We start from the raw sequence: 113840 nt of genomic DNA on the forward strand, positions 1-113840 counted from the left end.
TGATAATGAAGAATAAAAACGAAGTATAATGTAGATGATGAAGTGTGAAAATTATAAAAAGTGAATAAGTTAAAGAGGAGGGAAGAGGATGAATAGTAAAGATAACAAATTATATGAAGAAGCCGAAGAGTTAGATTGAAGAAGACTGAAGAGAATGAAGAATAGCAAAGATCATGAAGAGCATTGAAGATGATTATGATGAATGTAGATGAGGAATAATGCAGATGGTGTAAAGTGAAAATGAAGAAGAGTAGTGAAGATGATGAAAACTGAAGAGGAGGAAGTGTGAAGATTATGAAAAGTAAAGATGATAAAGAATCAAAACGAAGAAGTGGGAAGACGATGAAGAATATTGAGGACAGTGAAGATAGAAGGTCATGAAGATTATGTAAGATGATTATGAAGAATGAAAATGAAGTGTAAATGTAGATAACGAAGTGTGAAAATTATGAAAAGTGAAGATGTTAAAGAGTACTGAAGATGAAGAATAGTAAAGATACCGAATGTGAAAAGGCTGAAGAGTGAAGATGAAGAAGACTGAAGAAGGTGGAAGGGATTGAAGATGATGAAGAGTGAAAATGAAGATGTTTGCAGATAAAGAAATGTGAAGATGGAAAAGGTCGAGATGATGAAAATTAAAATTAAAGAAGAGTGAAGAGAATGAAGAGTAGCGAGGATCATGAAGAGTAACGCAGATGATGAAAAGTGAAGATGAAGAAGAGTAGTGAAGATGATGAAGAATGAAGACGAAGAAGTGTGAACGTTTTGAAAAGTGAAGATGTTAAAATATGAAAATTACAGAATCGAAACAAAGAAGTGGGAAGACGATGAAGAGTATTGAAAGTAGCGAGGAGTGAAGGCCACGACGGATATTTAAGATAATTATGTAGAATGAAGATGAAGGGTAATATAGATGACGAAGTGTGAAAATTTTGAAAAGTGAAGATGTTAAAGAGTAGTGAAGATGATACATAGTAAAGATAACGAATGTGATAAGGCTGAAGAGTGAAGATAAAGAAGACTGAAGATGGTGGAGAGAAATGGAGATGATGAATAGTGAAAACGAGGAAAAATGCAGATAAAGAAGAGTGAAATTGAACAAAAGTGAAGAAAATGAAGAATGTAGATGAAGAATAATGCAGATGATGAAAAAGAGAAGATGAAGAAAAGTAGTGACTTGTGAAGATTATGAAAAATGAAGATGTTAAAGAGTGAAAAATAATAAGGAGTAACAACGAAGACGTGGGAAGACGATGAAGAATACTGTAAATAGTGAAGAGTGAAGATCATGAAGGGTATTTAAGATGATTAGGAAGTTTGAAGATGAAGTGTAATGTAGATGATGAAGTGCGAAAATTGTGAAAAGTGAAGATGTTATAGTATGGAAATGATAGACTCCAAACGAAGAAGTGGGAAGACGATAGAAAGTATTGAAAATAGTGAAGAGTGAGGGCCACGAAGGGTATTTAAGATAATTATGAAGAATGAAGATGAAATGTAGAGTAGATGATGAAGTGTGAAAATTTTGAAAAGTGAAGATGTTAGAATAGTGAAGATAACCAATGTAATAAGGCTGAAGCGTGAAGATGAAGAAGACTCAAGATGGTGGAGAGAAATGAAGATGATGAAGAGCGAAAATGAGAAAGTGTGCGGATAAAGAAGTGTGAAGATGAGATAGTGTGGAAATTATGAAAAATGAAGATTTTAAAGAGTGAAGATTATAAAGAGTCAAATCGAAGAAGTGGGAAGTGGACGAAGAGTATTTAAAATAGTGATGAGTGAAGGTCATGAAAGGTATTTAAGATAATTATGACGAATGAAGATGAAGTGTAGAGTAGATGATGAAGTGTGAAAATTACGAGAAGTAAAGACGTTAAAGAGTAGTAAAGATGATGAATAGTAAAGACAATGAAAGTGATAAGGCTGAAGGGTGAAGATGACGAATACTAAAGATGGTGGAGAGAAATGAAGACGATGAAAAGTGAAATTGAAGAAGGGTTAAAAGAATGAAGAGTAGCGAAGATAATGAAGAGTGTTAAAGATGATTATGAAGAATGTAGATGATCAAAAGTGAAGATGATGAAGAGTGAAGATGAGGAAATGTGAAGATTATGAAAATTGAATATGTTAAAGCGTGAAGATGATAAAGAGTCAACACGAAGAAGTGGGAAGACGAAGAGTATTGAAAATAGTAAAGGGCGTAGGTCATAAAGATTAGTTATTGTAATATAAGAAAACGAGTGTGATCATGCTGAAGAGTCAAGATGACGAATACTGAAGATGATAGAGAAAAATGAAGATCCTGAAGAGTAAGAATGAGGAAGTGTGCATATGAAGAAGAGTTAAGAGAATGAAGATTAGCGAAAATCATGAAGAGTATTGAAGATCATTATGAAGAATATGGATGAGGAATAATTCAGGTGATGAAGAGTGAAGATAAAGAAGTGTGAAGAATATGAAAAGTGAAGATGTTAAAGAGTTAAAGTAATAGAGAATGAAAACGAAGAAGTGCAAGACAATAAAGAGTATTGAAAATAGTGAAGATAACCAACGTGAGAAGGCTGAAGAGTGAAGTTGAAGAAGACCGAAGATGGTGGAGAGAAGTGAAGGTGATAAAGGGTGAAAACGAAGAAAACTACAAATAAAGAATAATGAAGATGGAAAAGGGTAAAATGATGAAGAGTGAAATTGAAGAGAAGTGAAGTGGATGAACAGTAGTCAAGATGGTTAAAAGTGGAGATGAAGCAGAGTGAAAATTATGGAGAGTATTGACGATTATTATGAAAAATGAAAATGAAGAGTAATATAGTATATGATGAAAAGTGAAAATCAAGAAGAGTGAAAAATGAGCGAGCAGTAAAGACGATGAAGAGTGAAGATGAAGAAGGGTGAAGGTTAGAGAGAATAACGACGAAAAGAAGCTGCAAAATCAAGCAAAAATAGAAAAATAAGAAGATAATGTAGGCATTGAGATGTAAAATTATCGAAACATGTTAGTCTTGAGAATGCGGACTGAAATTGTGTTTTTAAAATCGCTGCGACAACTGATCTAGGAAGAAAATCGTGATTCCGACAAGAATCAAAGCGAAGAAGTGTGAAGACGATGAAGAGTAATGAAAATACTGCAGAGTGATGATCATGAAGAGTAAAGATGAAGATGATGAAAAGTAAAAATAATGAAGAATGAAATGAAGAACTATCAGAAGATGAGGATAGAAGAAGTTGAAAAATGAAGCAGATGTGGATAAAGCCGAAGAGAATTATTCTCAAACCTTCACAAAAATACCAAAGGACGTAAGCGAAAGGACACATGAAAGGAAGAAAAAAAAAGGTCTGCGTCGACCCACGGATGGAGTTTTAACTCTGCGTTGTCAATTTATATACATTAAACACGTATACGAAGTCATTAATTTTCTCTTAATAAATAATAATAAAAACCAAAAATATGTTGCATTTGCACTTTTTGACAAAATGATGATTGGGTTAATTAAAGTAAATATACATGTGTTATAGAGCCTTGCCAGTTTCATCGGTTAATAATTAATTATAGGTGTAGAAAATCATTGGTTTACTTATCAGTGTTATTTTTATACAACTATTCCTGTACTTACCAACAATATATTGTTTGTTAAAATGTTCAGACTGGTCTCGGTGACCTTGACACCGACACCGACACTGACACCGACACCACGCTCGTAGCTGGAACTCCACATTCTTATTCCGGCGCTTATACGTGTACCGAAATTTTATTTTTAAAAACGTCCTGACAAAGATTTGGATTTATACGACTTAGTACTGGTTTAACAAAAATATAGTTTTACCAGACCAGAAAGTTCTGGTAATGGAAAACTTGTGAAAAGAAAACAACAGACTGTAAATAGTTTTTGGCCAAAAAGTGTTGGCCAGTTGAGTAGTGGCAGTATCGAAGAATTAGAACTCCAGTTGCGCTATAAATAAATTATAACTTTGCTTATCATTAAATCTTTAAAATAAAAAATGAGCACAGCCTAAAGAATGCACTAAATTTAAATTAATGGGATATTGTGAACCAAAACTGCAGAATTTATGAAGAGAACGACGGACAAAAGTAGCAGTACCTTTGTTTCTTCGAGAAGTTTGCCAACTTGAAAATTTTAAACATTCATTGTAATTTATAACATAAGCAATTTCAAACATTTTGCCATAAATATGAAAACCGGAAAACGATCCACCTGCATTAAATTTTAATATTTCAATATTCAATTCAACTTCCCACTTAAACTTCTGTAATTATAAATCTGACGTAACGAAACACTAACATTATTGAATCGAGAAAAATCTGGTGCAGATAAATCTGCGTATTTGCTGCAATATATTGGAAATAATCCAGATATTGCGTTGCAGAGATTTATGATCCCATTTATTGACGTCTTATCTAGTCTAGAAACTCGAATTTTCTCAAGTTTCGTGAATAATAATAATTTATGATCGTGAAATTGTTTACATATGTTTGAAAGACAATGTGCAATTTTACTGCACCATTCTGTGCAGACGATCCACTTATTCTAAAGAAATCCCAGCAATGTGTAAAACAGAAAGTAAAAATAAAACTCGACCGTCTGAAATCTCCCATTCAAAAACAGACAACCTCTTGAGGCTCACTTACCCGACCAGAACCGATTATTTACTAATTATCTGGCTATGATTCACCTTGTCAAAGCTGCAGGATTTATTGATCAAAAGCGACGTCTCCATTTAATTCCTTTATCTGAAAGTACCATAAATCTATTCCGAATAGTTTTTTTGACACGAGGATTGCTGTATATGTAGGAAGCTCTAGTGCAAACAAATACTGATGTAAATGTTTATAGTAGGATTATAAATACGCTCAAGAGCAATTTACATGGTAGTCTGTGTTTAGTGATGTGTGCATAAGGTGCAAAAATGTTGTTCTATATTTTGGGCGTTTTATTCAGCATTCTGATTTATCAGAAACTGATAAAGCCTTGTAGGTACTGGGCAGAGAGGGGAATTAAACACGCTAAGTGCTTTCCTGCGGTGGGGAGCTTCGGAAAAGTCCTTTTTAAGAAAGAAGCTTTCGTGGACGTTGCCCTGAATTTATACAACAAGTATCCAGAGGAAAGGTAGGTGGATAAGCGCCTAAATATAATCCTGGAATGTTTAAACAAACAACACAATCGAAATTTTAATGTGGAAATTTCCCTTTTTCTAGATACGTAGGATACATGCAATTCAGGCAACAATGCCTCTTGATCCGGGACGTCGACTTAATAAAACAGATCACCGTCAAAGATTTCCCTAACTTCACCGATCACGCGTTTCTCGGCCAAGGCATCGAAGGCGATCCCTTATTAAGCAAAAGTCTGATTAGTTTAAGTGGAGACAAATGGAAGAACATGAGGGCGACGCTCAGCCCCGCGTTCACCAGCAGCAAAATGCGCAACATGTACTTCCTGATGGAGGAGTGCGCGGAAAATTTCGTCAACAACTTCGACGGGGAAAGCGAGCAGGAAATGCGGGACGTTTTTTCACGATTTGCGTGCAATGTGATAGCTTCGACCGCGTTCGGGATCAAGATCGACTGCTTGAAGGAGCCGAAAAATGAGTTTTTTAAGATGGGAGTGTTGTTGTCGGATTTCACCTTTTGGCAGTCGATCAAGTCGATATTTTTCCAGACGTTTCCAAAACTGGCCGAAGTAAGTAATAACAAACACGCTTTATGGGTTTTTGGTGGCTTTGAAATATGTTTTCCGCGATATTTTACAATCGCGATAAGTAATTTAGTTCTCTCAACGGTTTTTTTTTTTAATTTAGCTTGCTTTCACAATTTACGTTGTTTTTTGAATTTTTCATGTTTCCTTGGCGTTTCCCAGTCAGGAGCATATGATAATGTACGATTATTAGTTTCGTTGGTCTGGCAGCGATTTTTTTAGAGACTGTATGTATAAGGATTAGAAACCTTAACTCAAACTTATTTGTTCACTTTCTTCAGGAAATTAATGACTTTATTTCGAAAAATAATAGAAATCTTAACTAGAAAATTCGATTTGAAGACGGGATTGGTTGTGGATCCATTTCAGTTTTTGTAATTGTTAATACATATGTTTTTAAACAAGTGAAATTTAAAACAACTTATTTTATCGTTAGAATCGGTTCATATAATGGAGATTTTCTCTGTTATTACTGTCTGCAAGTAAAAATAAGCATAGAGTCGTGTTTTTGAGAAAATTTTCAATAGGTAGACCTATATAGAAGAGTGTAGTATCATATAAAAGGAGATAGACAGATATAGAAGGATACAGATGGATATAGAAGGAGATAGAAGGATATAAGACATAGACGTATATGGGATATCTGGATGGATAAAGAAGGATATTGGAGAATTTAGGCCCAAATAGAAGGATATGGAAATGTATACACAGATATAGGCAGGTATAAATGGATATAGACGGACATGGGAAGATACACACCTAAATAGAAGGATATAGACAAATATAGACAGATATAGAAGCTAATAGAAGGATATAGACCCATATGGAAGGAAATAGACGGATATAGAAATAAATGAACGGATATGGAAGGCTACAGAAGGATGAGATGGATATAGACAAATTTAGAAGGATATAACACGATATAGACGGAAATGGAAGGAAATAGAAAAGATATGGAAAGATATAGACGATATGGAAGCATATAAAAAACTTATGGACAGATATACAAGGATATCGATGGATATAGCCGGATATGGAATGATGTTGACGTATACAGATATAGAAGGATATGAAATGATATACAAGATTATAAACAGATATAGAAGTATATCGAGGCTCACACGTAATATAAACATATATAGACAGACATATATAAAAGTATCTAGATGAATATGGAAGCATATACACAGATATAGAAAGTTGTACACGGATCTAGAAGAATATAGAATATAACCGTACGGATGAATATGGACGGATATAGAAGGATATAAACGGGTATAGAAAGATATAGACGAATATTTAAGAATGTAAATGGATAAAGACGGATGTGGACGGACATAAATGCATATATGTACAAGGATGAGAGGGATTTAGACAAATATAGATTGATAGAAAAGGTTATAGAATAATATAGTAGAAAATAGACGGATATGGAAACATAAAGAAGAAAAAGACGAATATAGAAGGATACAGAAGAATAGATGGATGAATGTGGACAGATATAGACGGACGTAAAGGGATACAGAAAGATATATGGAACGATATACATTGAAATAGAAGGATATAGACGGATATGGAGGGATACAGGGGGATCTAGATGGCTATAGACAGATATAGCGAGATGTAAATGAATATAAAAATATATGAACGGACGTGGAAGGATACAGAAGGATAATATGGAAACAGGAATATATAGACGAATTTAGAAGGACATAAAAAGGTGCAGACAGATATAGACGAATAGAGACGGAATGGAAGGAAATAGAAAGCTATGGGAGAATATAGTCCAGAATAGAAGGATATAGACGGATATAGTTAGATATAGATGGATATAACAGGATATAAAAGTGTATGTAAGAATATGAAAAGATATAGATGTATATGGAAGGAAATAGACGGATGCAGATGATACAGAAGGATATAGACAGATATAGACAGATATAGATGAATATAGACAGATTTGTCATGATGTAGAAAGTTATAAACAGATATAGAAGGATATAGAAGGTCACAGACAAAATAGATAAATATAGAAGGATATAGACGGATATAGAAGGATCTAGTTGGATATCCAAGGATCTAAAAGGAGATAGAAAGATATAAGACATAGAAACATCTAGAAAGATATAGACGGATATTGAAACATATAGGCAGATATAGGAGATCTGGGATATAGAAGGATATAGGAGGATTTAGGTCGAAATAGAAGGACATGGAAAGACAGATGTAGCCAGATATAAGTGGATATAGACGAATATGGAATAATATAGAAAGCATATGGAAAGATATACAAGGATATGGGCGGATATACACCCAAACAGATATAGACAAATATAGATGGATATCGAGGGATTTAGACGAAAAGAAAGATAAAAAGATATCGACGTATGATGCAAACAGATATAGAAGGTAATATAAGGATATAGAAGGAAATGGACGAATATAACAATATATGAACGGATATGGAAGAATATAGAAGGAGATGCGAGAATATAGCCCTAAATAGAAGGATATAAACAGATATAATTTATATAAAGGGATATAGCAGGATATATGTGAGTATGGAAGAATATAAAAAGATATAGACCCGGATATAAACGGATAAAAAAAGGATATAGAAAGGTTTAGACGAATATAGAAGGATATTGACGTATATAGAAGGAAATAGACGGACGATACAGAAAGGTATAGATGAATATGGAAGCGTATAGACGGATATAGAAAGATATACACGGATTTAGAAGAAAATACAACCGTACAGACAAATATGGACGAATACAAGAGGATAAGGGAGGATATAGACAGAAATAGAAGGATATAGATGGATATAGAATGATATAAAAGGATAGAAACAGATATAAAAAGATGTAGACAAATATAGCAAAATATAGACAAATATGGAAGAATATAAAAAGATATAGACAGATATGGAAGCACAGAAATGGATATAGAATGATGTAAAAGGACCTAGACGAATATAGGCTGATATAGATCGATATAAAAGGATATATGAAAAAATAGAAGCAAATAGACTGATATGGACGGATATAGAAGGATATGGGAGAATATAGATCTAAATAAAAAGAGCTAGGGGGATATATAAACATATAGAAAACAAAGACGGACATAGAAAGATACAGAAAGATATAGATGGATGGATGTTGACGAATATCAAAGGTTATGGGAGGACATAGACCGAAATAAAAGGATATAGGCAGATATGGAGAGATAGAGGAGGATGTAGAGGAATATAGTAGGATAAAAACGAATTTGGAGGTACATGAAAAGATATAGACGCATATAGAAGAATGTAAACGCATATCGAAAAATATACACGGATCTTAGAAGATATAGAAGAGTACAAACGAATATTGACGGATATAGACAGAAAGAGAAGTATATAGACTGATATAGAAGGATATAGAAGGAAATATACGGATACAGAAGGATAAGGAGGGATATAGAGATATGTTGATGGATATATAAGTATGTGAGAGAATATATACCGAAATAGAAAGATATAGGTGGATGTGGAATAATATAGAAGAATGTAAACGGATTTAGAAAGATATAGACAAACATGGAAGTATATAAGTACATATCTAGACTGATATAGATCGATATAAAAGAATATAGACGAATATAGATGGAAATAGACGAATATAGAAGAACATAGAATGGTAAAAAAGACAGAAAAAGGATACAAAAGGATACAGATGGATGAAAGTTGACGGATGTAGAAGGATATGGGAGGATATAGATCGAAATAGAAGGATATAGACAGATATCGAGAGATATAGGAAGATGTAGACGGATATAGAAAGATTGACACGGATCTAGAAAAACAAAATAGTACAGACGAACACTGACGGATATAGCCCGAAATAGAACAATATAGTAGAAAATAGACAGATATAGAAGAATACACAAGGATATAATCCTAGGGATGTTGACGGATATGGACGGATAGAAAGGGATATAGAAGGATATTGGACTAGATAGACCGAAATATAAGGATATAGAAGGATATGGAAGGATGTTAACGGATATAGAAAAATATAGACGAATCTAGTAGAATAGTACAGACACATATTGACGGATATATACCGAAATAGAATGATATAAAAGGGTCTAGACGACTATAGATGGATATAGCACAATATAGTAGGAGATACATAGAAACATACAGAAGGTAATAGACGAATATAGAAGAATAAGGAAAGATATAGATGGATATGGAGTGATATAGACCAAAATAGAAGGAAATAGACGGATATAGACAAGTATGGATAGATATAGACAGATATAGAAGGATGTAAAGAGATATAGAATGATTTGAAAGGGTACAAATGAATATAGATCAATATAGAAGGATATAGAAAAAAATGTGCACGAAGTATACCCATATGGTAAATTATAGACGCATATAAACGTATATGGAAGGATATAGACGAATATAGAAGGATATGGCAACGCAGATTCGTAATCCTGAGAAAATGTACGATAAGACGTCTTTCCGGACCGATCTGAGTAGCTAAAAATTTCATGAACCAGCGATTGTCTCCATTATTACTGAGAGTAATAGAGCAAATATAAGAACATATTTATGACTTGACCTGTCATAGTATCACTTGGTCTGATCTATCTTAACCTGACCCAATTTGGGTACTTATGAACCGATTTGACCTAGTTGATCTAATCTGACGTCGCTGATCTTGGACTTGACTTGACTTGACCGATCTGACCTGATCTAGCCTGACCTGACCTGACTCTAAACTGATTCGATGTGCTGATCAGATCAGACCAGATCTGACCTGACCTGAGGTACTTTTTTGACCATATCGAATTATCTTGACCTGACCTGATCGACCTGACTTGAGTTCCTTTCTTTCAATTTTATTTGCAATTCGCTTTTTCAAATTTCCAATGATTCAAATCCCTTAATAACTTACATTTACTTTGGTGTTAGAATTTTCGCACATTTTTTAAATTCTTTTTCAAATATCTTGTTACGTGTTCATATTCCTCATGAAAATATTTTCTCAGTGCTTTTTGTTGCGTTCCCTATTTTGGCTTCCTTCAGTGTTAATGTTAATTTATATTAAACTGTAATTGAAGCAACTATCAATACACACTGCCATTTCAGTGCATCAATCTCCAAATATTTTCCCCTTCTGTGACGAAATTCTTCCGCTCGATCATCAAAGACAACATCCAAAAACGAGAATCCGAAGGAATCGCGCGCCCCGACCTAATCCAGCTCCTGCTAGAAGCCCGCAAAGGCAAACTCAAGAGCGAAACCGCCAAAGAAGAAAAAAGGGAAGGTTTCGCCACCGCCGAAGAAGCCGAAGCCGACCCCAACGCCCAACACATCGAACTCTCCGACGAACACATAGTAGCCCAAGCAATGCTCTTCTTCTTCGCTGGCTTCGACACCGTCTCCACCACCTCCAGCTTCATGGCGCACGAACTAGCCGCCAATCCCGACGTCCAGAAGAAGCTCCAACACGAAATCGACAATGTCAGACAGAGATACGGAAGCAAAATCCCGTACGAAGGGGTCCTCGGCATGAAATACCTCGACCAAGTGGTGTCTGGTGAGCGGAAAAAACCGCTTTCACTCACTGACTAAAGTTCTATTTTTGTAGAAACATTGAGAAAGTGGCCGGCGGCTTTTGAAACGGATCGTCTGTGTACGAGGGACTACTTGATCCAGCCGAAGGGAGAGGAAGAAAAGGTGTTTTTGGTGAGGAAGGGGGTGGATATGGTGATTCCCGTTATGGCGGTACACAGAGACCCGCAGTTCTATCCCGAACCAGAGCGGTTTGATCCTGGAAGGTTCAGTGATGAAAACAAATCGAAGGTTATTCCCGGGACGTATCTGCCTTTTGGCTGGGGTCCAAGGAATTGTATTGGTAAGATTTATGCACTATTTATTGAAACTGCTAATAGGTGTGGTTGCAGGGTCGAGGTTTGCGCTTCTAGAAATCAAAACTCTGTTTTATCATTTGCTCTCTAAGTTTGAAATTGTGCCGGTTGCCAAGACCCAAATACCTGTCAGGCTGAATAAGAGCAGTTATAATCTTCAGCCGGAGGGAGGATTTTGGCTGGGGTTCAAGCCCAGGGAAGAAAAAGTGGAATGATTACGATTTTGAGCTTACCATTGACGTATTTTAAGTGCTAATAAATTTGGTGTTCTCTATTTGTGTAAATTTTCTTTATTACAGATTTAAAGAAGCTAAGAATGTATTTTTTCGAAACGTCGCTTCAGTCCTACCCAGACCCCTTTATCTGCAATCACAGGCATCTTGCCTTTGCGCATCTGGATCGGTATCTGCGTCTTCTCAACTGGAACGACTTCAAACTGACATAGTAGGTGATAAAACACAGCTTTCGTCTCCAAAATCGCCAGTCTTGACCCAATACAATTCCGAGGTCCAGATCCAAAAGGTATAAACGACCCCTGCACAATGTTTTTTCTATTTTCGAGACTGAACCTTTCGGGGTCAAACTTTTCCGGATCCGGGAAAAATTTCGGGTCTCTGAGTACAGCGAAAAGGGGTATCCACAACACAGTATCCTTTTCCAAAACCAAGGGCTTCTCGTCAGGATATTTGGGCTCGATGGTGAACGGCTTATTACAGATTCGGTTGATGACGACGTTCTGGGGCCACTTTCGCAGGGTTTCGGACACAACCATGTCCATATATTTCATGGAATTGAGGGCTTCGTAGGTGATTTGGTCGTCGCAGGAATTTCGCGTGGTGTCCACTTCTTCGATAAGTCTGGCTTGGATGTCAGAGTTAACGGCGAGTTCGTAGCTCATGAAAGCCATTGTGGAAGAAACGGCTTCGTAGCCAGCGAAGAAGAACCCGAACCCTTGTGAAGCAATTTCTTCATCTGTGATGTCAACCTTGTCGAGTTTTCTTTTGTGGATTTCTGATTCTTGAACCGTGGCGAAAGCTGTGTCTTCATTGTGCGAATCTTCGTATTTTAGGCCGTTTTTTCGTGCTTCTAGAAGAATGTTGAGCATGTCGGGTCGCACGATGTTGTGTTTTTCTCTTAGCTTGACCGTGTCTCTAACTAGATCATCAAAGTATTCTATCGCGTTTAGAGAAAAAGGTGATATCTTGAAGAACTAAGACACAATTGTGGTTATCTTCAAGTGTATACTTACATCGTACAGTTTTGGGGCTGCAAGGTACCCGAAAAATCTCACCGTTCTAAACATTCCCTCTTCCATGATGTTTTTGCTCATGATATAGAAGTCATTCCGCGGATCTTCCAGAGAATTACAATCACACCCAAACGTCACACTCGCGATGACGTCATTCGCGATTTTTGTGAACGCTTCTTTGATTTCTACAACAACCAAGTCTTCGTTTTTTTGGGAAAAATGCTCGACTAGTTGTTCGCCGGTTTTGGAAATTAGGGAAAACATGTATCGCATCTTGCTACTCGTGAACAAAGGGCTTAGGGTGGACCTCATTTTGCGCCACTTGGAACCTTTTTGGCCGAAGATGTTCTCCGTGAGGAAGGTGTTTTCAGGGAAGGTGTCTTTGTGGTCGAGGAAGTGGTCGAAGTGTTTCGTTGTGATTTGTTTGATTAGGTCGAGGTCTGTCACCAGAAGAATTGGGTCCAGGAAGAAAAACAAGCCGATGTATCTAGGTGAAAGTGAGGTGAGTTGGGGGTGGTGACGGAGAACTTACCTTAGTTTGGGGTGGTCTTGGTAGAGAGATTGAAGCATTTCACCGAAGCTACATTTTCGAAACATTAGTGGCCATATATCACCCCATATGAAACCATAGGGAGTTTGGGATATTCCTTTTTTTGACCAGTGGTTGTAGCGGGAAATTATTTTCCAATATAGAAATATAATGAGGAAGCACGCTGCTACTGTCCAAAACATGGTGGAATAACTGAAACTTTGTTGAAATTGATATCGTAATTGGAATGGTTATGGTGATTAAAACTGTAATTGCAACAACACGATAAGTACGTGTTGATTTTACTATTTCGTGCATGTGACCAATTGCTTACAATAATATTTTTTTTTATCTTGGACTTAAGCATTTATTAAAAAAAGTAAACAAAAGTTACAATGAATTTATGTCCTCGTACGACATTTAAACCTTCCTTCCGCATACATGGTCATCCTTTTCTTAGTAATCTTCAAAGGTATTGGACTTTTCTCAACTGCAGCTATTTTAAAACTAGACAAAATATGAAAAAATAACGTTTTGGCTTCTAATAGTCCGAGTCTTAAAGCCGTACATTCTCTGGGTCCCTTCCCAAGAGGTAGATACGTGTAGGGTTTAATTTTTCGTTTATTTTGATCATTGAAACGCCCTGGATCAAAGCGTTCTGGCTCTGGATAATAGTTAGGATCTCTATGGATAGCGAAAACGGGTCCGAATATTGGTGGCCCTACTTTGAAGTGTACAGGCTTTTCGTCTGGATACTTCACCTCTATGGTGTATGGTTTAGTACAAACTCGGTCGATTATGACAACTATAGGCCATTTTCGTAACGTTTCAGACACAACCATGTCCATATATTTCATTCCCAGGATAGCTTGGTCTCATCAATTTCCAGAATGAGTTTATGACCATTTTAGTCTTGGATGGTTTATTACTGTCAACATCTTCCAACCCACTTTTTCTGGTTTCTAGAAGAATATTGATCATGTCGGGTCTCATTATGTTGTGCTTTTGGCGACGTTTGATAAGGTCTTTGACTATTGCGAAAAAGAACTGAATGGTTTTTTGAGGAAGTGAAGATATTTTGAACACCTGATAAATACAAATTTCAAACAAGGAACGACATCTAAATACTTACTTTGTAAAGTTGAGGCACTATGAAGCTTCCAAGGATTTTCAAAACTCTACCTCTCCCAGAAAAATCTGTAAGGTGTCTTCCCGTTAGGTAGAATTCGTCTTTAAGGTCATTTAAGGCATCTACTTTTATACCAAAAGCAATATTCGCCATCAGATCGTTGTAAAAGTAAAAATATATTTTTGCAGAATATTGAGTCACTTTCTGGTGGAATGAGGTTTTTGTGGTTTACGAAATGATCGAAGTCTTTTACCAGAACTTGTTTGATGAGATCTGGGTCTTTTATTAAAAATGCTGGGTGAGGGAATAGGTAGAAAGCAGAATACCTGAAAGACAAAGTTTTGTAATTTATATATAGATTATAGGATAGAAATAGATTGATCTACCTGGTTTTGGGTTCCATATAGTAGGCGCTTTGAACCACTTCACAGAACGATTCTTTGCTCGTTATTGTTTTCCATGCAGCACCTGGCCAAGATCCATGAACAATTTGTTTCAACAATTTTTGGGTCCAGTGGGACGATTTATGTTTCCAGAAGGCAAAAGCAGTAAAAGTAAGTAGAATCAATGGCCACAACATGGCACGAAGCTGCAACAATAACACGTGTATGCGTGTGTCTCAAAACTCTTAAAATAGATAGGTAGATAAGACTAATTTCAGTAAATGGCATACTCTCTAAGAAAACAGAGGGTGGGTGGGCGGGGCTAGTTCCTGCTCAGATAACAGTGATTTTGGCAAATGAGTTATCCTCTAAAAAAAGAGACGGCGGGTGGGCGGGCCTAGGACCTACTAAGATAAAACTGATTTTGGCAGATGACATATTCTTTAAGAAAATAGAGGGTGGGCGGCTGGGGCTACTAACATAAGACTGATGCAAAGACTTTAGCAAATGACGTATCCTCTAAGAAATTTAATTCAATTATTATAAGAAAAGACAGTAGAGGCTCCAAAGCACTTTCAAATTCTTTCCAAACAGGAATACCTAGAACCTCAAGATTGTTTTAAAATTTTCCAAAAAAAAATCGGGATCTCAAAATTAACTCAAAAACAGGTCTGGTCAGAATTTTACAAAAATAGAACACCAAATCCCCGAAAATTGTTTGAAATAATTTACAAAAAAAATCTCCATGGGCTCCCAAAATAATACACCATGGGTAGTCAAGACTCTTCTGAATTAAAAAAAACACTACGGCTTTTTCAAATTCATAAAAAATAAAACACTAAAAGCTTAAAAGATTTTTTCAAGTTCTAGTTACTATTGTTTTAACAACACGATACTCAAAAACAGGTTTTTTATTTCTTGTTGAGAAATTGGCTCACAACGAATAAAAAATCATCACAATTGAGATAGGGTGGTGGGCGGGGCTTATACTTTGTCTTTTTTTTTCTTAATATACATAGCCATCTTTTCTCAACAAGAAACTTAAAACATGTTTTAAGCCCAAATGCAAAAGCGATATTTTCTGATACCAATTTTCCATTTTAAACATGTTTTAAGTTTTATGTTGTGAAAAGAAGTCTACAGGTATTGAAACACAAAGGCAAAAGGTAAGCCCGCCCACCCGCCCTATCTCCATTCTGATGATTTTTTTTATTCGCCGTGAACCAAGGAGGGGGAGCTTAAATGGAAAATACTTATTTCTTTACAAGAAATTAAAAACAAGTTTTTGAGTATCGTGTTGTTCAAAGAATATTATCTATATTAAGAAAAAAGGCAAAATATAAACCCCGCCCACCCACCCCATCTCAATTGTGATAATTTTTTTAATTTTTAGAAACTTAATGCACGTTTAAAATGGTAAATTTTTGTAGGGAAATATGGATTTTGCAATTACACTCCGCCCCTCAGTCTGAGAACGAATGAAAAATTCATCACGATTAAGATCGAAACGGACGGGTGGGGCTTCTCTTTTGGTTTTCTTTTTTAATTAATTCATATCGTTTACTTTGTATAACACAATTACTTTATGTAAGTACATATTTCACATGGTAATTTCTTGTAGAAAAATAAGGATTTTACAATTAAGTTCCACCTCTCGGGTTACGACACAAAAAAACCATCAGAATTGGAATTGGGTGGGTGGGTGGGGTTTATATTTTGCGTTTTTTTTCTTAATATACATACCCATCTCTTCACAACAAGAAACTTAAAACATGGCTAAAATGGTACATTTTTGCAATGAAATATGGATTTTGCAATTATGGGGCGGAACCTAATTGCAAAATCGATATTTCTTTATAGATATTTTCCATTTTGAACATGTTTTAAGTTTCTTGTTGGGAAAAGAAGTCTACACATATTAAAACAAAAAGGCAAAATGTAAGCCCGCCCTCCCGCCCTGTCTCAATTCCGATGATTTTTTTTATTCGTCGTGAAGCAAAGAGGCGGAGCTTAACTGAAAAATACTTATTTCTTTGCAAGAAATTAAACACATGTTCTTGAGTGTCGTGTTGTTCAAAGAATATTATGTATATTAAAAAAAAAAGGCAAAATATAAACCCCGCCCACCCACCCCATCTCAATTGTGATGATTTTTTTAATTCTTAGAAACTCAATATACGTTTAAGATGGAAATTTTTGTAGGGAAATATAGATTTTGGAAATACGCTCCGCCCCTCAGTCTGACAACGAATGAAAAATTCATCACGATTGAGATCGAGACGGATGGGTGTGAGTCTCTATTGGTTTTCTTTTTAATTAATTCATATAATTTATTTTATATAACACAATTACTTATGTAAGTACATATTTCACATGGTAATTTCTCGTAGAAAAATAGGGATTTTACAATTAAGCTCCGCCGCTCGGTTTACGACGAATAAAAAAATTCATCAGAATTGGAATAGGGTGGGTGGGCGGGGCTTATATTTTGCCTTTTTTTCTTAATATACATACCCATCTCTTCACAACAAGAAACTTAAAACATGGCTAAAATGGTAGACTTTTGCAAGGAAATATGGATTTTTCAATTATGGGGGGAACCTAATTGCAAAATCGATATTTCCTTATACAAATTTTTAATTTTGAACATGTTTTAAGTTTCATGTTGTGAAAAGAAGGCTACACATATTGAAACACAAAGGCAAAATGTAAGCCCGCCCACCCGCCCTATCTCCATTCTGATGATTTTTTTATTCGCCGTGAACCAAGGAGGCGGAGCTTAGTTGCAAAATACTTATTTCTTTACAAAAAATTAAAACATGCTTTTGAGTATCGTGTTGTTCAAAGAATATTATCTATATTAAGAAAAAAAGGCAAAATATAAAGCCCCCCCCCCATCTCAATTGTGATGATTTTTTTAGTTCTTAGAAACTCAATACGAGTTCAAAATGGTAAATTTTTGTAGGGAAATAAGGATTTTGCAATTACGCTCTGCCTCTCAGTCTGACAACGAATGAAAAATTCATCACGATTGAGATCGAAACGGATGGGTGGGGCCTCTCTTTCGGTTTCCTTTTTTAATTAATTCATATAGTTTACTTTGTATAACACAATTACTTATGTAAGTACATATTTCACATGGTAATTTCTCGTAGAAAAATAAGGATTTTCCAATAATTAAGCTCCACCTCTCGGCTTACGACGAATAAAAAAATCATCAGAATTGGAATAGGGTGGGTGGGCGGGGCTTATATTTTGCCGTTTTTTTTTCTTAATATAAATAGCCATCTTTTCAGAACATGAAACTTCGAATCCGGCAAAAATGGTAAATTTTTGCAAGGAAATATGGATTTTGCAATTATGGGCGGAACGTAATTGCAAAATGATATTTCCTTATACAAATTTTTAATTTTGAACATGTTTTAAGTTTCATGTTGTGAAAAGAAGTCTAGACATATTGAAACACAAAGGCAAAATTTTTTTATTCGCCGTGAATCAAGGAGGCGGAGCTTAGCTGCAAAATACTTAGAAATAGAAATTAAAAACATGTTTTTGAGTATCGTGTTGTTCAAAGAATATTATCTATACTAAGAAAAAAAAGCAAAATATAAACTCCGCCCACCCACCCCATGTCAACTGTGATGATTTTTTAATTCTTAGAAACTTAACACACGTTTAAAATGGTAAATTTTTGTAGGGAAGTATGGATTTTGCAATTTGGCTGCACCCCCACTACATTACTACATATTTAGATCAGGTCAGGTATGGATGAGGCTTAATTTTTGGCTTTAATTTTTTCTTAATATAGGTACATAGTATTCTTTGAACAACACGATATTCAAAATCATGTTTATAATTTCTCGTATGGAAATAAGGATTTTGCAGAGAAGCCCATTTGGCTAACGAGGAATAAAAAAAATCATCAATATTGAGATTGGGTGGGTGGGCGGTTCTATATTTTGCTTTTTTTTCTTAATATGTGTAGACTTATTTCGACAACAAGGAACGTAAAACATGTCTAAAATGGTTTTAGTTACTTTTCGTTGTAAAAATATGGCTTAAGAAATTTAGAAGAGTTACAACTTAAATTATTGAAGTAATCATTTATTATTGTCAGTTAAAAACAATAAAATAAAGCACCGAGTGTTTTTTGACCTTCGATTTTTTTTATGTGCGTCAATAAATTTGTATAAATATTTATACTTACTGACGTATGAGGAGTCAAAAATGCGTAGGGTCCACAGTCATGCTTTGAAATGCACTGTTTAGTCCAAAAACAACCCCTGAGACTTTTCAACTAAAAATTCGAATTTATGATGACGCTTGAAACAACGGGTTGTTCGTAAAAAACCTGTTTCTAATGCGTCAAGGAGTTTTATAGACGAAAGGTTAACCTGATTTTTTTTTTTCAATAATATAATATATTCGTTCTTCTTGAAAATTTTCATGAATAATAATACAAAAGTTGAGCAAAAATTACAATAAAATAATTATATAATTGTACGACGCCTAAGCCCAAACCAGAACCCTCCTTCTGCTTTCATAGCTATCCTCTTCTTAATAAGCCTCAACGGTATTTCAGTTTTGTCAACAGAAACTATTTCAAAATTGGCCAAAATATAAAAAAATAACGTCTTGGCTTCCAGGAGTCCTAGTCTTGAAGCAATACACCCTCTAGGTCCCACACCAAACGGCAAATACGTGTATGGTTTCAGCTTCCTTTTATTGTCATTATTGAAACGCTCCGGGTCAAAACGTTCCGGATTCGGATAATAATTAGGATCTCTATGGATAGCAAAAATGGGTAACCATACAGATGAACCTTCTGACAAATGAACACACTTTTCGCCTGGAAACTTTGGCGGGATTGTATATGGCTTACTGCAAACTCGATCAGTGACCATGATCCCAGGCCATTTCCTTAAAGCTTCAGACACAACCATGTCCATATATTTCATACCCGAAATAGCGTGGTACGTGATTTTGCCACCACAAGCGTCAAAAGTGTTATCTACTTCAAGAATGAGCTGTTTCTGGACTTCTGGATTGGCACCAAGTTCGTAAGCCATGAATGACAATAATCCAGACATGGTTTCAAAACCAGCAAAGTAAAAAGCTATCACTTGAGCTGCGATTTCTAAATCTGTTATTTTGATTTTATCATCTTTCGACGGGTTTTTTCTACCTTCTAGAAGAATATTGATCATGTCGGGCCTCACGTATTTTTTGTTTTTGGCGAATGTAAATATTGTTTGTGACTATCGCGGCAAAGAACTGGATTGTTTTTTGAGGAAAAGGCGATATTTTGAACACCTGAAGAAACGATTTACTTTCAAACTAAGTAGAAACATTTTGGTACATACTTACTTTGTAGATTTTGGGTGCTATAAAACTTCCAAGAAACTTCAAAACTCTGGATAGACCAGAAAGATCTGTCAAATCTTTTCCTTTTAAGTAAAATTCATCTTCAGGGTTATTCATCGCGTCTACTTCTATACCAAAAGTCATACTAGCAGTCACGTCATTCATGAACCTTGTCATTATCTCTTTCATTTCTACAGTCACCAGTGGTTCATTTTTTTGCAAAAAATGGCTAACAAAGTTGTCACAATTTTGGGTAATTAAGGAGAACATGTATTTCATTTTGCTGGTTGTAAAAACTGAGGCGAGAATTGATCTTACGTCGCGCCAGTTTTGGTTTTTCAGTAGTAGCAGGTTTTTGGAAAAGATTGGGTCACATTGTGGAAGAACCATGGAGTGGTGGTTCACGAAGTGGTCGAAGTCTTTCACTGTGATTAGTTTGATGAGGTCTGGATCTTTAATTAGGAGAACTGGATGTAATAGTTGGTGAAAGGTGGAATATCTAAAAGTTACCTTGACTTGAAATATGTTTGATAAGTAAATTAATGTACCTGCTATTGGGTTCCATGTTGTAAGCATTTAGTATCATTTCAGGGAAAGTTTCTTTACTTGTGATTGCTTTCCAGATGCTACCCAACCACCAACCGTGGACGATTTGTTTGGAGCATTTTTTAGACCAGTGGGACAATTTTACCCTCCAGAACACCAAAGCAGCAAAAATGATTAGAAGCAGAAGCCACAACATGGTTTATACATAGCTGTATTTTCATCTATGGTGGTTAAGATAGAGCAGCTTGAGAGAAACTGTTTTTGCATTGCTACCACAGTGTAAATAAATAGTGTTATGTTAATACAACATGGAAATGCAGAATACCAAATCGTACTTTTAATTGTTAGTACGTGATGGAGTAAATGTATTTTTTACCAAGTACGAAGAGTTGTTGATTGATAATAAATTCGTCGAACTAATAAACACTGATGTTTATTTCAATGCAATAAAAAAATGGTTGTCAAAAATCGACCTACTCATAATTTTTTATTTAAGAAAAAATCACAACTTGACACAGACTATGCTGATGGAGTGGACAACTCAGTACGACGTTTCAGCCCAAACCAGAACCCTCCTTCCGCATTCATGGTTATCCTCTTCTTACTAATCTTCAAAGGTATCTGCGTTTTCTCAACTGGAACGATCTCAAAATTGGTCAAAATATAGAAAAATAATGTTTTGGCTTCCAGGAGTCCAAGTCTTGAAGCAAGACACCCTCTAGGTCCCACCCCAAACGGAAAATACGTATAGGGTTTAACCGTCCTTTTATTCTCATCACTGAACCGCTCTGGATCAAACTTATCCGGCTCTGGATAATTCTCAGGATCTCTATGGATAGCAAAAACGGGTAACCACACCGACGACCCTTCTTTAACATGCCGAGACTTCTCATCCGGGTACTTCGCCTCGATTGTATACGGTTTAGTACACATTCGATCCGTGAGTATAATGACGGGCCATTTCCTTAAAGCTTCGGTCACGACCATGTCCATATACTTCATGCTTAAAATAGCTTCGTACGTGATTTGGCCACCACACGCCTCCAAAGTCTGATCCACCTCACCAATTAGTCGTTGCTGGACCTCCGGGTTGGCTCCAAGTTCGTACGCTATGAAAGACAACATTCCAGACACGGTTTCAAACCCAGCGAAGAAAAACGTTATCACTTGAGCCGCGATTTCAAGATCCGTGATGTCGATTTTGGTCTTGGAAAGTTTGAAGTTTTCGGAATCTCGCATGACTGCGAAACCTGTGTCTGGTGCAGACTCTTCAGGTTGGAAGGCGTTTTTTCGGGCGTCTAGAAGAATGTTGATCATGTCTGGACGCACGATGTTGTTTTTCTGGCGAACGTCGATGTTGGTTTGGACTAGAGAGCTGAAGAACTTGATTGAGGCTTCCGGGAAGGGGGATATTTTCAAAATCTGGTGAAAGAATTATTGTCAAACTAGAACACGCAGATAGAGATACTTACTTTGTATAGTTTGGGGACTAGAAAGCTGCCGAGAAACTTCAACACTCGTGTTAGACCAGTGAGGTTTGTCAAGTTCTTTCCATTTAAATACACTTCGTCGTTGGGGTTATTCACAGCGTCTACTTCTACCCCAAAAACTATATTTGAAATGACATCGTTTGAGAATCTTGCCATTATCTCTCTCATTTCAACAGTGACCACAGTTTCCTCCTTTCTTAAGAAATGTTTAACGAATTTATCGCAGTTTTGGGTGATTAGGGAGAACATGTATTTCATTTTGCTACTGGTGAAGACTGGGGTGAGCCTGGACCTCATATCGCGCCATTCTTGGTTCTCCATAGAAAACAGATTTTTGTAAAATATTGGGTCGCCTTCAGGGGGGATGAAGTGTTGGTGGTTCATAAAGTGGTCGGAGTCTTTCACCAGCATTTGTTTGATAAGATCTGGGTCTTTAACTAGGAGAACTGGGTTGAAGAACTGGTAGAACGTGGAATATCTGAAAGACAAGTTGATTTTTGGCGGATTTGGTGAAATGAGTACCTGGTGTTGGGTTCCATGTAGTAGGCGTCTTGAATCATATCAGCGAACGATTTTTTCCCCGTTACGGTTTTCCAAATACTACCGATGCACGACCCATGGACAATTTGTTTCAGGATTTTTTCAGTCCTGGGGGAGGATTTAAGCTTCCAGTAGGCAACAGTGGCGAAAATTATCAAAGCGAGTAGCCACAACATGATTAACAAGTATTTATGTCGAATTCCTCAATTTATTTGATTTGCGTCAATGCAAATTTGTACTCACGAACAAGTTAGAAATACGCAAGGCCACACCTTAAACACTACTGTTTATTTTAAACAACACAATTGGCACGTTCTAGTTGTCAAAAACCCACACTGAAAACTTAACTAAGGTAGAATTTCCAACTCTTGCCGCAAGACCTCAACCTTAACACCTATTTCATAAGTCAATGTCACGTGGACAAACAACAGCAAAGGACTAAAACTTCTTCAGACAAGCTGATGCATCTCGGATCAACGACTCGACTGTTTCCTGCATGGAGACAAACCAGTTTGAGTAAACCACCAAAAGGTCGTTTCTATTTTTTATTTCCGGTCAAGGACATCTCAAAACCAAAATTTTTTCTTAAACATTTGTAGGTCTAAAAACTAAAAAAAATCCTCTCGTAAACACATTTTGTAACCTTGTGTGTGACACAAAGTTTGATGACGAAGATACATTACGATATAGACTAAGATAAATTAGTGTTAAGTAATTTTAAACAGAGAATGACAATAAAATCGAACTCTAAGGTGCATTGTCCTTCTCTGTTATATGCTAATTGAAATGACTCACAGTTATACCACTTAAGAGTCAATACACAATAAGTTTAATAACAATTTATTTCGTCTCCTTTTCGCAAAATAAAACAAACAGCGGTCACCCTCTTCTGCACTAAAGCTTTGGTTGGTTTGATTAGTTCAATCTGTACCTAATTCTATTATTTAATTAGTATTGTAGAGTACATTAAAACTAACTGATGAGAAAACTAAAAGTGTACACAATTATTTTTATTCTAAAAACCAAACTTTCCGTGTCACGAACTAACGCTAAGCAGAACTCAGTTAGTATTAACCAACAAAGTAAACCGACTGTCCAAGTTTTCACAATATTTAATAAATTCTTCTGTTGTTCTGGTTAATAAATGGATGAAGTCACATCAAGTGCTGAAATTTGTGGCGCCCATATTTAAGTATTTAATAGTAATTATTATAAATTAATACTTTATGTTGTCGCTTATATTTTGTTGCAATTTTTCATGGACTTTTTGTCGCTTTCCTTGTAGCGTTTTTCTTTGTACTATCTTTTAGTCTTTTTTAAGTCACTTTTTGTAGTGGGCCTATTTTTTTCCTGTTCCGGTTTCCTTGGCGCATTTTTTATGGATTTTTCAATTTTTTTCCAGCTTCTTTTGTGACATTTTTTGACTCCCTTCTGTTAAACGCATCAACTTTTTTTGTCATTTTTTGTTTTTTGGCACTTTTTTGTGGACTTGCCTTGTTTTTGTTTATTTTTTATGCCTTTTTTGGCATTTTTGTTGTGGCCTTTTTTGGTAGAATTTTGTATCGTTTTTTGTTGCTTTTTTATCCTCTTTTATTGGACTTTTTGTGTCTTTTTTGTTGTCTTTTTGTGACCTTTTTTACTTTCTTCCTTTTCTTACACCTTTGGCCTCCTCGTTTTAATCACTTTTTGTTCTGACTGTTTTTTTTGTCATCCGTTTTCGCATTTTCTTTCTTTTTTGGGGACTCATATTTTCATTGTTTTTAGCGACTTTTTTGTTTTGTTGCGTTTTTTTGGTTTCCTTTGAATGTCCTTTTTTGACACTTTTTTGTAATCGCCTCTTTTGCGAACTTTTTGCCTTGTTTTTGGTTTTTTTTAATGCCTTTTTTGGTTTTTTGGTTACGCCCTTTCTTGATTGAATTTTGTATAAAATTATGTTGTTCCTTTTTTGTCCCTTTTTATTGTATATTATTGTGCTTTTTGTCGCTTTTTGTTGTCTTTTTCGTTCTCTTTTTTGTGACCTTTTTTGACTTTCTTCTTTTTCTTAAATTTTTTGGCAGCTTCTTTTTTTAACACTTTTTCTATTGGCTAACTCTTTTATGTCATCTGTTTTCGCATTTTCTTTTCGTTTTTTTGTGAACTCAAATTTTCATAGCTTTTAGCAACATTTTCTGTCGATTTTTTAGTTTTCTGTTACTTTTTAGTGGTCACCTTTTTTTGTGAACTTTTTTGTCACGTTTTTGTGGTCGCTTTTTGTGGACATTTGTTGTGTTTTTTTGGTTTCGTTTGAATGTCCTTTTTCGTCACTTTTTGTTGTCGCCTATATTTTGTTGCAAATTTTCATGGACTTTTTATCGCTTTTTTGTAGCGTTTTTCTGTTTTTTTGTGGTATTCATGTTTTTTAATCACTTTTTGTAATGGCCTTATTTTTTCCTGGTTTGGCTTTTATGCTCGCCTTTTTTATGGACTTTTCCTCATTTTTTCGGGTTCGTTTGCGACATTTTTTAACTCCTTTCTGTTTCACCCAGCAACTTTTTTGTCACTTTTTATGCCTCTTCTGGCATTTTTCTTGTGGCCTTTTTTGATTGAATTTTGTATGAATTTTTGTTGCATTTTTGTCCCTTTTTTCATCGTCTTTTATTGGGCTTTTTGTAGCTTTTTGTTCTGTTTTTTGTTCTCTTTTTGCGACCCTTTTTGACTTCTTTCCTTTTTACATATTTTGGCCCTTCTTTTTAATTTCTTCTTCTACTGGTTTTCTCTTTTTTGTCATCCGTTTTCCCATTTTGTTGTTAATTTTATTGTGGGCTCATATTTTCATTATCTTTAGCAACTTTTTTGTTGATTTTTTTTAGTTCTCTATCCTTTTTTTTGAGGTCACTAATTTTTTGTGTTATATTTTTCGTGATCTTCCTCTTTTTGATTATTTTCTTTTAGTCGCAATTTTGTTGTATTTCTTGGTTCTTTTTTAAGTCACTTTTTGTAGTAGACTTATTTTAGCATTATTGTCGCCTTTTTTTAATTTTTCTCCTCATTTTTTTTATTGGATTCTTTTATGACATTTTTTAACTGCCTTCTGTTAAACGTAGCAACTTTTTTGTTTTTCGCACTTTTTTGGTCGAATGTTTATGGATTTTTGCTGTTGCGTTTTGTCCTTATTAATCGTCTTTAGTTGGGATTTTTGTTGCTTTTTCTGTTCTTTTTTTATTCCCTTATTTTTGTCACATTTTTGGTACCCTTTGTCAATCACTTTTTATACTAGTTGTCTTTTTTTGTAATTTTTTTTCGATTTTTTTGTCATATTTTCATTGTTTCTTTCCGTTATATTTTTGTGATCTTTTTTGACTCCTTTCTATCACTCATATTTTTAGCGACCTTTTTTATTGATTTTTCTGTCACTTTCTTGAAGTCGCCTATTTTTGTGAACTTTTTTGGCATTTTTCTTGACCTTTTCTAAGGCCTTTTTGTAGTGGTTTTTTTGTTGATTTTTTCGCGTTTTTTTGGTTTCGTTTTAATGCCCATTTTTGGCACTTCTTGTTGTCGCTTACTTTTTGTTGCATATTTTCAGAGACTTTTTATTGCTTTTTTGTAGCCTTTTTTGTGTTATCTTTTGTGTGACCGTCACTTTTTATTGTCGCCTATTTTTTGTTGCTTATTTTTGCCCTATTTTGGAGTTTTATTTTATGTTTTTTATAGACTTCCTCTTCATTTTTTTTCCATCGAGCTCTTTTGTGACATTTTTCAACGTCCTCCTGATCTCATGAACTTCTTTTCTCATTTTTTATTTTTTGTAATTTTTTTGTAGTCGCCTTTTTTGTGTATTTTTTGTTTTGTTTCTTGGTCCTTTTTTTATATCCTTTTTTGATATTTTTATTTTGGCCCTTTTGGTTGAATTTTTATGAATTTCTGTTTTTGAATTGCGACCTTTTTTGACTCCCTTGGTTTGTCATCTGTTTTCGACTTTTTTTGTCGTTTTTTTTGTGGATTTCTTCTCATATTTTCAATGTTTCTTTCCATTATATTTTTGTGATCTTTTTTCGCTCCTTTCTATCAGTCATGTTTTTAGAGACCTTTTTTGTCGATTTTTTTAGTTTTCTGTCATTTTTTTCACGTCGCCCATTTTTGTGGACAATTTTGTCACCTTTTTGGCCTTTTCTATGGCATTTTTTGTCACTTTTTTGTAAGAGCTTTTTTGTTGATTTCTTGTCGCGTTTCTTTTGGTTTCGTTTTAATGGGCACTTCTTGTTATTTTTTGTTGCATATTTTCATAGAATTCTTATTGCTTTTTTGCAGCGTTTTTTGTGTGATTGTCGACTTCTATTGTCGTCTATTTTGTGTTGCAATTTTTCATGGACTTTTTGTCCCTTTTTTTGTGTTATCTCTTGTGTGATCTTCATTTTCTTTTAGTCGCATTTTTGTTGCATTTCTTGGATCCTTTTTAAGTCCCTTTTTGTAGTAGACTTATTTTTTTCCCTATTTTGGCATTTTTGTCTCCTTTTTTTGAGGACTTTTCGTGTTTTGATTCTTTCTTTCCGTTATATTTTTTGATCTTTTTTGGCTCCCTTCTATTAGTTACATTTTTAGCAATCTTTTTGTCGATTTTTTTTACTTTCGTCACTTTTTTGAAGTCGCCCTGTTTTTGTGAACTTTTTTGGCACTTTTTTTGCCTTTACTGCGGTCTTTTTCTCACTTTTTTGAAGTCGCATTTTTGTGGACTTTTATGGCGTTTTTTTGGATTCGCTTTAATATCATTTTTTGACACTTGTTAACGCCTATTTTTTATGGACATTTTTTGTCCCTTTGTTGGAGCGTTTTTTTGTGTTATTCTTTGTGTGATCTTCATCTTTTTGACTACCTTCTTTTAGTCGCATTTATGTTGCATTTCTTGGTTCCATTTTTGTCACTTTGTAGTAGCTTTTTTTCCTATTTTTGCATTTTTTGTCGCCTTTTGATAGACTTTCTCTTCGTTTTTTTTTTCATTGAGTTCTTTTGTGACATTTTTTAACACCCTTTTGTTAATCTCATCAAGTTTTTTGGCACTTTTTTGTAGTCGCATGTTTTGTTGATCTTTTTGCCTTGTTTTTTGGTCCTTCTTTATGCCCTCTTGGCCTCTTGTGATATTTTTGTTGTGGCCCTTTTGGTTGAATATTTATGGATTTATGTTATTCGTTTTTGTGCATTTTTATCGTTTTTTATTGGGCTTTTTGTCGTTTTTTTCTTTTTTTAACTTTTTAACTCCTTTCTTTTTATTACATTTTTTGGTTCCCTCTTTAATCACTTCTGACTGTCTCTTTTTTGTCATCTGTTTTCGATTTTTCTTGTCGTTTTTTGCGGACTTCTTCTCATATCCGCATTGTTTTTTTCCGTTATATTTTTGTGAACTTTTTGGTTCCCTTCTATTAATCACATTTTTAGCGACCTTTTTTCTCAAATTTTTTAGTTTTCCGTCACTTTTTGGAAGTCACTTTTTTATCACTTTTTTGTGCCATTTCTACGGCCTTTTTTTTCACTTTTGTAGTCGTTTTTTTACTGGAACTTTTTAAAACCGCCTTGTTTGTGAATTTTTTATCGCATTTTTTGTAGAGGTTTTTATTCTTATTTTGTCGCTTTTTATGGACTTCCTTTTTTTTTCATTGCACTTTTTTTTGTGATGGTTTGTCAGTGTCAGTGTATTGTCCTTGTGATAAATTTCTTTTAGTACGGATATATATGCAACTGATTTTTTTTAAGACTAACAATTCAAAAATTTAACCTGAACTACTTATTGCAACTATAATTTGAAAAGCACTTTTCAAGACTAGAGGTAAAATACTGAATACTTTGTATTAAACACTTAAACAAATCCAGGCTTTCAGAAAACAGAGTAAGAGAAAAAAAGTGGCCTATCGAGGAATAGAACCTGCGACCTTCGCTTGCTCATCGCATCTTTCAAATTAGTGTAAAATGTTATATGTATCTAAAAATTTGATATTTTGCGAAAATCTGGATTCATAAACCACAAGTACAGGAGTATGTTATTTTAGAAAATTCAAACACCACTCACCATGCAAATCTTTATCATGTTTCTTTTTATTTTATTGGTGATACAAAACACATGATTTTTACTAAACAAATCGTATAATATCTTATAAAATGAACATTTTAAGTGTCAAGTTTTAGACTTTAGAGCGACGTTTAAGCCCTAACCAGAACCCGTTCTCCGCAGTCATATTTAGCTTCTTCTTACTTAAAACCAAAGGTATCTGTGTCTTCTCCACTGGGACTATTTCAAAATGTGACAAAACATAAAAAAATAACGCTTTAATCTCCAGTAGAGCAAACCTAGAACCAATACAATTCCTAGGTCCGGCTCCAAAAGGCATGTACGTGTACGGATTAATATTGACCTTGTTTTCATCGTTGAACCTTTCAGGATCAAATTTATCTGGTTCTGGATAGTATTCAGGATCTCTGTGAATACCAAAAACGGGAATCCATACCGCATCGTTTACTTTCAAGTGTACAGGTTTCTCGTGTGGAAGCTTCGGCTCTATGGTGTAGGCTTTCGTACAAATCCTATCCACAACAGGATTAGGCCACTTCCTCATTGTTTCAGAAACCACCATATCCATGTATTTCATACCAAGAAGCGCCTCATAGGTGACTCCACTTTTACAACCTTCCAAAGTTTCATCTATTTCCCGGATGAGTCTTTCCTGGACCTCTGGATTAACCGCAAGTTCGTGTGCCATGAAACACATTACAGCTGAAACTGACTCAAAACCAGCGAAAAAGAAAATCAGAGCTTGAGACGTCATGTCTTGATCTGTGATTTCCGCTTTCGCATTTTTGGGGTCCTTGTGGATTTCCGATTCCTGGACTGTAGCAAAACCTGTGTCTTGAGCAGGCTGAGTTTCTTCGTGTTTGAGGCCATTTTTGCGAGCTTCTAGGAGAAGATGGATCATGTCGGGTCTTACTATTCCAAGTTGTTCGCGGCTGCGAATACTACTCTTGACTATAGTAGTGAAGAAATTGTTAACTTCTTGTGAAAACATTGTCATCTTCAATAACTTAGCCACTTTAGGTATTAGCATTATCAAAAAGAACGAAAAAATTTTCCTGAAGCCGCTGAAATTTGTGGTTTCTTTTCCCATGAGGTAGAACTCGTTGTTCCTGTTGCTCAAAGAGTCGCACTCTATTCCAAAGGCAGCACTGGCGATGATATCGTTAGTGAATCTAGTGAAAATATCTCTCATTTCAACCGTAATAAGTTTTTCGTCTTTTTTCAAAAAGTGATTGACGAATTGTTCACCATTTTGCGATATTAAAGTGAATATGTGCTTCATTTTGCTGCTGGTGAAAGCCGGACTGAGGGTTGATCGCATATCGCGCCAGGCTTTACCAGTCAAAGCAAACAGATTTTTGGACCATAGGGGTTCACTGTCTTCTGGAATTAGACTTCGGTGGTCCAAGAAATGGTCAAAGTCTTTGACGGTGATTTGCTTGATGAGATCTGGATCTTTGACCAGAAGGCTTGGCCGGAAAAACTGGTAGGTGCCTACGTACCTACAATTAGGTTAGTACAGTGATGTGATAGCACAAAATTGATACCCACCTAGTATTTGGACAGCTTTTATAAACCACTTCGACCATTTCCACAAGGGACTGTCTTCCCAGAAAGATTCCTAAATTATCCCCCAGGAGAAACCCTGAAGTTCTCGGCTTCACCCCTCTTTCCAGCCAGTACTTTTGGGGACAAATCATCAACCAGTACCACAGAGTGGCGGCCGCTGAGGCCACCGCCGCCACTATCCACCACCACATAACGCAGACGTAATAACACTAAAGATACAGGACAAACTGAATTTGTCAATGTTAAGGACATCCTCATTTCCACATTTAAGAAGTTTAATTTTAACTAGTGTCAATTAAAGCTATTACCCAATTTGATATCGCGCAGTGTTTTATTTATCTCACAATCAAATACAGAGCGCAAAAGTGGAAACTTGAACCGAGAAAGTTAAAAATACCAACCTATTGATTATTTGTTGTGTTTACACTAGCACAGACCACTAAACAACTGACTTAATATTCACATGTGGACACGGTTTGGGAGTGCGTTTCGTCCTTGATTACGCTCCAGTAACTTACAATACAAACTACATTATAATTTGGATAGGTCAGCTCACGTTATTACGTCACACTCAGCAGTCAAGGTCACGCTTGTTTATATCAACGAAAATTAACATAGTGTGATACATACTTGCGAATTTATTTACATAAATGTGTTCATTTTTACATTACTTGATAATAAACATAACCTGAATGAAGTTGCGAGAGCTTGAAAATCGATATGAAACGTCAAACCTGACTTGGTTGACCCCAATTTCATTACATAGACCGGCGCTTAAGTCCCAACCGGAACCCTTTTTCCGCAGTCAAATTAAACTTTTTCTTGCTTATAACTAGAGGTATTTGGGTCTTCTCCACTGGAACTATTTCGAAATGGGACAAAATATAAAAGAACAACGTTTTAATCTCGAGTAGGGCAAATCTGGAACCAATGCAGTTTCTGGGTCCTGAACCAAAAGGCAAGTACGTGTAGGGTTTAACATTGATCTTATTCTCGTCGTTGAACCTCTCCGGATCAAATCTCTCCGGTTCCGGATAATGATTAGGGTCTCGATGAAGCCCAAAAATAGGCAACCAAACAACTGCATTCTTTTCCAAGTGAAGAGGTCTTTCATCTGGATATTTCGCCTCAATGGTGTAAGGTTTTGTACAAACTCTATCCACAGCGACAGAACTTGGCCACTTTCTTAGAGCTTCAGAGACCACCATGTCCATATACTTCATACTAAGAACACCTTCGTAGGTGATTTGACCCTTACAAACGTCCCTAGTTTCGTCTACTTCTTCCATTAGTCGTTTCTGGATATCTGGATTAACCGCAAGTTCGTGCGACATGAAACACATGAGTGTTGAAACTGAGTCAAAACCAGCGAAGAAGAAAAGCAAAGCTTGTGAGGTCATGTCTTGGTCCGTAATTTCTGCTTTTGCGTTTTTGGGGTTCTTGTGGATTTCGGATTCCTCGACTGTGGCAAAACCTGTGTCTTGAATAAGCTGCGTTTCGTCGTGTTTGAGACCTTTTTGGCGAGCTTCTAGGAGAAGATGGATCATGTCGGGTCTGACAATTCCGTGTTTTTCGCGACTTTGGATATTCGTTTTGATTAGATTATCGAAAAAGTGTCTAACTCGGTTGGAAAATATGCCAACTTTGAAAAACTAAAAACAAAATATGTTAAAGTAACTCAAACTGGACACCACGATATTCACCTTAAGTACCCTCGGCACCAGAAAATATCCAAAGATCTTCAAAGTCTTCCAGAAGCCTCTAAAATTTGTGATTTCTTTCCCCATGAGGTAAAACTCGTTTTCGCGATCCCCCAAAGAATCGCATTCTACTCCGAAAGCAGTGTTGGCGATGACGTCGTTAGTGAATCTAGTGAAGGTGTCTTTCATTTCAATTGTAATCAAGTTTTCGTCTTTTTTCAAAAAGTGGTTTCCGAATTGTTCACCACTTTGTGATATTAGAGTGAACATGTACTTCATTTTGCTGCTGGTGAAAGCCGGACTGAGGGTTGTTCGCATTTGGTGCCACTTTTTACCGGTTAAGGCGAAAAGGTTTTTAGCCCAGAGGGGTTCAATGTCTTCTGAAATAAAGCTTCGGTGGTCTACAAAGTGGTCGAAGTCTTTCACGGTGATTTGTTTGATGAGGTCGGGGTCTTTTAGTAAGAGGGTGGGTTGTAAAAACTGGTAGAGGCCTGTGTACCTAAAGTATCAAAAATCACAGTTAGAATAGGTCAGCTCAGATCAGATCGGGTTTGGTCTTGTCTGATCAGGTCAGGTTAGGTAATTAAGCAGTGACAAACTAAAATTTTCTCTGAAGAAACAAACCCTTCTAAAAAAATCCATCAAACACCTTGGTAAATAATAATTCATTAAAAAAAAAAAACTCAATTATGACATAAAAAAATTGGTCTAAAGAGTTTAGACAGTACTTCCCTCGCTGTCAGAAACTTGACGACTGCATGCCTATTGTGTTTTTTTTTCTCATTACATTTTTGTAGTGGGAATTTAAAAAAAAATTGTGATGACGTCATCAACATTTTTGCAAGGACACGTATTTCAGTTGGGATAGATGTAGTGTAATACTAAGAATAAAATTATTGTATTCCCAAATTTTCGGGAAAATGAATTGGGTCGTTTTGAATATTGATTTCTTATAATGAATAAAATAACGAAACAATTTACTCACGTATACGGCGCCGGTGTGTAATAAATATCTAGAGAGCGGATTTCTGTCGGGCTAGGCAAGGCCAAACTCGGTACGGCTCGTTAAGGGATGCGAATTCATTGCGGTTGCGGACTGCACTTCGTTTATTTGAGATTAGAATAACGCTGTTTCGTTGCACTCTGCTGTTAATTCCCGTTCTCATTTACTTAGCCGTTTGATTAATAAATCGTTAATTATATTTATGGAATTAGTACCGATTAAATTCAGCCGCTACTGAGTCCCGGCGATCCAGCGCGTCCCCACCTATAATCGTGACGTAGCCCGACAAAAATCGGCTGTCTAGACTAATATGAAAGGCAACTGAAAATCGTTTATGTATAAACATTCTTAATTTAAGATGACAAGCGTAACAGCATACGTGAGAGTCAAACAGAGAAACTGTAAACAAAACGACCATCGGTTTTATTGCTTCGACTTCCGCTTATTATATAAAACATTGGGTTTTATTTTAATTCTTGACGGTGAAATTCACAATTGGTTGATTATAAACATGTCTATTTCGCATTCGCGGAACCAAGTGAGCGCATAAAACAAATGCAGGTCTGTAATGTTAAGGTCGATGTAAATAAGCGTGCTACCCTTATGTTTCAACCGAGTTTTTCCTTTGACAAATTTTGTGTCTACCAAATTGGGTTGGTTGGGGTGTAATACTAATAATAAGTGTTGCCTTTAATTTAATCAATAAAATAAATTGACGTCATTAATTTTTTTGAACCACCTCTTAAGAAAATCTAAAAAATATGAATGGAATGATAAATCACAAGTACAAACTCATCATATTTTTTGCATTTTAGATAGGATTTATTCAGCAAAATTTAAGGGTGACGTCATCAATTTTTTTAGGAGGGATGAACAAATGCATTTTGAACAAAAGTTTACCATGCTTATAATAACTTTAAAATATTCCCAAGATTTCAAAGCATTCGGTTTTGTAATTCCTGATTAAATCGATAAAATAAATTCACGCCTTCATTAATTTTTTTGAGTCACCCTGCATATGCAAATCCAAAAATATGAATGGAATGATAAATCACAAGTACAGACTCATCATATTTTGTACATTTTAGATACGATTTATTCGGTAAACTTTTGAGCTGACGTCATCAGTTTTTTGTAGAAGATAACCAAATATATTTTGACTAAAAATTTATTATGCTCTTTATAACCTTAAAACATCTGCAAGATTTCAAAGCATTCGGTTTTGTAGTTCCTGATTAAATCAATAAAATAAATTTACGCATTCATTATTTTTTTTGAGTCAGCCTGTATATGCAAATCGAAAAAATTTGAATGGAATGATAAATCACAAGAAGAGACTCTCCATATTTTGTACATTTTAGATAGGATTTATTCAGCAAAATTTTGTGGTGACGTCATAAATTTTTTAGGGGGGACGACCAAATACATTTTGATCAAATATTTACCATGCTTATGATAATTTTAAAATATCTTCAAGATTTCGAAGCATTCGGTTTTGTAGTTCCTGAGTAAACCAGTAAAATAAATTTACGCTTTCATTTATTTTCTTGAATCACCCTGTATATGCAAATCCAAAAAATATGAATGGAGTGATAAATGACAAGTACAGACTCATCATATTTTGTACATTTTAGATATGATTTATTCGGCAAACTTTCGAGCTGACGTCATCAAGTTTTTGGAGGGGATAAGCAAATATATTTTGACTAAAGATTTATTATGCTCTTTATCACCTTAAAACATCTGCAAGATTTCAGAGCATTCGGTTTTGTAGTTCCTGATTAAATCGATAAAATAAATACACGCCTTCATTAATTTTTTTGAGTCACCCTGTATATGCAAATCCAAAAAATATGAATGGAGTGATACATCACAAGTACAGACTCATAATATTTTGTACATTTTAGATATGATTTATTCCACAAACTTTTGAGCTGACGTCATCAAGTTTTTGGATGGGATAAGCAAATATTTTTTGACTAAAGATTTATGATGCTCTTTATAGCCTTAAAACATCTGCAACATTTCAAAGCATTCTGGTTAGCAGATTAAAAATTAAATTTCAAAATGATGTTTTATAATTTTGATTTTTTTTCCAAAAATCTGGACGGTTCGGGTGAAAAGTCGATTCAGAGTTGTAAACTACATGTGTAGGACTATGTTATTTTATACAATTGAAAACCCATTTACTATGTACAATTTTGAAGTGACGTCATCGCATTAGTGGTGGGGATGATTAGACAAATTTTGGTTAGCGTTTTACCATCTACATGATATTCTTAATATAAGTACAAAATTTCACAACAATCGGTCGAGTACTTTCGGAGATTATCTGTCTAATAAAAATCCGGGACGGCAGACGGACAGACGGACAGACGGACAGACGGACAGACGGACAGACGGACAGACGGACAGACGGACAGACGGACAGACGGACAGACGGACAGACGGACAGACAGACGGAAATGGGAGACCTATTTCTTCGTCTTCTAGGGGTCATGAAAGATCGAGAAAACGTAAAAGTAGAGAGTCGGCCGACCGACTCGATTACAATACTTCCTTTGCTTACGCTCGGGAAGTAAAAACATAAATAAATAAAATAACTACTGTCAAAACTGTCTCAGTTTTCAACAGTACATTGTTATTGATAATATTGATAATATGACGTATTATTTGGTTCATGATTTCTAGTAAACGAAATGGCTTTAAATTTAGCGATGTTAGGAATCATGGAATTCTCAGTACACCGTTTCCAAAAAAAATCGATATCATTTTGGATTTTTAGGGCATCGTCTACACTGACAACTTTCATATACAACTTTAAATCGTCTGCGAAAATAAGATAATTGCAGCGAGAAAAACAACTTGTAATGTTATTAATAAACATTAAAAAAGCATCGGACCAAGATGAGTGCCTTGCGGTACGCCTACTCGATATCCTTGTTCCATCGAGTTGTTTATAAAATTGCTATACTCAAATAGGTTTGTTGGTGTACTGCGGTTAGGTAGAAAACCATGTTGATGAATGTAAATTTATTTTTTAAAGGTTCGGACGAAATGGTCAGAAACGATGGAATCAAGAACTTTACATGAAGAACTCAAGCAAGCGATAAGTTTGTAATTTATTTTTTATTTATTTATGTAAAGGAATAATAAATGAGAATTTCCATTGTTGTATTTTTTAAGTCATATAATTTCTGAAACACAGTATCGTTAGAAATTTTAATCGAGCCGAGAGTATTATTACAATGGAATACATCTGAATTAAGAAATTATTTCTTAGTAACTCAAATTTTCACAACGAATACAGCGATTATGTACAGAATAATTCCGACTCGAATGGATTTGACTAGACTCTACTTCGCCCATTCTCTGGACTTCACTGCCCGCTCCCGACGGTAGTTCCTAATTAAAGAGCCACACGGTCCTTCTCGAAGCCGTCACCGTTTCTAGGCTTATTCTGGAGCACCTATCGCGACTTCGGCTTCTAGGTTGTTCGCTGTTCGGCCGCCGTCACCGACGATGAGTCACCCATCATCGCCGCACATACTAGAAAACCCATAGGCGTCGTACCGGGGCGACGTATGGATTTATTTCGTACAATATACTCGTAAATCTCTTATAATCTCCACGAATCGAGCTTTTAACAGTTTCTGAATTTTGAATTTTTTATGAAGTCTAATTTTTTTCTTAGTATTTTTATGATTTTACTATAATTTTCGTGTTTTCGACCGCAATTTTTCGATCTTTAAGTTTTTCAATTTTTAACCTTTCGATTTTTGAATTTTCCGTTTCTTCAATTTCTCAAGTTTTTCGATTTCTCGAAGCTTTCATTTTACACTTTTGCGTTTTTTCATTTTGAGTTTTCAATTTTACAATTTTTCTATTTTATAACTTTTCCATTTTGTTTATTCGGAAAGTAGAAAATTCGAAAAATTGAAAAATCGGAAAATTAAAAATTGGAAAAAACTGAAAAAACAAAAAATTGCAAAATCGGAAAATCGAATGGAATTTGTTTCCACGATTTTTTAACTTCGATTTTTTAAATTTTTTAATCTGTATTGCAATTTTTCGATTTTTGGAATTTTCTGTTTCTCATATCTAGGTTTATCGATTTTTTTGAGTTTTTCGATTTTTCCGTTTATCTTTTATTTGAGTAAATATTTCAATTTTGAATTTTCCGATTTCGGCCTATTTCGATTTCTCGATCTTTTGAAGTCTCAAGTTTTCGATTTCGATTTCTTGGTTTTTCGATTTTCAAAATTTTCGATTTTTCTAGTATATATTTTAAATTTTCGATTTTTTAAATTTTTCATTTTTTCCTTTTATAATCTTTATGTTTCGAGTTGCCGATTTAAATTTTTTAATGTGTTTCAATTTTTCCATTTTTGGAATTTTCGATTTCTCATATCTCAATTTTCCAATTTTAAAAATTTTTCGATTTCTCGATTTTTAAGTTTTCGCTATCTCAATTTTGGGAATTTTTCAATTTCTATATTTTTCAGATTTTCGATATTTTCATTTTCCCGATTTTGTAATTTTCATTTTCTTGATTTTATATCACAATTTTTCATTTTTCCATTACCGTTATTTTTTTCAACGTTTCTTTGGATTTTATAATTTTTTGTTTATTCAATTTTTTACATTTTCAATCTTTGATTTTTTAAGTTCTTGATTTCCAATTTTTTTATATTTCGAAGCTTTCATTTTGTACTCTTTCAGTTTTACAATTTTTCTATTTTATAATTTTTCGATTGTTTATTCGAAAAGTTAAAAACTCGAAAAAATGAAAAATTGAAGCAATGAAAAACTAAAAACCGAGAAACTTAAAAATCTAAAAGAAATTAATGAATCGAAGAATGGGAAAGAAGAAAAACCATTCGAATTGAAAAATTGGAAAATCCAAAAATTGTAAAATCGATAAATTATAGAATCTTGAAAATTGTAAAGTCCAAAAACCGTGACATTCAAACACCGAAAAATTGAAAAATTCCAAAAACGAAAAACTGAAAAAGTGAACAACTTTATAAATTATAATTATTAGGAGTGTTACATAATTAAAATGAAAACTAGAAAAACTGCAAATGAAAAATTAAAAAAACGGAAAATTGAAAAAATAAACCCACACGAAAAATTGCAAATCGAAAAATTGACGAAATTAAAAACTGAAAACTTGTGAAATTTGCAAACTCTAAAATTTGAAACATCTAAAGGTTGGAAAATCAAAAACTGAAAAATCGAGAAATCGAAAATTTTCAAAACTGAAAAGTCGAAAGATTGAAAAATCGAAATTTTGCAAAATCGGAAAACCGAGGAATTCAAACTGAAAAAAGATCGAGAATTCGAAAAATCTAAATATCTAAAATTTAAAAAAATTAAAAAATTACAATAACGAAAAATTTTACATTAAAAAAAACACAAAATCAAAAAGTCGAAAAATCGAGAAATTGAGAAATGGAAAAATGAAAATTTATAAAAACCAAAGACTGAAAAGCATAAAAAACATTAAAATCGGGAAATCGGAACGTAAAAAAATAAAATCGAAAAATTGAAAAATTTTAAATTTAAAAATTCGAAAACTTGAAAAACTGAAAAACTAAAGAAATGAAAAACTAAAAAATCGACAAATTGAAAAATCTCAAAACTGAAAAGACGAAAATTTGAAAACCCCAAAAATCAATTTCTGGTAAGTCAAAAAATCAAAATTTAAAAAGTTGAAAAATGAAAATATCAAAAAACTGAAAAATATAGAGATTCAAAGTAAAAACATTTTGAAATAGAAAAAACGAAAAATCGAGATGTAAGAAATCGAAAATTCCAAAATCGAAAAATTGGAATACACGTTAAAAAGGTTAAAATCGGGAGATCGAAGCATAACAAAACATAAAATCGAAAAATGGAGAATTTTAAAAATCTAAAAACTTGAAGAAATAAAAAATTGAAAAATGGAAAAGCCGAGAAATCGAAATTAAAAAATTGAGACATCAAAAGATCCGAGAAATGGAGAAATCGAAAAACCGGAAAATTACAACTGAAATACATATTTAAACTTAAAAAAAAAACGATAAATCGATATATCAAAAAAGTGAAAAATTTTAAATAAAAAAATTGGAGATATTGAAAAATCCCAAAATTGCAACAACGAAAACTTGAGAAATCGAAAAACTGAAAAATCGATAAATTGAAAAGAGGAAAAATCGAAAAATCAAAGAATTGATTAATAGAAAAATTGAGAAATGTAAAAATGATCTTTTTTTAAATTGCAAAAATTGTAAAACTGAAAAAATTAAGCAAACTAAAAATCGAGAAATCAAGAAATTGTAATTCAATTGTGTTTTATTTTTCCACAAAAATTTCGATGTCGAAGATAAAAATTCAACACGGATTCATAGACCATACGTACACTGTTACTTTTTTTTTTAATTTATATAACATTTATTTGACAAAATTGTAGAACTGAAGAAACGAAAAATAGAAACATTGAAAAACTAGAAATCGAGAAAAAATTAATGAATCAAAGAACGAATTAAATCGAAAAATGTTCGTAAAATCCAAAAACTAACATTCAAAGATCGAAAAATTAAAAAATTCCAAAAACGAAAAATTGAAAAAATGAACAACTCTAATAAAAATTATAATTATTATTACATATCTAAAATGAAAACTAGAAAACCTGCAAATCAAAAATTGAAGAAACGAAAAATTGAAAACAAAAAAAAATGAAAAATCCAAAAACTGAAAAATTTCAAATTAAGAAAAAGAAAAAATATAAAAACTCGTTCCTCGCGCGTTAAAATATCTCGATTATTAATCACCTTTATTAACAAACTTGTTCGGTAAATAGCTATTAATTTACCTGATCTCATTTTCAATTCCAATGAAAACCCCTTTTTTAAAAATTGCACATTTAAAAAAATATATCTGTTACGTTACGGTCTAATCAAGAATTAGATAAAGAAGTCAAGCAAGCGATAAGTTTGTAATTTATTTTTATTTATTTATGTAAAGGCATAATAAATGAAAATTTCCATTGTTGTATTTTTTAAGTTATACAATTTCTGAAACACAGTATCGTTAGAAATTTTAATCGAGCTGAGAGTATTATTACAATGAAATACATCTGATTAAGAAATTATTTCTTAGTAACTCGAATATTCACGACTAATTATACAGCGATTATGTACAGAATAATTCCGACTCGAATGGATTTGACTAGACTCTAATTCGTCCATTGTCTGGACTTCACCGCCCGCTCCCGACGGTGGTTCCCAATTAAAGAGTCACACGGTCCTTCTCGAACAGTCCCCGTCACCGCTTCTAGGCTTATTCTGGAGCACCCATCGCGACTTCCGCTTCCAGGCTTTTCTTTAGCGAACGCCGTCCGGCCGCCGTCACCGACGATGAGTCACCCACCATGGCCGCACATACTAGAAAACCCATATGCGTCGTACCGGGGCGACGTATGGGTTTATTTCTCTTATAATCTCCAGGAATCGAGCAGAGAGTTTCTAATGTTTTTAAATTCACTAAACTAGCTTAAATTATGACTAAATTTGACTTTTTTTATAGAATCTATTTTTTTTCTTGGTAAATATCTTTGTGTTTTTAGAGAACTAATTTGAAAATTTGATTCTACATTAGTAGTAGTGGATTTAGGGACAAATATTTCAATAGCCACTCTTAAAATGTTGTAAAAAAATTCAACATTGGTAGTAACATCATTAGTTGTAAGCAAAATATTCCAGTTGATAGAGAAATAGTCATTAATTTCGCTATTCCGAGCATTTTTAAAGTCATATGAAAAATTGTTACAAAGAGGTACATGGACGGAAGACAGGGAATTTTATGTTGAGAGGTAGATGATATGGTTTTACATTGGGGACAATGTTTTAACTGTCTTTAAGTATTTATTTTGAGAGTACGAGATCAAAACAAGAATGACTGCAGTTTAAAACATGGTTAAATTGACGAATATCAAGATAGTTAAGAGTAAATCAATAAAAATGTTATCAATTATATAAAGTTATTTTTTAAAATAGGAATGAGGCTAAAATTATCGCTAGACTTAGGTAACCAGCTAATATTGGGTAAATTAAAGTCAACCGAAGACAGACAATTAAGATAAACATTAACATCTGAAGAAGGAGGTTTATATGTGACACAAATTGATGAACACAAAAATACTTTCGCCCTGGTTTTCAGGAGCATTGACGACACTTGAGGAGTATTTAGAAAGCACCGCAATAAGAACACCACCGCCACTAACTTCAACAGTTGTAGATTGACAGGCCAGATATTTTTTGTGTGATATTTTAGTTCATCTTCGGGGATTTTTAGATTTTGGGCTATTTTGACGAAGCTATTTTGTCGGGAGCCATTTTGTCAATTATAGAAAGCACAAGAAAGACAATTAGGTGGAAAAAAGGACAGGTGTTTTAGTTTACTAACCTAGCTTTTGGACAGATGTTATAAACCATCAAAACCATTTCCGCGAAAGACCTTTTCCGGAAAACCGTTCCCCAATTATCCCCAAAAAGAAATCCTGGATTTCCTTGTTTCACCCCTTTTTCCAGCCAGTACTTGTGGGGGCGAGTTAGCAACCGGTACACCCAAGCTATGACGGCTATTGCTACCACGATCCACAACATCGTTCAAATCTATTCACACTAAAAATAATAACTGATAGATACATAATTTTCACTAAGTTGAAGGTTCTACATCTTACAAGCTTTATCAAATTGTGGTCCTCTTTAGTGTTTCAGATGACGATGAGTGATGATGACCTCTTGGTGTTTTATGATGTTCGATATTTATATATTTATCTTCAATACATGACGCAGGAAATAGTTTTCGATTCTGATTAAGCGTAGAAGAGATGAAGGGAGAAAAGGTAGAACACCTGTTCACATCTGTTTGGTGCTTCATTACTACTCTGAGCTCTATCTATGTGTTATCAATTGTTGATTCAAGTTATCAGTTCAGTAACATTTACTGATAACAGTATGTTTACATTTTTTTTGCCAAATCTTCTAGAAGTAGTACTCTGTGTAAACCGTAAAAAAGTGACTTAATATTTCACAAGTTCTAAGACGACTTTTTTAGAGATACATGCACACTTTAATCCATGACATTGCTGCAACCTTGTTATGACAAATTTATCACTCTGTAATTTGTCATCGACATTGATTCTGATATGTTATAAGTACCCAGTAATTTCTATAAGTTGTTGTACTTTGTAAATCGGAGTAATTATAAGAATGCGATTCAAGTTTTTTTCCTTGTTTTTTCTTCGTTAGTTAGTCATGTAAAAAAAAAACGTGTGACGGTGGAAAGATTTTTATTAAAACCAACACTTAACTGTGTATACATCTACGAACCTTTTTATTTTTGGCGACGTTTCAGCCCTAACCAGAAGCCGTTTTCAGCAGCCATATTCAACTGTTTCTTACTCAAAACTAACGGTATTTGAGTTTTCTCCACTGGAACTATTTCAAAGTGTGACAAAATATAAAAAAATAGCGTTTTAGTTTCCAGGAGAGCAAACCTGGAACCAATACAATTCCTAGGTCCGACGCCAAAAGGCATGTACGTGTAAGGACTAATGTTGACTTTGTTCTCGTCGTTAAACCTTTCAGGATCAAAACGTTCTGGTTCTGGATAATACTGAGGATCTCTGTGAATACCAAAAACAGGAAACCACACTGCGTCCTTTATTTTCAAGTGAACGGGTTTCTCGTCTGGATATTTAGGCTCGATGGTGTAGGGTTTCGTGCAAACTCTATCAGAAGCAACAGCGTTGGGCCATTTTCTCAGAGTTTCACAGACCACCATGTCCATATATTTCATGGAAAGAAGCGCCTCATAAGTTAATTTGTCTTGACAAAGTTCCAGAGTTTCATCTACTTCTTTGATTAGTCTGTCTTGGACGTCTGGATTGGCAGCTAGTTCGTGAGCCATGAAACACATGAGTGCAGACACTGAATCAAAACCAGCAAAGAAGAAAACTAAAGCTTGCGCTGTGATGTCTTGATCTGTAATCTCTGTTTTGGTATTTTTGGGGTTTGTGTTGATTTCAGATTCTGTCACAGTGGCAAAACCTGTGTCTTGGAGGGGTTGAGTTTCGTCGTGTTTGAGTCCATTTTTTCGAGCTTCTAGAAGAAGGTGGATCATGTCGGGTCTTACAATTCCGTGTTTCTCGCGACTTTGGATATTGCTCTTGACTAGATTAGTGAAAAAGTTGCCGACTTCTTTTGAAAATAGTGTCATTTTAAAAAACTAAAAAGAAAACATAGATACAGTAAATCATAAATAGTTGACAGTATCACGAACCCACCTGGAACACCCTAGGCATTAAAATTATCAACAAGAATCTGAGATTCTTCCAAACGCCATTAAAATTTGTGACATCTTTTCCCATCAAATAAAACTCGTTGTCTCTATCGGTCAAAGAATCACATTCTACTCCAAAAGCAGTATTGGCGATGACGTCGTTAGTGAATCTGGTGAACGTATCTTTCATTTCAACAGTAACAACGTCTTCGTTCTTTTTCAAAAAATATTGTACGAACTGTTCACCACTTTGTGAGATTAAAGTGAACATGTACTTCATTTTGCTACTGGTGAAAGCCGGGCTGAGTGTTGATCGCATGTCGCGCCATCTTTTCCCAGTCAATGAAAAAAGGTTTCTGGACCAAAGGGGATCGCTGCCTTCTGGAAAAAGGCTTCGATGGTCCACAAAGTGCTCGAAGTCTTTGACAGTGATTTGTTTGATGAGTTCCGGATCTTTGATTAGAAGGCTTGGTAGAAAAAACTGGTAGCTGCCTGCGTACCTAAAAATCACATTTTACGACTGTGGTAGTTATAGACAAGTGTTACCCACCTGGGGTTTGGACAAGTTTCATAAACTTCCTTGACCATATCTGCAAAAGCCTGTTTTTGTAAAAACGTCCCCAGAGTATCTCCCAAAAGAAATCCTGAAGTTCTCGGCTTCACCCCCCTTTTTAGCCAGTACTTATGGGGGTAGATGAACAACCAGTACCACAGAGCAACGGCTGCTGCAGCAGCCAGGATCCACCACATTGCGCACACTTATAGACACTAAATAAACAAAGAGTGGTTGATAATAGTGATTGTCAAGTTGAAGGACACCTTCATTTCAACTTTTCTGACTAAGTGTCTGGTTTACTCTGCCCTATATTTATCTTCCAATCAGGTATAATGACGCAACAATGGAAACTTGAAACGGGAAATGTAAAATACCTAATTCCTGTTGACTAATTGGTGATTCGACTGGTGTTTTTTTCTTGCAATATTGTTATCTCTGGCTGAATTTTGTGGTATTAATTAATGATAATCTTGTGGTTTGTCTCGTTGCGTTGTTGTGGTGGACTTGTCTGTTCAAAACAAAACTACAATAGCAACTGGTTTAATTCATGTGTTGATAATTTTCTGGAGGGAGAAGCAGTTCGCAGATCAAACGCGTAGACACGGTTCAGTAACTTCTGTTGTTAACTCCATTATCATTTGGACAGGTCAGCTCGTAATATTGCATCATCTGTCTAAGGTCATACACATTATTTATATCAGATCAACGAAAATGAACATATTGTGATGTATTCAAAAATCTTTGTAATAGGGATTAATTATCCAAATATTAATCTCAGCTGGCCTCAGCTTTTTTTTCTCAAATCAAGAACAGTTCACCCCATTCATTGTTTGGAAAATTTAAAAATACAGTAATGTCGCTCCTGCCTATATTCAATACCTAATAATAAAATAAGTCCCCGTTGTAGCTTAATTAACTGAATTAGTCCTCTCCTCTGTTTTGAGGAAACAAAATCAATCAAATTTCATTTTCTTTTAACACAGGTGCTTGCTATCGGAACGTGCTAACAGTGAAATTCTTTAATGTTCTTTCGAACTATGAACAGTTGAAGTACACATGTTCTGAGACAGTGAGACAACATGTTTCCCTTTGGTTCGGTCATATGTTTCAAATACAGTTCATATTGTCCGTGCTTGTGCGGAGTGCACCCCATTGGAACTGGAATGGCAGAGGGACTGAGGGAGTTATTTAAGCGACTCAATTTCCCTTAGTAATGAGAAGAATCGTTTTTCTTTTCATCAAAAAAGTATTAAAATATCTAACTACTATATTATTTTTTTTTTTCTAAATAAAAAGGTTTGGTTAAGGAAAATTTCATGAAATGGGGTTTTCCTTTTTCCTATAGACAACGCATTAAAAGATGGGTGGGAGGGTAGGAAACTTTTAGTTTTATTGCAATGAAACATTTTTGTGTAAGTTGAGTTGTATAGACGTATCTGATTTGCAATAGAAAATTTTGACAATTTTTGAGAAAATGAATATGAATTTCCCGCTATGCCCTCCATATTTAAGTAACAGCAATGCTTAACGAAATAAATCATGGCATTCGCGGTCCGAAATAACAACCAGTTTTCAAAAGTTCTAAAATTTTGGCGAATTTTTGAAAAATTGAAAAAAATATTGACGTATCTATGGAACATTTTCTCACACTGGTGTTGTAGAGAAAGTCCAGAAGTGTTATTTTGTTTGTCTTCAACAAGTTCAACATTAGAAAAAAAGATGTATTCTCTTTTTTTAAAAAATTACAATTTTTGAAAAATTAAAAAAAATTAAACGTATTTGTGGCACATCTTCTCACACTGATATTGTTTAGAAAGTCGAAAAGTGTTATGTTTTTATCTTCGACAAGTTCAACAATCAAGAAAATGTGTATTGTCTTTTTTTATGACAAGAAAAGTTTTTCTTTTCATGAAAAAAAAATATAGATATCTATCTAACTAATTCAAAAATATTAATATACGACAAATCAGTGATTGTATTATTATTTTTTTTCTAAATAAAAAGTTTTGGTTTAGGAAAATTTCATGAAATGGGATTTTCTTTTTTGTTATAGACAACGCATTAAAAGATGGGTAGGAGGGTGGGGAACTTTTATTTTGATTGCAGTGGAGCATCTTCGTAGAAGTTGAGTTTTGTAGACCTGTCTGATCTGGAAATAAATTGCTTTTGACAAAGGTACGTGAGATATGGTGCAGAATTTTTTTTAATGCTTGATTTGGAACAGAAAATTTTGACGATTTTCGAAATAATGAATGTTAAATTTGACACGAGGTCCTCCATTTTTAACTGTCAGCAAAGCTTAACGAAATAAATCATGACATTTGCCGTCGGGAACAACAGACAGTTTTCAAAATTTATAAAATTTCGACAAATTTTTGAAAAATTAAAAAAAATAGACTTATTTATGGCACATTTTCTCACACTGATGTTGTAGAGAAAGTCCAGAACTGGTATTTTTTTATCTTCAACAAGTTCAACATTAAAAAAGTGTGTATTTTCTTTTTTTGAGAACAATAGTTTTTCTTTTCATGAAAAAAAATTAGTTATCTAACTACGAGTATGAAAATTTCATCAAATGGGGTTTTCTTTTTTGTTATAGACAACGTATAAAAAATGGGTGGGAGGGTGGCGAACTATTATTTTTATTGCAATGAAACATCTTTGTGGAAGTTGAGTTTTATAGACGTGTTTTATCAGGAAATAAATTGTTTATGAAGAAGATAGAGAAGGTGTGGAATTTTTTTCAATACTTGATCTGCAACAGAAAATTTTGACGATTTTTGAGAAAATTAATATGAAATTTCACATCAGGTCCTCCATTTTTAAGTATCACCAATGCTTAACGAAATAAATCATGGCATTTGCGGTCAGGAACAGCAGTTTTTAAAATTTATAAAATTTTGACGAATTTTTGAAAAATTAAAAAAAAAAAAATTAGACGTAACTGTGACTCATACTGATGTTGTTTAGAAGGTCCAGAAATGTTATTTTTTTTTGATTTTCGTCAACCTTAACATTCAAGAAAATGTGTATTTTTTTTAAATGAGAAGAATAGTTTTTCTTTTCAGAAAAAAAATTCTCCTATACGTATTTAAATATCTAACTCGTTAAAAAATTTTAACATACGATAAATCAGTGATGATATTACTATTTTTTTTTCTAAATAAAAAGGTTTGGTTTAGGAAAATTTCATGAAATGGGGTTTTCTTTTTTGCTATTGACAACGCATTTAAAGATGGGTGGGAGGGGTGGGGAAATTTTATTTTTGTTCGAATGAAACATCCTTGTGGAAGTTGAGTTTTATAGACGTGTTTGATGTGGAAATAAATTGCTTATGACTTTATGACGAAGGTAGAGACGATGCAGATTTTTTTTTTAATACCTGATCTGCAATAGAAAATTTTGACGATTTTTGAGAAAATGAACATGAATTTCACGCCATGTCCTGCATATTTAAGTAAGAGCTATGCTTAACGAAATAAATCATGGCATTGGCGGTCCAGAACAACAAATACTTTTCAAAATTTATAAAATTTTGACGAATTTTTGAAGAAGTAAAAAAAAATTGGACGTATCTGTGCCACACTTTTTCACACTGATGTCGTTTATAAAGTGTTACTTTTTTATATTGGACAAGCTTAAAATTCAAGAAAATATATATTGTCTTTTTTTTAATGAGAATAATGTTTTTTTTTATCAAAAAAAAAAAAATTACTAGTTCAAAAATTCTAGTATGAGACAAATCAGTAATAATGATATTACTTTTTTTTCTACATTAAAAGCTAATATTTAGGAAAATTTCATGAAATGAGGTTTCCTTTTTTGTTATAGACAACACATTAAAAAATGGGTGGGAAGGTGGGAAACTTTTATTTTTATTGCAATGAAACATCTTTGTGGAAGTTAAGTTTTATAAACGTGTTTGATGTGGACATAAATTGCTTATGACGAAGGTAGAGACGGTGAGAAAATTTTGACGATTTTTGAGAAAATGAATACGAATTTCCCGCTATGTTCTCCATATTTAAGTAGCAGCAATGCTTAACGAAATAAATCATGCATTCGCGGTCCGGAACAACAACCAGTTTTCAAAATTTATAAAATTTTGACGAATTTTTGAAAAATTTAAAAAAATATTGACGTATCTATGGAACATTTTCTCACACTGGTGTTGTAGAGAAAGTCCAGAAGTGTTATTTTTTTTGTCTTCAACAAGTTCAACATTAAAAAAAAATGTATTCTCTTTTTTTAAAAAATTACAATTTTTGAAAATTTAAAAAAAATTAAACGTATCTGTGGCACATCTTCTCACACTGATATTGTTTAGAAAGTCCAAAAGTGTTATGTTTTTATCTTCGACAAGCTCAACATTCAAGAAAATGTGTATTGTCTTTTTTTATGACAAGAAAAGTTTTTCTTTTCATGAAAAAAAATATAGATATCTATCTAACTTTGGTTTAGGGAAATTTCATGAAATGGGATTTTCTTTTTTGTTATAGACAACGCACTAAAAGATGGGTAGGAGGGTGGGGAACTTTTATTTTGATTGCAATGGAGCATCTTTGTAGAAGTTGAGTTTCGTAGACCTGTCTGAACTGGAAATAAATTGCTTTTGACAAAGGTACGTGAGATATGGTGCAGAACTTTTGTTAATGCTTGATTTGGAACAGAAAATTTTGACGATTTTCGAAACAATGAATATTAAATTTGACACGAGGTCCTCCATTTTTAAGTATCAGCAAAGCTTAACGAAATAAATCATGACATTTGCCGTCGGGAACAACAGACAGTTTTCAAAATTTATAAAATTTCGACAAATTTTTGAAAAATTAAAAAAAATAGACTTATCTATGGCACATTTGTGTATTCCCTTTTTTTAATGAGAACAGTAGTTTTTCTTTTCATGAAAAAAAAATTAGATATCTGACTACGAGTATGAAAATTTCATCAAATGGGGTTTTCTTTTTTGTTATAGACAACGTAAGTATAAAAAATGGGTGGGAGAGTGGCGAACTATTATTTTTATTGCAATAGATTATTTTGACGATTTTTGAGAAAATGAACATGAATTTCACTCCATGTCCTCCATATTTAAGTAAAAGCTATGCTTAACGAAATAAATCATGGCATTGGCGGTCCAGAACAACAAATACTTTTCAAAATTTATAAAATTTTGACGAATTTTTGAAGAATTAAAAAAAACATGGACGTATCTGTGGCACACTTTTTCACACTGAAGTCGTTTATAAAGTCCAGAATTGTTACTTTTTTACCTTGGACAAGCTTAAAATTCAAGAAAATATATATTGTTTTTTTTTTAATGAGAATAATGTTTTTTTTAAACAAAAAAAATACTAGTTCAAAAATTCCAGTATGAGACAAATTAGTAATAATTATATTACTTTTTTTTCTACATTAAAAGCTAATATTTAGGAAAATTTCATGAAATGAGGTTTCCTTTTTTGTTATAGACAACGCATTAAAAAATGGGTGGGAGGGTGGGAAACTTTTATTTTTATTGCAATGAAACATCTTTGTGGAAGTTGAGTTTTATAAACGTGTTTGATGTGGACATAAATTGATTATGACGAAGGTAGAGAAAATTTTGACGATTTTTGAGATAATGAATCCACATTTATAAATTAATATTAAATTCCTTACAATTTTGATCTGACCTGAGCCGACCTAACCTGCTTTATCTAACTGACCTTTCATGACCTGCCTTATCTGACCTGACTTGACCTAACTTGACCTGGCTTGATCTTAGTTTAAATTGTTATATTTTTGATCTGACATAATCTGACCTGAGGTGAGCTGACGTGACCTGAACTGACTTGACCTGACCTGATGTTATATAATTGTAATACAACATTGTTGTTATTTTCAGAAATGTTTATGTTTCCAACTTCACTATTTCCAGAGTTGCAACTATTTTCAGGTGAGTTTTGGCAATCACTTGTATTATCGCAACTATGAGAACAGCATGTGTGTTCAGGGAGATTTCACTTCACATTTCTTGTGTGGTGGTTCGAACACCATGAAACTACATATTATTTTAAGAACATTCTTTTGATTTTCAGTCCAAAGGTGGGATATGTTGAAACCACGCTCTTCTTAAGCTAGTAACCGATAATCTTATCCTTTGCCTGTTTTCTTACTCTTTCTCATTTTCTTCTTCTTCTTCTTCTTCTTCTTCTTGTTTTTAGTCATTTACTTTCTCCAAATCGCCATCAATTTCAATAGATACACCTCAGCAGTAACAGTTTAGATCAATTCGTCGACAATTTCTTTCGCCATGACCAGGTACTTCCATATAGCTACCAGCTGCCGGTTTCATTTGGTGCAGCTAGTTAATCGTGCATTAAAAACATAGCGCAAATGTAGAAATGATTTTTATTCAAGCATCATAAACTAAGTATCTACAAACAATGACAAAATTTTAGGCTTTACAACGTTTTTTAAGTCCTAACCAGAACCCATTTTCCGCGTTCAGAGTTAACTGCGTCTTACTTAAAACTAAAGGTATTTGTGTCTTCTCGACAGGAACTATTTCAAAATGTGATAAAATATAAAAAAATAATGTTTTCGTCTCCAAGAGAGCAAACCTAGAACCAATACAATTCCTAGGTCCGGTTCCAAAAGGCATAAACGTGTATGGCTTAATGTTGACCTTGTTCTCGTCGTTAAACCTTTCAGGGTCAAAACGTTCTGGTTCTGGATAATACTGAGGATCTCTATGAATACCAAAAACGGGAAACCACACTGAATCCTTTATTTTCAAGTGAACGGGTGTCTCGTCTGGATATTTAGGCTCGATGGTGTAGGGTTTAGTGCAGACTCTGTCAGAAACAACTGCATTAGGCCACTTTCTTAAAGTTTCCGAGACCACCATGTCCATATATTTCATCGAAAGAAGAGCTTCGTAAGTTAATTTTTCTTGACAAACTTCCACAGTTTCGTCTACTTCGTTGATAAGTCTTTCTTGGACGTCTGGATTAGCAGCTAGTTCGTGTGCCATGAAACACATGAGTGCAGACACTGAATCAAAACCAGCAAAGAAGAAAACTAAAGCTTGCGCTGTGATGTCTTGATCTGTAATCTCCGTTTTGGTGATTTTGGGGTTTGTGTTTAGGTATTTCAGATTCTATCACTGTGGCAAAACCTGTGTCTTGGATAGGTTGGGTTTCGTCATGTTTGAAGCCATTTTTTCGAGCCTCTAGAAGAAGATGGATCATGTCGGGTCTTACAGTTCCGTGTTTTTCGCGGCTTTGGATATTGCTCTTGACTAGATTAGTGAAAAAGTGGCCGACTTCTTTTGAAAATAGAGTCATTTTAAAAAACTAAAAGAAAAACGTATATATAGTAAATCATAAATAGTCGAAATTATCACGAACCCACCTGGAACACCTTAGGCATTAACATTACCACCAGGAATCTGATACTTATCCAGAAGCCACTAAAATTTGTGGCTTCTTTTCCCATCAGATAAAACTCGTTGTCTCTATCGGTCAAAGAATCACATTCTACTCCAAAAGCAGTATTGGCGATGACGTCGTTAGTGAATCTGGTGAACGTATCTTTCATTTCAACCGTAATAAGGTCTTCGTTCTTTTTCAAAAAATATTGTACGAACTGTTCGCCACTCTGTGAGATTAAAGTGAACATGTACTTCATTTTGCTACTCGTGAAAGCCGGACTGAGTGTTGATCGCATGTCGCGCCATCTTTTCCCAGTTAATGAAAAAAGATTTCTGGACCAAAGGGGGTCACTGCCTTCTGGAAAAAGACTTCGGTGGTCCACGAAGTGATCAAAGTCTTTGACAGTGATTTGTTTGATGAGTTCCGGGTCTTTCACAAGAAGAGTTGGTATAAAAAGCTGGTAGTTGCCTGCGTACCTAAAGTACAAATAGTTAGTGTTTTATTAAATAAATGCGTTAAAAAAACCTGGGGTTTGGACAAGTTTTGTAGACCTTCTCGACCATATCTGCATAAGACCCTTTTTGCGAAAACGCTCCCACAGTCTCCCCCCAAAGAAATGCTACAGTTGGCGGCTTCATCCCTCTTTCCAGCCAGTACTTTTGGGGGCGGATGAACAACCAGTACCACAGAGCAGCGGCTGCTACAGGAGCCAGGATCCACCACATCGCGTACACTTAAGGGCACCAAATAAACAAAGTGTGGTAGCTGATAATTCTCTAGTTGAAGGGTATGTTCATATCAATAAGCTTTTTACAACTGAGTGTCGGTGTCATTCTAGCTTATACTTATTTATCTTGCAATCAGATGTAATGATGACGCAAGAGTGGATAATCGATTGGGAAAATGAAAAATATCTAATTCCTGTCGACTAACTGGTGATTTCACATAAACAACTGCGTTAATTCACATTTTGACAATGTTTTGGAGGAAGAAGCAGTTCGTTTTGTCCTTGCTCGCAATATTGCACCATGTTTCCAAGGTTACACATATGTTTGTATCAACGAAAATGAACATAAGTATTCTCACGAATTAAAAAATGTAATTTTGGCTAGAGTTACGTAAACTTAAATTTTGTCACGTTTGATGTCCAAGTGGATACTTCTAAAATACTTACTAATTTGTTCATATTGAACAACGAGGTGTTGATGCTGGAATTTTCTGCATTATATTTTGATGTCAAATCTACCTTTTATGTTGTTATTTAATATTTACCTTTGTAATGATTAAATGTATCGGTACGTTAGTCACTGTGACCGCTGTTAAATTGTGTGTTTATTTGAATAATCGTTTAAAATCGATGTCGTTCTAAATGTCCGACTCGGTGACCTTTATTTCATTACTTTCATTCGACTCGCCAACCCCAGGTGCGGGTTTAAATATGACAAGCGCCGTATTTAAATCCGAAAAAAACATGTAGATGCCAGTCGTGGAATTTCATATTTGGTCACTTAGGACATGATTCAGTTTTTCTATTTCATGAATACTACCTTTAAATAGATAATGTTGCCCTCACAAACCTGAATTTCTTGCATCCTTAAAATTAGGCTTCCTATTTTCAGTTTATGTTTCTTTAGAATAGAAATACGTTAATAAATCCACTATTTTCGTTAATATTTCGATGTGCATGGTTGTTGTGAGAGATATTTTATTTATTTTATTGATTAAATCAATCCTCTACTTCATTTTTCTTGATTTCTAGTGCTTCTAGTTCGCCTCTTGGTGTAATTGATGTTTGATGTTCCTCATCTTGTTTAGTTTCCTCTTCTGTGAGTAGTTCTTCGAAATATCCTGTTTTCATCTTTTCATTCTGGTTTTAATATCTACTGGTACTCTACTATAACTTCTTAATTCTTTATTTTATTCGAAAGTTAAGGACTTGTTACTAGTTTTGTTCATAAGAAACTTTTAGTTTCTTTAGGAAGATTTTTTAGGTTTGATTTTTTGCATCAACAAGAATGTCGTATTCTAGAACTCGTATACGCACCGGAATAGGATGTCGAGTTCCAGCTACGAGCTTGGTGTCGGTGTCGGTGTCGGTGTCGAGTATCTAGACCACAACGACCCTGAGGCTGCAGAAGTGATGCACAGATAACTCCCGGAACTCTGTCTTGGTGCAGAAGTTGCTTGACGAATTATTCTTATATCAGGTGTATAGCATTTGTAAATATTTACTCGTTACTTTAGTAGGTAAATTACACATTATACTTTAATTGTTTTCATACAATATTATTATAATAAACAACAATTGACAATACATGGATATTTACTTTAATTAACCCAATCATCATCATTAATTATTTCATCATTTTGTTAAAAAATGTAAACCCATCATATTTTTGGTTTTTATTATTTTGTAAGAGAAAATTAATGACTTCGTAAACATCTTTAAATTTATATAAATTAACAACGCAGAGTTAAAACTCCATCCGTGTGTCCCTGGGTCGACGCACTCTTTTTTCTTTCTTCTATTCTTCGTAATGTCTTGTGGCCAACCATTTCATGCTTCTTCTCTTCTTCTTCTCCTCTTTTCCTGTGCTTTTGATGCCTTCCCACCACCATTAAACTTTTCCTGACCTGACCTGACCTGACCAGATCTTTTTTTTGTGGTGGAGGGTAAACCCTTCATGGGCACCGGGAACTGGATCTGATGCTCCGGGTAGTGCCGGACTCCTACTGGCTAAAACTCCTCCCTGATTTGTGAAGCCGACCGGGAACTGCCTCTAGGCATTACTTTCGGCGGCCGCCTGACATCGTTGTGTTTTCTATCCTCTGCCTTTTCTCTATTTTTACTTCCCTTATGCAGTTTGAGCCTGTCTTGTTTTTTCGTCTTCTTCTTTTCTTTTCATGATTTTTAGAGGGAAACAGCGTACGTTCCGCTGTCTCTTGTACTGCTCCGCAGTATATACAGTTAGCTGAGTCAACTTTTTTCCGGCTATGTAGGGATGCTTGAAAGCACCCTGCCCTGTTAGGCTTTATGTCAAATGGTAGCCCACCTCCCCGTGGTTTCTTTTAGTCGATGTTCTTATATCTGGTATCAGTCTATGGGTCCATCTGCCACTTTCCCACACGGCCTGCTACTCTTGGTAGAGAATGGATCTCTCTTTGTTCATGCCTTTTTTTACCATGGCTCTTTCTTTCACTTACAAGCACAAGGTTGGCATCGTAGCCGATTCTGATACCATTCTGTAGGCCCTGATAACTCTCAGGGTCAACAACCTGTCCATTACGGACACCTTTTCCGCATCTCTCTTTGTGTTAAGATCCTTCCCCCATTCCGACGAAGCGCACAGGACTTGCGATTTGCTTTATTGGTTTGGGTCTGCGATGTTGGGCATGCTCCTAAATAATGCCATGGTTGTTTTCCTAGCCTTGGTTGTTATTTCTTCCACATGTTTTGTGAAGGATCTATTTGATTTTTTTCCAGACTCGGAGACTTTCTCGGGCCTACTAAGATCACAGCCTCTGTTTTTTCCCGGGCTAGTGTTAGTTTTCCTTTTTTAGGTGGAATTCTGTGGTTTCTGCCACTATGCTCGTTTTTTCTTGTATGCTCTCATCGGTAAACGCAATTACCTCGGCTCCTTCTGGCATTTGAAGATGTAGCATGCTGTCATACTGGATATTCTACAGGGTCGGCCCCAAGACAGACCCGTGTGGAATTTCACTGTTTATTGTTATCGGTCTGAACGATCTAGATTGATTACTTGGTTTGTTTCCCTTCTTTAGGAGAATTAAAGTGGCTCGTTTCCATATGGAAGCAAAGACTTTTTCCAATGCCGAATTGAACACATTCAGTAGGATCCCTGGTGATTCTGAAACTAGAGGTTCAATACTTCAGCAGGAATTTCGTCCGGCACAGCTATTCGCCTCTTTTTAAGATACCTAGCAGCTATTTCTAGATTTTTCTTCGCTTCATTTATGCCTTTCTACCGGGTGTTTTGGGAATAGTGTATCTACTATTTCGAAGCGTTTTTCTATAGTTATTGCCAGAGGATGTTCCTTGGTTCTAAGTTTTTTTGTAGCGACTCTGTATCCCTCGCCCCAGACGTTTTCGTTTATTTCTGCGCACGGTCTTTTCCATTTTTTTTCTTTGATGTTTCTATTGTTCATTTCAGTTTTTCCGTTCTATAGATAGTTGCGTTTCCGCTTCTGCTGCCTTTTCGGATGCAGCTTCTTTTTGCATGTAGCTTCCACCAATAGACAGATTTGTGCTTGGGGTTTCTTTGGTTGCACGGCATGGAGACGTTACAGGCTTCTGTGAAGAGCTCTATCAGTGAATGTTCGTTTTGCCTTTCCTCCCACTTTGTTGGCATTCCATTTTCTTCCGATGGTAGCAGCTCTCTCTCTCTCTCTCTCTATCCGATGTGAGCGTATCGCCAAGGTGACGTATTGATGATGGCTTAGAACTTGACCTGACCTGACCTGATATGTACTTGTAAAGATTTGATAGCTTATTCAGGCCCCATAGAGATAAATCATACCCTTTAAGTTCTATAATAGTAAGAGAGTACCACAAATATAAACCAAATCCCAGTTTTATTATTCAGAGAAATACAAAAAGCACTTCACAAAAAAAATACATCTCAAAGTCGTTAAAACGATATTTGAAGAACTTATATATCATGGTTTAATTTATTCGATTTTTTCTGCAAAAATAAAAAGGATGCCCTCCTGTAAACTGACGAAAAGAGAGAATGGGTGGGTGGGCGGGGCTAGTACCTGTTCAGATAAAACTGATTTTGCAAATGACATACCGTCTCTTTTCTTGGAGGGTATGTCATTTGCCAAAATTAGTTTTATCTCAACAGGTAGTAGCCCCACCCACCCACCCTCTCTTTTCTTAGGGGCTATGTCATTTGCCAAAATCAGTCTTATCTTATCAAATATTAGCCCCGCCCACCCGCCCTCTATTTTCTTGGAAACTATGTGATTTGCTAAAATTAGTCTTATCTTAACAAGAACTAGCCCCGCCCACCCGCCCTTCCTTTTCTTAGAAGGAATGTTATTGACCCAAATCAGTTTTATCTTAGCTGATAGTTCGTTTTTGCCAATATTATTAACAGATTCTTCTATCAAATTTAGAGCCAAATTAACTACCCCAAGTTTCATATTTTAAATATTACGCCTTTCAGAAATATTTCCTTTCCCAACTTCACTATATCCAGAGTGGTGTAGTTTATAGATGGAATCATGCAAATAGAGAGGTAATTTTTATTAAAAATTAGGTTCTTACATAATTGGTAAAATATTTCCCATTTGTGAAGGAACATTTTCATTTTTGATTTTATATAACAACGGTAAATTTTTAAATTTTACAGCGTTTTCTAAGTCCTAACCAGAACCCATTTTCCGAGCTCAAATTCAGCTGCGTCTTACTTAAAACTAAAGGTATCTGCGTCTTCTCCACAGGAACTAATTCAAAATGTGACAAAATATAAAAAAATAACGTTTTTGTCTCCAGTAAAGCAAACCTAGAACCAATACAATTCCTAGGTCCGGCCCCAAAAGGCATATACGTGTAGGGATTAATATTGACCTTGTTTTCATCGTTAAACCTTTCAGGATCAAAACGCTCTGGTTCTGGATAGTAGTGAGGATCTCTGTGAATACCATAAACGGGAAACGATACCGCATCATTTATGTCCAAATGAACAGGTTCCTCGTCTGGAAATTTAGGCTCTATGGTGTATGCTTTTGTGCAAACTCTATCCGAAACAACAGCATTAGGCCACTTTCTTAAAGTTTCAGACACAACCATGTCCATGTATTTCATACCAAGAAGCGCCTCATAAGTGATTTTACCCTTACAAAAGTCCAGAGTTTCATCTACTTCCAGGAGAAGCTTTTTCTGGACGTCGGGATTAACAGCAAGTTCGTGAGCCATGAAACACATGAGTGCAGCTACTGAGTCAAACCCAGCAAAGAAAAACACCAAAGCTTGTGCGGTGATGTCTTGGTCTGTGATTTTTAATTTCGTGTTTTTAGGGTCCTTGTGGATTTCTGATTCCTCAACTGCTGCAAAACCTGCGTCTTGAACAAGCTGCTTTTCGTCGTGTTTGAGACCGTTTTTTCGAGCTTCGAGGAGAAGATGGATCATATCCGGTCTCACAATTCCATGCTTTTCGCGACTTTGAATATTACTTGTGACTAGATTGGTGAAAAAGTCGCTAACGTCTTTTGAAAATATAGTGAGTTTAAAAAACTGAAATGTATAACTAAATCAACTCAATAATATTCTCTACTACCAACCTAAATTGATACCTTAGCGATTTTAGGCATTAAGATTAGTCCAAAGAACCTCAAATTTTTCCAAAAACCGGTGAAATTTATGGCTTCTTTTCCCATTAAATAAAACTCGTTGTTCCTGTCGCTCAAAGAGTCGCATTCCACTCCAAAAGCAGTGTTGGCGATGACGTCGTTAGTGAATCTAGTAAGAGTGCCCTTCATTTCAACTGTAATAAAATTTTCGTCTTTTTTCAAAAAATAATTTACGAATTGTTCGCCACTTTGTGAGATTAAAGTGAACATGTACTTCATTTTGCTGCTGGTGAAAGCCGGACTTAGTGTTGATCGCATGTCGCGCCACTTTTTACCCGATAATGCGAAAAGATTTTTCGAAAATATTGGCTCGCTGTCTTCTGGAAAAACGTTCCGGTGGTCGAGAAAGTGGTCGAAGTCTTTAACGGTGATTTGCTTGATGAGGTCTGGGTCCTTGATTAGAAGAATTGGTTGAAAAAACTGGTAGCTGCCTGCGTACCTAAATTACCAACAGATTATAGTCGGTCAATTAAAGCGAGGCCAAAATTTTTACCCACCTGGTATTCGGACTAGTTTTATAAACCATCTCAACCATGTCTGCAAGAGACTGCTGTCGCAAAAACGCTCTTAAAGTATCCCCCATGAGAAATCCAGAAGTTACTGGTTTCACTCCCCTTTCCAGCCAGTATTTGTGGGGGCGGATAAACAACCAGTACCATAGAGAAACGGCTGCTACAGCAGCCACAATCCACCACATCGTGCAGAGCTAATAACACTAACTGGCGTTGGCCAAGTTGAAGGACATCTTCATTTCAATATTTAGAGGGGACCTAATTTCTCTAAATGAATTCAATTACCACATCACTGTTATCCAATTTCGTTCTTGTGTTGCATTTTATGATGATGTCTGGTACCTACGCGGCGGAATTGAAACTATCTTTAACCTCTATTGTTCCTATTAAAATATCTTAAATAAAATTTTATAACATATGAAGACTTAAAGTATATCCCGGCGTTTAAGTCCTAACCAAAATCCTTTTTCCGCAGTCAAACTAAATTGTTTCTTGCTTAACACTAAAGGCATCTGAGTCTTTTCCACAGGAACTATCCCGAAATGTGACAACATATAAAAGAATAATATTTTAGTTTCCAAGAGAGCAAATCTGGAACCAATACAGTTTCTAGGTCCAGACCCAAAAGGTAAAAACGTGTATGGGTTTATGTTAACCTTGTTGTCATCGTTAAACCTTTCAGGATCAAACCGTTCTGGTTCTGGGTAGTATTGAGGATCTCGATGAAGACCAAAAATTGGTAACCACACAACGTCATTTTTTTCCAAGTGAATGGGTTTCTCATTGGGATATTTAGATTCTATGGTGTACGGTTTGGTGCAAATTCTATCAACAGCGATAGAATTGGGCCACTTTCTTAAAGTTTCAGAGACAACCATGTCCATATATTTCATACCAAGTAAAGCCTCGTAGGTAAGTTTACCCTTACAAGTTTCCAGAGTTTCGTCAACTTCGTCAATAAGTCTGTTTTGAATGGCTGGATTAACAGCAAGTTCGTAAGACATGAAAGACATAAGTGTTGACACTGTGTCAAAACCCGCGAAGAAGAAAATTAAAGCTTGTGAAATGATGTCTTGATCTGTAATTTCCGTCTTCTTGATTTTGGGGTTTTTGGTGATTTCAGATTCTGCAACTGTAGCAAAACCTGTGTCTTGAACGGTTTCCGTGTCTTCATGTTTGAGCCCGTTTTTTCGAGCTTCTAGAAGAAGATGGATCATGTCAGGTCTGACTATTCCATGTTTTTCGCGAGTTTGAATATTACTCGTCACTAGATTAGTGAAAAAGTCGCCCACTTCTCTGGAAAATAGTGTTATCTTAAACAGCTGAAAAAAAAACTAACTAAAAAGTAATGAATAAAATACGAAAATTACTTGAAGTAATTTAGGCACTAATATGCATACAAATAACTTGACATTCATCCAAAAGCCACTAAAATCTGTGGCTGCTTTCCCCATCATATAAAACTCGTTCTTCCTGTCACTCAAAGAATCACATTCCACTCCAAAAGCAGTGTTGGCGATTACATCATTAGTGAATCTAGTGAAGATATTTTTCATTTCAAGAGTAATGAGTTTTGAGTCTTTGTCCAAAAAGTACTTTACGAATCGTTCACCATTTTGCGAGATTAAAGAGAACATGGATTTCATTTTACTGCTGGTAAAAGCTGGACTGAGTTTTGTTCGCATTTCGCGCCACTTGTTTCCAGTTAAAGCGGAAAGATTTTTAACCCAAAGAGGGTCGCTGTCTTCTGGAAAAAAAGTTCGGTGGTCTACAAAGTGGTCGAAGTCCTTCACGGTGATTTGTTTGATGAGATCAGGGTCTCTTAGTAGAAGGGTTGGCAGAAAAAACTGGTAGAAGCCTGTGTACCTGATATATCATGGTGAACAGTTTTTCGAAATATATATAGGTAATAAAATTTTTACCCACCTGGTATTTGGACACATGTTGTAAACCATTTCAACCATTTCTGCAAAAGACTGTTTTCTCAGAAGCACTCCCCAAAAAACCCCGAAAATTAATTTTGGATTTCCTTGCTGCACCCCCTTTTTTACCCAATATTTGTAGGGGCGCACTAGCAACCAGTAACCTAAAGTACTGGTTGCTAGAGCGGCCAGTAGCCACCACATCGTACACACCTAATGTCACAGAAATGTACTGTAATCACTGGTAAATAGTTGCAAAGTTGAAGGACGTCTTCAATTGAACAATTCAGACGAAGCCTAATTATTTTTGTCTCGGTGTTACGAAATTTGTTATTGGTTGGTGTTAATGATAACGACTGAATCCGGTTGCGGTTTTATAGTGTATAATCTTTATTTATTTATGTTAAAATGTGTTAAATTAAATGTGCCAAACTCATATTCTAGAACGACGTTTAAGCCCCAACCAAAACCCCTTTTCCGCAGTCAAATTAAAGTGCTTTTTGCTTATAACCAAAGGTATCTGGGTCTTCTCCACAGGAACTATCTCGAAATATGACAAAATATAAAAGAACAAGGTTTTAGTTTCCAAGAGGGCAAATCTGGAACCAATACAATTCCTAGGTCCAGATCCAAAAGGCACGTATGCGTAAGGGTTAATGTTGCCCTTATTTTCATCGTTAAACCTTTCGGGATTAAACCTCTCTGGCTCTGGATAGTACTGAGGATCTCGATGCAGCCCAAAAATGGGCAACCAAACAACATCATTCTTTTCCAAATGGACCGGTTTTTCATCGGGAAATTTAGGCTCGATGGTATAGGGTTTTGTGCAAATTCTGTCCATGGCGCCAGAACTGGGCCACTTTCTTAAAGTTTCCGAGACAACCATATCCATGTATTTCATACCAAGAAGACCCTCGTAAGTGAGTTTACCCTTACAAGCTACCAAAGTTTCGTCCACCTCTTCGATAAGTCTAGTTTGAACGTCTGGATTAACTGCTATTTCGTGGGACATAAAGCACATGAGTCCGGACACTGAGTCAAAACCAGCGAAGAAGAAAATTAAAGCTTGCGACGTAATATCTAGATCTGTAATTTCTGTTTTGGTGTTTTTGGGGTTTTTGGTGATTTCGGATTCTGCCACTGTGGCAAAACCTGTATCTTGGGGTTCAGTTTCTTCATGTTTAAGCCCGTTTTTTCTAGCTTCCAGGAGAAGATGGATCATATCTGGTCTTACTATCCCAAGTTTTTCACGACTTCGGATGTTGCTTTTGATTAGATTAGTGAAAAAATGGGCAACTCGTTTTGAAAAGAAGGTTATTTGGAAAAACTAAACAAACACAAATTAACTTAAATGTAGTCACAACAATGAACTTACTTTTCCTAGTTTAGGTGCTAACATGTAGACCAAGAACGAAATATTTTTCCAGAACCCACTAAAATCAGTAGCATCTTTGCCCATCAAGTAAAACTCGTTTGTTCTGTCCCCTAAAGAATCACATTCCACTCCAAAAGCAGTACTGGCGATGACATCATTAGTGAATCTAGTGAAAGTGTCTTTCATTTCCACAGTAACAACGTTTTCGTTTTTTTTCAAAAAGTACTTCACGAATTGTTCACCATTTTGTGACATTAACGTGAACATGTATTTCATTTTGCTGCTGGTGAAAGATGGACTGAGGGTTGCTCGCATTTCGCGCCATTTTCTACCAGTCAAAGCGACTAAATTTTTAGACCATAATGGGTCACTGTCTTCTGGGATAAAATTCCGACGGTCTACAAAGTGGTCGAAGTCTTTCACGGTGATTTGTTTGATAAGCTCAGGGTCCTTTAGTACAAGTGTTGGAACAAAAAATTGGTAGAACCCTGAGTACCTAAAGTACCACACGTTAGCCTATAAAAAAATTTGCACAATTTTACCCACCTGGTGTTTGGACACATATTATAAACTATTTGAACCATTTCCGCAAAACTACGTTTTCTCAAAACCATTTCCAAAATATCCCTCAAAATGAATGACGGAGGTCCTTGTTTTACCCCTTTTTTCGCCCAATAGTTGCGCGGGCGGGTCAAGGACCAGTAGCCAAAGGCAACGGCTGCTGCAGCGACTAATATCCACCACATCGTGCAGACCTAACGACACTAAAATAGAATCACTCGTAAAGATTTGTCAAGTTGAAGGACGTCTTCATTTAAGCAATTGAGTACGAGAATAATATTTTATTTTGACGCGCTATCTTAAGCTCTTCCCAGACGGGTGACGCAATTTGTTTGGCTACTGATTAGCGGTAGGAGAAAACAAATACGATAATTTTTCTGTCGACAATAATATTTTTATTTTCTACTTTTATGTGAGCGTCGTTTAAGCCCCAACCAAAAGCCATTTTCCGCCGACAAAATTATATGTTTCTTGCTTAAAACTAAAGGAATTTGTGTCTTCTCGACAGGAACTATCTCGAAATGTGACAAAACACAAAAGAATAACGTTTTGGCTTCTAAGAGAGCCAATCTGGAACCAATACAATTCCTAGGTCCATGTCCAAAAGGCAAATACGTGTACGGTTTAATGTTGACCTTGTTTCCATCGTTAAACCTTTCGGGATCAAACCGTTCCGGTTCTGGATAATACTGCGGGTCTCTATGAAGCCCAAAAATGGGTAACCATACAACATCATTTTTTTCCAAGTGAACAGGTTTCTCTTCAGGGCATTTAGCCTCGATGGTGTAAGGTTTTGTGCAAACCCTATCCACACCAACTGAACTGGGCCACTTTCTTAGAGTTTCAGAGACCACCATATCCATATACTTCATACCAAGAAGATTCTCGTAGGTAAGTTTACCCTTACAAGCTTCCAGAGTCTCGTCTACTTCTTGTATAAGTCTCGTTTGGACGTCCGGGTTAAGAGCCAGTTCGTAAGACATAAAGCACATGAGTGCAGACACTGAGTCAAAACCGGCAAAGAAAAAACTTAAAGCCTGAGAAGCTATGTCTTGATCGGTGATTTTTATTTTGGTGTTTTTGGGGGTTTTGTTGACATCATGGTCTGCAGCAGTTGCAAAACCTGTGTCTTGAATAGGTTCGGTTTCTTCGTCTTTGAACCCGTTTTTTCGAGCTTCGACGAGAAGGTGGATCATGTCAGGTCTTACAATTCCGTGTTTTTGGCGACTGTGGATGTTGGTTTCGACCAGATTACTGAAAAAGTCGCTGACTTCTTTTGAAAATAGTGTTACCTTCAAAAGCTAAGACACACGTATGACTTGACAAATAAGGAGTCAAAGTAGTAAATTTACCTTGAAGAGTCCAGGCATTAAACTGTACCCAATGAACCTCCAGATACTCAAATCTGTAGCTTTCTTTCCCATGGTATAAAATTCGTTGTTCGAGTCTTCTAAAGAATCACATTCTACTCCAAAAGCAGTGTTGGCAATGACATCATTCGTGAACCTAGTGAAACTATCTTTCATTTCAATAGTGATAAGACTTTCCTCTTTTTTCAAAAAATATTGTACGAATTGTTCACCACTTTGTGATATTAAAGTAAACATGTACTTTATTTTACTACTGGTGAAAGCCGGACTGAGGGTTGTTCGCATGTCGCGCCACTTTTTACCAGTCAAAGCAACCAGATTGTTAGCCCATAATGGGTCACTACCTTCTGGAATAAAAGTCCGGTGGTCTTGAAAGTGGTCAAAATCTTTGACGGCGACTTGTTTTATCAGATCGGGGTCTTTTAAGACAAAAATTGGTGTAAAAAGTTGGTAGAAGCCTGAGTACCTAACGGATTTATTTTAACTACGATTTTTTTGGCGATTGCAAAATTTTACCCACCTGGTATTTGGACACCTATCATAAACCGTTTTGACCATTTCCCCAAGGGATTGTTTTTGCAAAACCATTCCCACGAAATCTCCAAAAATAAATCTGGGCGCTCCCTGCTTAACCCCCTTTTCCAACCAGTGTCTGTGGGGGCGAATCAGTAGCCGGTACCCCAAAACAACGGTTGCTACGACCGCTATTATCCACCACATCGTGCAGACCTAATAATACTGGAAAACCACGAGTGATGAACATTGTTTACCGAACTGAAGGCCAAGTGCGTCTAAACATTTAGTGGGGGCCTGCCCACTCTGTATAATTAGATTTGCTTACCAGTATGATAAAGTTTCACTGTTTCTTTTATACTGCCATATGTTGTCGTTTGCCGATCTCTTATCTTATCACTATTAATCGGTAAATATTTAGGATTAATAATACACCGTAAAGTTAAGTAATGTTTTATTTTCTACTTAAGTGAACACGACGTTTAAGCCCCAACCAGAACCCATTTTCCGCAGTCAAATTAAACTGTTTCTTGGTTAAAACTAAAGGTATCTCAGTCTTTTCCACAGGAACTACCTCAAAATGTGATAAAACATAAAAGAATAAGGCTTTGGTCTCCAATAGAGCAAATCTGGAACCAATACAGTTCCTAGGTCCCGATCCAAAAGGCAAATAGGTGCACGGTTTAATATTGACCTTGTTCTCATCGTTGAACCTTTCTGGATCAAACCGCTCGGGTTCTGGATAATATTGAGGATCTCTATGAATAGCAAAAACGGGAAACCAAACCACAGCGTTATTTTCCAAGTGTACGGGCTTCTCGTCGGGATACTTAGGTTCAATAGTATACGGTTTTGTACAAATTCGGTCCAGCGCTACAGCATTAGGCCACTTTCTTAGAGTTTCGCAGACAACCATATCCAGATATTTCATACCAAGAAGAGCTTCATAGGTAAGTTTACCTTTACAAGCTTCCAAAGTTTCGTCCACTTCTTCTATAAGTCGTTTTTGGACGTCTGGGTTCACGGCAAGTTCGTAAGACATGAAGCACATGAGAAGAGACACGGTTTCAAATCCAGCGAAAAAGAAAAGTAGAGCTTGAGAGATGATATCTTCATCTGTGATCTCTCTTTTGGTGTTTTGAACGTCTTTGTTGGTCTCGGATTCTGCCACAGTGGCAAAACCTGTGTCTTGAAGGGGTTCGCTTTCGTCGTGTTTCAGCTCGTTTTTTCGAGCTTGGAGAAGAAGGTGGATCATATCAGGTCGTACGATCCCGTGTTTTTCGCGACTTTGAATGTTGCTCTTGACTAGATTAGTGAAAAAGTCGGTGACGCTTCGTGAAAATAGCGGTATTTTAAAAAACTAAAAAGTAATAGAAGTTGGGCCAAGAGTTGTGAACACAATAGTGAACTTACCTTGTATACTCTAGGTATCACAAGATATCCAATTAATTTGAGCATTCTCCAAATGCCACCCACATCTGTTGCCTCTTTTCCCATCAAGTAAAACTCGTTTTCTCTGTCTCTCAAAGAATCACATTCTGCTCCAAAAGCAGTGTTGGCGATAACGTCATTAGTGAATCTAGTGAAAGTGTCTTTCATTTCAATTGTAATGAGATTCTCGTCTTTTTTCAAAAAGTAGTTTACGAATTGTTCACCACTTTGGGAGATTAAAGTGAACATGTATTTCATTTTGCTACTGGTGAAAGCTGGACTGAGGGTTGTTCGCATTTCACGCCATTTTTTACCCCTCAAAATCAGCAGGTTTTTGTCCCATAGTGGATCGATGTCTTCTGGAATGAAACTCCGGTGATCTACAAAGTGATCGAAATCTTTGACTGTGATCTGTTTGATGAGGTCGGGGTCTTTGACTAGAAGCGTTGGTAGAAAAAATTGGTAGACGCCTGAGTACCTAAAATGTGACAGTGTTTACCTAGTCGACACGATTAGACTAAAATTTTACCCACCTTGTATTTGGACACGCGTTATAAAGCATCACCATCACGTCCGGAAAAGACAGTTTTCGAAAAATCGTTGCCCCGATATCTCCAAAAATTAAGCTTGGAGTCCCTTGCTTTACTCCCTTTTCCAACCAGTACCTGTAGGGTCGGGTCAGCAACCAGTACCCCACAGCAACGGCTGCTACAGTGGCCAATATCCACCACATCGTGCAAACCTAATAACACTGGATAAACAGGTTTGACGAGCTGAAGGACAACTGCGTATAAATATTTGGGTGGGGGTCCACTCTTTATAATTAGATTTGTTTACTGGTATTACCAATTTTATAGTGTCATATGCTTTTCTCAACAATTTGAAGCAACTAGTTTGATTTCTGGGAGTTTTGTTGTTATCTGCTACTCTTATCTTATCATTGATAATCATTTTGTGTCTGGGTTATGGATTAATAATACATCGTATACATAGTGTTGTTTATTCCAGTTAAATTAGACTGAACAAATATTATTCTCTACGACGTTTTAGACCCAACCAAAATCCCTTTTCCGCTATCAAACTAAAATGCTTCTTGCTTAAAACTAAAGGTATCTGTGTCTTCTCCACGGGAACTATCTCGAAACGTAACAGAATATTAAAGAACAAAATTTTAGTCTCCAAGAGAGCAAATCTGTAACCAATACAATTCCTAGGTCCAGCTCCAAAAGGCACATACGTGTACGGTTTAATCTTGGCCTTGTTTTCATCGCTAAATCTTTCAGGGTCAAAACGATCCGGTTCTGGAAAAAATTCGGGGTCGCGATGAAGACCAAACACTGGCAACCAGACAACAGCACCCTTTTCCAAGTGAATAGGTCTCTCATCAGGATATTTAGCCTCAATAGTGTAGGGTTTTGTACAAACTCTATCCAAAGCAACAAGATTCGGCCATTTTCGTAAAGTTTCTGAGACAACCATGTCCATATATTTCATACCAAGAAGACTCTCGTAGGTAACTTTGCCCTTACAGGCTTCCACAGTTTCGTCTACTTCTTGTATAAGTTTTGTTTGGATATCTGGGTTAAGCGCAAGCTCGTAAGACATAAAGCACATGAGTGTAGACACAGTTTCAAAACCAGCGAACAAGAAAACCAAAGCTTGCGAAACGATGTCTTGATCTGTAATTTCTGTTTTGTTGTTTTTGTTAATTTCAGGTTTTGCGTCTTGAAGGAATGCTCGAGCTTCGAGGAGAACTTGGATAACGTCTGGTCTTACTATTCCAAGTTTTTCACGACTGCGAATGTTAGTCGTTACTAGATTAGTGAAAAATTTTCCGAATGATTTTGAAAACATTGTTATTTTGAAAATCTAAAAAAAAATCAGTTAAGTCAAAAATAAAGACACCAACGATGGACTTACTTTAAATAATTTAGGTATTAAGAGATATCCAGCAAGTATGAATTTCTTCCGAAAACTACCAAAATCTGTAGCTTCTTTTGCCATCAAATAAAATTCGTTTTTCCTGTCTTTCAAAGAATCGCATTCTACTCCAAAAACAGTGTTAGCGATGACATCGCTAGTTAATCTGGTTAAAATATCTTTCATTTCAACTGTAACGAGCTTTCTTTTTTGGTTCAAGAAGTATTCTGTGAACTGTTCACCGTTTTGCCAGATTAGTGTAAACATGTACTTCATTTTGGTACGGGTGAAAGCAGGACTGAGTGTTGCTCGCATTTCGCGCCATTTTTCGCCAGTTAAGGCGAAGAGGTTTTTATCCCAAAGGGGGTCATTGTCTTCTGGAATCAAAGTCCGACGGTCTAGAAAGTGGTCGAAGTCTTTAACGTAAATCTGTTTGATGAGGTCGAGGTCCTTTAGTACGAGTATTGGTTGTAAAAACAGGTAGAAGCCTGAGTATCTGGAGTAGCGTAGATCACAGTTAAGAAATGCAATTAAAGAACTTACCTGGTCTTTGGACAAATATTATAAACCACTTCAACCATTTCTGCAATCGCTAGTTTTCGAATAATCGTTTGCCAGTTAAGCCAGACACTAAATCTTGGAGGTCCTTGTTCCACTCCCTTTTCCACCCAGTGCGAATGGGGGCGAACCGACAACCAGTATCTCACACCAAGGGCTGCTGCTATGGCGATTGCAACCCACCACATCGTACAGATTTATATTATTACTGGTAGGCAGTCTCTTATAAATACAATTTTCAGAACTGCAGAATGTTTTCGATGATAATAACTGACGATGACCTCTTAATGTCTGTTGCTTACTATCAATCTTCGATGAAAATGGTATACCCTAGATGACCTTTAGTAAACGTGATCTACGAGTTAATGTGTCTTTATCTGTTATAATTTTGTCTTTAGATTCTTGACAACCTGGATCAAAAAACACCATAAATAAAGATTTAATTTTATTAAAATATCATACAAAACAATTAGACTCTAGAGCGACGTTTAAGCCCTAACCAAAACCCATTTTCCGCAGTCAAATTAATCTGCTTCTTGCTTAAAACTAAAGGTATCTGAGTTTTCTCCACAGGAACTATCTCGAAATGTGACAAAATATAAAAGAACAACGTTTTAGTCTCCAAAAGAGCAAATCTGGAACCAATACAGTTTCTAGGTCCAGAACCAAAAGGCAAATATGTATACGGTTTAATGTTGGCCCTGTTCTCATCACTAAACCTTTCAGGATCAAAACGTTTTGGTTCGGGATAGTACTGAGGATCTCGATGTATTCCAAAAATTGGTAACCAAACAACCGCATTGGTTTCTAAGTGAACGGGTTTCTCATCAGGGTATTTAGGCTCGATGGTGTAGGGTTTTGTGCAAACTCTATCCACAGCAACGGGATTCGGCCATTTTCTTAAGGATTCAGAGACTACCATGTCCATGTATTTCATACCAAGAAGAGCCTCGTAAGTAAGAGTCCCTTTACAAGCTTCCAAAGTATCATCTACTTCTTGAATAAGTCGTTTTTGGATGTCTGGATTAACAGCAAGTTCGTGACACATAAAGCACATGAGAGTAGACACAGTGTCGAAACCAGCGAAGAAGAAAATTAAAGCTTGAGACGTGATATCTTGATCTGTAATTTCTGTTTTTGTGTTTGTGGGGTTTTTGTTGATTTCGGATTCAGCGACTGTTGCAAAACCTGTGTCTTGAACGGGTTCGCTTTCTTCGTGTTTAAGCCCGTTTTTTCGAGCTTCGAGTAGAAGATGGACCATATCAGGTCTTACAATTCCATGTTTCTCGCGGCTTTGAATATTACTCTTGATTAGGTTAGTGAAAAAGTAAGCGACTTCTTTTGAAAACAGTTTTAACTTAAAGAACTACAAAAAACGTAAGTTAACACAAAAGTAGTGAAAACACAATTAATGTACCTTGACTAATTTGGGTATTAATATGTATCCAAAGAACTTGAGATTCTTCCAAATGCCACTAAAATCTGTGGCTTCTTTCCCCATTATATAAAACTCGTTTTCTCGGTCCCGTAAAGAATCACATTCCACTCCAAAAGCGGTATTGGCGATGACGTCGTTAGTGAATCTAGTGAAGGTATCTTTCATTTCAACAGTAATGAGATCTTGGTCTTGCTTCAAGAAATATTGTACGAATTGTTCACCACTTTGTGAGATTAAAGTGAACATGTATTTCATTTTGCTGCTGGTGAAAGCTGGACTGAGGGTTGTTCGCATTTCGCGCCACTTTTTACCAGTCAAAGCAAACAGGTTTTTACCCCATAGTGGGTCGCTGTCTGCTGGAATAAAACTTCGGTGGTCTACAAAATGGTCGAAATCTTTCACTGTCATCTGTTTAATTAGATCAGGGTCCTTTAATACGAGTGTTGGTAGAAAAAATTGGTAGATGCCTGTGTATCTAAAATATCACAGGTTAATAATAATAGATACTCAATTTTTATTATTACCCACCTCGTATTTGGACACACATTATAAACCATTTCAAGCATGTCGGCGAAAGACTGTTTTCGAAGAACCGTTCCCCAGTTATCCCCAAAAATAAATCCTGGATTTCCTTGTTTCACTCCCTTTTCCAACCAGTACCTGTGGGGGCGAATCAGTAACCAGTATCCCACAGCCAGAGCTGCTATAGCGACCATTATCCACCACATCGTGCAGACCTAAAACTACTGGAAAAGCATTACTTATCATTGATATTTGCTAATGCGAAGGGCAACTTCGTTTAAACAATGGAGATGAGATATAATTTTACTAATTCGAATCACTTACCCGTGTTATCAGTTGAGTTCTTGGCTTGTGTTTTGGATGATAATGACTGATGATGACCTCCTGCTGTCTGTTTTATACTATACGTTGGTGCTGTCAAACTGTGACGCAATTATTTCATTTCTTGAAAGAGTGTTGTTACACTCTTTAACCTCCAGTCACTTATCTTATCACTCCTAATATTTAGGTTTTGGTAAAAGACAATTTTTGGTATTATTTGTATTGACTAGTTGTTTGCTCTTGTTATAAATTTTACGGTCTCTCTGTACCAGTTTTTTCCTTGCGATAATGTTCTAGAAGGAACTCGTAAAGCAATATACCCATATACGCCAAGAGCATGTTGTTGAAAATAGGTATATATTGAGAAAAAGAAACCACCCGCCCCTATCTCAGTTGTGATGAATTTTTTATTCGTTGTCAGATAGAGGGGCCGAGTTTAATTGCAAAATTCATATTTTTATACCAAAATTTACTAAGGTAAAACTTAAGTTTCTTCTTCTTCTTCTCTTCAATTGAGGTAGTACTTTTTTTATATAAAATCAATCACCGAAATTTAGGTGGATGGGGTTTCAGAAGAAAAAAAATGAGAGAACGGGTGGGTAGGCGGGGATAGGTTTTACTTACCGAGAGAGTGTTTTATGGGCCCACCCACCCACCCCCTTTTCATTCTGGTGAATACGCTTAATACTGTTAATTATTGACAATATTATTGTCTTAACAGGATCTTCGGCAAATCTATTAAACCGTTGGTGAGAAAAGAGATAAATTGTTATTTTCCTTCTATAAATTATTCGATCTAGACCTTATATTTCAAGGGTTTTTTTGTGTGTATAGTGATGTTTTATTTGTGATATTACATATACAACATAGGTTACCGGCACATCAGATAAAAATACAAAAAATAGAATGTTTAATAGTCTAAACCAACCAAAGTTTTGAACAATTTCTTATTAATTTTTAAATTCTCTAAATTTAAACTGCCAATTTTTTTTTTAAACAATAAATTTTGTCTACTCTCTGTTGCAAGAAATTTTGGTAGTACTTTCCTAAACACTCGATATGCGTTAATAACTAAATTGTTTATCGGTGGATACCAAATTTTGAATGTTAATATTTTTATACTTAATTGTGTCTTCGGGGTTGATAATTTTAAATCAAGCTTTATGTTTGAAATCTTGAGCATTAAAATATTTGGTTACAGCGTTCTCTTTTAACTTCAAGTCGTAGACGAAATCTTCTTGATCAAAATGTACCTTAAAATATAATTTTACTAATACATAAGAAAAAACTTTACAGAAAAAGTACTTTACAAATTTTGAAAGTGGAACCGGTTTTCCAGTTTGGATGCCCCAAACTTTCTTTCCAAAAAAAAGGGTAATGGTTTTCTCCCCGCTCCCCGGCTCAGGACGAATAAAAAAATTAACCACAATTGAGATGGGGTGGGTGAGTGGGGTTTAGTCTTCGATTTTCTAAGTACATATACGTATTCTTTTTTCAACAATAAAATACTGAAAGTATCAAATTGTGTTTGATGAAAATAGCTGTATATATTGAGAAAAAGAAGCCAAAAATTAAGCGCCACCCACCCGCCCCTATCTCAGTTGTCATCAATTTTTTATTCGTTGTCAGATAGAGGGGCGGAGTTTAATTGCAAAATTCATATTTTTCTACCAAAATTTACCAAAAGTTAAAACCTAAGTTCTTCTTCTCTTCAATTAAGGTAGTACTTTTTTATATAAAATTAATCACAGAAATTTAGGTGGATGGGGTTTCAGAAGAAAAAAAATGAGAGAACGGGTGGGCGGGGCTAGGTCTTACTTTTTCCGAGAGAGTGTTTTATAGGCAAGCATTAGCCCCACCCACCCACCCCCTCTTCATTCTGGTGAATACGCTTAATGCTGTTAATTATTGACAATATTATTGTTTTAATAGAATCTTCGGCAAATCTATTAAACCGTTGGTGAGAAAAGAGATAAATTGTTATTTTCCTTCTATAAAGTATTCGATTTAGACCTTATATTTCAAGGGTTGTTTTTTTCGTGTATAGTGATAGTGATAGTGATATTTCATTTGTGATATTACATATACAACATAAATTAACTACACATCAGATAAAAATGCAGAAAATAAAATGTTTAATAATCTAAACCAACCAAAATTTTGGACAGTTTGTTATTAATTTTTAAATTCTCTAAATTTAAACTGCCAATTTTCCTTTCAAACAATAAATTTTGTCTTCTTTTTACTGCAATCAATTTTGGTAGTACTTTCCTAAACATTCGATTGTCTATCAGTGGATCTTGATATGTTTCTACTTAATTTTGTCTTCGGGATTAATAATTTTAAATGGAGCTTTATATTTGAAATTTTGAGCTTTAAAATATTTAGTTACAGCGTTCTTTTTTAATTTTAAGTCATTGACGAAATCTTCTTGATCGAAATGAACGTTAAAATATAATTTTACAATTCCATAAGAAAGAACTTTACAGAATAAGTATTTCACGAGTTTTGAAAGTGGAACCGATTTTCCAGTTTGGAAGCCTCAAACTTTCTTTGCAAAAAAAAGTGGAATGGTCTTCTCTCCGCTCCCTGCCTCAGGACGAATAAAAAGATTAATCACAATTGAGATGTGGCGGATGGGTGGGGTTTAGCCTTCGTTTTTCTTAGTAAATATACATAGTCTTCTTTCACCAATAAAATATTTAAAATATCAAATGGTGTTTGATGAAAATAGGTATATAAATTTTGAGAAGAAGGGCCCAAAAATTAAGCCCCACCCACCCACCCCTGTCTCAGTTGTGCTGAATTTTTTATTCGTTGTCAGACAGAAGGGCGGAGCTTAATTGGAAAATCCATATTTTTCTACAAAAATTTACTATTTTAAACATGTTTTAAGTTTCTTCTTTTTCTTCTCTCCAATTGGGGTAGTTTTTTTATATAAAATTAATCACCGAAATGGAGGCGGATGGGTGGGCGGGTTTTATTATATGTTCTTCTGCAGAGTGGGAGTGGTAAGTAACTGACAGAAACTAGGCTGTAAAAAAAATCGTCAATCTGAACTTTTTTGTTGTACTATTTGTTATACGATTTATTTCTTATTTCGGAAGAAAAAAAATGAGAGAACGGGTGGGTGGGCGGGGCTATGTCTTACTTTTTCCGAGAGAGTGTTTTATAGGCAAGCATTAGGCCCACCCACCCACCCCCTATTCATTCTGGTGAATACGCTTAATATTGTTAATTATTCACAATATTATTGTCTTAATAGAATCTTCGGCAGATCTATTAAACCGTTGTTGAGAAAACAGATAAATTGTTATTTTCGTTCTATAAATTTTTCGATCTAAACCTTATTTTTCAAGGGTTGTTTTTTTCGTGTATAGTGATAGTGATAGTGATATTTCATTTGTGATATTACATATACAACATAAATTAACTACACATCAGATAAAAATGCAGAAATTTGAATGTTTAATAGTCTAAACCAACCAAAATTTTGGAAACTTTGTTATTAATTTTTAAATTCTCTAAATTTAAATTGCCAATTTTTTCTTTTAAACAATAAATTTTGTCTTCTTTTTAGTGCAATCAATTTTGGTAGTACTTTCCTAAACGCTCGATTTGCGTTAATAACTAAATTGTTTATCAGTGGATACCTATTTTTGAATCTTGATATTTTTCTCATTATTTGTGTCTTTGGCTTTATATTTGAAATCTTGAGCTCTTTAAAATATTTAGTTACAGCGTTCTCTTTTAACCTTAAGTCGTAGACGAAATCTTCATGATCAAAATGTACCTTGAAATATAATTACATAAGAAAGGACTTCACAGAATACTTAAGTATTTTCCAAATTTTGAAAGTGGAACCGATTTTCCAGTTTAGACGCCTCAAACTCTCTTTCCAAAAAACGGGACGCCTCAGGACGAATAAAAGGATTAATCACAATTGAGATGGGGCGGGTGGGTGGGGTTTAGCCTTCGTTTTCCTTAGTAAATATACATAGTCTTCTTTCACCAATAAAATATTTAAAATATCAAATGGTGTTTGATGAAAATGGGGTATATAAATTTTGAGAAAAAGGACCCAAAAATTAAGCCCCACCCACCCTCCCCCGTCTTAGTTGCGCTAATTTTGTATTCGTTGTCAGACAGAGTGGCGGAGCTTAATTGCAAAATCCATATTTGTTTACAAAAATTTACTATTTTAAACATATTTTAAGTTTCTCTTCTTCTTCTCTTCAATTGGGGTAGTACTTTTTTATATAAAATTAATCAGTAAGTAACTGATAGAAACTCGGCTGTAAAAAAAGCGCCAATCGTAACTTTTTTGTTGTACTATTTGTTCTAAGATTTATTTCTTATTTGAGAAGATAAGAAATTAGAGATAGGGTGGGTGAGCGGGGCCTAAGGGGACATCTGGTCTAGTATGGCAAAAATCAGGGAGTTCTCACCCTCTGCGTGAATCAAGCACATTCAAGCAGTTAGGTGTCTTGACGAGTAGAGGAACGGAAACACACCCTGATATGGGCGGTACAATGGGCCCAAAGGCGGGGCCTAAGGGCCGGCTGGCTACGGTCAACCCCCATATAATTAGAACCAAGAATCCAGAGGTAGAAGCCTGAGTACCTACACTACCACAACTCAAAGTTAAGAAATGGTATATGATCATCAAATTAAAGAACTTATCTGGTATTTGGACAGACATTATAAACCACGCCAACCATTTCCACAATACATAATTTTCGAAAAATCGTTCTCCTTTTAAGTCGAAAACTAAATCCTGGGGGATTAATATAAGCGGTGTGTAGTTGTTTCTGAATGTATGTATTAGGTACCGAGAAGATTATCCAAGAATATTTGTCATACGTGTTCGCGCAGGGTGAAAATTAAAACTCGCTGTAGTAATTCAATCCTGCCGAGCACTATCGGAAATGAACCGCAGCCCAGGTGAATCAGGCGGCTAGGACGTGAAATTTCCATGGCAGCTGTGTAAAAAACGTCTAAACGAGCCATGATTCGGTCTCTGTTCCTGGCTTTCATCGGCACTTCATCAGAAATAACATATCACGTATCCAAGACACATCTTTAGATGTAAGTGGATGTAAGTTTTGATACATTTTATACAAGTGGAGCGAGATAAAAAAATTAGTTTTGATAATTATGAGACAAATTTTCGGATAATTTTTTAAGTATTGAAAATAATAAGTATTCGTTCTTTCGTTTGGTTTGATATAACCAATTGGTATTCTTTCATTTTGTGACATTCTATAAAACACACCATAAATAAAGTATTATTTTTATAAAATATCATACAAGAAACTTATTTTCTATTATGTACGAGCAATTAGACTTTGGAGCGACGTTTAAGCCCCAACCAAAAGCCATTTTCCGCAGTCAAATTAAACTGCTTCTTACTTATAACTAAAGGTATCTGAGTTTTCTCCACAGGAACTATCTCGAAATGTGACAAAATATAAAAGTATAACGTTTTAGTCTCCAAAAGAGCAAATCTGGATCCAATACAGTTTCTAGGTCCGGATCCAAAAGGCAAATACGTGTACGGCTTAATGTTGGCCCTATTCTCATCACTAAACCTTTCAGGATCAAAACGCTTTGGGTCGGGATAGTACTGAGGATCTCGATGTATCCCAAAAGTTGGTAACCAGATGACAGCTTTAGTTTCCAAGTGAACTGGTTTTTCATCAGGGTATTTAGGTTCGATAGTGTAGGGTTTTGTGCAAACTCTATCCACGGCAATAGGATTTGGCCATTTTCGTAAAGATTCAGAGACAACCATATCCATGTATTTCATACCAAGAAGAGCCTCGTAAGTAAGTTTCCCCTTACAAGTTTCCAAAGTTTCATCAACTTCTTCAATAAGTCGTTTTTGGATGTCTGGATTAACAGCAAGCTCGTAAGACATAAAGCACATGAGTGTAGACACTGTGTCGAAACCAGCGAAGAAGAAAATTAAAGCTTGAGACGTGATATCTTGTTCTGTAATTTCTGTTTTTGCGTTTGTGGGGTTTTTGTTGATTTCGGATTCCGCAACTGTGGCAAAACCTGTGTCTTGAAGGGGTTCGTTTTCTTCGTGCTTAAGCCCGCTTTTTCGAGCTTCGAGCAGAAGATGGACCATATCAGGTCTTACAATTCCGTGTTTTTCGCGGCTTTGGATATTGCTCTTGATGAGGTTAGTGAAAAAGTCGCCGATTTTTTTTGAAAACAGTTTTATCTTAAAAAGCTACAAAAAACATAATTTACACACCAGTAGTGAAAACACTATTAATTTACCTTGAATAACCTGGGTATTAATATGTATCCAAAGATTTTGAGATTATTCCAAATGCCACTAAGATCTGTGGCTTCTTTCCCCATCATATAAAACTCGTTTTCTCGGTCCCTTAAAGAATCACATTCCACTCCAAAAGCGGTATTGGCGATGACGTCATTAGTGAATCTAGTGAAGGTATCTTTCATCTCAATAGTAACAAGATCTTGGTCTTGCTTCAAGAAATATTTTACGAATTGTTCACCACTTTGTGATATTAAAGTGAACATGTATTTCATTTTGCTGCTGGTGAAAGCTGGACTGAGGGTTGTTCGCATTTCGCGCCACTTTTTACCAGTCAAAGCAAACAGGTTGTTACCCCATAGCGGGTCGCTGTCTGGTGGTACCAAAGTTGGGTGGTCTACAAAGTGGTCGAAATCTTTCACTGTAATCTGTTTAATTAGATCAGTGTCTTTTATTATGAGTGTTGGCAGTAAGAATTGGTAGATGCCTGTGTACCTAAAATTGCACAGGTTACACCACACCACAATAGACGAACACCCACCTGGTATTTGGACACACATTATAAACCATTTCAAGCATGTCTGCAAAAGACTGTTTTCGGAGAACCGTTCCCCAGTTATCCCCGAAAATAAATCCTGGATTTCCTTGTTTCACTCCCTTTTCCAACCAGTACCTGTGGGGGCGGATCAGTAACCAGTATCCCACAGCGAGAGCTGCTATGGCGACCAGTATCCACCACATCGTGCAGATCTAACACAACTGGAAAAACATTACTTGTTGTTGATAGTTGCTAAGTTGAAGGACAACTTCATTTAAATAACTGAGGTGAGGTATAAATTTACTAATTCGAATCACTCACTAGTATTATTAGTTTTGTTATTGGTTAGTGTTTTGTATGATAATGGCTGATGATGACCTCGTGCTGCCTGTTTTATACTATACGTTGGTGCTGTCAAACATGTGATACAAGTAATTTATTGATTTCTTAAAAGAATGTTGTTATACGTTTTACCCTTTAACCTCCAATCGCTTATCTTATTTATCACTCCTAAAATTTAAGTTTGGCTAAAAGACAATTTTTGGTATTATTTAATGTTGTTTGATAATTTGAGTCCCGTTTCTTCAATTAATTCCTGATTTTAATTCTGTTGTTGTTTTATTTATTTTTGTTAAAGATTCTATGATCTCTATATATCAGGATTTTAATACATCATAAATAACAGGTTATGTTTTTATTACCGTCTATTAATAATAATAATATATTAGGTACACACATATGGTAATTTACACCAGGTATAAAACTCACTTTCCATTTATTTATGAACACCTAGACTCTAGAGCGACGATTAAGCCCTACCCAAAACCCATTTTCCGCAGTCATATTAAACTGCTTCTTACTTATAACTAAAGGTATCTGAGTTTTCTCCACAGGAACGATCTCGAAATGTGACAAAATATAAAAAAACAACGTTTTAGTCTCCAAAAGAGCAAGTCTGGAACCAATACAACTTCTAGGTCCAGAACCAAAAGGCAGATACGTGTATGGTTTAATCTTGGCCTTGTTTTCATCACTAAACCTTTCAGGATCAAAACGTTTTGGTTCAGGATAATACTGAGGATCACGATGTATTCCAAAAATTGGTAACCAAACAACAGCATTAGTTTCCAAGTGAACGGGTTTCTCATCAGGGTACTTAGGCTCGATAGTATAGAGTTTTGTGCAAACTCTATCCACATTAATGGGATTCGGCCATTTTCTTAAGGATTCAGAGATAACCATGTCCAAGTATTTCATACCAAGGAGAGCTTCGTAAGTAAGTTTCCCCTTGCAAGCTTCCAGAGTTTCATCTACTTCTTGAGTGAGTCGGTTTTGGATGTCTGGATTAACAGCAAGCTCGTGACACGTAAAGGACATAAGTAAGGACACTGTCTCGAATCCAGCGAAGAAGAAAATTACAGCTTGCGAAGTGATATCTTCATCTGTAATTTCTATTTTTGGGTTTGTGGGGTTTTTGTTGATTGCGGATTCCACAACTGTGGCAAAACCTGTGTCTTGAAGGGGTTCGTTTTCTTCGTGTTTAAGTCGATTTTTCCGGGCTTCGAGCAAAAGATGGAGGTCTTACAATTCCATGCTTTTCCCGGCTTTGAATGTTGCTCTTGATTAAGTTAGTGAAAAAGTCGGCGACTTCTTTGGAAAACAGTTTTATCTTAAAGAGCTACAAAAATCGTAAGTTAACACAAAAGTTTGGTGAAAACACAATTAATTTACCTTCAATAATTTGGGTACTAAAATGTATCCAATGAATTTGAGATTTTTACAAAGGCCACTAAAATCTGTGGCTTCTTTTCCCATCATATAAAACTCGTTTTCCCTCTCTCCTAAAGAATCACATTCTACTCCAAAAGCAGTATTGGCGATGACGTCATTAGTGAATCTAGTTAAGGTATCTTTCATTTCAACAGTAATAAGTTCTTGGTCCTTTTTCAGGAAAAAATTAACGAATTGTTCACCACTTTTTGATATTAAAGAGAACATGAATTTCATTTTGCTGCTGGTGAAAGCCGGACTGAGGGTAGTTCGCATTTCACGCCATTTTTTACCAGTTAAAGTCAACAGGTTTTTACCCCATAGTGGGTCACTGTCTGCTGGAATCAAAGTTGGGTGGTCTACAAAGTGGTCGAAATCTTTCACTGTAATCTGTTTAATTAGATCAGGGTCCTTTATTACGAGTATTGGTTGTAAAAATTGGTAGATGCCAGTGTATCTAAAATACTACGGGTAAAATAATACATACATACTCAGTTTTTATTAATTACTCACCTCGTATTTGGACACATATTGTAAACCATTTCAATCAATTCAGCAAAGGACTGTTTTCGAAGAACAGTTCCCCAGTTATCCCCAAAAATAAATTTTGGATTTCCTTGTTTCACCCCCTTTTCTAACCAGTACTTATGGGGGCGAATCAGTAACCAGTAACCCACAGCGAGAACTGCTATAGCGACCACTATCCACCACATCGTGCAGACCTAACACTACTGGAAAAGCATTACTTCTCATTGTTAATTGCTAAGGTGAAGGGCAACTTAATTTAAATAATTGAGAGGAAACATAATTTTACTAATTCGAAACACTTACCAGTGTTATCAGTTTTGTACTTGGTTAGTGTTTTGGATGATAATGGCTGATAATCACCTCGTTCTGTCTGTTTTATACTATCCATTGGTGCTGATTTGATTTCTTAAAAGACTTATAGATTTCACTCTTTAACCTCCAGTCTCTTATCTTATCTTATCACTCGTAATATTTAGGTTTGAGTAAAAGACAATTTTTAGGTGTTATTTTAATAAGACACCATAAATAACTGGTTATAATATATTAATAATATATTAGATACAAATCCTAAGCTTTTGAGCGACGTTTAAACCCTAACCAAAACCCATTTTCCGCAGTCAAATTAAATTGCTTTTTGCTTAAAACTAAAGGAATTTGAGTCTTCTCCACTGGAACTATTTTAAAATTCGACAAAATATAAAAGAACAAGGTTTTAGTCTCCAAGAGAGCAAATCTGGAACCAATACAATTCCTAGGTCCCGATCCAAAAGGCAGATACGTGTAAGGGTTAATATTGACTTTGTTTTCATCGTTAAATCTTTCAGGATCAAAACGCTCTGGTTCTGGATAGTATTGAGGATCTCGATGAATACCAAAAACTGGCAGCCAAATAACATCACCTTTTCTCAAGTGAACAGGTCTCTCATCGGGATATTTAGGGTCGATGGTGTAAGATTTAGTGCAAATTCTATCCAAGACAGGATTGGGCCATTTTCTTAAAGATTCTGAGACAACCATGTCCATATATTTCATACCAAGAAGACTCTCGTAAGTCAGTTTACCTCTACAAGCCTCCAGAGTTTCATCTACTTCTTGAATGAGTCTTTTTTGGATGTCTGGATGGACAGCAAGTTCGTGAGACATAAAGCACATGAGTATGGACACCGTCTCGAACCCAGCGAAGAAGAACATTAAAGCTTGTGAGGTGATATCATCATCTGTAATTTCAGTTTTTGTATTAATGGGGCTTGCAATGACTTCGGATTCTGTGGCAGTGGCAAAACCTGTGTCTTGAATTGGTTCGGTTTCTTCGTATTTCAGCCGGTATTTTCGAGCTTCAAGGAGAAGATGGATCATGTCACGTCTTAGAATTCCGTGTTTTTCGCGGCTTCGAATATTGTTCTTGATCAGGTTAGTGAAAAAGTCGCCAACTGTTTTTGAAAACAGTTTGAACTTAAACAACTAAAAAAACTTGAATTAGCTAAAAATTGTGAAAACTATAGAGTTTACCGTAGCTAATCTGGGTACTAAAATGTATCCAAACAATTTGAGATTTTTCCAAAGGCCACTCAAATCTGTAGCTTCTTTTCCCATCAGGTAGAACTCGTTTTCTCTGTCCCCCAAAGAATCACATTCCACTCCAAAAGCAGTGTTGGCGATGACGTCATTGGTGAATCTAGTTAAGATGTCTTTCATTTCAACAGTAATCAGTTCTTGGTTCTTTTTCAAGAAAAAATTGACGAATTGTTCACCACTTTGTGATATTAAAGAGAACATAAATTTCATTTTGCTGCTGGTGAAGGCCGGACTGAGAGTAGCTCGCATTTCGCGCCACTTTTTACCAGTCAAAGCAAAAAGATTTTTACCCCATAGTGGATCGCTGTCTTCCGGAATAAAAGTCCGGTGGTCTACAAAGTGGTCAAAGTCTTTGACTGTCATCCGTTTGATTAAATCAGGGTCCTTTATTACAAGGGTTGGTAGTAAAAACTGGTACATGCCTGTGTATCTAAAACACGATTTTTCACTAATCATACAAAGATTCAAAATTGTACCCACCTGGTATTTGGACACATATTATAAACCATTTCGATCATGTCCGCAGTAGACTGTTTTCGTAGAACCAATTATCCCCAAAAATAAATCCTGGATTTCCTTGTTTCACTCCCTTTTCCAACCAGTACCTGTGGGGACGAATCAGCAACCAGTACCCCACAGCAAGAGCAGCTATAGCGACCACTATCCACCACATCGTGCAGACCTAACAACACTGGAAAACGATTACTGAACATTGATGTTTACTAAGGTGAAGGGCAATTTCATTTAAACAATTGAGTGGAGATCTAATTTTGCTAATTCGAATCACTTACCGGTGTTATCAATTTTGCTCTTGGTCAGTGGTTCGGTTGATAATGATGACAATATATTATGATGTCAACATTTTTTTCGTGAAGGTCTCTAGAATGTAGATTAATAATACGTCTTAACTAAAGGTTTATTTTTATTAAAACATAATTCGTGTGTTATTTCGAGCGGCGTTGAAACCCTAACCAAAACCCATTCTCGGCAGTCAGATTAAACTGCTTCTTGCTTAAAACTAAAGGAATTTGAGTCTTCTCCACTGGAACTATCTCGAAATGTGACAAAATATAAAAGAATAGCGTTTTAGTTTCCAAGAGAGCAAATCGGGAACCAATACAATTCCTAGGTCCAGATCCAAAAGGCAAGTAGGTGTATGGTTTAATCTTAGCCTTGTTCTCGTCCTTAAATCTTTCAGGATCAAACCGCTCGGGCTCTGGATAATACTGAGGATCTCGATGAAGTCCAAAAATGGGCAACCAAACAATGTCGTTCTTTTCCAAGTGAACAGGTTCCTCATCGAGATATTTCGGCTCGATGGTGTAGGGTTTTGTGCAAATTCTATCCACAGACACTGGATTGGGCCACTTTCTTAAACTTTCACAGACAACCATATCCATGTATTTCATACCAAGTAGAGCTTCGTAAGTTAGTTTGCCCTGACAAGCTTCCACGGTATCATCGACTTCCTGAATAAGTTTCTTCTGGACGTCTGGATTAACAGCAAGTTCGTGACACATGAAGCACATGAGTATGGACACTGAGTCAAAACCAGCGAAGAAGAAAAGTGCAGCTTGCGCGGTGATGTCTTGGTCTGTAATTTCTGGTTTAGGGTTTTTGGGGTTTTTGTGTATTTCCGATTCTTCGACTGTGGCAAAACCTTCGTCATGAAATGGTTCGATGTCTTCGTGTTTAAACCCGTTTCTGCGAGCTTCGAGAAGAAGATGGATCAAGTCAGGCCTAACTATCCCGTGTTTTTCGCGACTTTGAATGTTGCTTTTGACTAGATTGTTGAAAAATTGGCCAACTTCTTTTGGAAACAGTGTTAGATTAAAAAACTAAAAAAATGTGTGTGTTTAATTAAATAAATGTTAAAATAACGTTGATGTTACCTTAAATACATTGGGTATTAAGAAGTATCCAATCAATCTGAAAACCTTCAGGCCACTGAAATCGGTAGCTTCTTTACCCATCATATAAAACTCGTTTTCCCTGTCTCTCAATGAGTCACATTGTACTCCAAAGGCGGTATTCGCAATGACATCACTAGCGAATCTAGTGAAGGTATCTTTTATTTCAACAGTAATGAGATTCTCGTCTTTTTGTACAAAGTAGTTTACAAATTGTTGACCACTTTGTGATATTAAAGTGAACATGTATTTCATTTTGCTGCTGGTGAAAGCTGGACTGAGTGTTGTTCGCATTTCGCGCCACTTATTGCCACTTAGTGCGAAAAGGTTTTTACTCCATAGTGGGTCGATATCTTCTGGGAGCAAAGTTCGGTGGTCTACAAAGTGGTCAAAGTTTTTGACGGTGATCTGTTTGATGAGATCAGGGTCCTTTAGTTGAAGTGTTGCTTGGAAAAACTGGTAGGTGCCGAAGTACCTAAAGTATCACAGATCATACTTAGTGGTTATTCCTTGTTGTAGTAAGGAAGAAAATTTTGTGAGGGGCAGTGGTTAATTCGCGACAACCGCGCCGACGCGACACCGGAAACCGGCACTGTGTTTTCGATCTTAGTGGAGAGATGAGATAAAGAATTATGGTTGAACCCAGAATACCACCACAGGTATGTAAAGAATGTAAAAAGAATGTCTGGAGGTAATAAATAAATGTCTGGAAAAGGGGCAAGTTCCCAGGGAATGGAAGATGGCTGATCGAGAAAGAAAGAAAGGAAGGAGAGAAAGAGAAATATAGGCCCATCTGCCTGCTGAATGGAATGGACAAGCTGTATGAGGGAATATTGGTCCAGAGACTGAGGAACGACGTTCGGAGTTTCGGAGACTTGGCGGAGACGCAGTATGGATGCTCGTGGGTACGCTAGAGGACCAAATGTGGGTACATGGTGTATTGTAGAGGGGGATTCTGGAACATTTGGTTAGCATGGCGATGTGAACGTGGTGCGGTCATATCTGAGTGATAGAGCGGTTCAAACGGAGATGGGTGAGTTTGAAATGACTGCCGGGGTTCCGCAACGATCGGTCCTGGGGCCGCTCCTGTGGAACATATTTTATGACAATGGATGATTATGGATGATCTGGCAGTGATAGTGATAAGAAAGAGTGAAGAGGACCTGAGAAAAAGGACCCAAGAGGCACTACAGCTCGTGGATGTATGGATGCGGGACAATGGTCTCTCACTCGCACCCGATAAGAGCGAAGCGGTGCTCTTGGTAGGAAAAAGGACGATGCGAGAAATGAGTGTGTGTATGGAAGGCAGAATGATCGAGGCCCGGGAAGCGGTGAGGTACCATGGGGTGGAAATTCACAGAAACCTCAGGGTGGCCGAGCAAGTCGAACGGTTGGTAAGGAAGGCAAAGATGGTTGTGGGTGCTCTGGGCCGACTCCTATTCAATGTAGGAGGACCCAGGGCGAGTAAAAGGAGAGTGTTGTGTAGTGTCGTCCAAAAAAAATCTTGAGAAAAAGATTAGGATGAATATGGACAAGGAAAAAGAAAGTGACAACCGACCTAACGCGGGTCCGGGGGGTAGGAGAACAGCTGGTCGAGGAAGAGGTTTTAGCCGATAAAAGTCCTGGCACTACCAGGGACGGTCGAGCCTAAGTCCCCGGTGCCCATGAGGATTTCCCCTTTCATAGAAAAAAAAAGATCGGGTCGGGTCAGATCAGATCAGGTCAGGTCAAATCAGGTCAGATCAGGTCATCAGGTCAAATCAGATGAGATATAATATGTTTTTCGATAAAAATTCGTTCTCATTAATAAATAGTTTCGGACTTTCATGTTGTAGAAGGATTAATAAACTAGAATTTTAATTGCAGAAGCAAACCCTTCTAAGCAAATCCACCAAATATCTTGCGATATGCGAATAAACTACGGTTTTAAATAAAAAATAGTGTATGTAGTATGCCAATACATAAATTTCGAGCACTAGTTTATTTTCACGTCAAAAATATTAATGTAATTGAACCTTTATTAGCATTAATTAGGGCACACGTCAACATGACTAAAAAAATAATCTTTGAAACACGCGTTTTTATTATTATTGGTTTAAAAATCGTAACAGTGAAAATGAGCTATTTACCCCCCATCCAATCCACTTTTCAGTGTCGCCGCCTCCGCGGGATCCGAAGCGGCCCCATCTACTGAGAAACTCAAAGGACACCCTTTTCATCGTGACAGAAACAAGTCAATAACTTTTTGATTCAAGTAATTAAGTCTGCAAAATTTTTGCCTACCTGTTATTTGGACACACATTATAAACCATTTCAGCTATTTCCGCATACGACTTTTTTTGGAAAAGCATTCCCAAATTCATCCCAAAAATAAACCCTGGAGTTCCCTGCTTCACCCCCTTTTTCAACCAGTACCTGTGGGGGCGGATCACCAACCAGTACCCCAAGACAACGGCGGCTGCTACAACAACCAGTATCCACCACATCGTGCTGATCTAATAACACTGGAAATCAGACTCGTGTAGTAAACATTGCTTTTCACATTGAAGGATGACTTCATCTAAACATTTGAGTGGGAGCCTTATTATTCTAATTACAGGCGCTTACCAATGTTATTATTTGTCCTTGGCCAGTGCTGTGGATGATTATTGACTGATGATAACCTTTTGACCTTCATTCTCTTATCATATCAATTTTAATCAATAAGTTTCGGCGTAATTGAATTGACGTCTTTAAATTATTTTAGACTATGGATTAATTCACATCGCAAATAAATAAATGGTTATTTTTATTAAAATATCTTAAATTATGTACATCCATAATTCGTATAATGTTTTACAAAGTAGGAATCTTATTTTCTATTTGGGTTGGACCACTTAGACTTTAGTCCGACGTTTAAGCCCTAACCAAAACCCATTTTCGGCTGTCAAATTAAATTGCTTCTTACTTAAAACTAAAGGTATCTGGGTCTTCCCCACAGGAACTATCTCGAAATGTGATAAAATATAAAAGAATAACGTTTTAGTTTCTAATAGGGCAAATCTGGAACCAATACAGTTTCTGGGTCCAGACCCAAAAGGCAGGTACGTGTACGGCTTAATATTAACCTTGTTTTCATCGTTAAACCTTTCTGGATCAAACCGCTCTGGTTCTGGATAATGTTCAGGATCCCGATGCAGAGCAAAAATGGGCAACCAAACAACAGCATCTTTTTCCAAGTGGACAGGACTCTCGTCGGGATATTTAGGCTCGATAGTGTAGGGTTTTGTACAAACTCTGTCCACAGCTACCGCATTGGGCCACTTTCTTAAGGTTTCAGAAACAACCATATCCATATATTTCATACCAAGGAGAGCCTCATAGGTAAGTTTCCCTTTACAAGCTTCCACAGTTTCGTCTATTTCTTCAGCAAGTCTTTTCTGGACGTCTGGGTTAAGTGCTAGTTCGTAGGACATAAAGCACATGAGTGCAGACACTGAGTCAAATCCAGCGAAGAAAAAAATTAAAGCTTGAGACGTGATGTCTTGATCTGTAATTTCCGCTTTCATGTTTTTGGGGTTTTTGTTGATTTCGGATTCCGCCACTGTGGCAAAACCTGTGTCTTGAATAGGTTCGGTTTCTTCGTGTTTGAGCCCGTTTTTGCGAGCTTCCAGGAGAAGGTGGATCATGTCAGGGCGTACAATCCCGTGTTTTTCGCGGCTTTGAATGTTGCTCTTGACTAGACTAGTGAAGAAGTCGGCGACTTGTTTTGAAAACAGTGTTACTTTAAAGAACTAAAAAAATAGTAAATTAATTGAAAAGTAGTCAAAACAATAATGACCTTACTTTAAAAATACTGGGAATTAGAAAGTATCCAAAGAACTTCATACTTTTCCAAAAACCACTAAAATCTGTGGCATCTTTTCCCATCATGTAGAACTCATTTTTCCTCTCCCCCAGAGAATCGCACTCCACTCCAAAAGCGGTGTTGGCGATGACGTCATTGGTGAATCTAGTGAAGGTGTCTTTCATTTCGACGGTGATGAGGTCTTCGTCTTTTTTCAAAAAGTATTTTACGAATTGTTCACCACTTTGTGATATTAAAGTGAACATATATTTCATTTTGCTGCTGGTGAAAGCCGGACTGAGGGTAGTTCGCATTTCGCGCCATTTTTTACCAGTCAAAGCGAACAGGTTTTTACCCCAAAGTGGGTCACTATCTTCTGGAATAAAAGTTCGGTGGTCTACAAAGTGGTCGAAGTCCTTCACGGTGATTTGTTTGATGAGCTCGGGGTCTTTTAGGACAAGCGTTGGTACCAAAAACTGATAGAAGCCTGAGTACCTAAAGTACCAAAACAAAAACAGTGAAATCCCTTAATACCATAAACATTTCAGTAATATTTGTTTTTATCTTAGTTGAATCAATATTCAGTTAAAAATAAAAACTAGACACTGTTTAAATATTGACAAGTAACATTGTTGTTAATTTAGTGACGCAACTAATCAGTAAATAAACCAAAATTTTTTACCCACCTGGTTTTTGGGCACATATTATAAACCATCACTACCATGTCGGCAAAGGACTGTTTTCGCATCACGTTTCCCCAATTATCCCCAAAAATAAATCCGGGATTTCCTTGCTTCACCCCCTTTTCCAGCCAGTACTTGTGGGGGCGCACCAGCAACCAGTATCCCACAGCAAAGGCGGCCACAGCGATCACTATCCACCACATCGTGCAGACCTAATGACACTGGAAAACAATCTCCGATAAATAATATTTGCCAAGTTGAAGGACACTTTGATTCAAACAATGACTGGGGACCTAATTTCTCTAATTAGGATCGCTTACCACAGTTATCCAATTTTGTTCGTGGTCAGTGTTCTGAATAATAATGACTGATGATGACCTCTCACTGGCGGTTTTATACCGGCCTGTGTTTATCTCAAACAAGTGACGCAAGAAGCGCGGTTTGTGTTTAACTGTGAATGAAATGGAGGGAGAAAATTGGAAAAACGGGTCACTTTCCTATAGAAAATTCGTTATTAAATATTGGTTTTTGCACAGGTTCTATATTTTATAAAAAAAAATTAAATAATGATTTAATATTTCACAAGTAAGGTGGGAACTTTTAGACTGACTATCCATAAATTTTGTTATCTCCAGCAATCGAATGAAATCTGATGTAAAATTGACACACGGTTGAATAACTTTCGCTCGCTAGAAGTTGGACGGGTCTGCATCTAATTTTATATGATTCATTCATCGAGGTCACCGTAGATCATTATAACAATAAAAAGTAGATGTTTATAATTTAAATCTCATCATTGTAGCAGCTACATACTATTTTTATTTATATTTACATAACTAATGATTATATCAATTTAAACCCTGGACCTGCGTTTAAGTCCTAACCAGAACCCATTTTCAGCAGTGATATTCATGTGTTTCTTGCTTAGCACTAGAGGTATTTGAGTTTTCTCCACAGGAACTATTTCGAAATGTGACAAAATATAGAAGAACAAGGTTTTAATCTCCAAGAGGGCAAATCTAGAACCAATACAATTTCTAGGACCAGACCCAAAAGGCATGTAGGTGTAGGGTTTAATATTGGCCTTGTTCTCATCGCTAAACCTTTCAGGATCAAAACGTTCTGGTTCTGGATAAAATTGCGGATCTCTATGGAGACCAAAAACGGGCACCCAGACAACGGTATTCTTTTCCAAATGAACAGCTCTCTCGTCAGGGTATTTAGGCTCGATGGTGTAGGGTCTTGTACAAATTCTGTCCAAACCAACAGCGTTAGGCCACTTTCTTAAAGTTTCAGAAACAACCATATCCAAGTATTTCATACCAAGAAGACCATCGTAGGTAAGTTTGCCTTTGCAAGCTTCCAGAGTTTCGTCTACTTCTTGGATCAGCCTGTTTTGAATGTCTGGGTTAAGAGCAAGTTCGTGAGACATGAAACACATGACTGTGGCCACTGAGTCAAACCCAGCTAAGAAAAAAACGAAAGCTTGAGCGACGATATCTTGATCGGTAATTTCCGTTTTGATGTTTTTGGGGTTCTTGTTGATTTCGGACTCTGCAACTGTGGCAAAACCGGTGTCTTGAAGGGGTTCGCTGTCGTCATACTTAAGCCCGTTTTTTCGAGCCTCGAGGAGAAGATGAACCATATCGGGTCTAACAATACTATGTTTTAGGCGACTCTGGATGTTGCTCTTGACCAAATTAGTGAAAAACTGTCCGACGTTTTTTGAAAACATAGTAATCTTAAAATACTACAAAAAAATTCAAATTGACACCAAAATAGTAGAAACAGTAGTCAGCTTACCTTAAATACTTTAGGTATTAACATGTACCCAAAAAATTTGAAGGTTTTCCACAAGCCACTAAAATTTGTGGCTTCTTTCCCCATCATATAGAACTCGTTTGTCCTGTCCACCAACGAGTCACACTCGACTCCGAAAGCGGTGTTGGCGATGACGTCGTTAGTGAATCTAGTGAAGATGTCTTTCATTTCAAAAGTAGTACGATTTTGGTCTTGTGTCAAAAAATATTTTACAAATTGTTCGCCAGTTTGTGAGATTAAAGTGAACATGTACTTCATTTTGCTGCTGGTGAAAGCTGGACTTAGTGTAGCCCGCATTTCGCGCCACTTTTTACCATTTAGAGCGAAAAGGTTTTTGGTCCATAGTGGGTCGCTGTCTTCCTGGATCAAACTTCGGTGGTCTTCAAAATGGTCGAAGTCTTTGACTGTGATTTGTTTGATGAGGTCGGGGTCTTTGAGCACAAGGGTTGGCAGTAAAAATTGGTAGCAGCCTGAGTACCTGAAATGTGGAGAGATTAGTTAGCACATGGTATACAATTTTTTTTACCCACCTGGTATTTGGACACATTTTGTAAACCATCTCCACCATTTCTGCAGGCGATTGTTTTCCCAAAAACGTTCCCCAGGTGTCCCCCAAAATAAACCTTGGGGTTCCTTGCGGTACGCCTTTTCTTGTCCAGAACTTGTGGGGGCGGATCAAAAACCAGTATCCCCAAAGGGCGGCTACTATAGAGGCCAATATCCACCACATCGTGAAATTATTAAACAATAATAATTAACATGTTTGTTCTTTTTCGATGTTTTGAATAAAAATGATGAGACCTTGCTGCCTATTTTATACCCTTCCATAGTTATTTCAAACAGTATAGCGCTAGGAGTTTCGTTTCTGATTGGTTGTAGGTGAGTTGGAGGGGAAGCGTGAGCATATCGGTTAATTCCTTTTATGGACATAGAGATTACAATGAGTTCCTTTTTTGGTATTGTTGTCGTAGAATTATCTATGACAGTTTGGAGAGGTGTGTGAATAGTTTTTATTGATTCGTCCGTATATGTCATTATTATAACAACGAAACGATGTTATGTTTTCTATGAAAATTATTATTATTATTTTTTAATTAATGAAAATGACATCAAGGATGGACAAGTGAAATTCGACTTTTATTATAAGTATTTATCCATTATATGAGTATTTACAAATGTTCTGGAAGTATCAAACGATCATATTAATGTTTGTGGTTTTTTTGTAAGTTTGGCAACGTATTTAAAATTTTATGATGGCATTCCTGACAAATTGACATTTTTGACACCATGTCAGTAGGTACCATTTTCTCAACATATTTGAACTAACATACTATAGCATTGCTGCCAATAAAGTAGGTTTTTTTTATCAAAAGTCCACCAAAGTCCCAATTTTTTCCAAAAATATGCCTAAAAATTCACAAAAATTCTGCGGGATTTAGATCTCGACGAACCAATTTAAATATACAGGTGTCAATGGTGCTGGTTTGAAAATTTTTAAATGTCTCTAGAGCTCAAAAAATGGTAAAAAAGTCACACGGTAATACATTGACAAATTGAATTTTTTTTTAAAGTTGCCTAAAAATCCTCACAAAATTTTGGGAAATAACTACATGTCGACAAGATTTTCAAAAAATTCGGTTTTGATATGAAAATTGTTAGGTATCTCCAATTCTGAAAAATCGAGATTTTCGAAAATTTACTTAAAACTTCTCAAAAAACATAAAGTGTTTGAACATGTTTTTGTTAATTTAAAAATCTCGAAAAACGATTAATTCAGGATTATTGTATTTAAAAATCCTTACAAACATCTTAAAATTATATTTCGAGAAACCCATTCGAAGCAAAATTTCTGAAATTTTGGAAGGTTGCCTAACATTTTTCAATAAGTTTTAGGACATAGACCTCGACGAACTGATTCAGAAAAGTGTTAAATAAATTAAAATTAAAATTAACCAAAATTTTCGAAAAATTTTCTTGAAAGTGGATTTTTTTAAATATCTCGAAATCTTGAAAAATGGTCAAAAATGCAAACAGACTTGTAACGAAAAACAGAGGTTTCCGAAAAATTGACTTCTGGGAAATTATATACATTTCGAGAAACTGATTCGATAAACATAAAGTGTTATAGCTCCAAACCTAAATTTACGAAAAATTTTGTTTGAAAATATTTTTTTTTAATTTGGAAATCTCGAAAAGAGGTTCGTACCAGGTTGTGTTGAAAATTTGAAAAACAAAGTGTTAATTATTGTCCCCAAGCTAAATTTTCAAAATTTTGGAAAGTTGCCTAATATTTCTCAATAAATTTTGGGATAGACCTCGACCAACTGGTTCAAAAAAGATAGTGTTAAATAAATTAAAATTAAAATAAATCAAAATTTCCGAAAAATTCCCTTGAAAGTGTTTTTTCTTAATATCTCGAAATCTCGAAAAACGGTTAAAAAATGCATACAGAGTTGTACTGAAAAAACCAATTCGAAAAACATAAAGAGTTAATTGTCTCGAAGCAAATTTTTGAAATTTTTGAAAGTTGCCCAAAATTTCTCAATAAATTTTGAAACATAGACATAACATACCCAAATCAAAATTTTCGAAAAATTACATTGAAAGTGGATTTTTTTAAATATCTCGAAATCTTCAAAAACCCCCCCAAAAAATTCTGGAAAGTAAAAGTGTTGATGGTTCCGGACCCGGATTTTCGAAAAATTCTTTTTGGTGTAGAAAATTTTGAAAAGTTGCCTAAAATTTCTCAAAAAATTTTAGAACAGACTCTGATGAGCTGATTCGGAAAAGATCATCCCAAACTAAACTTTTCAAAAGAGAGCTCGAAAACGGTAATAAAATTAATACAGAAGGGATATTGAAATATTTGCATTTTTAAAAACTAAAATTCCTAAAAAAATTCTGGGATATAGGTTTCTATGAGATGACAAGAACAGATCTTCGAAAATTCAAAAAACGGTTATAAAATTCATAGAGGGGGTCTAAAAACTGCGGAACAATCCTCATAAATTTCTGGAAAATATATTTTAACGAGCTGATCGGACAAAAATTTTCAAAAAATTCTTTTTCGAAATTTTTTTTTTAATATCCTTATAAAATTCTGGAGCCAAATTTTTGAAAATTCGGTTTGAAAATGAAATCGAAATCTCGGAATGTTAAATTCATAAGACGGGGAGAGGAATATTAAAATTTGACAATTTTGAAAAGTTGCTTAAAAATCCTCATAAAATTTCTGGAAAATACGTTCTGACGAGCGGATCCGAAAAATATTAAGCGTTAATTGTTCCGGACAAATAATTTTCGAAAAATTCGGTTTCAAATTGAAATTTTTTAAATATTTCTAGAACTCGAAAAATGGTGATGAAATTCATTTGGGAGATATTGAAATTTCGAAAAATTCGGTTTGGAGATGATTTTTTTTATCTCGAAATCTTGAAAAAGATTCATACAGAATTGTATTGAAAGTTGCCTAAAAATCCTCACAAAATTCTGGGAAATACATTTTGAGAGACAATTTAAAAAACATAAAGTGTTAAATATTGTCCCCAAGCTAAATTTTCAAAATTTTGAAAAGTTGCCTAATATTTCTCAATAAATTTTGGTATAGACCTCGACGAACTGGTTCAAAAAAGATAGTGTTACATAAATTAAAATTAAAATGAATCAAAATTTATGAAAAATTCCCTTGAAAGTGTTTTTTTTAATGTCTCGAAATCTCGAAAAACGGTCAAAAAATGCATACAGAGTTGTATTGAAAAATTGAGATTTTCGATAAGTCAATTAAAAATTCTCAAAACCAATTCGAAAAACATAAAGAGTTAATTGTCTGGAAGCAAATTTTTGAAATTTTGGAAAGTTGCTCAAAATTTCTCTATAAATTTTGAGACAGACATAACATACCCTAACCAAAATTTTCGAAAAATTACATTGAAAGTGGATTTTTCTAAATATCTCGAAATCTCCAAAAAACCCCTCCTCTTTTTGGTGTAGAAAATTTTGAAAAGTTGCTTAAAATTTCTCAAAAAATGTCAGAACATAGACCTTGATGAGCTGATTCGAAAAAGATCGTCCCAAACTAAACTTTTCAAAAGAGAGCTCGAAAACGGTAATAAAATTAATACAGGAGGGATATTGAAATATTGACATTTTTAAAAACTAAAATTCCTAAAAAAATTCTGGGATATAGGTTTCTATGAGATGACAAGAACAAGATCTTCGAAAATTCAAAAAACGGTTATAAAATTCATAAAGGAGGTGTTGGAAAATTGAGATTTTCTAAAAACTGCGGAACAATCCTCATAAAATTCTGGAAAATATATTTTAACGAGCTGATTGGACAAAAATTTTCAAAAAATTCTTTTTCGAAATGTTTTTTTTAAATATCCTTATAAAATTCTGGAGCCAAATTTTTGAAAATTCGGTTTGAAAATAAAATCGAAATCTTCGAAGACGGTTAAATTCATAAGGCGACAATATTGAAAAGTTGCTTAAAAATCCTCATAAAATTGCTGGAAAATACATTTTAACGAGCGGATCCGAAAAATATTAAGCGTTAATTGTTCCGGACAAATAATTTTCGAAAAATTCGGTTTCAAATTGAAATTTTTTAAATATTTCTAGAACTCGAAAAACGGTGATGAAATTCATACGGGGGATATTGAAATATTGAAATTTTATAAGAATTATTTAAAAATCCTCAAAAAGTTATAGATAGAGATTTCGACGAGCTGATCCGAAAAACATAACGTAAATAGCCACAAACTAAAATTTTCGAAAAATTCGGTTTGGAGATGATGTTTTTTTTTTCTCGAAATCTTGAAAAAGATTCATACAGAATTGTATTGAAAGTTGTCTAAAAATCCTCACAAAATTCTGGAAAATACATTTTGAGAGACAATTTGAAAAACATAAAGAGTTAAATGTTGTCCCCAAGCGAAATTTTCAAAATTTCGGAAAGTTGCCTAATATTTCTCAATAAATTTTGGGATAGACCTCGACGAACTGGTTCAAAAAAGATAGTGTTACATAAATTAAAATTTCCGAAAAATTCCCTTGAAAGTGTTTTTTCTTAATATATCGAAATCTCGAAAAACGGTCAAAAAATGCATACACAGTTGAATTGAAAAATTGAGATTTTCGAAAAGTTAAATAAAAATTTTCAAAACCAATTCGAAAAACATAAAGAGTTAATTGTCTCGAAGCAAAATTTTTGAAATTTTGGAAAGTTGCCCAGAAATAAATGGTTATTTTTAGTAAAATATCTTAAATTAGGTACATCCATAATTCGTATAATGTTTCACAAAATAGGAATCTGATTTTCTATTTAGACTCTAGTCCGACGTTTAAGCCCTAACCAAAATCCATTCTCGGCAGTCAAATTAAATTGCTTCTTACTTAGAACTAAAGGTATTTGAGTTTTCCTCACAGGAACTATCTCGAAATGTGACAAAATATAAAAGAACAACGTTTTAGTCTCTAATAGGGCAAACCTGGAACCAATACAGTTCCTAGGTCCAGACCCAAAAGGCAGGTACGTGTACGGTTTGATATTAACCTTGTTCTCATCGTTAAACCTTTCTGGATCAAACAGCTCTGGTTCTGGACAATGGTCAGGATCCCGATTCAGAGCAAAAATGGGCAACCAAACAACAGCATTTTTTTCCAAGTGGACGGGACTCTCATCGGGATATTTGGGCTCGATGGTGTAGGGTTTCGTGCAAACCCTATCCACAGCAGTAGCATTGGGCCACTTTCTTAAGGTTTCGGAAACAACCATATCCATATACTTCATACCAAGGAGAGCCTCGTAGGTAAGTTTCCCGTTACAAGCTTCCACAGTGTCATCTATTTCTTGGGCAAGTCTTTTTTGGACGTCGGGGTTAAGAGCAAGTTCGTAAGACATAAAACACATAAGTGAAACAAAAAATAGATATTTATAATTTTAATCTCATCATTGTAGCAGCTACACATTATTTTTATTTATATTTATATAAGTAATAATTATATCAATTTAAACCCTGGACCTGCGTTTAAGTCCTAATCAGAACCCATTTTCAGCAGTTATATTCATGTGTTTCTTGCTTAGCACTAGAGGTATTTGAGTCTTCTCCACAGGAATTATTTCGAAATGTGACAAAATATGGAAGAACAAGGCTTTAATCTCCAGGAGGGCAAATCTAGAAGCAATACAATTTCTAGGTCCAATCCCAAAAGGCATGTAGGTGTAGGGTTTAATATTGGTCTTGTTTTCATCGCTAAACCTTTCGGGATCAAAACGTTCTGGTTCTGGATAATATTGTGGATCTCTATGGAGACCAAAAACGGGGACCCAAACAACGGTATTCTTTTCCAAATGAACAGCTCTCTCACCAGGGTATTTAGGCTCGATGGTGTAGGGTTTTGTACAAATTCTGTCCAAACCAACAGCGTTAGGCCACTTTCTCAAAGTTTCAGAGACAACCATATCCAAGTATTTCATACCAAGAAGACCATCGTAGGTAAGTTTGCCTTTGCAAGCTTCCAGAGTTTCGTCAACTTCTTGGATCAGCCTGTTTTGAATGTCTGGGTTAAGAGCGAGTTCGTGAGACATGAAACACAGGACTATGGCCACTGAGTCAAACCCAGATATGAAGAAAACGAAAGCTTGAGCGACGATATCTTGATCGGTAATTTCTGTTTTGATGTTTTTGGGGTTTTTGTTAATTTCGGACTCTGCAACTGTGGCAAAACCTATGTCTTGAATGGGTTCGCTGTCGTCGTATTTAAGCCCGTTTTTACGAGCCTCGAGGAGAAGATGAACCATATCGGGTCTAACAATACCATGTTTTAGGCGACTATGGATGTTACTTTTAACCAAATTAGTGAAAAACTGTCCGACGTTTTTTGAAAACATAGTTATCTTAAAATACTACAAGAAAAATTCAAATTGGCACCAAAATAGTAGAAACAGTAGTGAGCTTACCTTAAATACTTTAGGTATTAACATGTACCCAAAAAATTTGAAGGTTTTCCACAAGCCACTAAAATTTGTGGCTTCTTTCCCCATCATATAGAACTCGTTTGTTCTGTCCACCAAAGAGTCACACTCGACTCCGAAAGCGATGTTGGCGATGACATCGTTAGCGAATCTAGTGAAGATGTCTTCCATTTCAAAAGTAGTAACATTTTCGTTTTGTGTCAAAAAATATTTTACAAATTGTTCGCCAGTTTGTGAGATTAAAGTGAACATGTACTTCATTTTGCTGCTGGTGAAAGCTGGACTTAGTGTAGCCCGCATTTCGCGCCACTTTTTACCATTTAGAGCGAAAATGTTTTTGGTCCATAGTGGGTCGCTGTCTTCTTGGATCAAATTTCGGTGGTCTTCAAAATGGTCGAAGTCTTTCACGGTGATTTGTTTGATGAGGTCGGGGTCTTTGAGCACAAGGGTTGGCAGTAAAAATTGGTAGCAGCCTGAGTACCTGAAATGTGGACACATTAGTTAACACATGGTATACAATTTTTTTACCCACCTGGTATTTGGACACATTTTGTAAACCATCTCTATCATTTCTGCAGGCGATTGTTTTCCCAACGTTCCCCAGGTGTCCCCCAAAATAAACCTTGGGGTTCCTTGCGGTACGCCTTTTCTCGTCCAGAACTTGTGGGGGCGGATCAAAAACCAGTATCCCCAAACGACGGCTACTATAAAGGCCAATACCCACCACATCGTGAAATTACTGGAATAATAATTAATATGTTTGTTCTTTTTCGACGTTTTGAATAAAAATGATGAGACTTTGCTGTCTATTTTATACCCGTCCATAGTTATTTCAAACAATATAGCGCTAGGAGTTTTCGCTTCTGATTGGTTGTAGGTGAGTTGGAGGGGAAGCGTGACCATATCGGTTAATTCCTTTTATGGACACAGAGATTACAATGAGTTCCTTTTTTGGTATTGTTGTCGTAGATTATTATTTATGAGAGTTTGGAGAGGTATGTAAACAGTTTTAATTGATTCGTCCATATATGTGATTATTATAACAATGAAACTATGTTATGTTTTATATGAAAATTATTATTATTTTTTTTTAATTAAAGAAAATGACATCAAAGATAGATAAATAAAATTCGACTTTTTTTATATTTATATATTTTATAAATATTTACAAATTTTCTATAAGTATCGACTGGTTATATTTTTGTTTGTGAAATTTTTGCAATGTTGGTTTTTTTTTCAAAAATTTGCCTAAAAATCCACAAAAATTCTGCGGGATTTAGATCTGGACGAACCGATTCAAATTTATAAGTGTCAATGGTGCTGGTTTGAAAATTTTTAAATGTCTCTAGAGCTCAAAAAACGGTACAAAAGTCACACAGTGATACATTGACAAATTGAATTTTTTTTTAAGTTGCCTAAAAATCCTCAGAAAATTTTGGGAAATGAGTACATTTCGACAAGATTCGAAAAATTCGGTTTTGATATGAAAATTGTTAGGTATCTGGAATTCGCAAAAAACGGTCAATAAATCCATAATCGGGGATGTTTTTGAAAAATTGAGATTTTCGAAAAGTTATGAAACAAGAACCTCGACGATCTTGGTTTAGAATTGTTTTTTTTTTAATTTGAAAATCTCGAAAAATGGTTCATTCAGGATTATATTGAAAGTTACGCAAAAATCGTCACATGAAACTGCGAAATATATTTCGAGAGACCAATTCGAAGCAAAATTTTTGAAATTTTGGAAGGTCGCCCAACATTTTTCAATAAGTTTTGGGACATAGACCTCGACGAGCTGATTCCGAAAAGTGTTAAATAAATTAAAATTAAAATCAACCAAAATTTTCGAAAAATTTCCTTGAAAGTGGATTTTTTTAAATCTTGAAAAATGGTCAAAAAATGCATACAGACTTGTGATGAAAAACTGAAGTTTCCGAAAAATTGACTAAAAATCCTCACAAAATTCTGGGAAATAATATACATTTCGAGAAACTGATTCGATAAACATATAGTGTTAATAGCTCCAGACCAAAATTTACGAAAAATTCGGTTTGATTTTTTTTAATTTGGAAATCTCAAAATAAAGGTTCGTACAAGGTTGTGTTGCAAGTTGACTAAAATTCCTCACAAAATTCTGGGAAATACATTTTGAGAGACAATTTGAAAAACATAAAGTGTTAAATATTGTCCCCAAGCTAAATTTTCAAAATTTTGAAAAGATGCCTAATATTTCTCAATAAATTTTGGGATAGACCTCGACGAACTGGTTCAAAAAAGATAGTGTTAAATAAATTAAAATTAAAATAAATAACAATTTCCGAAAAATTCCCTTGAAAGTGTTTTTTCTTAATATCTCGAAATCTCGAAAAACGGTCAAAAAATGCATACAGAGTTGTATTGAAAAATTGAGATTTTCGAAAAGTTAATTAAAGATTCTCAAAACCAATTCGACAAACATAAAGAGTTAATTGTCTCGAAGCAAATTTTTGAAATTTTGGAAAGTTGCCCAAAAGTTCTCAATAAATTTTGAAACATAGACATAACATATCCAAACCAAAATTTTCGAAAAATTACATTGAAAGTGGATTTTTTTAAATATCTCGAAATCTCCAAAAGCCCCTTCAAAAAATTCTGGAAAGTAAAAGTGTTAATGGTTCCGGACCCGGATTTTCGAAAAATTCTTTTTGGTGTAGAAAATTTTGAAAAGTAGCCTAAAATTTCTCAAAAAAATTTTAGAACATAGACCTTGATGAACTGATTCGGAAAAGATCCTCACAGATTAAACTTTTCAAAAGAGAGCTAGAAAACGGTAATAAAATTAATAAAGGAGGGATATTGAAATATTGACAACTTTAAAAAAAAATCAAAAAAAAAATTCTAGGGTATAGGTCTCCATGAGCTGACAAGAACAAGATCTTCAAAAATTCAAAAAAACGGTTATAAAATTCATAGAGGGGGTGTTGAAAAACTCGGATTTTCTAAAAACTGCGGGACAATCCTCATAAAATTCTGGACAATATATTTTAACGAGCTGATTTGAAAAATATTAAGTGTTCGACAAAAATTTTCAAAAAATTCTTTTTTAAAATATTTTTTTTAAATATCCTTATAAAATTCTAGAACCAGATTTTTGAAAATTCGGTTTGAAAATAAATTCTGTAAATATGTTGAAATCTCCAAAACGGTCAAATTCATATGGTAGGGAGGGGGGTATTAAAAATTTAGCCATTTTGAAAAGTGCTAATTGTTCCGGACAAATAATTTCCGAAAAATTCTGTTCCAAAATGTAATTTTTTAAATATCTTAAAAACTCGAAAACGGGGGATATTGAAATATTGGGATTTTCGAAAAATTATCTAAAAGGCCTCAAAAAGTTATGGATAGAGATCTCGACGAGCTGATTCGAAAAACAATAGCCCCAAACCAAAATTTTCCAAAAATTCGAGTTGAAAGTGATTTTTTTTAATATCTCGAGATCTTGAAAAAGATTCATTCAGGGTTGTCTTGAAAGTTGCCTAAAAATCCTCACAAAATTCTGGAAATATATTTGGAGAAACCAATTCGAAAAGCATAAAGCAAAAGCATAAAGTGTCAATTGTTCCAAAGCAAAATTTTCGAAATTTTGGAAGGTTGCCTAAAATTTCGCCATAAATTTTGGGACATGGACCTCGATGAACTGATTCGGAAAAGATAGTGTTAATAGTCCCAGTCCAAAATTTTCGAACAATTCCCTTGAAAATGATGTTTTTTAAAAAATTCGTAATCTCGAAAAACGGTTAAAATTCAGATTTTCGAAAATTTCCATAAAAATCGTCACAAAATTCTGGGAAATAAAAAGTGCAAATGATTCCGAACCGAGATGTTCGAAAAATACGGTTTAAAAATAATAAATCTTTTAACTCTAAATCTCGAAGAACGGTAAAAAAATTTCATATATGATTGTACTGCAAAATTGAAAATTTTGAAAAGTTGCCTAAAATTTCTCAAAAAAATTTAGAACATAGACCACGACGAGCTAATTCGGAAAAGACCGTCCCAAACTAAACTTTAATTTTTTTAAATATCTCGAGAGCTCGAAAAAAAAACATGATAAAATTATTACTTGAACTGATATTGAAATATTAACATTTTTGGAAAATTGCTTAATATGAGGTGATCAGAAAAATATAAAGTGTTAATTATTGTCCCGGGCAGAAATTTTCAAAAAATTTATACGGAAGGTAATTGAATTATTGAGCCTTTAAAAATTTGCCTAAAAGTCCTTAAAAAATTCTGGGATATAGATCTCGATACACTGAATCGAAATACATAGTGTCTTGGTAAGGGGCCAGTTTTTTGAAAATTCGGTTTTAAAATAAAATTTGTAAATATCTCGAAATCTCAAAAAAAAGTCAGAGTGTAATAAAACATTGACAATTTTGAACTTTTCAAAAATTGTGGACAACGAGCTGATTCGAAATACATCATTTCTTGGTCAGGAACCAGATTTTTGAAAATTCAGTTTCAAAATTCAGTTTAAAAATAAAATCTTTAATCTCTCGAAATCTCGATCGAAAAATTCTGTTTCAAAACTTTTGAAAAGTCGTATTTAAATCTTAAAACAGATTCTAGAATATACATCGATGAGTTGATTCGGAAAACTTAAATATTTTCTTGGTTTAGACCCAGATTTTCGAAAAATTCGGTTTGAGCGTTTTCGTTAATTTCAAGTATTCGTCCCTTTACTTCAAATTTTTATATATTTTTCATTCATGTCTTTAAATTTCATTTATTGTTTAATTTCTTTCTACTCTTTTCTGGTTATCTATTTTTCGATTATATTACATAGTTTACTTATCCTCCAATTCGTTTCCATCTCATCAGAAATATTTTATTTTATTATTAATATTAATATTCAAATTATTATTAAGGATCACAGGTCTATAAAAAGTCTGTAAAGTATTGGTTTCATTTTATTTATTTATTTATTTGTTAAAATATACATACGATTTTAACTATTAATTATCTAGACATTATAAAAATTGGTCAACTCTGGGTGGAACAGGTTTATATACGATTGTGTACAATTTTTAACGCTCTATTCTAACAACAATTACAAATGTGTGCAGTCTTATAATATAGAAATTATTTTCAAATTTAGATTCTAGAACGTCGTTTAAGTCCCAACCAGAACCCTTTTTCCGCAACCAAATTGATGCTCTTCCTGCTTAAAACTAAAGGTATTTGAGTCTTCTCCACTGGAACAAACTCAAAATGTGACAAAATATAAAAAAACAACGCTTTAGTCTCCAAAAGAGCAAATCGAGATCCAATACAATTCCTAGGTCCTGTTCCAAAAGGCAAATACGTGTAGGGGTTAATGTTGACCTTATTCTTATCGTTAAACCTTTCTGGATCAAAACGCTCTGGTTCTGGATAATGTTGAGGATCTCGGTGTATTCCAAAAATGGGCACCCAAACCACATCATCCTTTTCCAAGTGGATAGGTTTCTCATCAGGATATTTAGGCTCGATGGTGTAGGGTTTGGTGCAAACTCTGTCCACACCAACAGCATTGGGCCATTTTCTTAAGCTTTCAGAGACCACCATATCCAAATATTTCATACCAAGAAGCGCCTCATACGTCAGTTTACCCTCAGAAGCTTCCAGAGTGTCGTCTACTTCCTGTATAAGTCTTGTTTGGACATCCGGGTTAACAGCAAGTTCGTGGGACATGAAGCACATAAGAGCAGACACCGCGTCAAAACCAGCAAAGAAGAAAATTAAAGCCTGAGAAGTGATAACTTCATCTGTAATTTCGACTTTGGTGTTTTTGGGGTTTTTGTTGACTTCGGATTCTGCCACTGTGGCAAAACCTGTATCTTGAAGCGGCTCGGTTTCTTCGTGTTTGAGCCCGTTTTTGCGTGCTTCGAGGAGAAGGTGGATCATGTCTGGTCTTACAAATCCGTGCTTTTCGCGACTTCGAATATTACTCTTGACTACATTTCTGAAAAATTCGCCGACTTGTCGTGAAAACAGTGATACTTTAAGAAACTGAAAAAATAATAGCAAATTAAGTCAAAACTAGTGTGAAGAATAACGAATTTACCTTAAATAATTTAGGCACAAAGATGTATCCAAAGAACTTGAAATTTTTCCAAAATCCGTTAAAGTTTGTCGCTTCTTTTCCCATCATATAGAATTCGTTTGTACGATCACCCAAAGAATCACACTCGACTCCAAAAGCAGTGTTGGCGATGACATCATTAGTGAATCTAGTGAAGGTATCTTTCATTTCGACAGTAATAAGATCTTGGTCTTGCTTCAAGAAATATTTTACGAATTGTTCACCACTTTGTGATATTAAAGTGAACATGTATTTCATTTTGCTACTGGTGAAAGCTGGACTGAGGGTTGTTCGCATTTCTCGCCACTTTTTACCAGTTAGAGAAAAAAGATTGTTCCCCCATAGTGGGTCACTATTTTCTGGAATAATGCTTCGGTGGTCTAGAAAATGGTCGAAGTCTTTCACGGTGATTTGTTTGATAAGATCGGGATCTTTTAGTAGAAGAGTTGGTAATAAAAACTGATAGAAGCCTGAGTACCTAAAATAATATTTAATTTTAAATAAGTATAAAGCGACCTTCAGGTAAAAAACTAATTTGTGTTTAAATAGCAACAGATAAAACCTGCTTTGCTCTTATTATTGTTATTATCACTGACGTCAAGAATTACGTAAACATTCAATTTATTATTAATTAGCCGCAAATCATTGTATGAAATGTATAAAAACAATAATAATAAAGATTTTACCAAATTGCAATACTTACAAAAAAAAAAGCATAACCAAATGATGTAAAGTTTTACGTACCTGGTATTTGGACACGCATTATAAACCATCATAACCATTTCCGCTAGGGACTGTTTTCGCAAAACCGTTCCCCAATTATCCCCCAAAATAAATGCTGGAGTTCCCTGCTTCACTCCCTTTTCCAACCAGTACCTGTGGGGGCGGATCAGCAACCAGTATCCCACAGCGAGAGCTGCTACAGCGATCACTATCCACCACATCGTGCAGACCTAATAACACTGGAAATCTATCTATCTCTCTGTTAAATGATTCTGCCAAGTTGAAGGACAACTTTATTTAAAGAGTCGAGTGGAGGTGGAATTATTATAAATAAAAAACTGATCATAACAACTTGTTGTCTGTTTTATACAGTTTTGGACTTATCTCAGACATGTGACGTGTTTGAATATCCCTAGGTGAACTGGAGAGAGAAAATTGTAAATATCGGTCAATTGCCTCTAGGAGTGGAGGCGCTTTCTCGTAGATTATCACAGGTTTGAGCAATTGTGGTTCTAATCTTTTGTTGATTCAAGTTATCAATCAAGTGGTTTTAGAATCATCAAATTATTAAAGAAGATGTGTCTACAAAGTGTAGTGTTGCTTTAAGGATTTTTTTTGCAACGAGATCGTCTAAAAATTTGATTTGAAATTTTAAATTTATCGAAAACTCGAAAAACTGTCAAAAAATTCACACGCCTCAGTAAGAAAGACTGATTTTTGAAAATTTGCCTAAAAATCCTCACAAAATTTAAGACATAAATCTCGACGAGCTGATTTCGAAAAACATAAATAATTTCTTAGTCTGTACCTAGATTTTCAAAAATAAAATATTTTAAATATCTCGATATCTCGAAGAACGGTAAAAAATATTGATAAATTGGCATTCTTGAAAAGTTGGCTAAAATTTCTCAAGAACTTCTGGGCTACAGGACTCGACCAGCTAATTTGGAAAATATAAAGCGTTAATAGCTCCGGAACAAGATAATTATTTTTAATTCGATTTTAAATGGAATTTTTTTAAATATCTCGGAAATTCGAAAAACATAAAATTCATACCACAAAAAAATTGAGATTTTTGAAACATTTGCTCAAAAACCCTCAAAAACTTCCAAGACCGAGATCTCGACGAGCTGATTAGAAAAAAAAAACAAATTAGGTTCCGGACCAAGATTTTCGCAAAATTCGGTTTGAAAATGGATAAAAATCCAAAATTTTCGAAATTTAGAGATATTAAAAATAATTTCGAAAAACAATCTAAAAATTCAAAGAGGGGAGTATAGAAAAATAGAAAATTTTGAAAATGTGCCTAAACATCCACAAAAGTTTGCGAGATATAGTTATCGAAAAGGGGATGTTGACAGATTGAAATTTTTTAGAAGTTGTCAAAAATCTTCACAAAATTCTGGAAAATACATATATTTGAAGAAACTGATTCGAAAAACAAATAATTTCTTGGTGTGGATCCACTTTTTCAAAAATTCAATTGTAAAGTAAAATATTTAAAAATCTCGATTTTTAGGCAGATTTTCAAGTCTCAGTTTTTCTGTACCTACTCCTCTGTAGGATTTTTTTTAATCTTTTTCGGACTTTAGAGATGTTGAAAAAATCCACTCTCAAACCGAGTTTTGCGAAAATCTTGGTCCGCAACTTTTTTGTTCCTAGTCCGCTGGTTGAGATCTTGATTTTAGATTTTTTTGAGAGTTTTTAGGCAAACGCTTCAAAAATTTCCGTTTTTCCCGTATGAATTTTCAGTTTTTCGGGTTTTCAACATATTTACAAAATTGTATTTTCAAATGGAATTAAAAGAAAATCCTGGTCGAGGTCTGTATCTCAGATATTCTTGAGGAATCTTAGGCAACTCTTCAAAATTGTTAATTTTTCAAAATTTTGTCACCGCTTTTCGAGATTGGAGATATTTAAATATTTTATTTAGAAACTAAATTTTTGAAAAAGTGGAAATTATTTATGTTTTTCGAATCAGTTTCTCGAAATATATATATTTTCCACAATTTGGTGAGGATTTTTAGGCAACTTCTAAAAAATTTTGGTTCGGAACCATTTTGGTTTTTTTTTCTAATCAGCTTGTCGAGATCGCGATTTCAGTATTTTTTGAGGATTTTTAGGCAAACTTCAAAAATCGTAATGTTTCTTTATGACAGTTTTTCGAGTTTTCGAGACATTAAAAAAAATTCCATTTCAAATCGACTTAAAAAAAATTAACACTCATGTATTATTTTCCGAATTCGCTGGTCCAAGTCTGTGTCCCAGAAGTTCTTGAGGAACTTTAGCCAAGTTTTCAAAATTGTCATGGGCAGGCCAAACCAGATTTAAGCGTAATTTTGAAAAAATTGAAAATCATTTTTGCATTTTAAGACTGCACAAATTTGTAGCTGTTATTACGGTAGGGTGTAAAAAATCACAATATCTAGATAATTTAATTAAAATCGTATGTACATTTTAACAAATAAGAAAAATAGATGAAATAAAACCAACACTTTAGACTTTAGAGTCTTTTTGGATAACCTTATTGAACAATAAATGAAGCTGAAATGAACAAAAAGACTTGAAGCGAAAAAACGAAGATATGAAATTAATGAAAACTTTCAAAGCGAATTATTCGAAAATCTTTGTCCAGATCTATATCCTAGAATTTTTCAAAATTTTTCGAAATTCTCAACTTTTGAAAAATTCAATAGGGATTTCAACATCAGTATGACTTTAAGCCCGTTTTACGAGTTCTCGAGATACGAGTATATAAAAAAATTCGTCTTCAAATCAAATTTTTCGCATTTTTTTTTTTAGTGAGACAAGTAACACACACTTCATATTTTTTTAATTAGCTCGTCAGAATGTATTTACCACAATTTTATGACGATTTTTAGACAACCTTAAAAAAATCGCAAATTATCCATACTCCCCGTACGAATTTTTTAACCGTTGTTCGAAATTTAGAGATATACATTTTGTTTTTTTTTAGCCAGCTCGTCGAGATTTCTATCTGAATTTTTTAATGATTTTTAGGCGAAGTTTCAAAAGTCTCAATTTTTTCGAGGATGAATTTTATGACCGTTATTCGAGTTTTCAAGATTTAAAAAAGAAATTATTTTCCAGTAGAATTAAAACAAAAATCCTGGTATTAAAACTATATCCTCCGAATTGGTTGATCGAGATTTGTATAGTAGAAGTTGTTGAAGTTGATGAATTTTAGGCAACTCTTCAAAACTGTGAATTTTTCAAAGTTTTGTCACCGCTTTTCAAAAATCGAGGTTTTTAATTATTTTACTTTGAAATCGAATTTTTGAAAAAGTGGATCCACACCAAGAAATTATATGTTTTTAGAATCAGTTTCTTCAAATATATGTATTTTCCAGAATTTTGTGAAGACTTTTGACAACTTCTAAAAAATTTCAATCTGTCAACATCCCCTTTTCGATAACTATATCTCACAAATTTTTGTGGATGTTTAGGCACATTTTCAAAAGCCTCTATTTTTCTATACTCCCCTGTTTGAATTTTTAGATTGTTTTTCGAAATTTAGAGATATTATTTTTAATATCTCTAAATTTCGAAAATTTTGGATTTTTATCCATTTTCAAACCGAATTTTGCGAAAATCTTGGTCCGGAACCTAATAATTCCGAAAAACTGAATATTCTTACGAGAAAAACGGAAATTTTTGAAACGTTTGCCTAAAAATTCTCAAAAAAATCTAAAATCAAGATCTCGACCAGCGGATTAGGAAAAAAAAAGTTGCGGACCAAGATTTTCGCAAAACTCGGTTTGAGACTAGATTTTTTCAACATCTCTAAAGTCCGAAAAAGAATAAAAAAAAATCCTACAGAGGAGTAGGTAGGTACAGAAAAACTGAGAGTTGAAAATCTGCCTAAAAATCCACAAAAATTCTGTGAGATATAGATATCGACAAGAGGATGTTGACAATTTGAAAATTTATTAACTAATAATAGAATCTAGAATGTGAATAAAGTATAAAAAAGCGCTAATCGTAATTTCTTTTATTAAAATCAGTCTTACCTTAGCAAGTACTAGCCCCGCCCACCCGCCCTATATTTTCTTGGAAGGTATGTCATTTGCCAAAATCAGTTTTATCTTAGCAAGTACTAGCACCGCCCACTCACCCTCTTCTCATTCTAACGACTAATTTAATTTCGGTTCTGTATAAGATTATTTATTTCATTCAGATCGGATAAAATCAATTACTGAAAAGGAGACAGGGTGGGTGGGCGGGGTTAATTATGTTCTTCTGTCGGGTGGGAGTGGAAACTAATAATGGAATAACGGAACAAAAATTAATAATAATTTCCTTTTTTATCTACAAAATTTGTATAGAGAGTTATTTTGATGAAACTCTAAAAATGGCTGTATTTCAATTGGCGATTTTAGAAAAACGGTAGAAATTTCCAAAGAAACGAACCCGAAAATGACAGCTGGATATCGAAATTTACAAGAACTTGATTGAACTAATTTTCGGATATATTTAGTTGAAAAATGTTCGAAAATGTGAAAAGTGCCCAAAATCAGTCTTATCTTATCAAGTACTAATCGTCACAAAAGTCTGGAAAATATACATATTTCGAGAAACTGATTCGATAAACAAAAATAATTTCCGGCTCTGGAGCCACTTTTTCAAAAATTTGGTTTTAAAATAAAATCTTAAATATCTCGAATCTCAAAAAAACGATGAAAACTTTTTGAAAAATTAACAATTTTGAAAACTTGCCTAAAATTCCTCACTTCTACTTCTGGGACATAGGTCTGGACCAGCTAATTTGGAAAATATAAAGGTTAATAGCTCCGGAACAAGATAATTTTTTTTAATTCGATTTTAATTGGAAATTTTTTAAATATCTCTGAAACTAGAAAAACATAAAATTCATACCACAAAGAAAAATTTAGATTTTTGAAACGTTTGCTCAAAAATCCTCAAAAACTTCTGAGACCGAGATAATGACGAGCTGATTAGAAAAAAAAAACAAATTAGGTTTCGCAAAATTCAGTTTGAAAATGGATTTTTTAATATCCCTAAATTTCGAAAAACAATCTAAAAATTCAAACAGGGAAGTATAGAAAAATTGGGACTTTTGAAACTGTGCCTTAAAATCCACAAAAATTTGCGACATATAGTTATCAACAAGGGGATGTTGACAAATTGAAATTTTTTAGAAGATTGGATAAAATCAATCACTGAAAAGGAGACAGGGTGGGTGGGCGGGGCTAATTATGTTCTTCTGTTGGGTGGGAGTGGAAACTAATAATGGAATAACGGAACAAAAATTAATAATAATTTCCTTTTATATCTACAAAATTTTTATTGAGAGTTATTTTGATGAAACTTTAAAAATGACTGTATTTCAACTGGCGATTTTAGAAAAACGGTAGAAATTTCCGAAAAAACGAAGCCGAAAATGATAGCTGGATATCGAATTTTACAAGAAAATGTCTTCAACTAATTTTCGGACATATTTAGTTGAAAAATGGTCGAAAATGTGAAAAGTGCCCAAAATCAGTCTTATCTTATCAAGTACTAATCGTCACAAAAGTCTGGAAAATATACATATTTCGAGAAGCTGATTCGAAAACAAAAATAATTTCCGGCTCTGGAGCCACTTTTTCAAAAATTTGGTTTTAAAATAAAATCTTAAATATCTCGAATCTCATAAAAACTTTGAAAAATTTTGAAAACTTGCCTAAAATTCCTCAAAAACTTCTGGGACACAGGTCTGGACCAGCTAATTTGGAAAATATAAAGCGTTAATAGCTCCGGAACAAGATAATTTTTTTTAATTCGATTTTAAATGGAATTTTTTTAAATATCTCGGAAACTCGAAAAACACCAAATTCATACCACAAAGAAAAATTGAGATTTTTGAAACGTTTGCTCAAAAATCCTCAAAAACTTCTGGTTAGAAAAAAAAAACAAATTAGGTTCCGGACCAAGATTTTCGCAAAATTCGGTTTGAAAATGGATTTTTTTAATATCCCTAAATTTCGAAAAACAATCTAAAAATTCAAACAGGGGAGTATAGAAAAATTGGGACTTTTGAAACTGTGCCCTAAAATCCACAAAAATTTGCGAGATATAGTTATCAACAAGGGGATGTTGACAAATTGAAATTTTTTAGAAGTTGGGAAAAATCTTCGCAAAATTCTGGAAAATACATACATTTGAAGAAACTGATTCGAAAAACATAACTAATTTCTTGGGTTGGACCCATTTTTCCAAAAATTCGGTTTCAAAATAAAATCTATAAGATATCTCGAATTTCGAAAAGCGGTAAAAAAACTTTGAAAAATTCACAATTTTGAAGAGTTGCCTAAAATTCCTCAAGAACTTCTAGTATACAAATCTAGATCAACCAATTCGGGGAATATAGTGTTAATGCCAAGATTTTTGTTTTAATTCTACTGGAAAATGCTTTTTTTTAATATATTGAAAACCCTAAAAACTGCCATAAAATTCATTCTGGAAAAATTGAGACTTTTGAAACTTCGCCTAGAAATCATTAAAAAATTCAGACAGAAATCTCGACGAGCTGGCTGAAAAAAAAATGTATAACTCTAAATTTCGAACAACGGTTAAAAAATTCATACGGGGAGTATAGATAATAATTTGCGATTTTTTAAGGTTGTCTAAAAATCGTCATAAAATTGTAGTAAATACATTCTAATGAGCTAATTAAAAAATATCAAGTTAATGTTACTTGTCTCACTAAAAAAATTTGCAAAAAATTTGGTTTGAAGATGAATTTTTTTATATATCTCGAGAACTCGTAAAACGGGCTTGAAGTCATAGTGATGTTGAAATACCTATTGAATCTTTTCAAAAGTTGAAAATTTCGTAAAATCTTGAAAAATTCTAGCATAAAGATCTGGACAAAGATTTTCGAATAATTCAGTTTGAAAGTTTTCATTAATTTCATATCTTCATTTTTTCGCTTCAAGTCTTTTTTTCATTTCAGTTTCATTTATTGTTCAATAAGGTTATCCAAAAAGACTCTAAAGTGTTTGTTTTATTTTATCTATTTTTCTTATTTGTTAAAATGTACATACGATTTTTATTAAATTTTCTAGATATTGTGTGATTTTTTACACCCTACCGTAATAACAGCTACAAGTCTGTGCAGTCTTAAAATGCAAAAATGATTTTCAATTTTTTCAAAATTACGCTCAAATCTGGTTTGGCCTGCCAATGATAATTTTGAAAACTTGACCAAAGTTCCTCAAGAACTTCTGAAACACAGAGTTGGATCAGCGAATTCGGAAAATAATCAATGAGTGTTAATTTTTTTTAATTCGATTTGAAATGGAATTTTTTTAATGTCTCGAAAACTCGAAAAAACTGTCAAAAAATTCATATCAGAAAGAAACATTGAGATTTTTGAAACGTTTGCCCAAAAATCCTCAAAAAATTCCGAAATCGAGATCTCGACAAGCTGATTAGAAAAAAAAAACAAAATGGTTCCGAACCAAAATTTTTTAGAAGTTGCCTAAAAATCCTCACCAAATTGTGGAAAATATATATATATATTTCGAGAAACTGATTCGAAAAACATAATTAATTTCCACTTTTTCAAAAATTTATTTTCCAAATAAAATATTTAAATATCTCCAATCTCGAAAAGCGGTGACAAAATTTTGAAAAATTAACAACTTTGAAGAGTTGCCTAAGATTCCTCAAGAACATCTGAGATACAGACCTCGACCAGGATTTTCTTTTAATTCCATTTGAAAATACAATTTTGTAAATATGTTGAAAACCCGAAAAAACGAAAATTCATACGGGAAAAACGGAAATTTTTGAAGCGTTTGCCTAAAAACTCTCAAAAAAATTTTAAATCAAGATCTCGACCAGCGGATTAGGAAAAAAAAATAGTTCCGGACCAAGATTTTCGCAAAACTCGGTTTGAGAGTGGATTTTTTTAACATCTCTAAAGTCCGAAAAAGAATAAAAAAAATCCTACAGAGGAGTAGGTACAGAAAAACTGAGACTTGAAAATCTGCCTAAAAATCCACAAAAATTCTGTGAGATATAGATATCGACAAGAGGATGTTGGCAATTTGAAAATTTATTAACCAATAATAGAATCTAGAATTTGAATAAAGTATAAAAAAAGCGCTAATCGTAATTTTTTTTCTTAAAATCAATCTTACCTTAGCAAGTACTAGCCCCGACCACCCACCCTATATTTTCTTGAAAGGTATGTCATTCGCCAAAATTTCCTTTTTTATCTACAGAATTTTTATAGAAAGTTATTTTGATGAAACTGTATTTCAATTAGCCATTTTAGAAAAACGGTAAAAATTTCCAAAGAAATTTACAAGAAAATGTCATCAACTAATTTTCGTATATATTTAGTTGAAAAGTGCCAAAATCAGTCTTATCTTATCAAATACTAGCCCCGCCAGCCAACCCTCTATTTTCTCTATTTTCTTAGAGAGTATGTCATTTGGCAAAGTCCGTCTTCTCTTAGCAAGTACTATTCCTCACAAAAGTCTAGAAAATATACATATTTTGAGAAACTGATTCGAAAAACATAAATAATTTCTGGCTCTGGATCCACTTTTTCAAAAATTCGGTTTCAACATAAAATCTTGAATATCTGGAATCTCAAAAAACGGTGAAAAAATTTTGAAAAATTGTCCAAAATTCCTCAAGAGCAACTGGGATACAAACCTCGAACAGTTCGGAAAATATAAAGTGTTAGTAGCCCCAGAGCAAGATTTTCTTTTAATTCGATTTGAAAATGAAATTTTTTAAATATCTCGAAAAACCGAAAAACTGTCATAAAATTCATACGGGGAAAAATTGAGATTTTTGAAACCTTTGCTTAAAGATCCCCAAAAAATTCTGAGATCGAGATCTCCACAAACTCATTAAAAAAATAGTTTCGGACCAAGATTTTCGCAAAATTTGAGTCGAAAACGGATTTTTTTTTTAATCTCTCTAATAAGGTCCGAAAAACAATACAAAAAATGATGCAGGAGAATTTGCCTAGAACTCGTCAGAAAATTCTGGAAAATATATACATTTCGAGAAACTGATTCGAAAAACATTATTTGATTTGGACTCACTTTTTTAAAAATTCGATTTCAAAATAAAATCTTTAAATATCTCGATTCTCAAGGAGCGGTGAAAAATATTTAAAAATTGATGATTTTGAAAAGTTGGCTAAAATTCGTCAAGAACTTTTGGGCTACAGCTAATTCGGAGAACATAAAGTGTTAATACCTCCGGACCAAGGTAATTTTTTTAATTCGATTTAAAATGGAAATTTTTTAAATGTCTCAAAAACTCGAAAAGCCGTCATATAATTTATAGCACAAAGAAAAATTGAGATTTTTGAAACGTTTGCCCAAAAGTCCTCAAAAAATTCTGAAATCGAGATCCTGACGAGCTGAGAAAAAAAAATGGTTCCAGACCAAGATTTTCGCAAAATTGTATTTCAAAATGGATTTTTTAATATCTCTAAAATCCGAAAAACAATCATACAAGGGAGTATAGAAAAAAATACACTTTCGAAAATCTGCCGAAAAATTCACAAAAATTCTGCGAGATATAGATATCGACAGGGGGATGTTGACAAATTGAAATTTTTTAGAAGTTGCCTAAAGATCCTCAAGAAATTCTGGAAAATGCATATATTTGGAGAAACTGATTCGAAAAACATAAATAATAATTTGTTGGTCTGGACCCACTTTTTCAAAAATTCGGTTTCAAAATAAAAATAGCTTGAAAACCCGAAAACCTGTCATAAAATTCATACGGGAAAGACTGAGATTTTTAAACGAAATATCCTCAAAAAATTCTGAGATCGAGATCTCGACAAGCTGATTAGTACCAAAAAAAAGCAAAATAGTTCTGGAGCAAAATTTTCGCAAAATTCGGTATGATATTGGATTTTTTTAATATATCTCTAAATTTCGAAAAACTCATACGTGCGGTATAGAAAAATTAAGAAGATGTTTTTTAAAGATGCCTAAAATTACTCATAATGTTGTAGAAAATACATTCTGAAGAGCTAATTCGAAAAATAAGTATAAAGTGTTAATTGTCCCAATAAAAAATTTCGAAAAATTAGGTTTGAGCATTTTCTTGAAATATATTAAGAGCTCGTAAAACGATCACAAAATTCATACAGAGGATATTGCAATATTGAGATTTTTGAAAATTTTCCTAAGAAATCTAAAACAAATTCTGAAATATAGATTTACATTAAATTCATTAATTTCATGTCGTCGCCCCTTCGCTTCAAGTCTTTATTTTGTTTATCCATGTTGCTGATTTAAGTTTCATTAAATTTATTGCTTAGTTATTTCCTACTCTTTTCTTGTTATTCATCTTTCGATTATATTAGATTATTTATTCTCCATTTCAAAGATGGAGTTATACAAAAGACTGTAGAGTGCTAGTTTTATTTCATTTATTTTTCTTTTTCGTTAAAATGTACATACGATTTTAACTAAAATATCTAGATATTGTGTAATTTTTTTACACCCTACCCTAATAACAGCTGTAAATCTATGCAGTCTTATACCGAAAAATGATTTTCAAATTTTTCAAAATTATGCTTAAATCTGGCTTGTTTTCTCATGGCACCAAAAATTTAGACTCTAGAGCGGTGTTTAAATCCCAACCCTTTTTCCGCAACCAAATTAAGGCTCTTCTTGCTTAAAACTAAAGGTATTTGAGTCTTCTCCACAGGAACTAATTCCAAATGCCACAAAACATAAAAGAACAACTTTTTAGTCCCCAAAAATCAAACCTGGAAGCAATGCAAT

The 113840-nt window shown here is 34.9% G+C and overlaps 21 protein-coding genes and 2 pseudogenes across 33 annotated transcripts; 1 reads left to right on the top strand and 22 right to left on the bottom strand.

Moving 5' to 3' along the window:
* Nucleotides 1-4876: 4876 nt before the first annotated feature.
* Nucleotides 4877-11913, top strand: LOC135132325 (cytochrome P450 9e2-like). The gene is made up of 5 exons (XM_064060385.1): nucleotides 4877-5123; nucleotides 5213-5696; nucleotides 10858-11308; nucleotides 11360-11626; nucleotides 11676-11913. Exons 1-5 carry the CDS (start codon nucleotides 4924-4926, stop codon nucleotides 11852-11854), a joined length of 1581 nt encoding a protein of 526 aa, XP_063916455.1. The 5' UTR covers nucleotides 4877-4923; the 3' UTR covers nucleotides 11855-11913.
* A 36-nt stretch (nucleotides 11914-11949) lies between these two features.
* LOC135131715 (cytochrome P450 9e2-like) lies at nucleotides 11950-12744 on the bottom strand. Its single transcript, XM_064059561.1, has one exon. It carries the CDS (start codon nucleotides 12742-12744, stop codon nucleotides 11950-11952), a length of 795 nt encoding a protein of 264 aa, XP_063915631.1.
* Nucleotides 12745-19353: 6609 nt separating this feature from the next.
* Nucleotides 19354-21225, bottom strand: LOC135132326 (cytochrome P450 9e2-like). Of its 2 annotated transcripts, none has more exons than XM_064060387.1 (3): nucleotides 20846-21225; nucleotides 20297-20792; nucleotides 19354-20242 (listed from the first exon to the last, which is right to left on the bottom strand). In XM_064060387.1, the coding sequence occupies exon 3, from the start codon at nucleotides 20134-20136 to the stop codon at nucleotides 19420-19422; it is 717 nt and encodes a 238-aa protein (XP_063916457.1). In that variant the 5' UTR covers nucleotides 20137-20242; nucleotides 20297-20792; nucleotides 20846-21225; the 3' UTR covers nucleotides 19354-19419. The 2 variants fall into 2 exon arrangements, with proteins under 2 accessions (XP_063916457.1, XP_063916456.1); XM_064060386.1 differs by having other exon boundaries at nucleotides 20842-21225.
* On the bottom strand, nucleotides 20267-21035 carry LOC135131716 (cytochrome P450 9e2-like). Its single transcript, XM_064059562.1, has 2 exons — nucleotides 20842-21035; nucleotides 20267-20792 (listed from the first exon to the last, which is right to left on the bottom strand). Exons 1-2 carry the CDS (start codon nucleotides 21033-21035, stop codon nucleotides 20267-20269), a joined length of 720 nt encoding a protein of 239 aa, XP_063915632.1.
* Nucleotides 21226-21313: 88 nt separating the features above from the next.
* LOC135132787 (cytochrome P450 9e2-like) lies at nucleotides 21314-23451 on the bottom strand. Its single transcript, XM_064060984.1, has 3 exons — nucleotides 22852-23451; nucleotides 22312-22807; nucleotides 21314-22261 (listed from the first exon to the last, which is right to left on the bottom strand). The coding sequence occupies exons 1-3, from the start codon at nucleotides 23043-23045 to the stop codon at nucleotides 21359-21361; spliced, it is 1593 nt and encodes a 530-aa protein (XP_063917054.1). The 5' UTR covers nucleotides 23046-23451; the 3' UTR covers nucleotides 21314-21358.
* A 5465-nt stretch (nucleotides 23452-28916) lies between these two features.
* On the bottom strand, nucleotides 28917-30967 carry LOC135131636 (cytochrome P450 9e2-like). Of its 2 annotated transcripts, none has more exons than XM_064059470.1 (3): nucleotides 30877-30967; nucleotides 30458-30684; nucleotides 28917-30408 (listed from the first exon to the last, which is right to left on the bottom strand). In XM_064059470.1, exons 2-3 carry the CDS (start codon nucleotides 30664-30666, stop codon nucleotides 29019-29021), a joined length of 1599 nt encoding a protein of 532 aa, XP_063915540.1. In that variant the 5' UTR covers nucleotides 30667-30684; nucleotides 30877-30967; the 3' UTR covers nucleotides 28917-29018. The 2 variants fall into 2 exon arrangements, with proteins under 2 accessions (XP_063915540.1, XP_063915541.1); XM_064059471.1 differs by having other exon boundaries at nucleotides 30458-30702; nucleotides 30877-30962.
* Nucleotides 30788-42139, bottom strand: LOC135131647 (cytochrome P450 9e2-like). 3 transcript variants are annotated; one of them, XM_064059489.1, is made up of 4 exons: nucleotides 41904-42139; nucleotides 41627-41857; nucleotides 32179-32674; nucleotides 30788-32127 (listed from the first exon to the last, which is right to left on the bottom strand). In XM_064059489.1, the coding sequence occupies exons 2-4, from the start codon at nucleotides 41824-41826 to the stop codon at nucleotides 31234-31236; spliced, it is 1590 nt and encodes a 529-aa protein (XP_063915559.1). In that variant the 5' UTR covers nucleotides 41827-41857; nucleotides 41904-42139; the 3' UTR covers nucleotides 30788-31233. The 3 variants fall into 3 exon arrangements, with proteins under 3 accessions (XP_063915559.1, XP_063915560.1, XP_063915558.1); XM_064059490.1 differs by having other exon boundaries at nucleotides 41627-41844; nucleotides 41897-42139; XM_064059488.1 differs by having other exon boundaries at nucleotides 41627-41844; nucleotides 41904-42138.
* Nucleotides 42140-42498: 359 nt separating this feature from the next.
* Nucleotides 42499-44608, bottom strand: LOC135131644 (cytochrome P450 9e2-like). 2 transcript variants are annotated; one of them, XM_064059485.1, is made up of 4 exons: nucleotides 44438-44608; nucleotides 44058-44265; nucleotides 43512-44007; nucleotides 42499-43453 (listed from the first exon to the last, which is right to left on the bottom strand). In XM_064059485.1, the coding sequence occupies exons 2-4, from the start codon at nucleotides 44255-44257 to the stop codon at nucleotides 42560-42562; spliced, it is 1590 nt and encodes a 529-aa protein (XP_063915555.1). In that variant the 5' UTR covers nucleotides 44258-44265; nucleotides 44438-44608; the 3' UTR covers nucleotides 42499-42559. The 2 variants fall into 2 exon arrangements, with proteins under 2 accessions (XP_063915555.1, XP_063915554.1); XM_064059484.1 differs by having other exon boundaries at nucleotides 44058-44275.
* A 5830-nt stretch (nucleotides 44609-50438) lies between these two features.
* LOC135132652 (cytochrome P450 9e2-like) lies at nucleotides 50439-52886 on the bottom strand (annotated as a pseudogene).
* A 3849-nt stretch (nucleotides 52887-56735) lies between these two features.
* LOC135131639 (cytochrome P450 9e2-like) lies at nucleotides 56736-58562 on the bottom strand. Its single transcript, XM_064059475.1, has 3 exons — nucleotides 58354-58562; nucleotides 57800-58295; nucleotides 56736-57740 (listed from the first exon to the last, which is right to left on the bottom strand). The coding sequence occupies exons 1-3, from the start codon at nucleotides 58551-58553 to the stop codon at nucleotides 56844-56846; spliced, it is 1593 nt and encodes a 530-aa protein (XP_063915545.1). The 5' UTR covers nucleotides 58554-58562; the 3' UTR covers nucleotides 56736-56843.
* Nucleotides 58563-58788: 226 nt separating this feature from the next.
* Nucleotides 58789-79643, bottom strand: LOC135131640 (cytochrome P450 9e2-like). 2 transcript variants are annotated; one of them, XM_064059477.1, is made up of 3 exons: nucleotides 79410-79643; nucleotides 59739-60234; nucleotides 58789-59690 (listed from the first exon to the last, which is right to left on the bottom strand). In XM_064059477.1, the coding sequence occupies exons 1-3, from the start codon at nucleotides 79607-79609 to the stop codon at nucleotides 58794-58796; spliced, it is 1593 nt and encodes a 530-aa protein (XP_063915547.1). In that variant the 5' UTR covers nucleotides 79610-79643; the 3' UTR covers nucleotides 58789-58793. The 2 variants fall into 2 exon arrangements, with proteins under 2 accessions (XP_063915547.1, XP_063915546.1); XM_064059476.1 differs by lacking the exon at nucleotides 79410-79643 and adding an exon at nucleotides 60295-60547.
* LOC135131643 (cytochrome P450 9e2-like) lies at nucleotides 60652-62466 on the bottom strand. Its single transcript, XM_064059483.1, has 3 exons — nucleotides 62212-62466; nucleotides 61666-62161; nucleotides 60652-61617 (listed from the first exon to the last, which is right to left on the bottom strand). The coding sequence occupies exons 1-3, from the start codon at nucleotides 62409-62411 to the stop codon at nucleotides 60724-60726; spliced, it is 1590 nt and encodes a 529-aa protein (XP_063915553.1). The 5' UTR covers nucleotides 62412-62466; the 3' UTR covers nucleotides 60652-60723.
* On the bottom strand, nucleotides 62599-64490 carry LOC135131645 (cytochrome P450 9e2-like). Of its 2 annotated transcripts, XM_064059487.1 has the most exons (4): nucleotides 64438-64490; nucleotides 64117-64334; nucleotides 63579-64062; nucleotides 62599-63527 (listed from the first exon to the last, which is right to left on the bottom strand). In XM_064059487.1, the coding sequence occupies exons 2-4, from the start codon at nucleotides 64314-64316 to the stop codon at nucleotides 62622-62624; spliced, it is 1590 nt and encodes a 529-aa protein (XP_063915557.1). In that variant the 5' UTR covers nucleotides 64317-64334; nucleotides 64438-64490; the 3' UTR covers nucleotides 62599-62621. The 2 variants fall into 2 exon arrangements, with proteins under 2 accessions (XP_063915557.1, XP_063915556.1); XM_064059486.1 differs by lacking the exon at nucleotides 64438-64490 and having other exon boundaries at nucleotides 64117-64425.
* LOC135132151 (cytochrome P450 9e2-like) lies at nucleotides 64551-66437 on the bottom strand. The gene is made up of 3 exons (XM_064060128.1): nucleotides 66074-66437; nucleotides 65523-66018; nucleotides 64551-65469 (listed from the first exon to the last, which is right to left on the bottom strand). Exons 1-3 carry the CDS (start codon nucleotides 66271-66273, stop codon nucleotides 64564-64566), a joined length of 1602 nt encoding a protein of 533 aa, XP_063916198.1. The 5' UTR covers nucleotides 66274-66437; the 3' UTR covers nucleotides 64551-64563.
* Nucleotides 66525-68271, bottom strand: LOC135132152 (cytochrome P450 9e2-like). The gene is made up of 3 exons (XM_064060129.1): nucleotides 68004-68271; nucleotides 67461-67956; nucleotides 66525-67409 (listed from the first exon to the last, which is right to left on the bottom strand). Exons 1-3 carry the CDS (start codon nucleotides 68204-68206, stop codon nucleotides 66570-66572), a joined length of 1539 nt encoding a protein of 512 aa, XP_063916199.1. The 5' UTR covers nucleotides 68207-68271; the 3' UTR covers nucleotides 66525-66569.
* On the bottom strand, nucleotides 68459-70392 carry LOC135132697 (cytochrome P450 9e2-like). Of its 2 annotated transcripts, none has more exons than XM_064060870.1 (4): nucleotides 70303-70392; nucleotides 69985-70199; nucleotides 69436-69931; nucleotides 68459-69384 (listed from the first exon to the last, which is right to left on the bottom strand). In XM_064060870.1, exons 2-4 carry the CDS (start codon nucleotides 70182-70184, stop codon nucleotides 68488-68490), a joined length of 1593 nt encoding a protein of 530 aa, XP_063916940.1. In that variant the 5' UTR covers nucleotides 70185-70199; nucleotides 70303-70392; the 3' UTR covers nucleotides 68459-68487. The 2 variants fall into 2 exon arrangements, with proteins under 2 accessions (XP_063916940.1, XP_063916939.1); XM_064060869.1 differs by having other exon boundaries at nucleotides 69985-70202; nucleotides 70303-70360.
* On the bottom strand, nucleotides 75579-79890 carry LOC135131641 (cytochrome P450 9e2-like). Of its 3 annotated transcripts, none has more exons than XM_064059481.1 (4): nucleotides 79728-79890; nucleotides 77130-77347; nucleotides 76588-77083; nucleotides 75579-76537 (listed from the first exon to the last, which is right to left on the bottom strand). In XM_064059481.1, the coding sequence occupies exons 2-4, from the start codon at nucleotides 77327-77329 to the stop codon at nucleotides 75641-75643; spliced, it is 1593 nt and encodes a 530-aa protein (XP_063915551.1). In that variant the 5' UTR covers nucleotides 77330-77347; nucleotides 79728-79890; the 3' UTR covers nucleotides 75579-75640. The 3 variants fall into 3 exon arrangements, with proteins under 3 accessions (XP_063915551.1, XP_063915550.1, XP_063915549.1); XM_064059480.1 differs by lacking the exon at nucleotides 79728-79890 and adding an exon at nucleotides 77448-77527; XM_064059479.1 differs by lacking the exon at nucleotides 79728-79890 and having other exon boundaries at nucleotides 77130-77441.
* A 60-nt stretch (nucleotides 79891-79950) lies between these two features.
* Nucleotides 79951-81882, bottom strand: LOC135131649 (cytochrome P450 9e2-like; annotated as a pseudogene).
* Nucleotides 81883-81943: 61 nt separating this feature from the next.
* On the bottom strand, nucleotides 81944-85454 carry LOC135131648 (cytochrome P450 9e2-like). The gene is made up of 3 exons (XM_064059492.1): nucleotides 85193-85454; nucleotides 82892-83384; nucleotides 81944-82837 (listed from the first exon to the last, which is right to left on the bottom strand). The coding sequence occupies exons 1-3, from the start codon at nucleotides 85393-85395 to the stop codon at nucleotides 81944-81946; spliced, it is 1590 nt and encodes a 529-aa protein (XP_063915562.1). The 5' UTR covers nucleotides 85396-85454.
* A 226-nt stretch (nucleotides 85455-85680) lies between these two features.
* Nucleotides 85681-103417, bottom strand: LOC135131637 (cytochrome P450 9e2-like). Of its 3 annotated transcripts, XM_064059472.1 has the most exons (4): nucleotides 87739-87846; nucleotides 87422-87639; nucleotides 86735-87230; nucleotides 85681-86682 (listed from the first exon to the last, which is right to left on the bottom strand). In XM_064059472.1, exons 2-4 carry the CDS (start codon nucleotides 87619-87621, stop codon nucleotides 85786-85788), a joined length of 1593 nt encoding a protein of 530 aa, XP_063915542.1. In that variant the 5' UTR covers nucleotides 87622-87639; nucleotides 87739-87846; the 3' UTR covers nucleotides 85681-85785. The 3 variants fall into 3 exon arrangements, with proteins under 3 accessions (XP_063915542.1, XP_063915544.1, XP_063915543.1); XM_064059474.1 differs by lacking the exons at nucleotides 87422-87639; nucleotides 87739-87846 and adding an exon at nucleotides 103066-103417; XM_064059473.1 differs by lacking the exons at nucleotides 85681-86682; nucleotides 86735-87230; nucleotides 87422-87639; nucleotides 87739-87846 and adding exons at nucleotides 101157-102248; nucleotides 102304-102799; nucleotides 103066-103407.
* Nucleotides 87940-90026, bottom strand: LOC135131642 (cytochrome P450 9e2-like). The gene is made up of 3 exons (XM_064059482.1): nucleotides 89770-90026; nucleotides 89222-89717; nucleotides 87940-89168 (listed from the first exon to the last, which is right to left on the bottom strand). The coding sequence occupies exons 1-3, from the start codon at nucleotides 89967-89969 to the stop codon at nucleotides 88272-88274; spliced, it is 1593 nt and encodes a 530-aa protein (XP_063915552.1). The 5' UTR covers nucleotides 89970-90026; the 3' UTR covers nucleotides 87940-88271.
* On the bottom strand, nucleotides 94476-95150 carry LOC135132821 (cytochrome P450 9e2-like). Its single transcript, XM_064061022.1, has one exon. The coding sequence runs from the start codon at nucleotides 95148-95150 to the stop codon at nucleotides 94563-94565; it is 588 nt and encodes a 195-aa protein (XP_063917092.1). The 3' UTR covers nucleotides 94476-94562.
* On the bottom strand, nucleotides 95168-96975 carry LOC135132820 (cytochrome P450 9e2-like). The gene is made up of 3 exons (XM_064061021.1): nucleotides 96748-96975; nucleotides 96201-96696; nucleotides 95168-96146 (listed from the first exon to the last, which is right to left on the bottom strand). Exons 1-3 carry the CDS (start codon nucleotides 96942-96944, stop codon nucleotides 95280-95282), a joined length of 1560 nt encoding a protein of 519 aa, XP_063917091.1. The 5' UTR covers nucleotides 96945-96975; the 3' UTR covers nucleotides 95168-95279.
* Nucleotides 103418-113840: the final 10423 nt, after the last annotated feature.

Source organism: Zophobas morio, unplaced genomic scaffold (genome assembly GCF_036711695.1).
Source record: "Zophobas morio isolate AGI-343-1 ecotype UQ-CSIRO unplaced genomic scaffold, CSIRO_AGI_Zmor_V1 ptg000021l, whole genome shotgun sequence".
Lineage (NCBI taxonomy): Eukaryota > Metazoa > Arthropoda > Insecta > Coleoptera > Tenebrionidae > Zophobas > Zophobas morio.

Excerpts from the sequence above, each read along its gene's own strand:
- LOC135132325 (XM_064060385.1), top strand. The coding sequence starts at position 4,924 with ATGTTGTTCTATATTTTGGGCGTTTTATTCAGCATTCTGATTTATCAG. Across the intron at positions 5,124-5,212 it reads AACAAGTATCCAGAGGAAAG|ATACGTAGGATACATGCAAT; the intron begins GTAGGTGGATAA and ends CCCTTTTTCTAG. Across the intron at positions 11,627-11,675 it reads GGGTCCAAGGAATTGTATTG|GGTCGAGGTTTGCGCTTCTA; the intron begins GTAAGATTTATG and ends GTGTGGTTGCAG.
- LOC135131715 (XM_064059561.1), bottom strand. The coding sequence starts at position 12,744 with ATGCTCAACATTCTTCTAGAAGCACGAAAAAACGGCCTAAAATACGAA.
- LOC135132326 (XM_064060387.1), bottom strand. The coding sequence starts at position 20,136 with ATGATCAATATTCTTCTAGAAGGTAGAAAAAACCCGTCGAAAGATGAT.
- LOC135131716 (XM_064059562.1), bottom strand. The coding sequence starts at position 21,035 with ATGTTGTGGCTTCTGCTTCTAATCATTTTTGCTGCTTTGGTGTTCTGG. Across the intron at positions 20,793-20,841 it reads AACATGGAACCCAATAGCAG|ATATTCCACCTTTCACCAAC; the intron begins GTACATTAATTT and ends GGTAACTTTTAG.
- LOC135132787 (XM_064060984.1), bottom strand. The coding sequence starts at position 23,045 with ATGTTGTGGCTACTCGCTTTGATAATTTTCGCCACTGTTGCCTACTGG. Across the intron at positions 22,808-22,851 it reads TACATGGAACCCAACACCAG|ATATTCCACGTTCTACCAGT; the intron begins GTACTCATTTCA and ends CTTGTCTTTCAG. Across the intron at positions 22,262-22,311 it reads TAGTCCCCAAACTATACAAA|ATTTTGAAAATATCCCCCTT; the intron begins GTAAGTATCTCT and ends TTCTTTCACCAG.
- LOC135131636 (XM_064059470.1), bottom strand. The coding sequence starts at position 30,666 with ATGTGGTGGTGGATAGTGGCGGCGGTGGCCTCAGCGGCCGCCACTCTG. Across the intron at positions 30,409-30,457 it reads AAAAGCTGTCCAAATACTAG|GTACGTAGGCACCTACCAGT; the intron begins GTGGGTATCAAT and ends ACCTAATTGTAG.
- LOC135131647 (XM_064059489.1), bottom strand. The coding sequence starts at position 41,826 with ATGTTGTGGATCGTGGTAGCAATAGCCGTCATAGCTTGGGTGTACCGG. Across the intron at positions 32,675-41,626 it reads AACATCTGTCCAAAAGCTAG|GTACACAGGCCTCTACCAGT; the intron begins GTTAGTAAACTA and ends TTGATACTTTAG. Across the intron at positions 32,128-32,178 it reads TGGTGCCGAGGGTACTTAAG|TTTTTCAAAGTTGGCATATT; the intron begins GTGAATATCGTG and ends TTTTGTTTTTAG.
- LOC135131644 (XM_064059485.1), bottom strand. The coding sequence starts at position 44,257 with ATGTGGTGGATCCTGGCTGCTGCAGCAGCCGTTGCTCTGTGGTACTGG. Across the intron at positions 44,008-44,057 it reads GAAACTTGTCCAAACCCCAG|GTACGCAGGCAGCTACCAGT; the intron begins GTGGGTAACACT and ends TGTGATTTTTAG. Across the intron at positions 43,454-43,511 it reads TAATGCCTAGGGTGTTCCAG|TTTTTTAAAATGACACTATT; the intron begins GTGGGTTCGTGA and ends TTTTCTTTTTAG.
- LOC135131639 (XM_064059475.1), bottom strand. The coding sequence starts at position 58,553 with ATGTGGTGGATTGTGGCTGCTGTAGCAGCCGTTTCTCTATGGTACTGG. Across the intron at positions 58,296-58,353 it reads AAAACTAGTCCGAATACCAG|GTACGCAGGCAGCTACCAGT; the intron begins GTGGGTAAAAAT and ends TTGGTAATTTAG. Across the intron at positions 57,741-57,799 it reads TAATGCCTAAAATCGCTAAG|TTTTTTAAACTCACTATATT; the intron begins GTATCAATTTAG and ends TATACATTTCAG.
- LOC135131643 (XM_064059483.1), bottom strand. The coding sequence starts at position 62,411 with ATGTGGTGGATATTAGTCGCTGCAGCAGCCGTTGCCTTTGGCTACTGG. Across the intron at positions 62,162-62,211 it reads AATATGTGTCCAAACACCAG|GTACTCAGGGTTCTACCAAT; the intron begins GTGGGTAAAATT and ends GTGGTACTTTAG. Across the intron at positions 61,618-61,665 it reads TAGCACCTAAACTAGGAAAA|TTTTTCCAAATAACCTTCTT; the intron begins GTAAGTTCATTG and ends GTGTTTGTTTAG.
- LOC135131645 (XM_064059487.1), bottom strand. The coding sequence starts at position 64,316 with ATGTGGTGGATAATAGCGGTCGTAGCAACCGTTGTTTTGGGGTACCGG. Across the intron at positions 64,063-64,116 it reads GATAGGTGTCCAAATACCAG|GTACTCAGGCTTCTACCAAC; the intron begins GTGGGTAAAATT and ends TAAATCCGTTAG. Across the intron at positions 63,528-63,578 it reads TAATGCCTGGACTCTTCAAG|CTTTTGAAGGTAACACTATT; the intron begins GTAAATTTACTA and ends CGTGTGTCTTAG.
- LOC135132151 (XM_064060128.1), bottom strand. The coding sequence starts at position 66,273 with ATGTGGTGGATATTGGCCACTGTAGCAGCCGTTGCTGTGGGGTACTGG. Across the intron at positions 66,019-66,073 it reads AACGCGTGTCCAAATACAAG|GTACTCAGGCGTCTACCAAT; the intron begins GTGGGTAAAATT and ends GTCACATTTTAG. Across the intron at positions 65,470-65,522 it reads TGATACCTAGAGTATACAAG|TTTTTTAAAATACCGCTATT; the intron begins GTAAGTTCACTA and ends ATTACTTTTTAG.
- LOC135132152 (XM_064060129.1), bottom strand. The coding sequence starts at position 68,206 with ATGTGGTGGGTTGCAATCGCCATAGCAGCAGCCCTTGGTGTGAGATAC. Across the intron at positions 67,957-68,003 it reads AATATTTGTCCAAAGACCAG|ATACTCAGGCTTCTACCTGT; the intron begins GTAAGTTCTTTA and ends ACGCTACTCCAG. Across the intron at positions 67,410-67,460 it reads TAATACCTAAATTATTTAAA|ATTTTCAAAATAACAATGTT; the intron begins GTAAGTCCATCG and ends ATTTTTTTTTAG.
- LOC135132697 (XM_064060870.1), bottom strand. The coding sequence starts at position 70,184 with ATGTGGTGGATAATGGTCGCTATAGCAGCTCTGGCTGTGGGATACTGG. Across the intron at positions 69,932-69,984 it reads AATGTGTGTCCAAATACGAG|ATACACAGGCATCTACCAAT; the intron begins GTGGGTAATAAT and ends GTGATATTTTAG. Across the intron at positions 69,385-69,435 it reads TAATACCCAAATTAGTCAAG|TTCTTTAAGTTAAAACTGTT; the intron begins GTACATTAATTG and ends CGTTTTTTGTAG.
- LOC135131641 (XM_064059481.1), bottom strand. The coding sequence starts at position 77,329 with ATGTGGTGGATACTGGTCGCCATAGCAGCTCTCGCTGTGGGATACTGG. Across the intron at positions 77,084-77,129 it reads AATGTGTGTCCAAATACCAG|GTACACAGGCATCTACCAAT; the intron begins GTGGGTGTTCGT and ends GTGCAATTTTAG. Across the intron at positions 76,538-76,587 it reads TAATACCCAGGTTATTCAAG|CTTTTTAAGATAAAACTGTT; the intron begins GTAAATTAATAG and ends TGTTTTTTGTAG.
- LOC135131640 (XM_064059477.1), bottom strand. The coding sequence starts at position 79,609 with ATGTGGTGGATAGTGGTCGCTATAGCAGTTCTCGCTGTGGGTTACTGG. Across the intron at positions 60,235-79,409 it reads AATATGTGTCCAAATACGAG|GTACACAGGCTTCTACCAGT; the intron begins GTGAGTAATTAA and ends ATGATATATCAG. Across the intron at positions 59,691-59,738 it reads TAGTGCCTAAATTACTTCAA|CTGTTTAAGATAACACTATT; the intron begins GTAATTTTCGTA and ends TTTTTTTTTCAG.
- LOC135131648 (XM_064059492.1), bottom strand. The coding sequence starts at position 85,395 with ATGTGGTGGATACTGGTTGTTGTAGCAGCCGCCGTTGTCTTGGGGTAC. Across the intron at positions 83,385-85,192 it reads AATGTGTGTCCAAATAACAG|GTACTTCGGCACCTACCAGT; the intron begins GTAGGCAAAAAT and ends GTGATACTTTAG. Across the intron at positions 82,838-82,891 it reads TAATACCCAATGTATTTAAG|TTTTTTAATCTAACACTGTT; the intron begins GTAACATCAACG and ends ACATTTTTTTAG.
- LOC135131642 (XM_064059482.1), bottom strand. The coding sequence starts at position 89,969 with ATGTGGTGGATATTGGCCTCTATAGTAGCCGCCCTTTGGGGATACTGG. Across the intron at positions 89,718-89,769 it reads AAAATGTGTCCAAATACCAG|GTACTCAGGCTGCTACCAAT; the intron begins GTGGGTAAAAAA and ends TCCACATTTCAG. Across the intron at positions 89,169-89,221 it reads TAATACCTAAAGTATTTAAG|TATTTTAAGATTACTATGTT; the intron begins GTAAGCTGACTA and ends ATTTTTTTGTAG.
- LOC135132821 (XM_064061022.1), bottom strand. The coding sequence starts at position 95,150 with ATGTGTTTTATGTCTTACGAACTTGCTCTTAACCCCGACGTCCAAAAA.
- LOC135132820 (XM_064061021.1), bottom strand. The coding sequence starts at position 96,944 with ATGTGGTGGGTATTGGCCTTTATAGTAGCCGTCGTTTGGGGATACTGG. Across the intron at positions 96,697-96,747 it reads AAAATGTGTCCAAATACCAG|GTACTCAGGCTGCTACCAAT; the intron begins GTGGGTAAAAAA and ends TCCACATTTCAG. Across the intron at positions 96,147-96,200 it reads TAATACCTAAAGTATTTAAG|TATTTTAAGATAACTATGTT; the intron begins GTAAGCTCACTA and ends TTTTTCTTGTAG.
- LOC135131637 (XM_064059474.1), bottom strand. The coding sequence starts at position 103,265 with ATGTGGTGGATAGTGATCGCTGTAGCAGCTCTCGCTGTGGGATACTGG. Across the intron at positions 87,231-103,065 it reads AATGCGTGTCCAAATACCAG|GTACTCAGGCTTCTATCAGT; the intron begins GTACGTAAAACT and ends TTGGTACTTTAG. Across the intron at positions 86,683-86,734 it reads TAATTCCCAGTATTTTTAAA|TTCTTTAAAGTAACACTGTT; the intron begins GTAAGGTCATTA and ends CTATTTTTTTAG.